At 44.2% G+C, this 144,179-nt stretch overlaps 1 long non-coding RNA gene across 1 annotated transcript; it reads right to left on the bottom strand.

Annotated features, from left to right (window-relative positions):
• Positions 1–30,517: 30,517 nt before the first annotated feature.
• LOC138535973 (uncharacterized) lies at positions 30,518–121,207 on the bottom strand. Its single transcript, XR_011284888.1, has 3 exons — positions 120,692–121,207; positions 75,786–75,913; positions 30,518–32,159 (listed from the first exon to the last, which is right to left on the bottom strand). It is a non-coding gene; the product is annotated as an uncharacterized lncRNA (long non-coding RNA).
• Positions 121,208–144,179: the final 22,972 nt, after the last annotated feature.

The following is a 144,179-nucleotide window of genomic DNA, read 5'->3' as shown; positions in this document are numbered from 1 at the left end:
CCCCACTAAATTGCACTGTACTTAGGTGCCCATACCCCGGTGCCCTCCCATCCATTCCTGGGTGGTACTGGCCTATGAGCCCCATACTTTTGGCTGGATAGTAATCTGCCATCCCTATGGCCCTGTGCTCATGTGCGCCAGGGGACATGGGGGTGGCAGTGTCCAGGGACTGGGAGAGATGAAGGCCTCTTGTACTAGGGCTCCTGAGGTTATGCTCAGGCCTTTCCCTTTCCCAGCGACCTCATCTCTATCAGCCCCTGCTCCCTGTTGCAATGCAAGAGCCTGCGCTTTCAGTTCCTCAGTTAAGGCCTTACTAGACTCTATCAGTCTCTCCTGAATGGTTACCTGTTGGTGGAGCCTATCATTGTGCTGGCAGAGAGCCTCATTCGCTCTCTGTGCCTCCTGATTGGTCCTGGAGTACTGGCCCAGTCTTTGCTGCAGGAGGGTTACCTCCTGTGTCCCATCCCTACTGGCCTGCTCCTTTCTTGCCAGAGCCTCTTCCACCCTCCTGGTGTGCTCTAACAGGTTCTGATGCTCTTTTGGAGGTCCCCCAGCCCCTGGAGGGCCAAGTGATTTTCTTCAGTTTTTCTTTTTAAATGGCAGACTTCCTGGCCTAGGGTGTCCCTTTCCTGACTAAGAGTCTGCATCTAAGCCGCCAGGTCGTCCCTTTGCCTTTGAAGGGCACCAGCTTTCTGGCGCTCCTGATCAAACTCTGCCTGGGTATCCAGGTCTTTCAGGATCAGTTTATTGCTCTCTGCCTTTTCCCTATCTAGGTGGCTTTGCAGGGTGACTACCTGCTGAGCACATGCCCTATTGAAATCTAATTGTTGCTCCAGCTTTTTCTGGCTCTGCAGTAGGGAGTCCAAACCTTCTTGGTACTCCTTCTGCAAGGCCAGAAATCTGGTATCCTGGTCAGACTTTTCCTGTTGCAGGATACACATGTCCTCTTTGATTTTAATGAGATACTGTCTGCTCTCATTTTCTGACTCCTGGCTTCTGTGCATCCTCTGCTCAGAAGAGACCAGGTCAGATTGGGCCTTCTCTAACGCGATCTGTTGCCTATTTGCCAGATCTTGGCCTTCAGCACATTTGTCCTGCATGGCTCCCATATATAGATACAAATAGGCCACTATCCTAACCATCTTGTCGTGTTCATCTTTAGCTTTAGGAGCCATGTATAGTTCACTCATGGCCACATGTAAGGGACCCTGGTCTCTCCAGATATCTAACCCAGTTGCAGTGACCTGTCGTGTGATTGCCTGCAACCACGCATCTGGCCCTGCTCAGTCCATTCACCTCTCACAAATAGCTTATGTAAGAAGTGCTCTCTGGCTATTTTTTTTTTTATTTTATGTTTATTTTGATGTCTACCAGTGTCGTCATTCTGGAATTTGAGTTCCTTCCTGACTTACAGAAGTTTGTATTTTATTTTGCAAAACAGACCGTTTCCTTAGAGCGTTCCTTTGGGGGGTGCATTCACAGTGTAAAACAGCGTGGTGATCTAACCGGATATGTGCATCCGGTCAGTTCACACACTGTATTAAGCTGCACAAGTGGTAACTCTAATCCAGAATATCCCAGCTACGAGCCCCCACTTTGTAAGCGACTTCAATTCAACACTACAGCTAAGTCAATGCCTAGTTTGGGATGCTGATGGAAGCCCTTATTGATGTATTTTTATGTCCAGTTCATTTACTCTGGATGACAACCCTTATATAACACCCCTCTCTTAGAATCTCCCTGACCCCACTGAGCCAAGAAGGCGGTTTGTTTTGCAAATTAAAAGGTTTATTTGAAATTTAAACTATATATATATATATATATATATATATATATCACTTTTATAATAAATTCATGTTTGATAGCACACTTGTGAAGATGATAGTGATCAACAATGGATAATGTTACAGTGGTACACTCTTTTTGATGGCTTAGAAGTGATATAGAGAGGATAAAGTAGCTGAGAATGCTTTTATGGCTTCAAGGACAAGGCAATGATGAATGAAAATGCAGTACAGAAAATAAACTTGATATGACTTCAACAAAGGACAATGTAATCACTTTTCTTTGACAATTCACCTTCCCCCCCCCCTATGCAAGGTAAAGGGATTGGAGGAAAGCACACAGTTCTCAGGAATGCAATCAAATATAATTATCCATCTTTTTAAAATCATGCTCTGGCCCCAAAGGGGTGTGGTTTTCCAAAGCACATGGTGGAATTTCTGGTTTATCCACTTCCCCCAAGCTCAGCTGGCTCTCACAGGAACTGCTCCTCCCAGTTTCTCCCAAGAGGAAGCCATTTTACGAACCCCCTAATATAACATGTGCCTGAATCCAGGACAGGGCTTTGTTCAACTTCCTGCAGTCTGCAGGTACCACTACCCTAATTCAATCAGAGAGGTGTCACCTCCTTTTGGTGGGGGCAGCAGGATGCAGCCAGGCCTGGGAAGAGTGGTTGAGCCAGTTCAACTCCTGTTGGGGTAGTTGTCAGGCAGAATCCAGCTAAATGTCACTTTAGTTCCCAGGTTTCTACATTCAAATCCAACTTACAATTTTTGCACATGCAGCTAGAACGCTGATTCTAAGTTCAAAACTATGACATTTAAACAATTGCAACCTATGTGACACTCACAAGTAGGTCCCTCATTTATTCTAAACATTTCGATTTTAGTGGCTTTAAACCCAAATTCACTTAAGCTGCTGACATCCCCAGCTATTTTTTTTATATATACATTAAATAATTACTTCCTTCAAGTCATTTCAGAATATAGTTTTACATTGTATCCACCTCTTATCAAGTCTTTCCTTGGCCTGCTTTGTGTTCATGTGTTCAGTTTTACACAAAAGTCTGGTGGTTTTAAAACGCCGGCTTTCTGATAGTGGTGAGCACCAGTATTGCATCCATTTTTGACATTAAGAAAATGAATTCCCCACAGTTCTGGGTTGCTTTTGGCAATCAGCATTGCCATTCCCAATGGTTTCAGGCTATTGTGTGTGTAGCCCAATGGTGGTTTTAGGCAGTGCCCTCCTGTGCTCACAACATAGGCAAAAATGGGTGGCAGCCTATTCTTCAGGTTTTCCCTGTGCACTCTCTGGGGAGTTCTGGCCATCATGATGTTTTCAATGCCAGTAATGCACAGTTTTATGGTAGGGCTTGGATGCATGGGTAAAAACATCCCACAAACATCAGACCCCTTTGGCATTACATGGCTCTGGATTCAATCCATAAAGAAGTGGGAAATCAGAGAGCACTGAACCATAGTGCCTTACAGGAAATATTTAAGACAATCCCAGATCTATACCTACTTTGAAGCGAGGATATAAAATGTGTCAGTGTCTACCGTGGAAATAGGTCTATAGTCCAAGCTGGCAGCAGAAGCAATTCTAGCAGCAGACCTAGACCTGAAGAACAGGAGTTATGAAGTGTCAACGACCCGCCCTGAGAAAGATCAAAAGATGCCCCAGCAGGGATGGGTGGGAGCATCAACACTGCAGTATCTGCACCTCCTTCAAATCTAGATACCCAGGTGTCAAGAGCTGAGAAAAGTGGCTGTAGATCGATCGACAAAAATTAAAAGCCTGCTCAATGCTATCCGAGATTCTAACTGAAATATTTGAGACACTGGAAGCAGGAGAGGCTTCTATCTAGCCCCACGGTGTTGGAAATTTGTGACATGGAAAACTAGGGGTCCTAATTCATTCAGAACATAGGACTTGACATATTTTCTCTTTGGACAGCACAATCTAATAAAGGTAAAATAGAAATGGTTGAACGATTCCTTCCAAATTGGGGGATTTACATCAATTGGTGACCCATAAAAATTGTGGTAGACCCTCAGTAGGCCTGGTAATAGCATTCTATAATTCTTGCTGCATAGACTCAGCATTGATCACCATGAACATGAGAGGTATTCAGGCATTAAGGTTGAATTTACCTCACAAATCTTATCAGAAAGGAATTGAGGTAGTAAACCTTTACTGGAATGAAGCCTGAGTTGATCTACAGGCCTTCTTGAAAGGGTTGGCCGATCTGCTCTTAGAGATAGAATGTGCAGGCGCCATCCCAAAGTGCTTCTAGTGGGTGACCTTAATTCCCAATGCATCCACGTAGATAATCAGAAGGGTAGCAAGGGGTCGCTTAGGGGCCTGGTAAGGGGTGAAAAATTGCTACTTTTTTATAACAGAATGGAATCTGGTGATGGCAAATTGTGCCATAAGGGGAGATGTCTCTCCAGTGGCCACATGGAGCCGGGGCATATCAAGCTCAATTTTGGACTTTATGTTTCTGTCTGCCTATTTATTTGCCCTCTGTAAAGAGATCCGGGTTAGGGCAGAGGGGGCAAGTCAACACAATGGAATCACTGGCCTAATAAAAATGTGATTTTCCGGTGATACAAGCTGGCCTCTGCCTTTATGTGGTTCTGAATGAAGGCAAGAATAGACTCTTAAGCTTTAAGAAAGGGGGTATGAGGTTAAATGAAGATCATACTATAAGTTGCAGGGGTATGCACAGCGTAGATCTGGGCCTTTTTAATTTTCTAGTCTTTCTATGGTCTGTAGAGCAGCCGAATGTCTGTTCCATTATTAGGCGTACCAATCATCTGCACTGATTTGATGGAGAGGTCTTTATGAGAAAGAGATCTCTCTGAAAAGCCTTAAGGATACATGGAACTACTCAGTTAGATTCCCTGACCTATAGGTTAGAGAATAAAACCTTCAGAATTAGTACAGAAATTGGATACAGGGTACGAAATATCAGTGCTATCAGACTGAGGGAGAGGCTATGCTGATGCCTTTGGGGAAGAGTAACTCCTGCAATGTTTGGTCCTTGGTTAACAGGCACAGAACTCCCAGACACTCCTGATGAGAAATGTAATAGGGAAGAGGGAATGGTGTGAACATTTTGCAGAAGTATACAGGAAGCCTCTGAGTGTTTATCCAGCTAAATAGTGGAATTCCCCATGGCATATAGAGGTATCAAAAGGAGATAATTCTGGAGCAAATCAGTATATCCTCATCATCTAGGGCACCTGGCCTGAATGAACTCACCAATGCCATAATGAAGAGCAATGTGGCAACCTGGTCTAGAGTTTTGGACACACTTTTTGAGAAGGTCCTTGGGGAGCAATGCTTTCCTTCTTCCTGGAAATCTTCCATCATTATCCCGATATATAAGTGAGGAGACCTGGCAAACCCTGGAAACTATCGCCCAGTTGGCCTCCTGGATGCTTATTGTTAGATCTTCTCAGCGCTGATTCTGAGGGAGCTGGAAGCCTGTTCAACAAAATATGAAATATTAGCAAATGCCCAAATAGGGTTCAGGAGGGGCCAATATACATCTTTAAATGGATTGGTTCTGAATCAAGTCAGTGAAAACTCTTGGGTAAAAGGAGGCCCTGCCCTATATGGTGCCTGGATCGATCTATCGAAGGCATTCAATACGTTATGCAGAGAGCGCCTTTGGGCTAAGGTCGATGCCTGGGGAATGCTGAGGCACCTTTTAGCTATACTGGAAAGCCTCCATAAAGAGATCTTTCTGAACATCTGACTGAATGCAGTGGGTGAGCTGTCGGTCACAGAAGGGATGGGCAGAGGGGTAAGGCAGGGTTGCCTACTAGCACCCATTCTGTTCAAGCTCTACTTGGCTGATTTGGACAGTAGTTTGGTTCCCATGGCACTGGTCAGCACCAATATAGGTGGTACTCCTGTCAGATGGCTGGTTTATGCCGATGATATAGTCCTACTGGACTATTCACCGGTAGGTCTGCAGCACCTTTTAAAAGCGATGTGGAACTATGCAGAGATAAATGAATTGGAGATTAATGTGAACAAATCGAACATAATGATCTGCAAAATGCCAGGGAAACAGGTTTGACAGTTAAAATGGGCCTTAGCAGATGAGGTGATACCGGTAGTGTCACAGTTGACATAACAGGGCTTTAAATAATATGCCTGCCTGACACTGAACAAATTGAATTTGGATCTAGATGATAAGTCAAAAGGTCTGGCTAGCCAGATGAGTATATTTCTGAAAGCATATTGCAGGTTTTCCTTGGAGCCTTTACTGAAATGCTATATAGCCAAGGTACTCCCAGCTTTGCTCTATTGGATCGACACCAAACCTCTGCTCTGGGAGACTAACTGGTTAAGAGTAGAGGGTCAACGCTGGAAATAAGTACTGGGCCTGCCCCTCTGCCCCTCTCCCGTCTTATGGGCAGTCTAAGATTTGAAAATGCGCTTTCTTCATTAAAAATGCATGTGGACTGGCGGATCACTGTTCAGATCGATTATAGTTCCAGAAGCTAACTCCCTTTACGGAAATATTGCATTCACATTGCATCCACATTGGGATTGAATGCTCCAAGGCTAATAAAATAATTAAAATTGATGCTAACAAAAATTCTCTTAGACTGTGAAAGTGATGTCGAGGAGCTTATCTCCAATTCACTTCGCACAAAGAGATTGATGAAAAGAATATACTGGATATGCACCATTGATACAATGCGTTCCTTATTCCTAGCGAAATTCTTCCTCCCAACAGACAAAAAAAATTGAACCGTTCCGAGGAATCTCAGACACTTCCCCAATTCTAGGTTGAGGCAAGAATTTCGTCTCAATCTTGTGTCTACTGGAGGAGTCCTAATGTCTTGTGACAAGGGTAATGCTTGTGGGACTGGTTGCACTTGGTGCAAAGAAAATAAAGTCCATCCCTCGAGCATATTCTGTTGAACTGCAGTGGTACGTGGGAGGTGAGCACAAATGGGTTCCATGCAGTAGAGTGAGCAGATACCCTAAACTCCGAGAAGTTTTAGAATAGACTGATTGCGGGAGAAGATGTCGCTCTAACATTCCAAGTAATTCGAGTGCTCCAAGAATTAGGTCTTATTGCTAAATTCTGATGAGCAACATGCAGGTCCTTAGGCAATCATTAGAGTGATCTATGCTTAAGGGGAGATTTGTGATGTATTCTCAATGCAATGCCTGGCAACTGTCTTCATTAACAAATGACGGATGCGGGGAGGGAAATTGTTTATTGTATATTTATTCTTTTTTTTTTCTTCTATCCTTTCTCTTCATGCTTTCCTATCTTATTTATGAAATTGAAAATATTCTCCTTTTAATTTGTACATATGTTTCTTTTATATGTTGTTTTATTGTGAAAAGCCATGATCTGGTTAAGACACAAGTAATTAAAAAAAAAAAACGAAGAGAGATGCTTCATTGTATTAGAGTTGTGGTTTTTCACTCTTTTCCACCTGCTTTGCTCGTATGTATGCTGCTTCTGCTCTACCGGTGTGGTGATTCACAACGCTATTGCATCCTTTCCATATCAATGTGCTTTTCAAGGCGGTTAAAGACACCTACTTGCCTCTCTCTATGTATCACCTTGCCGAATCAAGCCATTCTAATGACATACGGCTATTAAATAAGAAACACTATAGCACAGTTTCACGTTTATCTCTACAGCACCTTTTGAAATGTCTATTAATGTGTTGGCCAGTGATAAAAAATAAGAGGCTGCACATCAGTGTTTCCTCGCCTCTTGGCAACTTGTCACTCCAATTGTGCTCTGTCAAGCTATGGCTGTGTGGACACCCACCATGTGTATTCGGCAGCTGGTATTAGCTCATGAAGAGAGTGGGGACGGCCCTCATATTTCTCCGCGGCCAAGAGGTGCGTGTCACGGGACCCGAGGATCTGTTTTGGTGAAGGTGATAACGAGAGAGAAGGCCCTTCTCTGATTAAGGCAGTGCATCACGGAGACATGACACGCATGCTGTGATAGCTCTGTGAACCCACCCCAGAAAAGCCAGCCTTCTCGAGATATGCTGAATAAACCTGCTTTTGAAGCCACCCATTGGATAGGGTGTGTGCTGCTAATCAAAGGCACAGGTGTTGGGAAATTCGGCCTCGGTTTAATGTCAGGTACATTTGGAGGTAAATACGGAACATGTGTTTTTCTTTTCTCGTAATACTACTCTCTGATTGACTAACATATACGCACTGGGACGACGTCAGGGCCTTTCATCTTTTGCAAATGAAAGGGGCCTAGAGCCTCAGGGGGGCCCCAGCAACTGCCACCATGTTGCCAGTCAGCAGTCTTTTAAGACAGCAAAATATCAATTTCTCTAATTTTGTCCTGGGATTTAAAATGAGTGCTTTGAAGTGCTTGCATTACAACCTGTGTTTTCTCTTACCACAGGATATACAGAAGTGTTATCACCTAATTGCCTTCTAACACTGGTTCCTCCACATCATCCCCTTGCTGACAAAGAAGGGTGTACTGCTCTTCAATGGCCATTTAGTGTTTCAGCTCTGTGCTGCCTGGCTGCCTCCTCATAATTGGTGGCTATTGACCTTATCTTTGTTGCCAATTGTAATGTGTTCACCTCAGGGGTGCCTCAGACTGTTTTCGCTCTCAGCAGGAGGGCCCAAACATCATGTTGAAATGGGCCCCCACACATCTTCAGTTGGGCCTTTATATGCGTAGTAGAACGTTCGCAAAGTTCCGGCCTTTGCTAATGCTCTTCTTTTGTGAGTGTATTTCTCACCACAGCTACTCAAACGTATCCTTGAATGGGAACTTTACCGGTTACTGTTCCGTTTGGTGTCCTGTGTTTGTTTAACGCATACACTGCTGTTAGACAGATAGACAGAGATTGCGTGTGAAAGAGAGTGATAGGAGCCCGAGTTCGGGTGCCTCGTTTTTATTATCTCTGATATTGTCGAGTATGATAATTTCTTATCATTAGAAACCATGAGTGGTTTTGAGTGTGATTTAATTTTTTCCATGTCATAGATTTTTTTTTTTTAAACGAGGCAGGGATGGGGATGTTGACATGTCAATGCATGTGCAGAGGCACAGCATATTTCGTAGACGCCCTCTGTCACAGCTACACTCTGCTCTTTGCTTTCTGATCACGGTGACTTGAGGACTGAGGGTGCTACATTCTTGTTTCTGGTGACATTTTTTGAGGCTCTGTTGTGTTCTGCAGTCTGTGTTTTCTTGGCCCAAAAGCTGCCCTTGTGTTTTTGTTGTTCTAGCTTGGTGCAACATTAAGCATGGACCCTGCACTTAAGATTTTACCACTAATTCACACTATTAGTAACCCAGTTACTGGCCCTCATTACGACCCTGGCGCTAAGTGAAAAACGATGGTGGTAAATGGTTACCGCCATCGTTTTCCGCTAGGTCCGATCATGACCCGTGACCGTTAACTACGATGCCATTAGCGGCATCGTAGTTAACGCTGCCGCTAACTGCGCCAATGGCGCGCGCACGCGACCTCCCACACAGTACTTAGCGCCATGGCGTAAAGGTACGCGAATGCCGACCCAAGCGGACATGCACCTAACGCCATCACCCAGCCCGTTAAGTACCTTACCGCCATGGTGCTAATTACGCCATCGCGAACCAACCGTAAAGGGCCTTGTGCAGTGAATCCAGCTGCCACAGGCGCACAGAATCAGCACAGGTGGAGGCAATACAGAGTCAGGAAGTACAAAAAGAGCACACCCAACCCCTACCCAGACCCAGTCACACTCCACAATGATTCCAATAGGACTAGCAATGTTGGGGCTGGAGGACCTGATAGCAATGCAAGTGCTACAACTTCAACTACAAGAACAACAACAATAGGCTGCACAGAGGAGACGCAGGAGGAGAAGGAGGGCAAGGCAGGGCCAGCAAGCCCCACCAGCACAGCCAGTGGCACCACGCAGGCAGCCCACAATCCCACGCATCAGAGCCAGTCCATTCAACCTCACCGCTGAGCAGATCCACACCCTGTACCGTTTGGACCGGGACACCATCAACACCATCGTATACATGATACACAAACAGCATGATAGAAACACCAACCGCCATCCCACCCCTACTGAATACCCCACCTGGCTGTGAGTAGCAGAGACAACGGAGCCAGATCATACCCTAAAGCAGCACAAACCTCAGCTGACACCACTAAACCTAATGCCCGATGTATGCAGCCCCACCACGTGAATGAAGGTGTGCCCCAACATTGACACAACCATCTGCAAGTGCATTGTACCAATTCACACCACATTGACCTCAACGAAATGCACCTACATGCACGTCACCAGACACCATCCACTGAAAGGCTTGTCCCCATAACTGCGCACGAATGAGGCACATGACGGACAGAAACATCAACACACCATCACACAGACAGCAAGGCCCACAACTATGGGGCAACATTGTACTTCACATGAATGGACTTTGGTGAATTTTGCATGGCTTGATTTGAGCCACCTACCTGCATCGCCTGATGTCGGGGCTCCTCTCTCCATTCCTCCTACTCCTTCTATGCTCTCCATTCCGATGGTGGAGGCACAGATTTCCTCCCATGGCTGCAATTTGATAGGGGACTCTGATCCTCCCCCGGTTGCCGTGGCCAGGTTTCTGTTTGCCGATAGTATGCTCCTGACTCTGAGCCGGAGATCGTCCCACCACTTGCGGCACTGTCTCACATTGCGGGGTGTTGTTCCCACGAGACTAACCCGCTGAGCTACCAGTGCCCATATGGCCTTCTTCTTGGCTATGGCCGGTCTGGTCATTTGGTTGGAGAATACCACTGCGGCGTTCTCCTGGAGGGTCTCCGCAAGCATGGTGAGCTCCTCTCTGGTGAAGCGGTCTTGCCGCTGGCGCTCACAGGCTTTCTTAACCACTTTAGGCATTTTCTTGCAGGAAGAAGGTTGATGATGGTATTTGCCGGGTTCCAGGCTCGGATGTCCAGTGGTTGCGGAGGATGGCAATGGATTGTGTTTTTAAAGATGGCCGCCGTGCTCTTTCCCGTTCCGCCGCGGTGACGCTACTTCCGGTTCCGCTTATCTACGGTCACCGCTAATTGCGGTGACCGCTAACTACGGTCACCGCTATGAACGGTGGTCGGGGTGGCGGTGGTGCACCTTGCGCGGCATACGATGCCGGTAGGTGCCGTTTTGGGGGCATTAACGCCATGGCGCAGTTTACATTACCGCCATGGCATAATGCTCGTGCGCGATGGGTCGTAATATGGCGCTCTTATCGCCATCGGACCATGGCGTTAACGCTCATTACGCCATGGCGGTAATTTCGATTACTTACCGCCTGGGTCGTAGTGAAGGCCACTGTATTTTCTGTCCACAACCTGCATAGTTTGCTTATACTGCTATCCATCAGGAATCCTCACTGACTCCCGCCGGAGTATCCCTTTGATTCTTCTATGCACTCTGCTTCCCCTGAATCCCCCTGAGTCTCCCTGTTCACTACCCAGTCCCAGACACGCTTGTGTATTTGACCTGATTGTCCATCTAATTTTTAGCCTCTGTGCTTAGCAATAGTTGGCTTCCAAGTTCTAGGTAGGGTACTGGCTTGTGAGTTGCTTGTTCGTTGGCGTAGTGTCATCATTACATTGGGCCTCATTACGACCCTGGCGGAAAGTGACTGACCGGACCGCCACAGCGTAAATAGCGTTTCCGCCATTGCACGAAGGAGCAAAGTGCGGCCCATTCCGACCCATCGGGCACGAGCACCACGGCATGGCGGAAGTGCAAAGTCTGCGATGGCGGAAATGACCCCAAAACGGCCCACACCGCCGCCGTACGGCGCCCTAGGTGCAATACCGCCACCCATCACAGCGGACACCGCAGTGTGCGCCTACCGGAAAGTACGGTGACCGTAAATATACGGAAACGGAAGTAAAAACATGGGCCCGGAAGGGGAAACATCCCGCCGTACACCTATAAAACCAAAAAAACCACACAACCACTAAAAACACCACCCTGAGACACACCCCAACCCGTCATCCACCCTAGCGAAACCAAGAAAAATGGGAAAAGTAGCGAAGAAAGCGTGCGACCGCAAGCGGCAGGTCCACTTCTCCCGTGAGGAACTCACCGTGCTAACAGAGACCCTCCAGGAGAATGCTGCCGTCGTCTTCTCCACGCAAATGACCAGGACGGCACTTGCGAACAAGAAGGCCATATGGGCTCTGGTGGCACAGCGGGTAAGTGCGGTGGGGACCGCACCCCGCAACCCACAGCAATGCAGAAAGCGATGGGACGACCTGCGGATACGCGTCCGCAGCATACTCTCTGCCAACCGCAACATTGCCACAGCCACCGGGGGAGGACCTGAATCACCCATCAAGTTGACCCCCTGGGAAGAAATCTGTGCCTCCACCATCGGAATGGAGAGCATAGAGGGAGTCGGAGGGATGGAGAAAGGAGTGCAGACATCCGAAGATTCAGGTAGGTGGGCCAGATAAAACAATGCTAAATCCACAATGTCCAATCATGTGAAGTGCCATGTGTCCACATAGTGCAACAGAAACACATGTCCAGGAGAACGTCCACACACATCGGCCTGATAGCGCACTTTAAAACTCACAATAAATACATAAATAATTAAAAACCCCTAAAAGACCCACTACACGTGCAGCAGGCACACCCTAACTGCAGGCTGCCAAACAACTGCACCCTCACTCCACACACAAATGAAAGCACCTCCAAGGCCCCGACCCAAATCATCCTCAGGAACCACCCCAATGCATGTGATACAATGCCATTCCAATACCCACAAACCCATTAATAACCCTCGCCCTCCTTTACTCCACCACAGGGTCCGATCCAAACGACGAGCATCAGGACACCCCTACCAGCACACCTGCAAAGAGGGCCAAGACCAACGGCCAAAGACCCTCCACCTCAGCTGCACGCATCAAGACACGGCAGCAGCACAAATCAGGTGGCAGCACAGAGGAGGGAACATCAACAGGCACCCCAGCAGCCAGCATGCCCACAACACCACCACCACCGGTCCCCCCAACGGATGCCACAGAAGGCACTGCCTCTGGTGGCAGCAGCACCATAGGTGACACCCCATTGATGGCAGCATGCTCCGACACAGAAGACGGGGATGTCGAAGTCAGATCCATCCATGACCTGTCCCAATCCCCCTGTCTGTCCCATCCCGTACAACATGAGGATACCACGCAGGGGCACCCACAAGACGACGACTGGCCATCCCCCACAAGCCCGGTGGCAAGGCAACATGAGGTCAACAGCCCCTCTGTGACACCCCCGCAAATGGCCATGGCCCAGCAGAGGCAACAGTCCCTCGACCAGTTACTCGTGCAACAGCAGCAACTGGCCACGCTCCTCAAGGACCATGCCGATGAATGTGGGGGCACTAAGGCAGACATAGAAACATCAACTGAGACACTTAGGGCAGAAATGGAGAGAAGTACAGAGACACTAAGGGCACAAATGGAGAGTAGCACCGAGAGCCTGAGAGTACAAATGGAGAGAAGCACCGAGAGCCTGAGAGTCCAAATGGAGAGTAGCACCGAGAGCCTGAGAGTCCAAATGGAGAGAAGCACCGAGACCCTGAGGGGGGAACTGCATGCGACGTCCAAAGACGTATGTGCCGAACTTGCCGCAGTGCGCCGTGTGCTCACTGAGCTCTCACAAACCCTTAGGGACATGCATGGTAGTGAGCAGGCAGAGACATCATCCGTTGCAAGTTCCGTCCAGGGCAGCCCCCAACGTAGATCTGGGAGGAACCTGCGCTCCACAGGCAGGGGTGCCCCTGATACCCGCAGAGGGGGCTTGCAATAGCGACAGCCCACTGACAATGAGCATCTTTGGACACTGGTGTTCGGGGGGGAGGTAGGAGGGTGGAGGGGGTGTGTTGGGCTCACTTGGGTGGCGGGTCGATAGGGTGTTCAACATGATATCACATATGCCATAAACAGTGCACGATCAACCAATGAGATGTGTGGACAATGTTCTTTGTGTACTAGGCCATCATAGGCGTACAGTCCATATTGTGCATGTACCAGACACACACAGTGCCACGAGTCCCGTGTCCATGTATCAGCCAACAGGCGTGAGTGCTAGAAGCATGCATCAATGAGATGCTGACGAATGTCACGGCCCTCCGGTGCCTCGCAGACTCCTTGAGGTGCTGCCACATCCCCACCCTCATCATGACCATCATCAGGTGCTTGCAGTTCTGCGTCAGGGGGCATGGGCACATTTCTACGTACGCACATGTTGTGGAGCATGACACATGCCATGACCATCTTTGCAACCTTCTCATGGCGGTACAGGAGTGCCCCGCCAGACCTGCTGAGGCAGCGGAAACGAGTCTTCAGTAGGCCGAATGCCTGTTCAATGACTACACGGGTACGTGAGTGGGCATGGTTGTAGTCCTCCTCATGCTGGTCCCGTGGGTTCCGGACTGGTGTGAGGAGCCATCTCTTCAGTGGATACCCAGCATCACCTGTATGTGGACGATAAACGTATGATGTGGAATGCCATTGCTACGTACGCACACCCCCCCCCCTTCCTGCCAGGTCATTGCCGCATCACATACCCCACATCATCATGCATGAAATGAGACTCACCGAGTAGCCAGGATCTGTTCCCTGCGTGTCGCTCCATGTAGCATGGTATAGTAGAGTTCCTCAAGACCATAGAATCATGGGTTGATCCAGGGAATCTGGCACAACAATGTGTAATGATCCTGTTTGAGTCACACACCATTTGTACATTCAGGGAATGGAATTGTTTTCGGTTGCGGTACTGGGCCTCCATGGCATGTGGGACGACCAATTCCACATGGGTGCAGTCGATGGCACCAATGCAACCCGGTATGCCGCCAAGTGCATGGAATCCCACTTTTGTGTTGGTAATTTCCTGCTCCGAGCGTGGTAGAGAGATGTAGTCGTCTGCGTGCTGCAGGAGGGCATCGAGCACTTGCAATAGTGTCCGTGAGAACAGTGGCGGAGAAATGCCATGCAACTGTCCGACTGTGTGCTGGTAGGTGCCTGTGGCCAGGAAGTGGAGTACAGACACCACCTTCAGTAGGGGTGGGATGGCGGTTGGGCTATCTATCATGCTGATAAGGTCAGCCTGTGTCATGTCCACAATGGCGGCTATGGTGTCCCGGTCCAAACGGTAGAGGGTGTGGATCTGCTCATCAGTGAGGTTGAACGGATGTGCTCGGAGGCGTGGGATTGCGGGCTGCCTGCGTGGTGGTAGTGGCTGTGCTGGCGGCCCTTGCTGGCCCTGCCTTGGCCTCCTCCTCCTCCTGCGTCTCCTCCGTGCGGCCGGTTGCAGTTGGTGTTCGTCTTCTTCTTGGAGTTGGAGTACTTGCAGTGCTATCAGGTCCCCCAGGGCCAACATCGCGAGTCCTGCCGCTAGCATTTCGGAGTGGGTGTGGTTGTGGGAGGAGACTGGGTGTGCAATTTATGTGTTTTCAGGCTGTATGGCCTCCACCTGTGGTGATTCATTCCACCTGTGCAAGCTGCTCTCCCCTTTGGCCGAGCACGTCCCGCACACGACGCTGCAATTCGAGGAATGGCATCTTGCTATTGCAATCATGTATTTGTTCCCGATGGCCGTGTAACATTTTTTGATATGTACATTCGGCTATGGTCCCATTGTTTCACATACAATCTTTGCAGTCGCGAACAGACTTGTGATGGGTCAGTGGAACGTAGTACTTGAGTAACGGTGGGCCCTCATGCATCACTGTACCGAGTTGCAACGACGGGCGGGGCGTCCCATTTGTGGGTGAAGGCAGTTGCCATTTTCACACACAGCCGCACTAGTTGGAATAATTAGTGATTTCAAACGGCCACAGATGCCTTTTCGACGTGATGTTGCAAATGAGGAATTCGAAGGGCGGCGCTTTCGGTTTTCAGCTAGCGGCGAGGAGATGCCCACAGGTCTGACTGCAAATATAACGTTCTATTGTTCAATGTCCTTGAGAGAGGGGCCATGGCGAGGAAGCAATGATTGATATGAATAGTTTGGGATGCGCAATAGCGACGTGGGCGATGAGGCCGGACGTTCACAAATACATGTTACTTCACAACACTGGAATTACGGGCTGGGGCACTGTGGATTTTGCAGGCTGCATAACGCACAGACTCAATGGATATTTCTAATGTTATGTGAGTAAATATTCAGGCGTTTTTATACCGGGATGAGGGAATGGTGAATGGATGCATGGGCAGGTGATTTGATACAGAGTTTGCCATGTACAGGGCTTCTTGGAATCTATCCGCCTCCCCTGCGCTATGTGATGCAGGGCTGCCATAGTGGGACCATCGTCTATCTGGCCTTGTTGAGCCCTCCCTGTCTCGACGCGCCTTCAGACACTTGTTTCCATGCACGTTAACATTCCCATCTGATGGATTCTGTTTTGACAGACGCATGCACAGGTACACTCGTTTGTGATGGTGTTTACACCTCGATATAGATGTTTATGAGTCGCAAGTGGTTTTGGGGTGGTGATGATCCTTTGGAGTGGGCTAGCATGCATATGGCTGTGGATTTGGTGTGATCATTGAAGTGAGTTGTTCGAATGTAGTTCTGATGGCCATTCTGTTCTTTTTCTTTTCATTTGGTTGACAGGTATCTCATCCCCTTTTGCCACTGCCATCTGTATGCCACTCCTGCAGATGGCTTTTACTCCCGACACCTGCTGCTTCGTGTTAATCAGTGGAGCAGCATTACGATCTTATGGGACGATCGCCAATGGCCCACATGCCCTTACGCAGTACTAGTGGCTCGGAGCAACATTTCGGCCTTTCAGCTGGACTAGTGCCTCCCCATTGGGACGGCCCTGCGGTTCTGTGCGCTTCCATGTTGCCTTTTCGTACGTGAATGTGGCTCTGTGTACCATGATGGAACAGGGCGTCACACAAGTAGTAGCTGGTCATTCCTTGCGGATGCAGCCCACAATGGTGATATGTGTTTTGGAGTTCATGGCCTAATGGCTGTATGGGCTTGGTGATTTTGTTGTGCATTAAATTTCTATTCTGATATGGGCCGTGTAGCGTTCTTCTTTGCGAGTGATGTGGCATATTCCTATTTGGGGAGCGATGTATTGTGAGGAGATCTGCATTGGGTTCCAGCTTCGGAGTTTAGTTGCGTGGTACTGTGCTGGGCGTGTTTGCCTACGAAGCCCAGTGAGGTCAGGGATGGGGGCTGCCAATGTAACTGTTTGAATGTTGTCATGCTCAGGGGCGGGGGATTGGGTTTTGTGTAACAGATGCCGGTCAGCCAGGTGGACTGGTGGAATGATGTGATTTTCGGAATATTGCTGGTCCCAGGTGCCTGTGTTTGCGTGCGTTTCTGGGGGGGAGGCTGTGGGCATGTCCATTGGAATGGCTTCTGTATTCGTGCCGTCTGTGCCCTGCAGCTCCCATTGGCCCCTCTTGTGATTCTTTTGTTCGTTGGCATGCATGGGTGACTTGTACATTTCACTGGTTGCATTGTGACTTCATTGCACCTACGGGGAGTTGTACTTTGTGGGGAGGGAGCGGTGTACAGGCACTCAGTGGGGCCGTTTACGGTTGATTCGCGATGCGGTACTTCTCACCATGGCGGAATGGTGCTTTCCGCCATGCTTGATGGCGTTAGGTACATGTCCGCTAGGGTCGGAATTCGCGTACCCTTGCGCCATGGTGGTATTTACGGTTTGGCATGGCGCGCGCGTGCGTACTTGGTGCAGTTAGCGTTGGCGTTCACTACGGTGTCGCTAATGGCTTCGTACTTTGCGGTGACGGGTCATAGTCGCACCGAGCGCTATTCGATGGCGGTATTGCATTTCCACCATCGTTTTCCGATTTCCGCCAGGGTCGTAATGAGGCCCATTGTCTTGTTATGCTCTAGCGCCAGAATGTGTCAGAGGTCATGCTCAATTAGTACGCAGAGCGCCGATGCCACTGTATACACTGAACGTGGATTGGCTCAATTCCGAGGCATATCACAGTGCAATCCTGTGTATGCATTTGCGTGCATCGCGCACCGGGTCTGCCAGCTTTCTCACTCACCTCTCCATTTATTACTACAGATCAACTTGGCCCAAAATGGCACCCTGTTGATCCGTAGTAATAATGCAGTACACGTGTTCTAGTCTTTATAGAACAAACGCGTACTGCAGTGCTGCTTTTTTCAACCGGGAAAACAAAAGCTGATTGAAAAAAGTAACAATGCCATTAGTATCCTGGGGCTACGCTCGGGCCTATAACTATGGGCCCCAGGGCACATTACCTTAGCCGGTAATGGCCCGCCGGCCCGGGGCATATTGCCACAATAAGTTCTCAGACTCCTGTGCAGAGCTATGTTTGCAAAGGCACTAGATATGTACCCATGTAAGTGTGTTCTTTTCTTTTGGGCATTTTGCAGCACGCACCCACTGAGTTACAGAGATGGCATCGCAAAGTATAAAATATGGCTAAATGCTGTGCTGCTTGCTACTCCATGGCAGTAGGGCTCTCCCAAAGAAAAAGAAAAAAAAAACACGTTTCTGTTGTTCTGTTGCACCTGTCTAAAATGAATGCTACCTGGAATCTTTAGAACCTTCCATTACAATAGGCATAGTTACCACAATGTGGTCTCCAAACCCTAATCACTCTACACTGGGCCAAGGTCTGGCGAGACCACTTTCAAGTTTAATCTTCCCTCCTACCTCATGCCTTAAGTATAACCAGCATGAACACAAAATCTACTCAAAGACACGTATGGACTTGATTTACAATGCGTTCCCATTGGAAAACTCGTTTGTAAATCAGGCCCAAAATGCCCAACGCCAGCATCTGAAGTGCACAAATTTGTAATTAGGGTTACCCTAATTACGTTTGTAATTAGGGTCCCTCGAATTAGAGGCCTCTGGTTTTCCTGGATAGTTGGGACAATATAAATGTGTGTTTTCATTCTAAATAAGTTTTTATAAGCATACTTGTATTTCGTGAAGTAACTTAAAAATTAAAATGTCAAAATGAAAATATGGAATCCCTTATTGTACTGTTCTCTCACAACTTCTATTCCATGCCTATATACATAGTGGCCGAAACAACAGAGTGGTCAACGTGCTGCACATCCATTAAACAAGTCCCTCAGAGACAGCAGTAATATGCAGTCATGAGAGGATCCAAAACAAGCACACAATGGTACCTGACAATCTTATTCAGTTCATAATTTCAAACACGAATATTATTTTAAATAACGTTTTGTCACTTTCTATGGTAAACAACGAATAACAATAAATCAGAGGATACAATGTAGCATCAAAGTAAACAATGCATAGTGCAACGTACACACAATATTTAATCATGTTTTGTCATCAGACTCTCCAACAAGAACTAATCATATCTAATACATATATGGATAAGACACTTCTCTGCACATACACTTTCATGTCAAAGAACGGCCAAAGCGTCGAGGGCACATTATGCAGTAGTCTGACGTCATTCAGAGTACTCCAAATCCGGAAGTTGTACATTTAGTTGAATCTACTGTGTATTGTAGATTGATAATTTATGTATTTTTAAAAAAATGAATCTAACTGTTTAGCCTTAAAACAGCAAGTTAGCATAAAGAGTTAATAGGAACTAAATGCACAACTTCTTTACTTTTAGACTTGATTAAAAGGAACATTCCAATGACGTGATTGTGTTCTGCCCCGAGGAAGGCACGGCCATAAGTCTACTAGCGCTTTTGACTGCAACTTAAATTGGTGTATTTTACATGGTATTTGTCAAAGTAACTGATGATAAATAGGCACAAGTTGTCATGCCTTTAAAACAAGTTGAATGAGATTTAAATAACCTGGATTTGCAGTAGTATAGATTGCATCACGAATACTGTGTAATGTCCTTTCAGCACTATGGTGTTTGTTTGTTAGGCATGCATATGTGTTGACAACTTTCTTATGTATATGATGAAGATGAATGAGATATTCAGAAACCGTTGTTTGATTGTTTTGGCTCCGCCTCCTCCTGTTCCTGATGTTTAAATAACTGAAAGAGGAACCCTCCATTAATATTGCCTTCCATCAGGAGAAGGAGTCCATCAATTGAAATAACAAGGCTTGCATTTGCTTAACCTTATATAAGGGGCTCAAATGAGCATGACTTTACCTTAAGTAACAAAGAGAGATAACCACAGCAGGACCACGTGCTCACATTGATTATGATAAGGCAATAGTAATGATGCTGACAAAGAAGAGATTCATGGTGTTTAGGGATGCCCAATCCCACCATGGAGAAAACTGAGTGTATGTGTCTTTAACAACAAACTTCTTCTCAGGCGTAGATATTTCAAGTCTTGAACTGAGAAATATTGGCAGAGTATCACAGAGGCAACGTGATATTATATTTCTGACAACAGTTTACTTTATCAGAAAGGTTCAACAATTTCTGCGAATCCACATGCATTTACATTTGCTTTTAAATAAGTAAGGGCTATCTTGCTATGTGGCTAAGCTTTTAACAGGTTCACTAGAGCTTCCATAGCGCTCATCCGCCAGCACCCCATCTTACTAAATGCACCTGTGAGACTCTTTGCTTTTGATACACAAATCCTCTGTTCAGGTACTTGCCCTCTCTATTACAAATTTTGCAAGGGTGTAAACATCTGCACCTACTTTATCTGTAAAACTGCTTCCGCAGTAAGTAACATTAACCATATATTTAATTGCAGATGGCAATAAAGGAACACAATTTGAGTTAATCTTGAATATAAAAACCTCATACTTTATGAACTCTCCTTCCATCTGGTTTTAGAGCATATTAATTACCAGACACTACCTGCAGCGGTTTACTATTGTTGCTACAGAATAAGCACTTACCTTCTAAAATACTACCATTTGTACTAAACAACACTGAGGCAGATGCAATACAGCCTTTTTTCATATGCAAACCATCAGTTCACTTCCTCAGCAGAATTTTAAATGGCATCTAGCAGAGATATAAATACAAATAAAAGTGTTGAACGCCTTTGTAGAGCAACTCTCCCTCTAGTGCCCACAGATGTATCTCCGAGATGAATCTCTCTATAGTCAGGAAAAAACCTGTTAAAGGGACATTATGGTTACAAGTAAAATTGAAAACCCCCAGAAATTTGTCAGTTATGGTAGGCTAAGAAACCATAACTCGTGCCGCCACCATGCACTGCTAAGACTAACACCCAGGACATCAAAGATGACATCACAAATGTCATGAATATATAAGGATCAATTATCTAATGGTAAACAATACATCTTTTTAATGCAAACAAATAATTTAACTTATGCAGAGCTATTTGAAATTATAATTTCTTCTTTTCTTATAGTTAATAGTCTACATGAAGAAACCACACCATCAGAAAGACAATCCCAATCCCCAAAAATACAGAACTACATCATGAACTTGTCTTCAAAATTAGATGAACTTAGCAATGACGTTTAAGAATGTTAAACACCATGTCATTAGAACTCTTGATTATCAATGCCCTACTTGTACCTGCCCCCCTTGTACCCAGATACGTGGGGGTAGAGTCAAAGGCTTCCCAAGCCAATAGCGTGACAGGAGGTCGCTATAGCCTTGCAAAAGGAGCTAGATAACTGCTAACTCAGAACAAAGAATCACCGTGGATGAATAAAACATTATAAATTTATTAAACAGGAAGACATTTTTGTGCCATAATCTGGCATATATGCATACATTAAATCTGCATTGTGAAGGATTAGTATACAGTGGTGACAGTCTATTTTATGTGTTGTTTTATATCACAACACATTGACGTTGTCGACACTTAAGTTTGTGTTTCTGGTTCGGTTGATAGCTGACAAGGGCAGAAGCTGATAGAGATGGAAAAGCGCTGCACTGAAAATACCGAACTGTCTTCAGGACTTGGAGGTCGAGTTCAGACCGGATGAATGAGTGAGATGTCGTCCTATGGTAAAAGAGGCTGTGTTAAAAACGGTGAGAATAGAGTATCCACTAATGGTGAGAAGGGCAAGGCAAACGGACCTACCGTGTGGACGTTGATAGGCGCCATGGCTGTTTGAGTGAATAGCGGCTGCTGGAGTTAGCGGCCGGGGGGGGACGATCTGCAAATGTCAGAGGCCCCAGTCTAAGTAAAAGAAGGTCAAAAAATTGATACGAAATAATCATAAGGCAGTGGCTACAACAAGGACTAGCTCGTGCTGCTATGTCCAGTGAGCGGCCGTGACTCAGAGTTTGTAGATGAGGAGTGCTCGAGTCAACAAGTGAGTGGGAGTTGCAGTACTGATAATTAGTGGGGAGTCCGTGACTGCGTGGTGCTGGGATATGCAGGTGGTGTACAGAGGTACCTAGCCTAAGTACAGAGGACAAAACCACGAGTGAAACGTTGGGATATGGTTGTGACCAGAGAAGGTGGTACCAGCAGCGCGGGGAATTACGGATCTTACCTGTACGTGAGACAGGAAAAAGAGCTGTGTCACTGCTGTCGGTTGCGCTGGACTGACTGCGCATGTCAGGAGTTTAAAACGAGGCCGTAGTGCCTGCAGGGACTGCGCATGCGTCTGGGGATAGTGTAAGGGGTGGGAGCAGTCGCACTGAATGCGTCGGTATGCACGTATATTTAGGTCATGTGTATATTGGTGCGTGCACTGAAAGAGTCATGAATTGATCATGGGCGAAAAAATTAATTAATATTGGCACCATTTGCAACATGCATTATTATTCCATGAAATATCCATGAGGAAATCAAGTTAAAGGCTATTGAGCGAATATTGTCGAGTCGCTAGGTACATGTTACATACAATGCTGGCACTGCAAAATTACAAAACATGTGTTGCAGTAAAGCGACGTGAGTCATCAATAACATAGTTACCAGAAAAAACAGTTCAAAATTTCTGTATCGTTTCTGTGCTGGTAAATTAAGGACATGACTATACAACAGTAATGAAAGGAGTCATGGGTTGCAGTAAATCACAGACAAGTGCCAGAAAAAGATGAATCACGAAAAAAGATAGGAAATTGTTACAGGTGTGACCAGAACATCATGGATGTATACAAAAGAAAAACCTATTTGAAAAACCTCAGGGAGACTGACAGTTGGAGGGAGCTTGTTCTGGTAGTGGAAGAAAGCCCATGGGAATTTAAGTGGGTCAGAGCACAGGGGGGTGAACCGCACTTTTACTTATTAAAGAACAGGTTCCATTCGATGGAGATGTTAAGACCCTGTCTTACAGAGTCCAGACGATAAATCCATTTTTGCTCGAGTTTACGAAGGGCAAGATCCCTGTTGCCTCCGCGGAAGGGGTTGCCTACTGTTTGCAATATTGCCCAGAAGATGTCGTTGTGAGTGTGATTCATCATCTTGAAATGTGCCACTAGTGGTTTGTCTTCTGTTTGGTTTCGTACGCTGGAGCGGTGTTCACAGATCCGTTGTCGAATTTCTCTCTTGGATTTGCCTATGTAAATAAGATCACAGGGGCATTTGATGATATATACGGACCATTTGGTTTTGCAGTTGGTAAATGAGTTAAAGGTCCACTGTTTTCCTTTCAGATCAATGGTCTTGAGGTTAGCCGTGAGGTTACAGACGGAACAATTGCCGCATTTGAAGTGGCCTTTGACGGGTGGGAGGTTCCACAGTGTGGTTTGGGTACTGTCTGGGGCATCTCCTTCTGTGTACGTATGTACAAGTCGGTCTTTCAGGTTGCGACTTCGTTTGAAGGCAAATCTTGGTTTTTCCGGTTTAAAAGATTCTGTTTGTAGCTTGTCCCAGTGTTTTAGAACTGCCTTTTTAATTGAGTTACTCAAGGGGGTGAAAGTGGTGACGCAAGTCATTTTAGAGTTGGATTGATCTCTGACGGTGGGAGTGAGGCAGGCCTTGCGAGTAGTATGTTTGACTCTTTTTCTAGCTTGACGAATGATGTGGCTGGGGTATCCCCGTTCTTTTAGACGGGTAGCGAGTTCTTTACTCTTAGATTCGTATTCAGTTAATGTAGAGCAATTACGTCTGATGCGTAAGAATTGGCCATAGGGTAAGTTGGTTTTCAACCCTAGAGGGTGGAAGCTGGAGTACTCTAGTAGAGTGTTTTTGGATGTGGGTTTACGATATAAAGTGGTGCTGAGTGAATGGTTTGGATTCTTGGATATTGTTAGATCCAGAAAAGGAATCTGATGCTGACTATAATCCATGGTAAATTTAATGCACTCGTTTTGTGAGTTTAACCACAACAAGAACACATGAAGATTGTCTTCGGTCCCTTTCCAAATCATGAACACGTCATCAATATATCTTAGCCAACATCCGATCGAGTCTTTGAAGGTATTGTGTATGTTGTAGATGGAGTTCTTCTCAAAAGTGTCCATGAACAAGTTGGCCACGTCCGGGGCGAAAGTAGCCCCCATGCTAGTCCCGTGGCATTGTTGGTAAAAAGAGTGTTTGAAAATGAAGTAGTTTTCTGTGAGAGCTAGGCGGGTGCACTCAAGGAGAAAGGCGGTGGGTGGATCTCTTGTTATCCTGTCGTCTAGGTAAGTTTGGAGGACTTTTAGACATTCCATTTGCGGGATGCTCGTGTAGAGGGACTCAACGTCTAGGGTTACTAAAAAGTCATTTTGTTCGACTTTCGTTGTATCCAGTTTCTTTATCATAGCCGTGGTGTCTTGGATGTAGGAGGGCATCTTGCTGATAAAGGGCCGTAGGAAGTGATCCACATAGATAGATAAAGGCTCCAGGACTGATCCGATACCGGCCACGATAGGTCTCCCTGGAGGGTTGGTTATGTTTTTGTGGATGTTTTTGTGGAGGGTTGGTTATGTTTTTGTGGATGTTTTTGTGGATTTAAAGAAATTTGTGGATTGATAAAGAAATTTCAAAAGTTCACAATCGACAAAAAATTGTGGAAACTACAAAATGATATAAAAAACTATAAAGAGGAAAAAACTTACCCTTATTTAGTCCCAGGCTTTTACAATCAACAGAACTCACAGGCATCAAACAATAGACAAAACCCACGGAGACAACAAAGGAACAAATTTGTCACTTTCTCCAACAGCTCCAATAGCAGCGATTCAGACTCAAGTACAACAGGGCCTGCAAATCCCCAACAATCCTCAAGTTTTCAGGGGAGAGGACAACGGGGCAGACCCCGATACCAAGGCCAGCATCCCATGCGCACACGGAATTGGACCCCACGCGCACAACAAACATGGTGATCCCAATTTTCAATCTCAGCGACCACATCTTGTCCTCCCACGAAATCAATGTTCTCAGTAAAGGCCTAACATTCATTCCGAGTTCTCGCGCTGACATGTTCACCACTGAGGTTGAATTACGCAAATTCTTTCGAACCATCCGACTACGCTATTTTTTCAGAGATAGCCCTGAAAAAGAACTGCCAAAATCAACAGGCCTTAAACCACCATCCACTTTCACCCCCCTCTCTTCCATGGTTTGTCCAGAGATCCTATCGTTTGAGAATCGCATCCTCTTAGAAATGCGAAACATTTTCAACAAACAAACCCACTTTAGGAATAACCTCTCGACCCAACAGAGGTTGGCCCTCAAATCATTAGAAAGTAACAAACAGTTTCTCATCAAACCGGCAGACAAGGGCGGCGGTATCGTCCTCTGGAGCAACACCCTATACGACACGGAAGTAACAAGGCAACTTTCGAACACTAAGTTCTACAGACAGATACCGGTCAACCCTACGTCAAGGATCCTGTCGGAAGTCATCAGTCTGATGCGTTACGCACACGACGAAGGTTGGATCGACGAGGATGAAAAAGCTTTCCTAGTCAACAACCATCCCATTATTCCAGCATTTTATCTGCTCCCTAAAATCCACAAAAACATAACCAACCCTCCAGGGAGACCTATCGTGGCCGGTATCGGATCAGTCCTGGAGCCTTTATCTATCTATGTGGATCACTTCCTACGGCCCTTTATCAGCAAGATGCCCTCCTACATCCAAGACACCACGGCTATGATAAAGAAACTGGATACAACGAAAGTCGAACAAAATGACTTTTTAGTAACCCTAGACGTTGAGTCCCTCTACACGAGCATCCCGCAAATGGAATGTCTAAAAGTCCTCCAAACTTACCTAGACGACAGGATAACAAGAGATCCACCCACCGCCTTTCTCCTTGAGTGCACCCGCCTAGCTCTCACAGAAAACTACTTCATTTTCAAACACTCTTTTTACCAACAATGCCACGGGACTAGCATGGGGGCTACTTTCGCCCCGGACGTGGCCAACTTGTTCATGGACACTTTTGAGAAGAACTCCATCTACAACATACACAATACCTTCAAAGACTCGATCGGATGTTGGCTAAGATATATTGATGACGTGTTCATGATTTGGAAAGGGACCGAAGACAATCTTCATGTGTTCTTGTTGTGGTTAAACTCACAAAACGAGTGCATTAAATTTACCATGGATTATAGTCAGCATCAGATTCCTTTTCTGGATCTAACAATATCCAAGAATCCAAACCATTCACTCAGCACCACTTTATATCGTAAACCCACATCCAAAAACACTCTACTAGAGTACTCCAGCTTCCACCCTCTAGGGTTGAAAACCAACTTACCCTATGGCCAATTCTTACGCATCAGACGTAATTGCTCTACATTAACTGAATACGAATCTAAGAGTAAAGAACTCGCTACCCGTCTAAAAGAACGGGGATACCCCAGCCACATCATTCGTCAAGCTAGAAAAAGAGTCAAACATACTACTCGCAAGGCCTGCCTCACTCCCACCGTCAGAGATCAATCCAACTCTAAAATGACTTGCGTCACCACTTTCACCCCCTTGAGTAACTCAATTAAAAAGGCAGTTCTAAAACACTGGGACAAGCTACAAACAGAATCTTTTAAACCGGAAAAACCAAGATTTGCCTTCAAACGAAGTCGCAACCTGAAAGACCGACTTGTACATACGTACACAGAAGGAGATGCCCCAGACAGTACCCAAACCACACTGTGGAACCTCCCACCCGTCAAAGGCCACTTCAAATGCGGCAATTGTTCCGTCTGTAACCTCACGGCTAACCTCAAGACCATTGATCTGAAAGGAAAACAGTGGACCTTTAACTCATTTACCAACTGCAAAACCAAATGGTCCGTATATATCATCAAATGCCCCTGTGATCTTATTTACATAGGCAAATCCAAGAGAGAAATTCGACAACGGATCTGTGAACACCGCTCCAGCGTACGAAACCAAACAGAAGACAAACCACTAGTGGCACATTTCAAGATGATGAATCACACTCACAACGACATCTTCTGGGCAATATTGCAAACAGTAGGCAACCCCTTCCGCGGAGGCAACAGGGATCTTGCCCTTCGTAAACTCGAGCAAAAATGGATTTATCGTCTGGACTCTGTAAGACAGGGTCTTAACATCTCCATCGAATGGAACCTGTTCTTTAATAAGTAAAAGTGCGGTTCACCCCCCTGTGCTCTGACCCACTTAAATTCCCATGGGCTTTCTTCCACTACCAGAACAAGCTCCCTCCAACTGTCAGTCTCCCTGAGGTTTTTCAAATAGGTTTTTCTTTTGTATACATCCATGATGTTCTGGTCACACCTGTAACAATTTCCTATCTTTTTTCGTGATTCATCTTTTTCTGGCACTTGTCTGTGATTTACTGCAACCCATGACTCCTTTCATTACTGTTGTATAGTCATGTCCTTAATTTACCAGCACAGAAACGATACAGAAATTTTGAACTGTTTTTTCTGGTAACTATGTTATTGATGACTCACGTCGCTTTACTGCAACACATGTTTTGTAATTTTGCAGTGCCAGCATTGTATGTAACATGTACCTAGCGACTCGACAATATTCGCTCAATAGCCTTTAACTTGATTTCCTCATGGATATTTCATGGAATAATAATGCATGTTGCAAATGGTGCCAATATTAATTAATTTTTTCGCCCATGATCAATTCATGACTCTTTCAGTGCACGCACCAATATACACATGACCTAAATATACGTGCATACCGACGCATTCAGTGCGACTGCTCCCACCCCTTACACTATCCCCAGACGCATGCGCAGTCCCTGCAGGCACTACGGCCTCGTTTTAAACTCCTGACATGCGCAGTCAGTCCAGCGCAACCGACAGCAGTGACACAGCTCTTTTTCCTGTCTCACGTACAGGTAAGATCCGTAATTCCCCGCGCTGCTGGTACCACCTTCTCTGGTCACAACCATATCCCAACGTTTCACTCGTGGTTTTGTCCTCTGTACTTAGGCTAGGTACCTCTGTACACCACCTGCATATCCCAGCACCACGCAGTCACGGACTCCCCACTAATTATCAGTACTGCAACTCCCACTCACTTGTTGACTCGAGCACTCCTCATCTACAAACTCTGAGTCACGGCCGCTCACTGGACATAGCAGCACGAGCTAGTCCTTGTTGTAGCCACTGCCTTATGATTATTTCGTATCAATTTTTTGACCTTCTTTTACTTAGACTGGGGCCTCTGACATTTGCAGATCGTCCCCCCCCGGCCGCTAACTCCAGCAGCCGCTATTCACTCAAACAGCCATGGCGCCTATCAACGTCCACACGGTAGGTCCGTTTGCCTTGCCCTTCTCACCATTAGTGGATACTCTATTCTCACCGTTTTTAACACAGCCTCTTTTACCATAGGACGACATCTCACTCATTCATCCGGTCTGAACTCGACCTCCAAGTCCTGAAGACAGTTCGGTATTTTCAGTGCAGCGCTTTTCCATCTCTATCAGCTTCTGCCCTTGTCAGCTATCAACCGAACCAGAAACACAAACTTAAGTGTCGACAACGTCAATGTGTTGTGATATAAAACAACACATAAAATAGACTGTCACCACTGTATACTAATCCTTCACAATGCAGATTTAATGTATGCATATATGCCAGATTATGGCACAAAAATGTCTTCCTGTTTAATAAATTTATAATGTTTTATTCATCCACGGTGATTCTTTGTTCTGAGTTAGCAGTTATCTAGCTCCTTTTGCAAGGCTATAGCGACCTCCTGTCACGCTATTGGCTTGGGAAGCCTTTGACTCTACCCCCACGTATCTGTATACTTCTCAACCCTCTCGAGTCAGGCCCCCTATAAAAAAGAGGGTTCGCCCATTTTCTTTTCTCCCCCCTTGTACCCAGCAATCATCCCAACCAAATCCAGAAAACATAAATGACAGATGATTTGATGAAACCTCTCTCCCTCCCTCTCCTGATTATGACTTTATAGAAACTCCAAATACTCCCATTTAAGTTTCCCATTCCAATATTCCAACCCTTTCATAAATACATTTATTTTTTATAGTATGAATATCTTATTCATTATTGTGCCATCAAAAATGTGTTTTAAAACTCCAATTGGTAGTTCACACAGTATACGAATGTTCGGGGCCGGTTACGCAAAGGATGATTTCCATGAACATCATGCCTAGTCAAGACATGTCCGGTCTTGCATAATGAACTCTTAATTAGTCTGCAAATGTGTGCCCGCAATCGCAGAAATCACTGCACATGAGCCTGGTGGTTCCTACCGCCGTGGTCCGCGGATGTCACTACAGCGTCATAGATGCTCCCCGGGAGTCATCATGTGATCGTGCCTGTGCGCCGCAATGACATATCCACGATCGGTGTCTGTGCTTCTCTGACATTTTTAAACTGCATTTTCGGCCGATCTGGGAAGTTTTAAGGGAAAATGTTGCCATTCCATACCATGCCATTCCCTACCTCCTTGTAACATTTTTAACACTTCTCTTAACTTTCAACAACTTTTTACACAGAATTAATGATCATTGACCATGAATTTTATAACCATACTTCAATGAAGAGTCTTATAAACAAGAACAAAAAAAAACAATTACCATAGACAATAAAGGGCGAGGCTAACAAGTGGTACGAGACATCATTATTGCAAAATAAACCGTTAAAGAACAAATTTCCCCAACAAACTCTCAACCAAATGTTCCCTTTGCCCAAACAAACTGCCAGTGTACAAATGGATGTGAAGTTCAATATGTAACATGTGCCAACAATCTTTCAAATCTTAACAACAATTCCTAAATCACCATGTGAAGCTAAACGATAGAAGTAGAATAAAAACTTTACAAACCATGGACCTGCATTTCAGGAACTGCTTGCAAAAGCACCTTCCACCACATCAAAATGTTAGCAACAAACCATTCCGCCATGCAAAACCTTGTGGAGAGACTGTGCTATGCAAAAAGTCCTGCTGTAGAACTGCAAAAATGAAATAAAATCCTCCTACATGGAACAGCCAAACAACTCCTTTGAGAAATGGAGCACAATTTGGAACTGAAGTTAACTTAAAAAATGTAGTAACTTTAGAAAACATTAGTTAAAATCTAACTAACACCAACCTCCTTACAAACACTTACAAAAAAGAAATAGCAAAGTTTCAAAATACATATGCTGAAATACTAGACAAAGTATGTGTGTCTGTTGTTGCAGAAAATTTTATAAAACGAGCATACAAATAGTAGAAATGGCCTGCATAATAGAGGACAATGAGGAATCCCAATGGTTCCAATTACCTTTATATCTAACAACAGAAAATAAATACAAAATAACTAAACCCTCAATAGTTTGCATGTACTGAAATACAGAGCTGTGTAAGTAATTGTTTAGGGTATGTAATTGGTGTATCTTTGCAGTTTACAATAAAGACACTTTTAAAATTCTGATGTCTTTTTCGACAAACAATGTTTATTTTTTCATCCAAGCTCTTTCATCCACAAATAAAAAACTCAAGGCGGAATGTGAATAAAGCTGTATGTGCATTTCTGTAAGATTTTGGAATGTCACCTTTTGAAAATGATAATATATGATATGATGGCATGAACATTTTAAGAAAAGATGGAGCATGTATGTGCATTTCTGTAAGATTTTGGAATGTCACCTTTTGAAAATGATAATATATGATATGATGGCATGAACATTTTTAGAAAAGATGGAGTACGTCTTACAAGTGTTCGAAATGACAATTTTCTTTGTAAAGAATCCACTGAGAATTTATTTTGTGAAATTAAATTGGAAGAAAAAAGTATGTCATGAACAATATTAAGATTCCCGTCTTACAAGAACAAAAAGGCACCTTTAAGAGCTAATATTAAACAGTACAAAATAAAAGAGTCGAGTTTGAACAGCTTCTACTGCAACTTTTTTGATCGTATATGCCGCTGACATATTCTCCCATCTGCGGACATCAAGGGTGGAAATACATATAAAGGGTGATCTTGTTTTTTGGTGGTGTAATGTGAAAGCCTTGAGTAAGGCTTTTACACCTTCTAAACACACCACACTGCACATTTTAATGTTTTTAAGGAAGAGAAGAGGGCTGAAAGAGAACTTCATTTCTGTTACCTTTTTTCCTCTGTGCTATACAAATGGTCCAGTATGTGCACCTTCGTGGACTATAATGCCAATGGAAATGCTGGAGGTTTCTATGGAGTGTGCCTGCTTTATGTAATAACATAAAGCAGGTAGAGTGCATAAGGATCTATTGTACAAAATAGTTTAATTCTATTTTCAGACTAACTTTTTTGTTTGTTTTTTGTTTTTGGATATTTTTGGCAGAAGGAGGGAGTCAGGGATGGAGGGGCACCAACCACTATAAAGGAGGGACAGGTGGAGAAGGGAAGTTGTTGGTCACTGCTAATTAAACTACAGTTCAAATCCTTTGTGGGCATTCACAACAGCCTCAAAGGCACTGCTTAATTGCTCCCCCTGCAGATGAGTGTATCTACATAAGACAGTTGTCCTTTGAAGGCAGGGATCAGTTGCCTCTTGTCTAGCCTGCATTACAGCTGCAGGAGACATCCTCTGCCCCACTGAGGTGGAATGAGTGGGGGCAAGAGATTAAGTTGATGGCACAATAAAAGAGGTACTTCTGCGTCCTGAGAAAGCGACTGCCTTTATCAGGGCAGTTGGCTGATATTCTGGGTGTGGCGATGCAATGAGTGGTGCTGAAGGAGTACTCAGTGTAGTGCACATGTGCAGCCTGAGCCTTTAGTACTCCCTGAATGTTGGTAAAAAAAAACACATCCAGGACTGTGACCAGTAGACATGGAAGGTAGCTCCTCCACTGCGTCATCATCCTCCTCGTCCTACTGCATCTCACCTTCTTCAGTGCCTCTGTTTCCTTCTCCATATCCTCCAGGTGGTGGTGATGGTGTTTGTGGACCTTGTGGAGGAGGAAAAGCCATGACTGATGGCAAAATATGAGTTTACTCCAAAGTCCTGCAGCTTACAAAGTTAGATGTGCTCTTGAGAAATGGGAAGGTGCCCCTGGAGAAACTGTCCATGGTCTTCTGCAACATCCGTGAACTCTGAGGACAAAAAGGGTATTAAAATGTATACAAAGTTCAGAGAACAACAAAGAATGTTAGTATCAAGTGTGAAAGGGTAAATTTTCAATATGAGAGTTCATAGGGTGGGTGCAAATTGGATTTCAAAGTGTCTGCCAAGCACAGATATTGACCACAAACACATTATCACACCGCACAGATGCGATCACATCATGACGTCTGTGGTGTTCGCGAATGTTAGCACACCAGGGTGATGTCACATGGGAGTGCTGCAACACTGCGGCCATGCCCCGTCTTTTGCAAACAAATTAAAAGTGTGTCATGTTGTTGCAGACAGTTTGTTTTTTGCAAATGTCTGCACAGACAAATGACATTATTCGGGCACGCTATAGAGACCTTGACCACGTCCTAACATTTGCAAACTAATTAAAGGTGCATCATTGTCGCCGCAGACATGGCAGTCAGTTTGAGAACGTTAGCACACCACGTGACGTCACTCTACACAAAGGTGCAGACACAACCATGTATATAGCCTTCAGACTTCAAATTGTGGTTAAAAAAAAAATAATCACACATATTTACATCACATTAAATTAATATACATTATGATATGGGGGAGAATCAGATTGGGAAACACAAACAGGTTTTCTTTGGGTGGTATACATTGATGATTGAGTGAATTAGGGATCACTATCTCATCAAACCATTGATTGGTAATATCCTCTTGCAATGATTGGGGTGATTGATGGGGGAAAGTGTCACAGGTACAGGTAGGGCAATGAAAATCAATAGCTCTAATGACATGATTTTTAATATATACACGCCGGTCACAATTTGGTGTTTAATTTGATTTGAATCAATACATAATGGATTTATTCAGTTTTCTATATTCTCCAATTATGTTCAAAATATTGTTCTTTGTTTTTCCTCATGATTTTGATTGGTTTGTCCTTCTTGTTGTTGTTCTACATTGTGAAGTGGAAAAGATATGAAATACATTGAGTGTAATACTTTATAGGTAAGCAACTGAACTGTATCATTTTTCATAAAATAAAACATAATTTACCATTAGTAAGTTTGTCTTGTTCATTTATATCTTCTTTGGGGGAGGATAATTCTAACCATTCCACAGTGCTTACCATTTCTTTGCAATATAAAATGTTTATATTAGTTAAATAAAATTTTCGCAGACGTATTACTTTCACATACTGCATGTGTATAAATGAAATGGAAAGGTACTCTTATGTATGAAAGTTGTCAAATGATCTGTGTCACTGCAATTAAAGTTGTGGTTCAGTGCCTGTCAGATGTTGAAGTGAATTGTTTATACAGGGTATACAGGTTTCTTGATTATTTGGTGAAATCTATAATACTGTATCATTATTTTAAAAATAGTATTTGATTTTCCACATTTATAATCGATGTAAAACATGGTTGTGTTCATTTTTTGCATTGTTGTTCTACACATAAATTGTCAATTTAAACAAAAAGAACTTTGTGTCCCCTTGCGATTTTGGGTAATATTGATCCCACCTCTCTCCAGGTATTCATCCGCCGTCACCAGCAATATAGCACTGCAGTACTGTGTAGCCACACAGCCCTACAGCGGTGTTCAGATGCACCTCCACCTTGCCATGCAGCACCTTTTCACGTGACTGTAGACACGCCACCACGTATGATGTGTCTCCCGTTACCATTATACTCTGACAGGAAAATTCCTTCTTCCCCCCTTTAGATCGATGGCTAATCATAAACCCAGTGCCATCTGAATCGATTTACCCCAACACGGCAGATCCACACTTACAGGTGTTTCCATCACACCACCAGCCCTAGGACTGCTCCTAGGATTGTTGACAGCACAGCAACACCGCCTCACTGTGGAATTTTGTGAGGATCTCGCATCCTGATTATTTTTGCTATTAATATATGTACCCTCCTGGGCATATCAGGACTCTGCCAGGCGCCCTTTATTTGTTCCATAGTCAGTACAACCTGTGGTTGTAGGGCCATTATTGTTCTTGGAGTATACACTAACATCCATACTCCCACACCAACCAACAATGGATAAAGTAAATATTTTGTCCTACACAGATGAATACTTAAAAAAATTGTTAGGCACTACATCAGCCTTCGGAACAGAAGGAGGAGCAATAGCACAAGGCTCCAAATAAGATGACTTAGACCTCATCCATCAGAAAAAGAAAAAACTAATTTGCACCGAGATGCATGGCACTTTCATGCTCGAGTATTTAAAGGCCAGAATCATACCAGAGGGACTACAAGTCAAGAACATCCCTCGTGTCTTTATGGACAATCGCAAGATTAAGATCAATTTTAGTGGGGTTGGCAACAAATGCAGCAGAGATTGGGTCATCCTCATAATCGACACAGCAGAAGAGGAATGCAAAAAGCAGGGCGAAGAACTAGCTGAGCTCGAGAAAAAATGCAGTGATGATGTCGCCATCACAGAAGCAAAAAAGAAACTAGAGAAACTTGAAGAAGAAGTGGCCAAGTTCAAACAGATAACTGTAGACAGAAAAGTGCTGAAGTTTAGGAAAGACCTTGCACAATACGCCGAAGAAAAAACTAACCCTTACCTAAAAGACACGTACTACAGCGATCTTTAACAACAACAGAAAACCAACTACAATAGATGGAACCGCATAGTCAATTTCTCTGGAAGTTCTGGATCATCAAGCGGTGGCCCTCCCAGCCCCCCAGGTGGGAGTAGGACCGCAGGACCACCTCCCCAACACCCTTTTTTTTCAAAGGGGAGGACAACGGGGCAGACCAAAGAGGTGACCACAGCAGACGGGCCAGTACATGCGGACACGCCAGTGGTATTCCAACCAACCCTGACTACCATCCCCATCCTCAACTTATCATCTATACCTTTGAACAACTCAGAAAAACCCTCCTGCAGAGAGGTTTGTCTTTTGTCCTTGCAACTAAAGCAGATATTTTCAAGACTGAAGCAGAACTGAAGAAGTTCTTTCGCACCTTAAGACTGAAATACTTTTTTGAAATATACTTACCTGAGAAACGGGATTCGGAAAACACCACCTCACAGGACCCAGAGGCACCACGAGAGAACACCAGTGGCTTCAAAACTAAATCTACTTTCATGCCACCCGCACACACTATCCCGGGCGAATTCGATACCTTCGAGAAAATAGTAACCCAAACTGTGATCACCGGCCTTACACGCAAAAACCTCTACCTAGAAAACCTGAGCAAAGTAGAACGATCAGCATTGAACACACTGAATATGGACAGATCCATCACAATCAAGCCAGCTTACAAAGGCGGTGGGATTGTCATTATGAATACTACAGAACACAATGATGAATGCCTACGATTGCTAGCAGACACCACCTCCTATAAAAAACTCCACGGAGATACTACTCAAAGGTTACAAGACAAGATCAGCAGTCTAACTAGGCACGCAGAAGACCAAGGGTGGATATGCGAGGACGAACACAGGTTTCTCAAGAAAACGCACCCGAGGATACCGGCTTTTTATATCCTGCCTAAGATCCATAAGCACGCCACAAGACCACCAGGCCGGCCAATTGTCTCCGCTTGTGACTCTCTACTGGAACCTTTGTCCCTCTACATGGACCACTTTATGAAAACATTTGTGGGCCAAATGAAGTCTTACATTAAGGGCAGCACAGAAACCATCAAGATTCTACAAAATGTTGATTTGACACCAAATTCCATCCTAGTCACCATGGACGTTGAGGCCTTATACACCTCTATTCCACAATGCGAAGGATTAACAGCACTCGCAAAATGCCTGAATAAAAGAATAGACGTCACCTCAACACCCACCAACTTCATTCTTGAATGTATCCGCCTGGCTATGTCAGAAAACTTTTTTTCTGTTTGAACATCAAATATATCAGCAGGTCAAAGGCTTGAGTATGGGTGCAACGTTCGCACCAGACGTGGCCAATCTACATATGGCCCAATATGAAGATGACCACATGTACCATGAAAACAACCCATACAGAGATCATATCAAAATTTGGTAGCGCTACATTGACGACGTTCTTTTGATTTGGGAAGGGAGTAAAGAAACCTTGGCAGCATTCCACCTCTGGCTCAACCAACGGATTTCACACATCAATTTCACCATTGAATGGGATTTCCAGGCCATCTATTTCTTAGACTTACACATCTATCGTTCTGGCAACCAGCTGAAAACCGAACTCCTCCGCAAACCCACGGATAGGAACAGCTTACTGCATTTCGCCAGTTACCACCCTCAAGGACTTAAATGCAACCTGCCCTACGGGCAATTTCTTCATATACGCAGGAACTGCACTGAGAGAGGCAAATTCGAACAACACGCCTCACAGCTGCAAATACGTCTTGCTGAAAGAGAATACTCCAACAAGTCCATAAAATCCACCAAGAAAAGGGCTGCCAACACGGACCGCACCATCTGCCTTACCACCAAAATGAAAGATCCCATAGACAGGACAGTCTGTGTGACCACATTCAACCCTGTCAGTAATCTAATCAAGACCACCATTAACAAACACTGGCACCTCATCAAGAACGAAGGGAACCTCACAAAGAAACCACTTTTCACTTTAAAAAAAAATAAAAACCTCAGGGACACCTTAGTGCACACCTTCCTTGAAACAGCAAAAACACAACACACGTTATGGAACCTACCACTGGTCGTTGGACATTACAGCTGCAGTCACTGCGTAGCCTGTAGATACACCGAGACCAGCAAAACCTTCAGCCACAAGAATTTCAAATGGACAATGAGAAACCACACGAACTGTGAGAGCAAGTACGCCATTTATGTTATCAGATGCCCGTGCAATCTCATATACATTGGAAAAAACGATTAGGCCCATTAAGCAGAGGATAAATGAGCACAGGTCCTGCCTTAAAAATGCCATTAAAGACAAACCCCGGTGGAACACTTTGTCAAAAAGGGACATAAACATGAACAATTCACATGGACCGTCCTCCAGCAATTGACACCGCAAAAACGAGGAGGAGACATGAATCTCACTCTTACCAGACTGGAACAAAAATGGGTCCTCAGACTGGATACTGTAAAGAATGGGCTCAATATTACAGTAGAGTGGAAACACTTCTGGGACTAACTCCCACACACGTATATTGAGACAACAGTGTTGTCTTGCAGACCAGCCTAGACAAATCACTATCACTTAAGCTATCATCCATGTCAGCCACCTGCTTCATCCAGACATGGTGTCTTATAGAGCCATTGGGGATTGATTAATGACAACACATAGCTTTTCCTGCAAGCAGCAGCCACTCTACTTCACCACTCAGTAAACACCTCATGCAAAGAATCATAATGCGTACCCCACCTTTGGGATACATACCCTTTTACTGCCTCGTTACTTGTTACACTACCTGTAACAACCTTACACCAGACCTTGGGCCATTACATGCAATTTGTAACAAATGTGTTGGAGTTTTTTCACATGCAATTTTGTAGCAAAGGTGTTGTTATTGTTTCTTTAAATATTGGCGTGAATAGACTGGTGTATATACAGGCATGTGTATGTTTATTTATTCTTGTCATTCCTAGAATCTTGTTTGTATGGAAAAGCCGTAAGTCACTGAATTTTGTGCTATGTCCCCTCCCACTTTGTGGGACGACACTTTTATGTACATACACACGAGCCCCTGCCATGCAAGCAGGCTCGGGTCATACTTCTAACCAATGTCGCCACCAGTACCATTGCGCATTTCATAGGGACTACCGTTCCCATAATGAATCACCTTGGAGATCCCCTGCTCTGTCCCCACTTGGACGCATACACCCGTAGTACGGGATGGCCCCTGTGGAATGACAGCACTTACAAGCCTACCACAGCACTTGTATGACACCATCACGTGTCACTCACACACCCCCACTGGGATTGGCCCAGTACCAAGGGGGCTTGTCCACCATTCCAGTCATTTTTGCTGATTCACGGCAGGCAGCCATTTCCAGCGCCGCCGTGAACACAGCAAGAACTCCAGGAATGCTAATCAGGTAAGCCTCGTCCCCGCCCGTCTCGGAGCCTCATGCCTCTCCTGTTCGTTGCAGGACTGCTGCACTCGGACCTGGCCGTCCCCATTTATGGACTCACGGTGATCGCTACACCATCCGATCACCTCCCCTATGGAATTGATCCGGACACCTCCCATACCAACCACTTGGACACTTGCCCATCATTTAGCAGCAGCCACTGCTCTCCAGCACAGTGCTCTCTAAAAGCACAGAGTCAATGTTTTCCTCCTATTGCACAACTGCACTTAGATTGCATCAGCCGGCATTTCAACCGCCGCTCGCACTCAACTCCTGGACCCAGCACGAGGTCTACTGTGTGGATACCTCTCTTTTTTTTTGCACTAAACCGGCTCCATCACCCTGGCCTCACCACCAGGTCCATTATAGGTCCTCATATTAAAGAAAACACTTGGAATCACACGGCCAGCCCTATGCGAACCATCCGCCGACAAAAGCAATGTAGCACTGCAGTACCGGGTAGCCATACATCCCTACAACTGTGTTCAGATGCACCTCCACCTTGCCGTGCAGCACCTTTTCACGTGACTGTAAACACGCCACCACGTATGATGTGTCTCCCGTTACCATTATGCTCTGACAGGGAAATTCCTTCTTCCCCCCTTTAGATCAATGGCTAATCATAAGCCCAGTGCCGTCTGAATTGGTTTCACCCGACATGGCAGATCCACACTTACCGGTGTATCCATCACACCACCAGCCCTAGGACTGCTCCTAGGATTGTTGACAGCACAGCAACACCACCTCACTCCGGTTGGACGGTAAACTGCGCTCTCCCATACACCAATGGTGTATTTCTCAAGCACCAATCAGCCGTTATTCATTAACCCCTAAGTCAACACTTACCTTTTTGAGATCCTCATAGTTCTCCTCCTTCCCACAGATCACACCCACGGACAGACTCACCTAACAAGTCTCTCCTGATGAAGGCCACCACAACTACAAGCTCTTACCAAGCCATTGTGGCCGAAACACAACTGTGTCGATCACTTGTGGCACAACTGTGAAAATACCCTTTGTTGTATATTTCTATTTTAGTGTTGTGTACACCGTTACTGTTTTTGTTCTAAAACACACCCGGGCTGAATAGCAGCCTCGGGCAGCACTTACTTGAGTTATCTGTTTCACCAATCTTCTATACTCATATGTGCTTGTCATTAGGGTACTCGTCTTCCACATCCTGATGAGGGTGCACAGCTGCACTTACCTATGTTTTTGTATTGAAATCTGTCCGTTATCGCTTTCGTGCTTAGCGAAAGCAGTGTAATAATTAAAGATACTGGGTTTTGAGATTTAAATAAATATGTCCAAAAACTGTGGAATTTTGTGAGGATCTCGCATCCTGATTATTTTTGCTATTAATATATGTATTCTTCGACTAATTGGGCTTCTTCATTCATATGTATTGTGACTAGAATGGGTGCCAGCACCCACCTCTGTCTCATCGCTTTTTTATATTAAAAACCTCTGTACATTCTCTCCATATACTGTATTCCACTCTGGCTGTGTTATGAAACTGGAATAACTTGATCCTATTGAGGAGAGCGGGCAACATTCTCTGCTCTTTTAACATTCCACAACGTTGGCCGTTGCCTCCCATCGAAGGCTTTTTTTTAAATCGACAAAGACAATGTATAGGAACCTTTTATTTTGAACAACACATTTCTGTATTATTTTGCATAAAAGGAAACATTGTTCAATTGTGCCTTTATTATTCTTACACCTACTATGTAGCTTAGAAACGAGATTGTTTTCTCATACCCTGTCATTAAGTCTGACAAAGAGTATTTTACCATACATTTTTGCCAAGGAGTCAATAAGTCAATCCTATCAGCATGATCAGATCATAGAAACCAATATCCCCGAATTTAGGTGGTACAGCACTTTGGGGACCTTTCTGATGTACAACCCACTGAAATCAAATTGGTTTGATTTAACCAGCAGAATTCAGGATTCCACTCAACAATGAGGCCAGCTCCCTCTCAAACATCATGGAAGGTGAGGTCAGACTAGCAATGATGGCCATTCAAACTGTCAAGACACCAGGCCCTGATTTGTGAGCTTCATAATTATATAAGATACATATTGATATCTGGGCACCATTATTAGCAAACGTTTTCAATGCCATGGTAGCACAAGGCAAAACACTGCAAAGGTGGAAAGGTTCTATCGTATGTCCAATCTATAAAAACGGTGATGAGCTAGTTCAAATGGCTATGTATCCATATCTTTGTGAATTAGGCAACTCTATCAAGATTTCTGGTAGAGGTGTCTTGGGCAAGTAAAAGTCATGCGTGAAGGAACATGACATGCGTCCACCTATGCAGTTTGGCTTTCATCCAGGCATGGGAACAGAGAGGCAAGCTCTTAACCAGTATTAAACTGCAACCAGATGTGTGCATGAAGTAGGTTAAGGACTGCGTGTGGCATTCATGGATCTGACCATGACTTTTGATTTAGTGATTCACCTTAAACTATGGTCTAGAATGTCACTCAAAGGAATTTCTCTTGAACTGTTGCACATCATATAATCAATGCACAAACACAATGCAGCATTGGCAAGATATAGTAGATAAGAGAAGTTGCTCAAGCGATACTGATAAGGCGGGGGTCAGACAGGGTTGTGTACTGGCCCCCTTCTAGTTTAATTTATATGCAAACCCACTGCACTGTGCCCTGTCTGAAACTAATGTGGATGTGCCTCATGCTGCTGACTACACAATCCCAATCTTATCTTATAGTGATGATAGCAAATTACTATCAAGGACACGCAACACACTACAGAAATGGATTGACACCTACACATAACACCTGCATGACGTAGGTCTGAAGATAAACACAAGTAAATCAGAGGTTGCATCATTTACAAAAACGAGATATAAGAACACTCTCGAAAGTTTACACAGCTTGTTCTCCGATTGAGTTGGTATCCTCTTTCCATTACTTAAGCATTTGTTTCAAGCCTACCGTAACTAATTATTGTTATTATGGTATTTATTAAACGTGGACCCTTCTTTGGGAAGTAATGAGCACTTTACAGATCATAGTAGCTATTGATTAGCATGTGGAAACACAATTGTTAGGAAAGATTTCATAATTGTATGTAATTTTCCCTCCATGTGTCAAACCCCAAACTTTTTGCTGCTGTTTAGACACCATTGAATGACTTTGCCAGAGAAGCACAGCCTTTAGCTGCACTACTCTGAGCTTTCGCTCACTTTTTATGGGGAAACTGGCATGCCCTAAAGACAGTCAATACTGGGAGACTTTGTATCCCTTAGTCCTTTCGTCATGTTGCAACTTTTGTGCAACATGTATCAAGTGTGCAACGTATCTTACCATACAGCACACTTGGGTCTATAGTCATTTCCAAAGGCCCTAGATACTCTCGCTGGTCTTTTTATGAACTGTGCAGGTGTGTCATGGAGAGGACTTGTGGCAGCTATCTTTTTTCGCATTATTTTTAACCCTTTCCTGCCATGTTAACCGCATTAACCGCCTTTGGCAAAAATATGTGGCCTTGCTCCAAAATGGCCATGCCACAAGGTTCTTTGTCATGTCCTTTGGCCAGCTTGCCCCTTCACATTCCCCAGGTCAAGTTGACCCGGGTTAGTCCTTATTTGGTCATGCACTTTCCTGCGAATCCCAAAGCTTTTGCCGGCTTCTGCATGCTTTGTGTGTGTGCCTCCAGGATGTGGGCTGGAACGTCTGGTTCCAATACACATCCTGGGTGCCAGAGAGTCTGGAATGCCATGAATGACTGGGTCCACGTAGTCCGTGATTGGTCCACGTATGGAGTGTGTGTTTGTGAGCAGGTCTCCCATTGGGTCCTCTCCGTTTTGGCGCAAAGGGAACTTTGGATAAGAGGAGGCTGAAAACACCACTACTATGTCGATCTCCTGAGTTCTCGCTGAACAATGGATAGGATCCAAGTATCCTGCAACAGGAAGCCGAGTCGAAGAACCGCTGGTGACCCGCTAGAAGGGTTGGCACCCTGAGCCCACTTTTGTCCCGTGGGACCCCTCTGCATCTGGTCATCCTAGAAGGTCTGCGAAGACGCTTCAACCCATTGGAATAGTCGGAGCAACTATTCTCGGCACCTTCATCAAACCCTGCCAGTAAGCTTTTTCTGAAGTGTCCCTGGGCCAACCAGCCAGTGGACTGACCCGCTTACCCAGTTGCTTTGCTCTGTCACCACCGCCGTTTTGAGGAGGCCCTCAAAACTTGGTGGTATACTGCTCGCTCTGTGTCCCCGGCACCGTCACACCGAATTTCGTACACTTTGCATTCCCAGGTCTGAAGTGAGACGAGTGCGCCGGGACCACTGCATTTGTTACCCTCTTGCACCTGAAGCTTGCTGCAGTGAAACCAGTTCAATTCATCCACCTGGAGCAGAGAAATCACCACGATCCCATTTGGCAATCATCGTTGTATCTCAGGAACTGAAAGGTGCCAAGACGTCCTTTTTGCCGCATTTGAACCTGCAAGCGAAGTGGACTGAACTGGCGAAGTTTGGGACCGCTTGCATCGGGGACCGGTGAGTACTCCATACCCAAAGCAGTGGCCCCTAGCCCAAGGGCCCATTTTTATGCACAAGTGGCCCCTGGGACCCCTCTCCTTCCCACTGCTATTGCAAAATAGCGACTCCATCTCGAACTCTCGAACTGTCTCTGCCTTCAAGTGGAGGTCCATCTTGAATAGGGGGAACTTGTTCTGCATCGCTTCATCCACCTTCCCGAGCTGCTAGAAACCCCTGAAGAGACCCTATTCTTCCCATTGGAACAACCGCGTGTGCTTGCATTTCATGTACTATTGAGCACAAGGCTCCTCTCTTCTTAGGGCTTGGACTGCCTCTTAGTTAGGTGTATTTTCGATATTGAACTGGGCCTATCTGCTCTGCCTGTTTCCTTCCCCTCTAGGTTGTCGACATATTTTGTGCTTTTAACCCTTGAAAGTGGGAGACCGCCGATACTGCTGGCAAATCACCCAACAGAGTCAATAAAAGGACATCCCAGGAGGGAATAAGACCAAGATCAAGTGAGAGTGTGCTTAAAGGCTTTATCTAAAATTAGGGCAAACATAACCTGCTCTGCTCACACCGAGAGCGCTTTTGCAGAAAACATGTTACACTTCCATTTTATTGACACAAATCGTCATCACTGTGGGAAGGCTTAGGGGGCACAAGAGAAGTCGGGATTGGATACTAAGAGTAGGCACCTATAGGTTCTATATGGTTGGTGACGGCTGATTGGTCCACAGGCACGCGACGAGATGACATGGTGCTTGGGGTCAAACGTTCAGCTGACTGCAGCAAGTGTAGGTTCCTTCAAGGCATCACTCAAATCTCCTAGCAATGCTGCATGTTGCATTGGGGACCCATCTGATCTTCGAAATCCCCTTATTCCCCACCGTGCTAGTCCTCCATGTACTGTCGTTACCATATAGGCTGAATCTGTACAAATGGTGACCATACAATCTTTTGCTTTGTGAAGCGCTTCTATGAACGCTACTAGCTCCGCTGCTTGGGCTGAGAAGTGTGGGGGCAACCTCTTCTGCACAATCACTTCAAATTCCCCATCTTCTACCCACACTACTGCTGCTCCAATATGCTTTTCTCCTGTTTCACAATCTATAGAGGCAGACCCATCCAGGAAATAAACGTCCCCTTCTGACAGTAAATTTTCATGTGCTTTAGATGGGTCATCATCATCTCCTGCACATGTAGCGCAGTCATGCTGCTGCATGTCTTCTACGGTGCATGCTTCTGTGATAAATGTGGCTGGGTTCATATTTTTACACCGCACAATATGGATATCAGCACGAGAAATGGTCAGTTCGTATGCTGTGGCCCTTTGAGTGGTCAATGTGCACTTTGATCTTTCGCGGATGGCACACAGAGAGTGTTCTACGTATAACATGACGGAGCATCCCATCACGGTAGTTGAGCTTTTTTGTATCGCGTACGCTGTGCTGTGGCTGTGAGAGCCTGTTCACATGCAAAATGTCCCAGCATCACCGCATCGAGTGTCCCGCTGTAGAATGCCAAGGGCTTATGGCCCAAGGATGTCTTTTGTGTCAGCACGGCTGTCATGAGTGTGCCATTGCAATGCGAGAATAAGTAAAACTCCTGCTCATAGTTAGGGGTTGGGAGGACTGGGGCAGTGGATATCAGTTCCTTAAGTGTGTCAAAGGTTGTGTGCATTTCCTGTGTCCATTGTAGGTTGGTGTTTTCTCGCTGTGCTTCCTTGAGTGCTTGGAGCAGGGGCCTAGTGTATGATGCATAGTCTAATATCCATGCACGGCAATAATTACTCATGCCGAGGAACTTCTGCATCTCCTTTACTGTATTGGGCTCTTTCACTGCTCTTATTGCTGCTGCTCTGTCTGGTATGATTCTTTTACCATCTTTGGAAATCAATTGTCCTAGATACTGTACTTCTGTCAAGCAGTATTGTAACTTCTGTCTGTCTACTTTGTACCCCTTCTGTGCAATATGTGTTAGCAGGGTGATGGAGTCTTCTCTACACTCTTTTTCAACTTTCCCACAGACTAACAAATCATCTACGTACTGAATTATGGGGCTTGTGGTGTGTATATTTACAACGTCTTCGTGCAATATTCTGTTGAAAATACTAGGGCTTTCGGGGCAGTCTGCAATGTACATACCTTTTCCCCCCTAGCGTGAATGCTGTCAGGTACCAAGAACCTCGATCAAGTGGATTGAAAAGAATGTGTTCTTTAGATCCACTACCGTAAAATGAGTACCTTCTGTTGGGATGCTACATAGAATTGAGGCAGGATTTGGGACATGAGGGAACTCCTTCTGTACTACGTCATTAAGTGGGCGTAGATCTTGGATCATCCTCCACGCCCCTCCCTTGGCTTTTTTGATCGGGTAAATGCATGTGTTGCAGGGAAAGTTAGAAGGAACTATTATTCCTTGTACCATCAATGCATATATTGTGTCTTTTATTCCTTCCTCAGCTTCGCTCGATATGGGGTATTGTTTCAATCACGGCAGAATGGCCCTGGGTTTGAGCTTCATCTTTACTGGTGTCACTTCGTGTAGTAGCCCTACGTTGTGTGGGCCTGTGGTCCACAGCTGCTGTGTTACTTGGGATATATCTTCCTCAAAGTATGCTGGTGGAGCTTTGACCATTGCCACGATAGGTAGCGGTACCTCTTCCTTTGTAGCATGACATCACTGGGGATCGCAATTTCCATCACTATTTCCCCATCACCTTCTGTGTCACAAAAAGTTCCTCATCTGTTAAATCTCGCAGGGCCTTACTGGCGTCGATGCACAGCACTGTTCTCCACTGGCATCCCTACATGTCCATTGCTATCACAGCTATTCTCTGAGCTGACACCCGCACTGCGTGTATGTCCAGGGTCACGATGGACCCTGGCACTATTTCTGGGTCTGCTATTGGACGGAAAATGAACTCTGCAGGGACTATCCATTTTCTATTTTTCAATTCTGGTACTATTTGCGCCAGTATTATCAACCCCTTTGTGAACATGTCGGGATTTACAGGGATGCCACGTGCTTGTGGGAAGTCTGCCTGGGTGTGTATTACTAACATGGCACGGATCGCCCATATGCCTGGTGTGGAGCACACTATTCCTCTATCGGTAAAAGAAATTGTCATGCTGAGCTTACTGAGAAAGTGAGACGGTCCCTTCCCATCAAGTTGATGGCGACTCCTCGTAATACAACATGGGGGCACGTACAGTCTTCCCTCCCACCGTTATGTCTAGCTCTTCAGTGTATGGAACATCGACCACCGCCCCAGAGAACCCCTGCGTTTCCTAAGTCCGATTAGAAAGCGGAAACCTGCCTTCTTTGAGGCATGATTTTTCTGCTCCCAAATCTACCATGAAAATGAATTCTTTGTTTCCTATCACCGCCCTAACGAGTGGTTCCTCTGCTGCGTTACGGGTCGTCGACAGTACTGGACACGCTCCCTGTGGGCTGTCCTATGCTGAATGCCATGGGAGTTCATCTACATCAAAAACATTTCCTGTTACCATTGCTGTCCCCCTACACGGTGTGGTTGGTGCCCCATTTGTTGTGGTGGCATAAACACTGTTGCACATGGGGGAGGTATTGCCATGACACTGGGGGTGTGGAGACGTGTCTTGCAGAGGTAATGGGCGTTCATTCATGTATCTTGGGTCGACCTGTCTATCCCGTCTGTTTCCGCCCATTGGTAGCCCGTAGGAGCTTTCTGGATGGGGGTGTCCGATCTGATGTTCATTTGGATATGAATTATTGGGTCTGCTTCGACATTCTCTCATGAAATGACCCCACCTCCCACAATTCCAGCATTGCCCTTGCATTCCCCGTCGGGCCCTCCATACCCTGCACCCCGTCCTCTTGTTCCCCGCCCCCTCTGTTGCCCCGCCCCCTCTCGTTGGCCACTGTGGTCCCTCATATTGGTTTTCCCCTGACCAATGGTCCTGGCCGTTACCTGTCCAGTTTGCCACCATCTGCATTGGTATGCCCTGCTGTCCGCCTTCCACCTCCCGATCCCTTCCTGCCGCACCGGTTGTAGCTACTGTAATGACCTTCAGCAGTTAACTTTGCACTAATTTAGCTTTGTCTGCCAACCGCTGCTAAGCTATCTCATTTTCCTTCTCTTTGATCCTTTTACAGTGGTGCACTATGATGCTTTGAATTTCAGGCCACCCCTTGGCTTCTATTCCAGCTAATTTGTCAAGGGCCTTCTGCACTTCCTTTGGGAGTCCCCTTTTCATAATGAAGTAAAACAGGGATGTTGATTGGTCCCAGGCCGTACACCTTTCCGCTCTCCACATGTTTTGCACCCGGAGGATGAAGGACATCGCATCGTCCTCATCATTCATTGTGCGTTGCATCACTGAATGTAAGTCGGAAGTGTCTGGGAATGTTTCCCTCAACGCATCCCACACGCGTGCTCGCACCGTAATAGAGGCCCCATTGTGGCGGTCACAATCTAATGTTATTCCTGGGAACCCTGCCTTTGCCCAGACCCTGTTAGCCTGGTTTCCCACTGCTGATACAAGCAGACTTTTAACATCCCCCACTGCTAAGGCACTCCTGCCATGTGTTTTTCGAAAGCATATATCCACTTGCTGGCACCTCCAGATAGTGGGGGTAGCTGTTTGAGTAGGTTAGCTTTGTCCATTTGTGCCCATGGTATGTAGTTCGGCCTTCCCTCCCCCCCTGTGTATTAGTGGCAGCTGCAATTTTTATTCCCCCTTCTTAGCACTCACCTTTTTCCCTTTCTTCCCAATCACAGCCATACGCCCTGTTCTGTTTCTTAACCTCCCCCTCCATTCTTCCATGGGAGACAACCCCTCTTCAATCGGGGCCCCAACAGTGGCCATTCCCAACCTTCTCCTCTCCTCCTCGTGCTCTTCTATGTCGCTCCAATATTCCTCCTCTCGATCTGACACTAACCCACCTTCTTCTATTTTCTGTTCACTGTTGGCTGTATTTATTTCTATAATTCGAGTAGGGGTGTCATTTATTCGAAATAGTAACTCACCTTTTTTTCCACCCATCTTCCTCTGCCCTTACACTCGGTTGGGGTGTCTCATTTCGTTCTGCTCGGGGGGTAAGTGACTCCCCTTGCTCACCCATAGCTCTTAGACGAGACATCTCAGTTTAAACCATCGTCAGCCGTGAATCTAAATCTTGTGTGAATTTTTCAATATCGATTGTGTAGATACTTTCCTGTCTGATTGTCCCCTGGCTCTTGTAAGGGGGTGGTGCTGCACTGGATGGTTTAATTGTAGGGGGCGCTGTGGGCTGTGCCACATATTCGGGATCACTATATCCTTCCGATGGCACTGGCTTTGATAATAGGGGATAAACATGTGCGACCTCTACTGATTTCCTGTCTTGTGTGGGCGGCCCCGTACTGCAAGCTGTTGTCAGCAGAGATGTATTATGTTTGCTGCTCTTCCCTGGAGGCACCTCTTCAAATAGGTGCCACAAATCCAATATCTCTCTCCTATTCTGAAACTGCTTCCCCTTATATTTAATAGACAAGCAGGTGGCAAACATGTCTAACACCGCCTTATCAAAAGACCCCCCTTCAGGCCATATTTGGGGTAATCCTTCCCCCTTCAACTCCACGACCCACTGGTCGTGGTACTTATTGATTTTTTCTGCATACCCTGGTAGAGTTTTGCAGATATGGGCAAAGGGTGTTTCTGCACCCATTGTATTTTTCCTCTCAATACACCTTACCTGAACCTTCTATTTTACACCTGTTTACTTCTCATATAACCAGTTTGATGCACTCCACAATCCTTCTCACCCAAGATGAAATATTCACTCTACTTTTCAATGTCTCAAAAACCACATTAACATGCATGTAACCCTTTTCATATAATATCAACTTTGTTCATTAATGTTCATGCACAAAAAGACTATTTTCACAGAAAACGGACGTTTAACAGTTCACATGGGCAACAGAAAACATAAACAACATAGCTTTTTTTTCCTCCGTCCCCAGTACCCTTTTCACTCTTGCCCAGTCCCCATTCTTTCCTGTATTTATTCTCTCCCTCCACCGCACTCCATTTCACCCACTTGAGAGAAAAGAGGACAGGATAGATAAAATAAAGTTGGAAAAAGCATTTCTAAATACTACTCCGGGTTTCCCCTTTGGACCCCTACGTTATCTTCTTTTACCTCAATCCCTCATATCCATATATCCTGTACTAGTCGAGACAGCACTATGCGGCTCCTTCCACCCCCCAACGGAGATAGGATCCCTGTCAACTTCTTTTCACCTTGTACTTCGTCACTGTCCTAAGGGCCACATGCGATAGAATGAGAACAGTATGGAATATAGAAAAGGCCCAGACTAACAGAACCCCTTTTAACCCCTTTTACTGCAAGCCTCCACACTTTTTGCTTTACCAGAATTGCACTGTTTTATCCCAAAACCTCCCACCCATATGTTTAATATCACCCGCACTTGATAATCATGTGTCCGTCTTGAGCCGAGACCCTCTGGACCCGATTGATTAGTGCGCCGCTCCTCGCTCAAAGACCATGCCCGGCTCCGGCGAGTGGTACGTTTGGGTTTTGTTAAGAGGGATCCCGTACCCGCTCTCCCTACTGCGTGCGCACGTCTAGGTGTACCGGTTGCCGTTGGCGGGTAGCTCTTGAGGGAGCGTGCTCTGGGTCAAAGCAGTGGGGCGTCTCGTGCCAGAAGGACGGAAAAGAACACTATCATGTCGGGGTCACGAATGAAAGTAGGAGGCCCCTTGATACTGCTGGCAAATCACCCACCAGAGTCAATAAATATACATCCCAGGAGGGAATAACACCATGACCAAGTGAGAGTGCAATTAAAGGCTTTATCTAAAATTAGGGCAAACAGAATCTACTCTGCTCACGCCGAGAGCGCTCTGCAGAAAACATGTTACACTTCCATTTTATTGACACAAATCGTCATCACTGTGGGAAGGCCTAGGGGGCACAAGAGAAGTCGGATTGGATACTAAGAGTAGACACCTATAGGTGCTATAAGGTCAGCGATGGCTGATTGGTCCAGAGGCACGTGATGAGATGACATGGTGCTTGGGGTCAAACATTCAGCTGGGCGCATCAGCCTGGTATTTCATTTTGAGTCTTTGTGTAGTCTTTTGACATCTTGTCTTCGCAACATTTTGCCCAAATAAGGCAGGCTTATTTATTGTCAGTCATGAATTAACCGTCCCCATCAAAGGTATTACTCCCCTGTCCAAACATATTCGGAATGTACTAACCAAGGGGTAGGGGTCATGGGGTCAGTGTATGGTCGAGGGTGTCCATCTAGCATCGAAAAGGGGAATTCAGAATAGATGGCTGAGATGACTGGGTCACAAAAGGTACATAGCATGATATGCATGCACTTCATTGTGGGGGTTCAGTGCTCGAATGTACAAACATCACTAACTCTCTCTTGACACCAAGATGAACTGGGGAGAATTGAGGCCCCCTTTACTGTTTGGTCCCATACTATACACTGGCTCAAGGCCTTTCAGAATAAAATTAACATGCAGCTTTTTAGCATGTGGCTGGCTGTTTTGCACTTGAGTCACATATGTTCAAAACATGCTTTTATTTTCTTGTAACTAGGCATTTTTGCTACAACAGAGAGACAGAGAATTTGTCAATGAATAACTAAGTATTGAAACATTTCTTTGGTTCGAGATTCGCTTATTCATAGACGTGCAGGTCACAGCTAAGGATCTATGGGAGTGCCAGCTAGGAGCGATTAACTATATTATACTTATAAGACATTATAAATGCATTTACATTCAGCCTTGTCAAAAAATGAGGTAGGTTAAGCATTGTAATGTTGCAACTATTTGTTACGAACATTTCAGAATCATAGGTTAACATACACTGTGCTTTCACATAATAGGTTAGAGCTTCCAGTTACACACGTACATATATTTACATTGTCTTTACACTGTTTACTCATATGCCTCTTCATTCCACCATCAGGTTTGTACGTGCTTGCTTTTATCTGGGTTAAGGGAGGAGGAGGCTCACGGGTCTAAGGGTCTTTTCCAACAGTTGACTTTGCCCTAGAGTGCACGGGGATTATGATGTTTTTATGGCCACGGTCTGTAGGGTGTGGGGCAGGTTTACAGAGACGGATAGCTGTTGCTCTGGCCCTTTCTCTGGGTTGTATCTGAGTCTGTGAAGGGAGTCGGAAGGCAAATGATACAGTGTGGATTTTGTTGCGTTCTCGCAGCCAGCCTTCTCATGGGAACCAAGCAGTTGTGTGGACGGCAGAGGGGAGGAGGTGGGGGGAGGAATTTGCTCGCTGTGCGCTCTTAACGGGTAGCGCTGCAGGGTGGAGTGAAACCTTAATAGCAATTTACCATTTGCAAAATGGAGTCAGTGATTTACAAAATGGAGTCTTATTCACCCCTGGTTTTGTTATACAAGGGTGTGCACAAGGGTATCGCAGCACCTAGAGATATTCCCGTACAAAAGGGTTCATGGATCCTAAAGGTGTTCCCGCACGAGTGCTCCGGGGCCGGGGCCCTGGACCCAAAGCAGCCGTGGCTGGGCCTACCCAGGAAGCGTAGTAACAAGGGAAGGTGTCTCAAGTGCCCTCTCCTTCCACTCACTCTTTAGACCCCAATGGTCTTGTATATAAATTGTATTGATAGAGATGTGTTGCTTTACATAGTGTTACTGTGATTCTTTTGCTATGGTCTATGTTACAAAGGCCTTGTAATAAATGTGTCTATATTTTTGATATAACACCTGTCTGGAGTAATTTGTAAGTGTCCTTGCTTTGTGTGCTCATTGAGGTCCTTCAGTCACCCTCACCCCTCCTGAGACTTAGGCCCTCATTACACGGACGGCGGTAAGGGTTTTTCCGGTACCGGTATTTTACCGGTACCGGTAAACCCTTACCGCCTTACTACGAGGTCCCTTTGTGTGTTGGAGAATTTAACGCCTGCTTTTTGCAGGCGTTAAAAACCAACCCGCAAAGGGACCAGGGAGCTAATTACAGCACCGCAATTTGCGGTGCCGTAATTAGCACCTTCCCCATTCCCATTATGCCCTATGGGGCAAAAATGGGAATGGGGAAGGGCAATGGGGGAAGGGGGAATTAACGCTCCACAAACCTTGGAATAGGGCGGTAATTCCCCTTTCCACCAAAGCGGTGCCGGTATTTTAACAGCATGGACCAAGGTGCTAATAGCACCTTGGTCCACCGCCGTCCGTGTAATGAGGCCCTTAGACTTGACCGCCTGCCATAGCTACCCTGATTGGTCTGGCTTGTCCAGAGGTTTCCTTTTTCCAAGAAACTGGGCTGGCCTTCTGAACCTCTGCCCCTCCAGGTCAGAGTTCAGAAATCCATTTTAACAACAATTTATCAAAATAACATCAGCAATTGGTGGTACTTTCCCCTTTGGTGGTACTTTCCCCTTTACAGCCACATTTAGAACAATTGAGTTACAATCACATGATATATCAAAATAACATCAGCAATTGGTGGTACTTTCCCCTTTACGGCCACATTTACAACAATTGAGTTACAATCACATGATATGGCAGGGCGATCTGGGGCTTGGGTGATGTACCTCAGTGTCATGATCACTGCTTCCAAGGAGCTAGGACCAGCCCAACGTCCTTGGAAGCAGGCCCCTAACCTTCATCCTAGGCACCAGCCGGTCCCCAATGGGACCTTTTGGACCTTGTCCTGGCGCCGGTGGCACCAGGCTCATCAAAGTCACTGGTCCCAGCACTGGAAGCGCCGGGCTCATAATTTGTATGAAGATGCTTGGGTGGACTTACCTGCAGCAGACCATGCTGCTTACTTACCAGCCACATAGGAATCCTCTGTGAGCCGGGACTACTTTCTTACCTGGGTGGGGCAAGCTCCACTCCCTGGATACAACACTGGAACTCTTCTGGAACAGGAACTCTTTTCTTACCTAGGCGAGGCCGTGGAGGAAGACGCCTCATCACTCCAAGGCTATTTAAACCACACCCGATTGATGAAACGTGCTTCGCGTTATTCTGCATCTGCAGCAGAACGCTCACCGGGTCTGTTCCAGTTTTCTTCTTTCCGATCCTGAACCTGCAAGAACAAACGCTTACCATTCCTGTATCCAGCCTTCAGTAGCACCTGCAAAGACAAGAAACAACAGGTTAGCACGGCAACCTTCACGCGCAGCGCTTTCCTCACCTGATGCATCGGCAGCTACCATCTTTTCACGCTGCTCCACCGCCTGTGAAGACAAAAGCATAGTTACCGGCACTCCGGGAATTCCGGTTTTCTTCAGCGCTGCAATCCTGCACCTGAAAGACAAAGGAAGAGACATTAGACAGGTATTTTACTTACGCGCCATCGCGCCCGCCACAATAGGGCGCCTGCAAATACTCCGGCGTTTCCAGCGTCTCTTCAACACCCGAACTCACAACTGCAAGGGAAAAGAGACTGTTAGAGAGCTTTTGAAAAGCAGGCAACCGGCATTTACTTACGCATTTCCAAGCGCGTTGTTCCAAGACTCTGGCTCGAATTTCGGCTTTCTTCACACCATCTTCTACCTCAAGAGCCCTGCAAGACAAATAGAAAAAGCATTATACAGAGCCCTGTTCCACATTAACGTGCCCACGCACCTAAAGACTGTAAGGACTTAAAAGGTGTCCGGAAACTCACCGTTCGTGCAGTTAACGATGGTAGCAATCCTCTGATGTCAAGAGGCCTACGTTTCACCCAGTGAAGGAACTGGCAACGGCACCCTGCACCAGACGCAGATGGAGAGTCCAGCATTCACCTATCTAAGGTGAGCACGTTGACCTTGGGGCTCCACGGAAAAGCGAGGAAGGGAAAGGGAGAGAGATACCTGACAACCCCAGATCATTAACCCCATATTCTTTCACCTGCAGATATCTCACTCTTCGAGTTAGACACACAGTGCGAAGAGGCTCAGCCCCGGAAGCCAATCGAGTCCTTCACTTCACTTTTCGAGTCACAGACACCATCCTGCCAAGACCGGCGCCTCCGTGGGAATCAGGTGAGCGTTACACTCAGCTTCAATTGACCTAGAACAAATTGGCAAAAAGATTATTAGGCATTTCTTCCTCTGGTCTAATATTTGCATCACATCTTGAACTAGGCCTAACATATCTAGAGGATCTCATTGGCCGGGAGGATAGCTCATGGGCAAAGCACTCACCTTGGATGTAAGACAATGCTGAGCAGCATGAGTCTGATACCCCCTCCTGCTCTTAAAGGCTAAAGTCCAGCATGAAGTGTGATATTAAAAAAACTAATTAAATAACAAAATAGCGCTAGTACCGGTTTCACTATTATTAAACATTTTAATTAACAGTAAAGCACACCTGTTTAAGATATTGTTGAACAACCTATTAAAATGTAACAAGACATACAGGTTTCCCTGGCTGATGCATGTGTTGTAGCTGAGTAGAATGTGGAATGGAGGCAAGGGAGTCTGGAGAATGGAAGGTGGATTGTATGGCTGGTGACAGCTGGAGGTCAGTTGAGATGAGACATTAATAGAAGTAAAACCTACTCAATGTCTAGGAGTCGTTATTGGTGTCATGGATTATTTGTATGGAAATAGGATCACAAAAATTGGCTATGAAGAGATGACCAACCCATGCATCTGATGAAGAAAACAAGAAAAAAAAGTAAATATGGCACATGGAAACAGAAACTAATGATCAGCCTATGGAGGTGGCTGAAGGACAATAAGGAAACAATGTTCAGCCTGTGGATTTGACTGAAGGACACTAATGAGCCTATTGAGGTGGCTGGAAAAAGAAAAAAAGAAAGGGTTGCCCAAGGAAGGGCCAAAGGAAAGAAAAGGTTGCCCAAGTAAGGGCCAAAGTAAAGAGAAGGTTGCCCAAAGAAGGGCCAACGGAAAATAAAGGTTGCCCAATGAAGGGCCAAAGGAAAGAAAAGTTTGTCCAAGGAAGGGCCAAAGGAAAATAAAGGTTGCCAAGGAAGGGCCAAAGGAAAGAAAAGGTTGCCCAAGGAAGAGCCAAAGGAAAATAAAGGTTGCCCAAGGAAGAGCCAAAGGAAAGAAAAGGTTGCCCAAGGAAGGGCCAAAGGAAAATAAAGGTTGCCCAAGGAAGGACCAAAGGAAAGAAAGGGTTCCCCAAGGAAGGGCCAAAGCAAAATAAAGGTTGCCCAAGTAGGGGGCATGCATAATAAAGGGAACAGCCCGAGGAGGTGGCTAACTGGATATTAGGATATAAACAAATGGATTGAGTGACTTGAGGAGGTCGCACACAAAAAAATAAAAACACAAACACGAAAAAAGGAGCAAGCAAAAACAAGGGTAATGTGAGGAAATGCAAGTAAATATGAAAAAAGGTTTGAGTGACCTGCGAAGAAGATGGTGAAAAAAGGAAAGTGACACAAACATGGAGCAAATAAAACAGAGGTAACATGAGGAAAACTGGAAAAGACTTCAGTTAAAGAAAGAAACTGCAGCAGTCATGGAGATGGTGAGATGTGCTGCGTATCTAAGTCCAGAAAGTAAACAAAAAAAACAAAACAAATGATGAACGTTACACTGCGCTGTACTGCAGCATTCAAGTTTGGGGATACTGATAATCATTTCGGTCATTTATGTGATTTGGGACAATAATTGTGAGGATTGTACATTCATTATGAGAAGGTCGCTCGCTGCATAAGAAAGGCATTTTTCTTTTTAAATGAAATTTAAACTAACGGAGCCGACTAAAGCACGAGGTGCAGCCGTCATATATGGATGTCTAAGGCCCTAAAAAGTAAAGCGCTCTGCAATATTCTTGATTTGCTGTGATACGTATAGTTATTCAATTATAATTATTAATTCAAGGATGCTGCCCAAAGAAAGCATTTTTTAAAACAGAATTGGAAGATACACATAACTCTCTAGAGCGTGAGACACTGGATTCTGAAACCGGTGATAGTCACAGTCACTGCGTAGCCTCGAGAGTTTAGAGGAATGGAGCTAGCGGTGTTGGCAAGCGTGCCGCCATATTTGTTTTGCCTGGAAAGATAATTGTCATAGCAACATCAGAGGAAAGGACCCTATTGCGTAAAGGAGTATGCCTCCATATTTGTTTGAGTGAAAGGAAAATAACAAGCGTTGCAATAGCAACGCTAACAAACAAAGCGCCATTTGAAAATGAAAGATTTCAAGATTGCGGCAATATGCAGCGTTAAGAAATGTGCAAGACAGAGGTGAGAGTTGAAGAATGGATAACATGTTGAGGCCATGATATACTGGCCATAAATTAATGAGGGGGTGAGGGAATATCACGTCTGTTAATGAGAAAATAACATGATGGCGCTATACAACAAAAGGGGTCAAGTCTCATACAATCATAATGGTGCCTTGAAGTATTTCAATTCAGTGCTGAAATGTGTAAAGTGGCTTGCTTTGCTTGTAACTTAGCAGCGAAGACCAGTTTTTCTGCACAACATACACAACATATAGCCACAAAATCAAATGATTCTACTTAAACTCCTGATGTACAACACACCGCGTCCAGCCCGACAGAAGTCGTTTGTAGTCTGCATCCAGAGGTACTTTGCATTACCATCTCGGTCGAAAGGTGTATTTGTAGTGAGCAGCCTGATGTGTGGTCTGGCGTGCCAAAATCGACAAATATTTTTTCTCATATGATTACAGAATTGCAGACCATCACCAACCGCCCTGCAGAAATACAAGCGTATATAGTGCATTCGGATTTAGCATCAAGTGAGGCCATCTCTACAGATGTAAGTATGTCTGAAGTGCATACAGGCATTCAAGAATGTGTGTATGGCCATTTAGACCTAATAGTGCCCGATAGCCATTCGGTAGAAGCAACCTCATTCGCCAATGCTGCAGATTTGCCAGGGTGTTCTGACATGGACACTACCCGTTCACCAGAAATCCTCCATACAATAACAAATGTGAGTAATGAAGAGTTATGTGTCCAGAGAGTGACCAGGCAAAAGTGTGGCAGATTATCGGAAGACCTATAAATGGTTGACCCCATTGACACCACAGATTCTCCCCTTGAGATAGCAAGGGGGACGGTACACGATGTCTATAAAAATAGGGTTCATCAACGCTCTGTTGGTGAAGGAGAGTATATCCATTTGCACCAGATATTGGAGAAGAAGTTAACAAACAGAAAGATAACTCCTAAATCGGCTGTGCAGAAGGTTGCCATGAAACTCGTACAAAGAGGGAAAAAGTTGAAGATGCCAAAGAGAAGGTGGTTTGAAGTGCAAGGATATCCCAGGTGCAGTGATTGAAGTGCAAGGAGATCACAGGTGCAACTAGTGTGGACTGGTTTTCAGAGGTGTTATGCACTCATCATGCACACAATGAGAGACTTCAAGTGTTCCCGGTAAAAAAAAAAGAGGAGTTCCGGTATAGTGCTTCTCTGCATGCTCACCTCATCTGGTCTACTCAGAGAAGCAAAGACCCAGCTTCACGCCCTCCCGTACTGGATGAGCCTTCAACAGAGCTCAGACTAAGCGCAAGTTTACATGTGACATCTACGGAATAACTCTGCCAAAGGTATACTCTCTCGGGATACATATGCCCAAGGATGCACCTCCTGTAACCCCAAAGGAACTCGATGGAACCGAACCAGCCAGAAAGACCCCAGAGGAGTCTTACAAGAAGCTTGATGTCTGCTAGGAGAAGCTTGTCTATCTGATGGAAATCGGAGCCAGCTCCCTGGAAGAAGAGCGGTTTACAGATGAACATGCTGAGCCTTTTATGTAGGTCAGGGAACTGCTGGAGGCATCCACCATGCATGAGCCCCACAACGCGAATATCGATCTAGACACCGACGATGGTGACGATATAGATGCTTTTGAATTTGAAGCTGTGGAACAAGAGTATACCCCTCGCGAGAGGACATTAAAAGGGAAAGCCAGCGGATTAGTGACATGAAGAAAAAAGTATCAAAACCCCAACAGAAGAAGCATAGGAGAGGACAGAAATAATTCTGATGCATCATGTTTCGCTGGTCAACTCCATTTTTCACTGGAGAAAAATGTCTTATTTCTTAATAGAGTAATATATGCTAATAAAAAAATAAACACTCTGGTGTCAAGTCGCATGCATGCAAGGTGACTTCAGTGCCTGTCCACAGCTCCACACGAACAAGAAGGGCTTGAACCAAGTTCATGTGTTCTGTTAACCCTGAGGATATTGCTTCTTGTTTGGAGCTCTGTGCCCTGAGCCAAATACAATAAGGCCAACTCAAAGAACTCTCCGCAACTGCAACACAGCTACTGAGATCCAGAAGATTAAATGTAGTTATTTGTGTTAACTACTAACACATCAAAGAGATTACATAACATACAGCAGAACATGGTGAAGGCTAGAGAGGGAAGATATGACATGTGGAAGGTGCAGTGGCTGTGGGAAGGTGATGAAAATGTAACTTAACAACAAAGACAATGCCAGGCATAGACTACAATGGGAAAGTCAGGTATGAACTGTGTGAGTGAAGATAAAATTCAAGCAGCGCTAGAAACAAACAGTGTGCTAACACAACACATGTTGGAGAAAAAAAACACTCTGTCTATGCCGTACCATAAAATGATACCAAATAAAAAGGGATGCTAAGGTGAAAGTGTACAGGCTGGGCATATTGTCAATGGAAGCACGATGAAAGGCAGACACATACACTGTTCGTAGAAGAGGACTACCACTGTGGCCGTGCACGGGTCCAAGTAATAAAGATCTGGGAAACTGCGCTATGTTGGTTGTATGTCACAGCATTATCTGTACATCACAATGTGCATGGTGATGAAGGAACCTTCATAAGAAAATAACAGAGAAGAGATCCAAGGACGTGGGAACGTGAGAGGCCAGGCTGTGATGGAGTATTTTATTCGCAGCAGAGCACAACCTGTGTATTGTCGAACAGACTATTAGTGAACAGAAGTAGACTCTGAACTGTGGACACATTGAACAGATGTGTATGATGAACTCAGATGATAAGTAAGGGGGGGATGTTATAGCTGAGTAGAATGTGGAATGGAGGCAAGGGAGCCTGGAGAATGGAATGTGGATTGTAGGGCTGGTGACAGCTGGAGGTCATTTGAGATGAGACATTAAAAGAAGTAAGACCTACTCAATGTCTAGTAGTCATTATTGGTGTCATGGATTATTTGTATGGAAATAGGACCATAACAGTACGCAATTGAAAAATGCACACAAAACCAGGGACTAACAAACAAGTCACTTTTGGATAACTCAACGAAGGCCAAGGACATTTGTATTCCCTATAACCTAGCTTCGGAATTGGAGCTTGACAGGAAAGAGACCATGTGAAACTGCCCACTGAATTTAATTAAATTGGCATTATCATAGCCACCGCTTGATCAGTTTTGAATCACCAGACTTAGTTTTGAGCCTGCCAATACACTCCACATATGAAAGATAGGGTGCAGAAAGCTCAAGACACACATTCTCTTGCTGCCCTTTCTGCTGCGATAGCCCCAAACCTGCATTTCATAAATATGAAACCTTGAGAAAGATATTAATATTACCATCCTAAGGACCAATCAACTGATGCAGTGCCCAACAACTTTTATCTTTCTTATTTTTTTAATGCCCCGTGGTTTCCTGGGACTTTAAAGGATTTTGAAGAGGTATCATGAAGATTACAAACTGAAATGAATCCATTGCAGAAATGCACACATGAAAATGATGAACAGGACGTCATTGTGAAACGTTCTTCCTTCTCATGGATGAGCACTCGTGGGAATTTAGTGCAGTTTCAAAATTAGTAGATGACATCACTTGATGTTAACTAGTTCTGCAGGATACCCAAGGTGATGTATACTTATTGCTCTGCCCTTTTGCTGACTATGACATTATACATTTACTGATTGGTATGAAATTGTGATACATTTTATTTCATTTTATTGTTAATGTTTTGAAATGACTGGTCTTATGGTTTTCTTCTAAGCCTTCACTATTTTTTACTTGTTTTTGTGTTTGCACTTTTGTGGATTGATTTAATCCGAATAAAGTAGTTGACTGTCAAAACAAAACTTAAAGGAATGGTTCGGTCAGAAATTCTTATTGTCCCTACGGGTCGGCCATGTGTTTTTAAGCCTAAGTCGCTCGATTTTAGAAAAATTTCCTATGGACCTTACCCGAGTTTACGTCCATTAAACGCATGCGAAAACAGGCACCAGGGCGCTGCCATTTTGTGATAATCCTATCACTTGCCCCATCGCCCTGGCTGACCTGCTTTTGCGGCACTAAATCATATCCCCCGCCCCTGAGCCTGACATTATCAAAACATACATATTCCCCGCCTCTCTCCGTGACGTTACTGTGCTGCGTAGGCAAACGCGCCCAGTCGTCTTCTACGCGACTTCACACAGAACCCGGAAACCAACACAGATCAACTCACAACACAGCAAGCCTCAATTCGGAATATGAAACTGTACTTTTAAATCAAACAGCAATACGGTACATTTTTTAAAGTACATTTATTTGACATTTAATGTTTAGAGAATATTCAGCAATTGGCATATTAAATCGGAATGGAATTTTTTTTCTTTTCTCTCGATCCGCAAATCCTCTAAAGTTTATCGTGAGTCATGCGCAGTTCCTTTATGGTACACAGGGTGTTGGTTTTCGTTAAAAGAAGCACTTTGGTCACATGGTGAACCGCAAGGCTGTTCCATCCACTAGACACTAGGCCACCATAAAGGTTGATATGTTGCTTCTAGCCGCTAATACTGCATAAGGGCATATGGGCCCTTGCCGATCGTTCCATAAAATTGTCAATGTTGTGCAGTTGTTTACAAGAAGCTGCAGCTTGCGATTAAAAAATCCATCGGCCGGGGTCTGGAATAGGTGGCAGTAGCAGTATGGTAGGATGTACCTGTTTAGAAAACATAAAAATTGAAATTAGTCTCACCAGCCGATCTTTATTACTATTATTAATTTTATTTATTACGGCCGAGCTGAAACTATTTGCTTGCGAGGATAGTGCAATGGAGTATGTTTGGCTCTAAAAGCAATGCGAAAACTAACAAAATAAATCAAGGTTAACACACAATGTAATGATTTTTTAGCGTTGAACCACTGAGAAACGACTGTTTGTCTACATGCGTGTCGAATGGGCACATGCATGCCCATGTGCCCGGTAGAAAGACAATCCCACAAATGTTTTACTTGCCATTCATTCATTCATCCATTAATTAATTCATTCATTCATTCATTCTTCATTCCAGTATAAAAGCGTCTAAAGAGTTACTTATATTATTTTTGCCATTTCCATTGTGTCTCTGCGTAATGCAGTCCGTGAATCCCACTGTGTTCGTGCCAACGATTTTTCATATACTGAACTAACATGAAACTCGGTCTAGTTTCAGAATTTTCAGCCTTATCGTCTCTTATGTTATTGCACCCCTCCTTCAAATTAAGTCCTTTCGGCATGGTCCCTGTCTCTCAAGGTCAAAAAACAATAGAACCTTATACTGCCAGTGCGAGTCGCGGGCCTCTTCAGCCCGCGAGCAAAAAATCAAAGCCGCTGACCTTCACTCTGCATGAGCATACATTCTTACTTTGCAACATCCCGTGTAAAGCCATCTGTGAGAACTTGAATTTTCGACTCCATCTTTGTACTAGGCCTCAATGTGCAAATGCGAACTGGCTTCTCTCCCATCTGCAACGCCTCGCTTGGTGCGTTCTAAGGCCCCCAATTTTGTCCTCATTGTCTGCGAGCTTTGCAGCCCTAGAGAACCATAACTATGGAGACATTGACTTTTTGGGGGAAGGTCAGGGAAAGTATAAAGTACCCGAGGAGTTGAGTTGAAAGTGAGATTTGTTGTTTGTTTGTTTTATTATTTGCAATGCGCTAGCCTCCCCTCGGTTAACAGTGCGCAGCATTTACATGAGATTCGAAACTTAGTTACAGCAACAAAAATATATACATACACATATTCACAAGGTCAGCGATATGAGGTGAATAGGGAGAGAAGTCAAAGATGACACCCATGTTGTTCGCCACCCAGGATGGTGAAGGGAGGGTTTAGGGTTAGCATACTTTGTATGTACACTGTACAATAACATTATTTTCAAAAAGACAATCAGATTACAATGATTTAAACCGTGATTTGTACAGCTCTGCTTTGGGTGGACATGGCACAGTGGCAATGTTTGATGGCAATGCATCAGTGCTGTGCCCAGAAACGCTCAAAATTCCATATCTGTGCTTCTCTAGTACAGTAGCAATAAGGCCTTTAACAAAGTCGAACTTCATTTCCTCATATACTGGTTTCACCACCCATTTCTTACTTCTTTTTGCAAAGGCCGTAGTGTAGCGAGGCATCCCTACATTTCCCGTAGTCCTAGATTGTTCACAGCACACATTCTCGTTATGGGCAAAGACCGCTAGTAAAGTCCTAAGTTTCATGCCCTGTAGGCCAAAATGCAATCGCTTTGGCCTGTACGTTAGGCACATATTGTGGAACACCTCCAAACCTCCTGTGTGACAGAATTATGTCAGTCCCCTCAAATGTCTTGATACAGTTTTATCAAAAACAATCTTCTCAATGGCTTTGTGTGTAGGTGAAGATGGAATCAACCACTTCTTCTTCCGTGCCTCCTCTGTGGACAAAGGGCCTTGTTCACATTGGTGGAAATGTTGGTTTTCTGTCCAGCGGTGAACGTTGGTACAGTGGTGCATCAGTGACCGCCATTTTTCAAGTAGGATTTCCACTGACCCTTCACAAGTTTTGGAGCTCCACTAAAGATGGTTGCTGATAGACTGGGACCACTGTGAAATACTTTCCAAACCTTTTTTTCCCTGCTGCTGAGATTTTCTTATTGATTGATTTAGCAAGATGCCATACGTCAAATTGATGTTTAATATGTGGGAACTGCTCTCTCATTGTCTTGGCTATTGAAACGTGTCTGTCCGTGGCTATGAGGTCGATGTGCATTCCCCTCGATTGTAGATATTCCAATGATTTTATAAATCCTAGTTTCTCCATGGCTACTGAGGATTTACATTGGGGCACCTGCACGACCACCACACTCACAATTTTCTTACTATCCATGTCCTGAAAGTGGTAGGTGCAGTACTTGGCAGAAAATACAGGGCTGTCGCACTGCCCATCGCCGGCTAGCTTGAATAGTTTGCCTTCGACTGTAATTTCTAGAGACAATCGTTCAATTTTCCAAGCATCACTAATGGCCGTAAATAGATAATCATGTTGGAATTTGTAGTACTGCGTTTTAGAAATGAAATGGAGTCCCACAAACTGAAAGAAAGACTAACTTTCTAAAACTGGACCCACTAAAAAGTGAGGCAGCTGCACACAGTAGATTGCCTGCTGGCAGTTTCCCCAGCATTGGTTGTGCAGATCATGAGAACGTATGATTTCATCTACAGGCGGCATTTAATTTGACGTTACTGCCTTGATTTTGACGAGTCACATGAATCAATGGCTTCCCACATACTTCCCCTCTAACTGAATGCCCACATTTCAGCATACTTATAATATCCATCAAACAACTGTCGAATACTATGTATTTGCCCTCTTTCATTAGACTGTCATCCGGCGTCAAAGTTGTTTCGGACTTTATCGTTGAGGACATATCACCACAATTGAAAGAAATATCGCTGATATCAAGTTCTGATGCATCGGTGAATACTGCTGCTGGTTCATTCTCTGTCATTTCAACATCTGTTACTTCAACATTGATGGGAGAACACAACAATGTCGACATCTTTTTGGGTGGCATTTTTTTGGCGGGTGTAGATTGTGTGAATTGATCTGCGACTACTTCAGAGCTATCTTTAATACATTCAGTATCATCTTCTTTTGGTGGTACGGTCGCACTGTAACAATGGTCCAATACAATTTTACTGGATTCTCCGGACACATTCAATTTATGTTCTGGCCATTGGACATAAGCATCTCGAGTCTCAACACGCCGCGTCTGAATTAATAGTTCCTCCATAGTGTAAATGGTCTGGCAAGCAACAGCTCTCATTTGCTTCACTGTCTGTGTATGTATAGTTCTTACACCCACGGGTAACTAGAGGACAGATTGGAAAAGGGATGTTCAGTTTAAACACAAGATAAAGTATAGTACAATTGACAGGAAAAAACATAATATAGTCCCCAGCACAAAACAATTTCTAAAATTATTAAACTGTTTGTAACTAACCTTATTTTTGTTTCTTTTCTTTGCAACTTTCTTGACTCGAACTTCAACATCTACACACTGTTGCCCCGATTCGTTTCTGCATGTCTTCCCTTCCTCTTGCGCTGCAACAACTATATTTTCTGGATCTGCATAGACAGCACGGAATGATGCTGCATCGACTCCCTGAAACATAGTACTTTCATTACTATGTATCACAATATTGAAAACATAAAACACACGTGAGGACGAACACAATAGCTAACAATGAATTAAACATTGTGTAGTACAATCAAACGACAAGTATTCGAGCTCTGATGATCTAGTTCGATGGAACTGTCAGTATCCATACCTCTGGCTCTGCATAGACTGCCATGAATGATTGTATTGGAGAGGATGCCTCAGCTACTCCCTGAAACACAGTAATTGCATTAGTATGGTTTTCAATATTGTAAACATAACACACACTTGGGGTCGACGGCACAGGTACATATAAATAGATAACCACAAATGATGCATTGTCTAAAAGAATCAATGGATATCTAAATATGAACCGATTTAATCGATTTGTTTCTCCGATTTCTTTACATCTGCATCACCTACAAGGGATGTTGTGATTGTGGAGGAAGCTCTGTCGTCTTCCTAAAACACAGTACTTGCGTTAGTATGGTTTTCAATATTGTAAACATAACACACACTTGGGGTCAACGGCACAGGTACATATAAAGAGATAACCACAAATGATGCATTGTCTAAGAGAATCAAGGAATATCTAAATATGATCAGATTTAATCGACTTATTTCTCTGATTTATTTACATCTGCATCATCTAAATGGGATGTTGTGATTGTAGTGGAAGCTCCGTCGTCTCCCTGAAACACAGTACTTGCATTAATAGGGAAGAAAGTATAGCAAATGGAATCACATTATATGATCACTCTCAATGGAGCTGTCAGTATCCATACCTCGTGCTGCTGAAGAATATCTATGGATGTTGTAAATGTAGTGCGCACTTTCCAAAGCTGTTGCGCTGATTTGTATATGCATGGTCCTGCTTCCACTTCCCCTAGAATTACTTGAATGTCAGGCTCTGCATCAAGTGTAGGGGTTGACGCTCCATCAACTGCCTGAAACATAGTACTTGCATTAGTAAGGATTACAATATTGAAAACATAAGAGACACTTGGGGTCGACCGCACAGGTACATATCAATGGCTAACCACGAATGAAACATTGTGTAGAACAATCAAACGACAAGTATTCTAGCTCTCGTGATCTAGTTCGATGGAGCTGTCAGTATCCATACCTCGTGCTGCTGAAGAAAATCTAGGGATGTTGTCAATGTGGTGGACGCTTCAGCATCTCCGATAAAGACAGTACTTGCATTAGTATGGATAACACTAATTATAACTGAAAACAAACACCAGTGGACGATAACTAAGGTGTATATCAATTGGAAAGCACTAACCAAACATTCGGTAAAATAATTACACGATACATAAAAACTATTACTTGACATGCATAAAACAAGTCTGTAGCGGAATAGCCAAGTAAGATTACCTGATACGCGCTAGAAGTGGTTGATAACTGCGAGCACGTCACGGATGTAGAATGTTCTTGCTTCAGATTCAAGGGATAGTCAAGCAGTTGTAAAGGTAAATTAGTGTTTGATAATGAAATGCCAATATTAAAAATTGCCATGTAAGGCCACAGAATACGAGAGTAATGCTATTGAAAATGCGCAATATAGCATAGTTCCCTGTGCCCATATATAGATTTCGTTTGTGGGTCATGAAATCTAAAAAGAATATATTGATAAATGTCATTATTCAAAAAGCTAGACACTCATATCAATGTTGAATGTATTATGAGGGACACAACACCTAAATATCAATTAATCCATTCAGCTACCTACACACTACCGCAAGGCCTAAAGCTAAATCCAGACACTTGACTCGCCAGTGGCGAAATGTTGATGAATAGAGTAGGAATAGCGTTTGAGAGCAATTTTCGTGTTGTTCGCCATTTATTCTTCTTTGTTACCCAAGATGTGGCGTATATGTTCGAGGAAAAGTGCCGGCTGCAGATGCAGTATCGATCACCCCTCTTGTCCTCTAAGACTTGTTGGACTCTACTTTCCAGCTCAACCAGTGGATATCCGCAATGTCTGACCCGTTCTCTTATTCGATCAACAGTTTTCGGGAATACATGCATTGTAGTACCTTCAGATTTAGCATGGGTCTTCGAAGGGCAACAGCTAATCGAACCGGCAGGCATTGTTGAAAATTCTGAAAAGTAAATATCGACATTATTATACAATCTTGATGAATAAAAATTTGATACAAAAGTAAATGAACCATACAATGTTCAATGCAAGGTTTGTTTTGCTCGCCGAAACTATACTAGTTCATCATGTGTGGCTTAGTATTTGAATAAGTTGCAGAAATGTATAAATGATGTGACTAAACTCTGACTATGTGACTCGTCCCTTGGATGTTCTGTCTTGCACGAGAAGGAAACATGATTACATTATAAACAAGGTCGGCGTAGCCTGCCAGTCAGCGCTCCCTCAAAACCAGTCATACAATTCAAACTTTACAAACTTTGGCTTGCTTGAGTAATTAAACCATTACAATGTAAGTAGAAATGTCAGTACAAGTATTTAATCACAAAAGTGGACACTGCACGCCAACACGTGTTTCAGCCCTCTCCGGGCTGTCCTCAGGGCATATTGTTATTGAGATGATAAGTAACTGATAAGAAGCATTTATAAACCATGCCCATTTACATTAAAACAATAAGTAACCATATTGTTGCGTTTTAGCAAAAAAAAAAAAAAAGTACAAGAATGAAATAAATCCATCGCAATTTGAATGTAAACATGAGCCAAGTGAAATATATAAAATATATGTATATATACAATGCAAGGGAGGAGAGAAAAAGGAAGACAAGGGTGAGGGGTCAGAGGATAGAGGAGAGAAAATAATATTAACAAATTAGATGTGAGTTGGTGTTGTACATACACTCATTGTTAAGTCACAAATTATTAATTATTAAAACCCGTTTATAGAACTGGTTATTAACAAGGCCAGGTTGTTGCATCTTATAGACAGAGTGGACAGTCCATTGATATGGCGCACCTGATTTTGATGGTGTAGTACTCATCGTTAAAGATAAATTGATTGTGGTTTAGTGTGACTTTACACTCATCGTTAAAGATAAATTGATTGTGGTTTAGTGTGACTTTACACTAAACCACAATAAATTTATCTTTAACGATGAGTACTACACCCAAACCAAGGGGATTGCCATGGGAGCTAAGTATGCTCCAGCTTTTTTTTGTTTCTTATTTTGATGGCACAAAAATACAAAACTTTACACATTGTACAGGTCAGGATGCAGCACAGCGAGGGAACATCCCCTGTACTGACCGCTGTCACTGGGGAAAGTTATTTATGGCACGAACGGCACAGGCGGGTATTACTCTTCGAACGCGGTGTCCAAGCCTCCCGTGAAGCCACCATGTAAAGGAACAATAGGCCAACAGCCTGTACCACCTGTGAAAAAGAATGATATAAACTGTTTTTAAATGACCAAGATAAGTTTATTAAACGTTTGTTGTCAATGACAATTCTTGTAACTAATGGCATTCTGCTCGGACAAATGCTATCTAGACACTGCACACTATTGAACGACTTTCATGCGTTACAATGATATGTAGATGTAATTTTGGATATAGGAGACGACCATGAAATAGTAGTGGCATCACAACCAGTGTATACTTATTCGTTACTCGGATTACGAGTACGAACAGTAGCGCAAAGTTCGTGCATAAGCACCATCATTATCCTCAACACGGACTGTGTGAGGCAGGCTACTCTGAAGTCTGGCAGCTCGGTGATGCATTGCGGCCGTGGATCGCCTTCCAAAATGTAGGCCACGCATCCCGAGTTTTCACAGCAGCAGCAGTTCTCGTCCTCGGTTGGCATTAGCTCGCACCGATTGCATGTGCACCAGGTGGAAACACCGTCCATGCGACTAGGTCCAGTGTCTTCATCCGTCGATTCATCCTGTCAACTGCCATCCGAAGCCCCATCGTTTTCGCATGTTTCCCTTTCCAGTAGTTCCTCCTCGGTATACTCGGGCTCGTACATGTAGGGCATTATTGTAACCATTGTGTGGTAAAAAAAATAAAATAATTTATAGCAATGGTACATGTGTTCACAGGGGCTACAAGAGGCAAAGGTAGCTGACCAGAGCACAGAAACGAGTCACAGAATACTCAAAGTAACACAGAGAGAGGAATGGAATCAAAAATCTGCTGCTGTGTGTTGTGAAACGGCCTGTTTATACTTAATGAGGAAAGAGGCGTCCTGCCATTTCCATGGCGACACGTCATTAGCTGAAGCGAAGCGATTGTTGACACGAGACGTGCTTTGGCGTTGTGAAATGGGCGGTACGCGTCTGCTGATGACAGGCTCAGAGGCGGGGGATATGATTTAGTGCCGCAAAAGCAGGTCAGCCAGGGCGATGGGGCAAGTGATAGGATTATCACAAAATGGCAGCGCCCTTGTGCCTGTTTTCGCGTGCGTTTAATGGACAAAAACTCGGGTAAGGTCCATAGGAAATGTTTCTAAAATCGAGTGATTTAGGCTTAAAAACACATGGCCGACTCGTAGGAACAATAAAAATTTCTGACCAAACCATTCCTTTAAAGTGGACTGTGGGTAATGTTTTCAAAATGCATGAAAATTAGCACCGCATGTGACGTTTGTCAACAGGGCATATGGCAGGCAAAGTAATTGTTGGCATGGTATCCATAATTTGCAGGTATGTGCTTTTATTTCAAGTTCATATTTTATTCAGTGCCTTGTATAATGTTCTATTCTTTGATAATGCTTCCCAATATATGTTAAATGTACCGAAAAGATGCAATACAATTCTGCTATTTTATTTTATCATGTAATGTAAACAGAGACATGTTCAAATGAATCTTGAGGAACATGTTTATGCATTGAGTTCTTGAACTCTGGGAACCTGTTTAACTGGGCAGAGTTGAAAGATGTCCTCCGAGAAACAGGGTTTACACTGTTCTAGACAATGCATGCAAGTTATGTAGACAATAATCAGACAAGAGGGCTGCATTTCCATAATATATTCTGTTATAACTGACAGCTACACGCGGGTCAGGTAACATAGAAACATCTCATCAGTCAACTCTTAGTTTTTCCTCGCACTTTTTCATGAACTCACTTTCCAGCAGCTCTCTAGAGGCTTCTTCACCTCTTGTCTTTCTCAAAGGCATTTGTAAATGAACTCCTATATATAGACGGATGCTGAAGTAACGCTACGAAAAGAAATGAAGTTGATATTCTTGTCAGGCAAAGGCAAATCAACACAGACACCAGACTGAAATCAGACTTTCCTTTGTAAATATGACTTTCTCTGCTAATTAGCAGACAGAATATAATTTCTAAATTATTTTTTCGATAAACGGTATGTGCACATTAAGTTGACAGATTCTGATTTTGCAAAAGGAAAGAAAAATATGCGCGTATTTCCCTGGAATTTAATAAAGAAATAGATGTCAAAGATTCTTTGTGTGCCCTTCATGACTATTGCAGACCTTATTACATTTGAAAAAGAAAAACCTGGCGTTTGACGTCACCCGACGCCCTGCCTACATCCATGCAAGATTCTGTCCACTAGCCCCACCCACACGTTTAAAAAAAAGGCAAACACCACAGTGTGATACCAGATATGGGCGGGATTTGCTTGTAATACTGTGTCTCCAGCTACACCTCCATGTGAATGGCCACTAGCAGTTTGCTTATAGCCAATCATAAGGAAGTGTGGGCGGAGTTGCTGGAACTGCCGGTAATCCCAGAGACCTGGAGAAGAGTGTGGAAACTCAGAGTTTCTGGGCTAAACCCATAGGCTTGGCAGGGTTGGACTATTGTGTATTTAAGTTATATCATAGAAACTCTACCCTCCACCAGGCACAATTTTTTTGGGGTAAAACAAATTATGCCGGTACACGGCCCAGAATGGCAGAGCCTTTAAAAATCATTTGAAAATCATAGCTGTAATAACTAGACACATTTTTCATATCAGCCTGGCACTGGTCACAAACTGCAGAGGAAGCTGTTTGTCACCAGTAAGATGTTAGGTTAAATTACGAGCCTCAGTATGTATTAACGTGTGTATGTAAATACGTACATACGCATGTATGTATATATGTATGTATATGTGTGTTATTTATAAAGCACAGACTTATCTAGGAAGCAGCAGATTGCTGTACATATGGTATTTACCCAGGATGTTATAGGCATGGGGTGTGGTAGCAAAGGACCGTGAATGGTGAAGAGGAGCAAGGGATGGGTGGGAGCACCAGAGAAAGGAAAGTAGTGTTGAGTCCATCCTGATAGGGAGGGCAGACTTATTTGTGTTGATGAATTGTTCCAGAGATTATTGTGTGCTTGGCCACTGTTCCGTGTTATTAGCTGTACATTTCACTGTGTTCCGTCCTCTGACAGAAGCTGCTGCACACCTTTGGTGGCCTGGTACTCCTTAGAAGTTTGTGGAAAGGCATTATACTCTGATCTAATCTGCTCTTTTGCTCATGGGGTCGTCCCATAGCACAGTTGTATCTTTCACTCTGTGAGCAACAGGCAAACTACCACTGGTACCAACATGCGTTACCCAGATAACCTCAATCTGCTTCTCACTGCGCACTGCCTTGCCATCATGGATTAATATCTCTCCTTGAGATTTGACCCCTCAGCTGTCCTGCCTCTAGCCACTATATGTGACTTTCAGCCACTAAATACAGCTAAACAATTCCTGCGTTCTACCCCTGCCTCGCAGTTTAGACCCTGGGATGGATGATAAATCTTTGCTTCTCTCTCATTCGGAGGCAACTCTGCACATTACCCCTGCCAAGACTGCAAACACCAATAAGGTCAACACAAATGTGCTTACCACTATAATATTCATGCCTAAAATCTGGAAGGAGACCTGGACTTACTGTGCCTTACAATCTGGGCTTACTGTGCCTTACATAGTTATGGCTAAATGAAGCAAGTGGCCCACTGATTGAACTGGCTACCCCAGATGGCTACAGCATCTTCTGTCACAACTGACTTTCTGGCTAAGGGTGGGCGTAGCTATTAAAGCAACACATCACCTTAATCTCTTTCAATCACCTTGCTCATTCAAGGATTGTAAGGTTGTGCATCTCAAACTGACACTGTCAATGAATAGTTGCATTAACTTTTTTCTGATCTATCGTCCTCCAGCTGAAACACCTAATTTTGATGAAGATCTTTTCCACCTGAATAAATTACAAGGACCTAACTGTTCCACCTTGCTAGTTGGGGACTTCAAACTTTGGCGTAATGACATTGCCGACCAGCAAGCAACCATTCAAGAGAAGGCTTTAAATAACCTAGACTTCCATGTCCTTAATAGTGTGCCCACTCTTATTAGGGATCACTCCCTTGACTGGTTTGTAGTAAATCATCTCAAAGTTAATTCAATGGACACTCTCCCTTGCATCTGGTCAAACCATTATCATGTCTCCTTTACAATTTTTACTCCTGGCCCGTCTGCTACACCACTAAACCCTCAGTAAATTGTTACAAATTGGAACTTTAAGTAGATTAAACAGCTGGACTTGAAAGGCTGCCTTGACAGCATCATGTCAGCCACATCTGATCTGTACCATCCTTCTATTCTTTTTGAAACCTTTCATAACCTTATGTTTTCCATGTTGAATCGTATGGTGCCAGTTAGGAGTTAACTGGTTAGAGATAATCCTTCTCACCAGAAATGTTTCACACATGATCTGTGCCAAACGAAAATTCAAAAACATCAGGCGGAGACCAAGTGGCTTAAATGCCCTTCAGTAGACAAGAAAGCCCAATAGAAGATCTTAGACAAAGACTACACGATAGCTATCAACAAAGCTAAAAATGAATTTCATAACAAACACATAGAGGAATCAAACAACAGTTCTAAAAAACTCAAAGATTGTGAAGTCTTTAGAGAAACCCAGTACTCTCTCCTTTGCCATAGCTCCCACAGACCAAATCTGTGCTGATATAGAGCCTGCCTTTGAAGCCAACGTGGACAAGGCACGGGAAAATAATAGAGGTAAAGGTTTGGCTGATAAACATCTACCTTTCTGTCCTCCTCCTGTTCCTCTGATCAAAAAATCAGAGCATATGTTTAGAGTGCTCCTGTCCCTCTTGCCGACATGATGGCCATCCTCTCGACTATGTACCCCTCCCAGTGTCCAGAGAAAACAATTTCCCCTAGTTTTTACTTGCACTATAAGGATATTTTTGCACCCTTTTTGATAAGATTTGCCAACTCCTCATTTGTCAGTAATCAAGTCCAATGTTTCCTCTAATTATTTTTCTCTGTGTGCGGAAACGGTTGGCTGTTGTGCGCACATTATTTTCCACATGCGCAACGGACTAATGAGGTAAGCCACATTGTGAGCTACCATTGCAGAAGAGAGTTTGGAAAGGAATTTCCTCTCCCCAGCCACTGCAATACTTTAAAGATCTTATCACACTTTTTCCAAACACACAGGCTAAAATAAAATATGTAATATATGATTATACAGAAAACTTATAAACCAGTCCAAGGCTTCAATATCTACCACAGTACCTTGCAAATGTACTTCTGCGCAGATGTAAATGCTGGTCTCTTTATGAGTTTGTCAGTAAGTGATAAACTTGGCGGTAACTCCATTACCACCAACTTTACCATTATGTCAAATTACGATTTGAGGCCTGGAGTGGAGAATTTGCCTCCTGGAAAATCCTGGAAGTAAATCCTCCAACTCAACACCGCAGTTGTCAGAATTTCCGCTGTGGTAATTCCACCAAAAAAGCCACATTGAGCCAATGGATTCAATATTAACTCAATATGAATGGGGAATTACAACACCACCACCAGTTGTTATCTAGTGGAAATTCCTGCGGAACAAGTGGCCGTAACACTAATTCATTTGGGCAGTATTCAGGTGGATTTACGCCAAGATACTGCCCCAAGTCATAATGAGGCCCTGTATGTTTTATGCCACTGGAAAATCACTCATTTGTATTACAAAACACAAATAACTCTTGTCATAACTGATGTGACTCTCAACAAACTGAGACAGAATACATTTGCTGATGGATTAATGGCAATTAAAAGCAATGTGTCAAAAACATGCTGAAAGGAGTTCAAATGCCACTTTAATTAAGTAATTCAAGGGCCAGGTGAACATGCTAAGAATTTGTGTAAGTATGATAATTGCATCATAATAAGTGCACCTTAGAATATGATGATCCAAAATTCCTGTGCCTCTGCTGACTATCCACATTACGTTCTCCTGTGGGTAGTTTTAACATCCCCTTAGAGCTAAGAGACATATGCACCATGCATTTTTACTCCATAAAAAAGTAAAATGTGCCTAACAATAATGAGAAACAATGAACATATCATTGCTTCAACCCACAAAACTCCACTGATATGTTTTTGAATTGGTGACCAGTAGAGCAGTGGCAAAGATAGGAAGCTAATTACGTTTTTACTCCCTGGAAAATCATTTGACTCCAAGTAGGGAGCAAAATCTGATTAGAGCCCTGCTTGTACACCTGACATATGGAGTGAACTGACAGGGCACATAATAATGTGAATAGTTTTTCCCACCCGTCCACACCATAGCCTAGATACAATTAAACAAAATCCTTACTGAGGATTATTATGGAACCCTGTTGAAGAAAATTATACATATATGACTTTTAAGTTAATTGCATCAATTCATCAGAGATACAACGGATTGAGTGGCTTCTTCTGTAACTATGGATCCCTCTTCTGTAATTCTTTGTGATCAGTTAAATAAGATGCAGGGAGTTGCTAGAGACTGCACACACAAACGCATGGTTATATTGAAAATCCCTCTGCAGTTGACCATAGAAAGAGAAAGAAGGTGCTGTTGTCTAGATGGGTACTTAAATTCCCTATCCTGTAGCAAACACGCAACACATTTCCTTCAGTGTACTGCCAGAATGTTTGACTTGATCTTTGAAATGTGCTGCTTTGTTCATCACCTCCAAGGAGTGATGCTTCCACCCATACCCTTTCCCGGCCCCTGTGCAAAAAATGAGGGATTGTAGCAGTAAACACTCACTGGCATATTTGCAGACCCCAATACTTTGCAAGCAAGGCATATTTAAATGCCTCAACATATGATGTACATTTTAAGAATGGCATGACTCTGCATGTAGACATTTCTTTTGCAGTGCATACAAGATTGTTTGCAACATACCCCACCCTTATATCATTGTGTAGGATTACACAAGTGATCAGTGAAACTGTTTTTGTGTAGAAGCGAGTTACCATATAATGTGTGAAGGTCTATGCCCAAAGGAACTCTGAACACTTGGAAACTATGCAGATTGAGTGAAAAGCATTTTCCTGTCTGAATATCCAGTGCCCTGATACTATGGACGAGTAATCCCAGGCATAGGCCATACCCATTATCCCTTGTAGGCTAAGTAAATGATATTGCAATGTTGCTATCTACTTATAGGGTAATGTTAGTAATGCTAAAGTAGGATCACATTTGTCTTTTCTAAATCCTTAAAGGGCAAATTAATATTTGAGTTTTATAATGTGTTAACTTACAAGGGGGCCGCTTCAAAGCACTTGCGTGATATATGTACAAAGAAGAGGAAGTATGGAAGCCTGCTTAATAGTATCCGATATTTGAGCTGGTAGTTTGATTATATAGTGTGGGTGACGCTTTTGGTAAGGCACAATGAGTAACAGAAATTCTGTCGCGTGAACTTTATTCATGTTAACGTTATTCATGTTCCAACAACCATAAAACAAGTGGATTTAGGTACACGTCTGCTAACCTTTCAGAGAGCCAAGAGAGGAAGGGTCAAGGTTGTCCGATAGTATCTTAATGTACTCTGGGGCAGAAGTTAGAGTCATACAGTAAAAGTGTGGTAGGGTCAGGTTTAGGAGTCGTGGGTGGGGATGGAACATGTTTGGTTAATATGTGCAGGCATATGTTGGTTAGATTCTTCTGTTCATGGAGCCAATTGTTCATATTAGTTTTTAACCTCTTATGTTGTATTTTGCTGTTAGGGATTTTAGGTGCATAGTAGTGTAATGCAAATTAGCATAATATCAAGACTTGTTGCTTATTTTAAGAGAAAGAACATTTCAGGTAATTGCTGTGGCTTGTTCCTCATTAAATCTTCATGAATAGGTGAGAATTGTCTGTGTGCGCTGCTAAAAATCCACTGAGTGGCACCCAGAAAGAAGCTGGGCAAGCGCACATGCGCACAGCTTAGAGGGAATATTGATCAAGTCCCTAATTCCATAAAGAAAACCACCATCACCCCTCTGGTTAAAATAACAGGACTGGACCCAAGTGACCCTGGTAACCTGCGCCCCATCTCCAACTGTCATTTTCTCCTCAAGGTGCTTGATAAATGTGCTAATAATCAACTATAAGCCTTTGTGTGGAAGACTAATATCCTACATCCTAGAAAGGCTGGCTTTAGACCCCTCCACAGTACCGAGACCACTCCGTTAGATCTGCAGATGCTCATGTTGATAATCTCGGATGGAGGTCACTCTGGCATGCTGGTTCTGCTGGATTTATCAGTGGCTTTTGATCTTCTTGACCATGACCAACTTCTGTTTGCCTTAGGGAAACATGGTAACTGCACTCCTGACTCAATTCTATGGATAAGATTGTTTTCTCCAGAATCGTACGTCTCGAGTATGTTGGGGTGAGACCACTTCTCCCTCTTCCCCCATTTCCTGTGGGGTTCCTCAGGGAGCATGTATACCCCCCTCTTTTCAACCTTTACATTCAACCTTTTTGTTACCTGTTGGATGAGCTTGGAGTGTACTTCTCGAACTATGCTGGTGACAGGAGGGTTATGCCAAGGACGCCGTCCTTCTTCAGACCATCTATCTTCACGTTGAGACCTGGATGAGCAACAACTGGATGTGTCTGAATGAGGATAAGACCGAGATGTTGGTTTTTGGCACCAAGCATGATGGAGCAAAATTAGACCCCAGCTACCAATCATTCTCCATTCACAGTTGTCCAATTCCGGTCTCACAGACAGTTAAAACTCGGGGCTTTTATCTTGATACTCTTAGTGCAGTCGTTCATATCAACCAGACAGTAAAAAATGGATCCTACTACCTTGGGCTTATGGGAAACCTGTGTCCCTTTCTGTCAGAATGTAGTTACACTTCAGTGGCCCGTGCGGTTTTGATGTCCAGATTGGACTATGGCAATCCATTATTAATTGGGGCCTAAAAGAAAAACATCCATGCCCTCCAGACTCTTCAAAATGATGCTGTTCAAACTATCACAAAGAAAGCTAGAAGAGATCATATTGCTGATAGCTGGAGAGATCTCCCATGTCTCCCTGTGTCCTCCCGGCTGGAATTTAAGGCTACCTCTCTAGCCTATAGAGCTTTATATGGTACTGCCCCAGTCTATATTAAAGTACTGGTGTCCTTTGAATAGCCACAAAGGAGCTGTGTTCCTCCAACTTGGCACTGGTCAACATCACTAAATTTGTTCTCTCAAATTGTCTAGGCCGATCCTTCCCCTTCACGGCCGCAAAAATCTGGAATGCCTTGCCTTTGGAGCTCGAAAACTGTCCTTTTCAACTAACGCTCTCTACAGTCATGTCTCTCTGAAATAGAACCCACCATGCTTCTAACTCTCTTGGCCACGTTGGTCACCTCTCCTGTCTTTTTGTTGCTGTTTCCTCTGTTTGTGTGCCCTGATGCCTGTGGGCTTTGGTACCCTACAAATAAAAAAATACAAAATAAAAAAGAGATGGGCTGCCTAGCATTGAAGGTCTGTTTTCTAGTTGTGTACTCTTCTGAAGTTCTTTCTTTCTATGCTGGTGATGTGGTTGCTCCTGGTGGTCTGTTGGCCTCCAAAGATAATATGTCTTTCAACCAGAAAGAGCGGTTTTAGGTTACAACTGTTTTTCAGGTGATGCAGGCTGTTTTGAATGCGATGCATGCACAAATGATTAGCCAGTGAATCTCTTTCAGGATGGGGGCCACATGGTTGCATTTTTTTTGTTATGTGATGAGGTGCGCTGCAGAATACTTTTTATGGCTTCCACAGGGGCCAAGATGGCATCAGGGCAGACCTCATCTCCTACTATGGAGATGATGCGGTGTTGTGCACGTTTTGTGAAACTCTAGTGGGGATGAAAGGCTTGGCTTTCTACAGGAGTCTGCTCTTGGACCATGATCTTTCTTTTTTCTTAGATATCTTGGATATATGTGCTTTCAATGAGAGGTCACAGGTAAAGATGACACACATGGCAGTGGTGACATATGAGCTATTTTTACATGGAGCTTCCTGTTTATCAGGCATTTCTAGATGTGGGCATGCTCAGGGAGTTTCCTAGAACTAATTTAACCTATGGTTAGTTGAGCCTCACTTATTTATTTATTTATTGGGTATTTATAATGTGACTATACACCAATGAGGCTTAACAAGACAAGAGGGGGATGGAAACAGGGATGAAAAATAAAAATGGTCCTACTAGGCCTTGTGTCATTCGGTTTGTGCAAGTGCAGTAAGAAGAAGTGCAGGGGAGAAGAGAGGGGGGAAGTGCCGGTCAGGGTGCAGGGGCCCATGGGTGGTGCGAGTGCCGAGGGGAGGCCAGGTGGAAAAACACCAGGGGAATGCAGAGAGTGCAAGAAAGGTCCACATGCTAAGTGCAAGGGGCAGGGCTGGAAGGGCTCAAGGGGTTCAGGCCCAGACAGGCTAGTGCAAAGCGAGGGAGCCTGGGAGGGCAAGTGTAGGCAAGGGGTTTGGGGGGCCAGGGGAGACCAAGTGCGGGTAAGACTGGGCGAAGAGGGCTGGTGCACTGTAAGAATCTGAAGGAACCAGACAACCATTCAAAAGAGTTTGGGGGCATTAGCAGGGGAGGAGGAGAGGGAAGGAGGAAGAGAAAGGGAGGGTTTTGAGAAGCTTCCAAATATAAGGAGATCCAGCTCACTTGACTTATGCTTTAGATGATGATGCCATTGACTTAGTTGATGCATAGGTGTGCCATTTAGAAAGAGAGTAGATATCTGATGTGAGTTGAGCACGATAGCAATTATCTAGGTATATGGGTGTGGATGGAATCAAACGACTTGACGTGTGCAAGGTAAGTGAGCAGTCGAGTATGAAAGGTGCATTGCGCTGGACAGTAAATATGATGTCCTGCTTTCCAAATAAAAATCTTTTGAAAGTGCTGATGTCAAAGTATGTTCTCCTAGGTCTTGAAGGTGGGATTTAGGGAGTAATTAATGTTTGCTGGTTTGCAGGAGGATAAAACCAGTAGTATATGTGAAAAGAAAGGGGGAGTTTAGTACTGTAATGTACATTTTCTTCAATGCATTTTCAGTAACTGCTGTTATGAAAAGCTGAGTAACATGTCAGTGCATTGATTGCACATTCATAGTTTCTGCTCTCATCCTCCTGACTTGTCTCCCTCATCAACCACCCCCCTTCATCTTGTCCTTTTATAGGCTAAGGGATATAAGCTGTAGCATGCATGTTGCTCTGTTTTCGACCGACCCTCTGTCAATTCAGTTGATTGAGCACACAACATTACAACTGTGAAAATAAACGCTAAATGCTGTAACTAAAAAGGAAGCAAGTTTTTGTTAGAAATGCATTCATTGGTTGTAAGTGAATACGCACTTCGAGCCTGCTTAACAATGGTTCCTGCACTTTTATAAGGTATCTTATGTTTGGGCTGGTTTAAATTCTATGCACATAATTAGATCTAGCAGAATCCATTGCATGTCTCTTTCCAAAAAGGGTCACATGCTCATGGCAAGGTTTCCACAGTACATGTTTCTACAGGAACCATATGTCATGGAGCTGGGAGGGCGCATGTGGAAGCAGGTTGGTGGCGCCCAAAAAACATGATAGCCGAATTTGCACGGGAGTCCATGAGAAAGGGCACCTGCAGAAATATACAAAGTCATCAGTAAGCCCTCTCGTTGAAGTGGGGCAATGGACGTGCGCCATGCAGCCTGGATGAAGGGCCCTGGAGCGCAAAAAGAAAATAGCAAAAAACAAAACACATGAGGTAATGGGGGACAGAGTATTGGCGACAACATGTGTAAGAGTAGGGGGTAGGTTACGAATAGGATTGGCAAGATGTGACCAAGGTGAGGGGGAGTGCAGCTGCTGTGAAAACATTTTCTGTGTAAAAATGGCCTGCAGAATGATGAGCCGCACCTGTCTAAATCTAATCCTCTCACCTACTGACCCTGCGATGTAATGTATATACACAAAAATAACAGGAGTATCAGTCTATTCACATTTTAATGAGCTGAGCAGTAATACATAAATACAGTTTTGAAAGAGAAATACATATCTTATGAGCAGGTGCCATGTTTGCCGGTACATGGGGGTCCACATGCTCTCCTCTGTCCCACAGATCGAATGAGGGCAACGCCCCAGACAGTTTAATTTCTCTAACGGGAAGATTTTGCTTTGGTAGAAAAAGGGACTGGGACAAAATAACACTTTTTTGCTACCAACGCCAGATTTGCTCTCTGGTGCTAGAAAACAAAATGCAAAAACATAGTTCTAGCTTTTTGCATTAATGCCTGTAGGGTTCAGCAGTGAAAACGTCCTAGTGTTAAGTGACTTCAATTCAGCACTATAAAAGTTAATGCCGAGTATGGGATGCCCAAGGGAAGCCCATATTTATATATTTTTATGACAGGTTCATAGATCTGGATGATAAACCCTTGTATAACGTCCCTCTCTTTGAATCCCCCTGACCACACTGAGCCAAGAAGTAGGTTTGTTTCGCAAATTAAAAGATTTATTGAAAAATTAAACAAGATATATATCACACTTTTATAAATAAATTAATATTTGATAGCACACTTATGAATATGACAGTGATCAACAATGGATAATATTACACTAGCACACTTTTTTAATTACTTATGAGTTGGTATAGAGAGGATAAAGTAGCTGAGAATGCTTTTATGGGTTCAAGGAAATGCAATGATGGAAAAGAATGCAGCACAGAAATAACTGAGATGGTTTCCACAAGCGATAATATGATAACTTTTTCTTTTGACAATTCACTCCACCCCCTATGCAATATAAAGAGATGGAAGGCGAGCACACAATTTTCAGGAATGCAATCAAATGCAATACCAATTCAGTTCCCCCCTAGCAAGCTTAAAGCAACAGGGATGATTTTAAAACACAGGCAAAAATACTTAAATGTGATTTGCAAAGAAGTGAAAATATGCTAAAAATGATTTTTATTCCTATAGGAGATTCAGGGTAGGTGATAGCTACTTAATATTGGTTCAGGTCAACACTATCAGTGATTCAAGGGGGATCATCAGGTTGACAACGGATTTCAGCAGTTGCCAGCAAAAGACAGCAATTTTGACAGGTGGAGAAATTTGATTCAAATTGCAATTCGCGGCACTTTTTCAGAGTTGTAAAACTATAAGGAGTAGAAAGGTTAGGGCTTGTCGGACAGCTGAGAATCTTAGCTTTATAATGAAAGTTAAATCTCGTTCATAGCACGCATGGTTCAAAAGATAGAGGTAGATTTCAGAAATGAAATAATGATTCAGAACAGCAATTGACACTTTCACAGGTTTGAAATCACAGAATGGACACACGATTTCTATGCAGTTCTAAATAGGTTGACATGGGTTGAATTAGATTATTTTAAACTAAGAGATTGTTTTGCACAGTTCTGGCTGGATACTCATTCCTAATTTTGGAAGGAATGGGCCTCGTCACAGATCTGGTCAACAGGTTTAGCTGAGGTTCTTGCTGGTCTGGATCACTGGTTCTGGCATAAGTTCTGGCACTGCACAGCGGTTTGGTCTGGTCTCTGGTTTTGGCAAAAGTTCTTGGCACTGCACAGTGGTCTGGTCTGGTCTCTGGTCTTGGCAAAGGTTCTTGGCACAGGGTTCTAGCCAGAATCACACAGCTTGCCCAGCTGTTGAATGGTTTGGTTAGGTTGCTGGATTCTGAGGCCTCTGGAAAGGATTCAGCCTGTGGACTAGGCCTTTCTGCTACAAAGTTCTGGAATCTGGAGTCTGTTTTTTTAAGTTCTGGTCTCTGAATACTGTCTGGACTTGAAGTTGTCCGGCAAAGTGCTTTGCAAGAAAGTGGAAAGAGCAGTCCCTACCTGGGTTTCAGTGGGTCTTTTTATGTCTTTTGAAAGTGGGTGGGAAGGCTGACTTTCTATGCCCAACCATCTGAGGATCCTGATAGGCTATAGGATTCTCTGTCGCCTGACTTTGGAACTGAATTGTGAGTCATCCGGCATCCTTTTTATGGCATACAGAAAGAACACTCCCCTTGTCACTTTGCACACAAATCTATTTTTGACTTAAATGCATATTTATCTATGTACATTTTTTCTAATATTATATGTCCAGTTAACATATGTTCTGTAGCACCAAACCATCCGATCCCTGTCTTTGTAAGATGTTGTGTCCACTTCTGACAGAATTCTGCCCTTTTCATCCAGAACACAACCCCTAAACTTTTCAAGAATTTACACAAATGTGTGCAAGGAATATGGGCATCAGATGATGAAGTGTCAGATTATTAACATACATACATTTGGAGTAATACCCTATTTTCCGCTACTACCCCCCAGAACATACCACAGAGTCCTAACACCTCTTAAAATGTGCACAGAAAAATCACTGGAATCATGATATTATTGATATAATTTTGACAATTATGTACTATGAATTATCCATCTTTCTAAAATGATGCTCTGGCCCAGAGGGGTGTGGTTTCCCAAAGCAAATGGGGGATTTCTGGTTTGTCCACTTCCTCCAAGCTCAGCTGCCTCACAGAGGCAGTGCCCCTCCCATTTCCTTCCAAAGAGGAAGCCATTTATGACCCCCTGATTTAGCATTTGCCTGAGGCAAGGAAAGTTCATTGTTCTGTTTCCTGCAGTCTCAGGTACCCCTCCCCTAATTCAATCAGAGAGGTGTAATCTCCTTTTGGTGGGGGCAGGAGAAGACAGGCCAGGCCTGTGAATGCAGTTGCTGGGCAAGTTTCAACTCCTGTCGGAGGTAGTTGCCGGGCAGAATTCAATCTCTTTAAGCCAGGCTTCAGCCAAATGTCACTTTTGTTCCCATTTTTCTTCATTCAAATCAAACTTACAATTTTGACACATGCAGCTAGAACGCTGATTCTAAGTTCAAAACTATGACATTTAAACAGTTGCAACCTATGTGACACTCCAAATTAAATCACTCATTTATTTTAAACATTTCGATTTTAGTGGCTTTAAATCCAATTTCACTTACGCTGCTGACATCCACAGCTCAGCCAGTTTTGTTATGAACATTATTTTAGGCTCTTCATCTTTCCAGATTTTGTATGCACACAAGACTTCATTCTGCCAGATGTCTGCTGGTGGTCAGTAAGATTTTTGAATATATTGCAATGTTTGAAATAGCCATTTTGAGCTTTCATTCAGAGAAACAAAGGTGATTTCAAAGCGCTTTTTGAGCTAACAGGCACGGCTGTTTTTCCTTTGGCACCACGTTTCACTCATGGCACTTCTGGCCCATCACGCTCGCACTGGCAGGTGGCAGGTCAGGCGTCCATTTTGGTGCGCGCAAAAACTGCGCGGTGTTCCTGGATTCTGGTGCAAATGTGGGCTTTTCAGCCATCTTGGATTTTCTAAGCCCACAGCACCAAATCTTGTAGCATAATAGTTCAAACATGGGTCAAGACACCTGACACTAGTAATTCTTGTATTCTGATTATGTATTCAACTAACATCTATTCCTAAAAAGCACTGAGATGGAGACTCATGTAAGGAGCACATTACAAATAACATAAACAAACAAACAAACTTTGTTGACATTTCATGTCAACCTGGATTATTTGTTCTTCTTAAGGGTCTAATTCACCGAGCGTTTTCCTATGGGATTATTCCATTATAACACACTTCTGTGAATCAGGCCCTAAATGTCTCTGAGCTGTCTTTGAAGCATAAGTCTATTCGTAGATTTGCTAACCTATTCCTCTTAGTGGCTTCCTTTTCCTAACTCTTAAGTGGGTCTGAGCTTAAACCCAACATGACACATCTTCTACAATAAACATACATTGAATAGGTAACGCGATTTCTAAATCTATCTGTCCCTAATGGAACCGAATCACATCTAACTACTAATTTATTGTACACAAAATCATTAACCTTAGAGTTTCCTTTTTTTTTTAGACTTTTATTTAAAGGTGTGCTAGGTGCTAGCCCATAATGGAGAGCACCAAGCATGGAGAGAGTCAATAGCCCCTATTATCATTGGGTTAAAGAAGCAGACAAGGCGAATTGTGTTCCTAAAGACACTGATCTCTATAGGGTCAACACGCATGACGGGAGAGGAGGCACTAGTTCCTGCGGGCAACAAATGCTGACAATAAGACTTATAGATTTATGAAAGACACACAGGTTCTTTAATTGCTTGTATTTGATTTAAACATATCCATTGAAGTCTATTTTAACTACGTATATCCCTATTACTGGAGTCTGAACTTGTTGCATCTCCCAGAGTTTTAGGCTGCATCTCCCATCAACTCTAGCCACCCACGATAGTTAATGTCAGTGATCATGGTATCCCTAGTCAAACACTTCTGGAAAGCCAAAGGTTGCAGACCCCTGTCTTAATCTGGAGTGCTTTCAAGTTGAAGTTAGGTTTTAATTGCTTAAAGATCCTGCTAACCTAGATAAGTCATAACAAATGGCATGGAATAACCAATGCCATATACAGCATGTGATGCATGAAATCAAAATGAATTTATTCTGTCAGTGCATTTTGTGCTGTGAGGAACTTTTCACGTATGATTTGCAGGTGTTTGACCTTCAACATTTAAAACGTGAATTTGTTGGTCATAGTCATTTGAGCACTATCTCCAAACAGTTATATAGATAGGGGTCTGGTGGAATAAAAAGGTGTGAAAAGAGGTTAAGGGTGACTGTACAAGTGGTGTGAATGGGGTAGGTTTGATAGAATCCCATTCTAAGAAAGTGTACAACTATGTATCAAAAGATGTCCACTTCTAAAACACTTCCGGTGAAAGCATGTAGAAACTTCGAAACTATTGCAGCTCTCATCCACCCTGTGTCTCTGTCTCTACTGCTTTTCCACAGGTTGTGCCGAATGTCTCAGTCAATATACATGAATGATCCAATGCTCTTCAACTGTGTCACCCAATAAGAGAAATTAATTACAATAAATTCCCCTTAATCTCTGGGCACTATTCTGCATATGGCCAACTCTCATCAAACAGACATAATTGTAGAAACTCCCAGAAATGTGTTCTTCAAAATTGCAACATGCAGAGACAGTGTTTTGTCTGTCTCAAATTCTGACAAAGATGTTATTAAAACTAAGCCCTCTTAGAGAATTTGTACTGCATGCCAATAAAAGCATCAGCAAAGCCAAGTGGTCTGCATTTGAATTGTCTTTCAGTATCACTGAATGTGGATTGATAGAAGTATGGAGAGTTGTTGAGTGATATTTGTGGATTGGGGTTTCGGTCACTGTGTGAGTGCCTGGGTGTTCTTGCCAGGTGTCTTAAAGATCATCACACTTTATAATGTACCTTTCAATGGGGATTTAAGTTTTATCTGAGGACAAGTTCTGCTGATTAACCTTCATATGATTGTGGTTTTGTCTCTGCGATGTATACCTACCAACTGAAATAAAGGTTTTTCTGATCATATACATGGGATTTCATAACTAATATGAACCAAGAATAAATATTTCCAGATTCCAAAATCATCCATATAACCCCAGACATGGATTACTAGAACATGTAGCATGTCAGAAAATAGATGAAAAATAGAGGCAACATTAATGTTGGAGTGTCTTGTAATAAACTATATTCACACACATTTCTATTGCAAAATATACTATAGTATATCAGTGAAATACATAGACAATAACAATCACATCGTTCAAGAAACCCGATGTATTTCTCTATCCGTTATGTTAAAATAGCAATAAAACATATCAGTTCACATTTGGTCCATATACAAGGCCAAAACATGTCTTGGTGGCTTGTGTTTCCATGCAGAGGGGACCTGTACTAGCAGTTTGGGCTGTGTAGGAGGAAGCTCCACATTTTATCATCCACATTTTAGCAAAGGTTTAAATTTTAACTAGGGCCAAGGGTGTGAGACTCATATGTGTGACTCAAGAGTATGTGACTCAGGCTGAATCTAATAAGATGCCAATGCACAGAACACATGATCGAAAATAATCACTTTTCTCCATAATACTACAGTTTTGGGCTGAGTTGTACTAACAATAAAACTAACATAGTAAATTACCTTACCCATTCCACATATAACAGACTCCCATAATAGCATTTAGTGCAAACCAGTCCATGATATAAACTGGGTGCATGGTGATGGAAATGAAATAAACTAAATGTGCAGGCTTAATGTTGTGCTGTGTTTTAAGGTGTGGAATGTGAGATCTATTCTGCTAAAGACATTGCATTGTTTCAGGGCAGGAAGCACCGGAGGAATGTAATATTTTCTCTTCAGCGATGCAGTTTGAATCTCTGAAAGGCACAAAGGAAATCATGTGCTATTTTACTGGGCTGATTTGTCAAGGGGAGGTTTTTATTTAGTGACATGTGGGTTTTAGAAAGAGAGGGTTGGGTCATTCACTCACTCCCTGACAAACGAAGTGGAAGCGCTGGAGGAGAGGTCTTGTTCCTGGGCAGACTGAGTCTTCTGTGTTCGTGCTGAATGTCTTGTGGGGTGTCTGTCTCTCTCCTGGGCTGGAAGTCTGTAGAAGAGCTGCAGTCTTGAGAACCCTTATATGGGTTGACCCTGAGCTTGGCAAGCAGAAGGGCTGAATCTGGGAATATCGCCAGCTGACTCTAGGTAATTATGCTGTCATTGAGGAGCATGTTAAAGTGGATGTTTGATACTATGTAGCATAGGTTAAATAAGTCAGTTCATTGTTAGGTGCTGCATGATAATAATTTAAACATGCATGTAAAACTGTGTTTATATTTCTCCAAGTTTTGTTGTGATAAATTCAGAGTGTCAGAGCTTCTGCAAGTTTGGTTGAGATGTTCACAGTGAATTACAGGTAAAGCTCTGGACATTATCATAGAAGTAGCATTGAAATCCATTGCAGGAAAATGTTTGCTTATGTTTGAATTACAACGTGGGTGTACATGCCATTTTGTGTAACTTGCATGTTTTTTGTTTCGGATAAAGAATAACGATTTGAAAAGGTAATTTAGTCTCAGCGTATTTATTCTGCACTCGGTCTCATTGAATCGGCATGCATAGATATGTAAAACATGCAGTAAGACAAATATCAAAGCAAAGTTAGTCACAGTAAATTGTTTTTCTCTGAGAGGCTGAATGAATGTTTTGTATTTCATTTGCATGTTTAATGTATACTGGGATGCAAACCACAAGGGCATGAAAGAGTGGCATTGTAGATAGAATACCACAGGAGGGCATGAGCTAATTATTAAGAGTGTACTAAGTCCAGTACATGTTTACCGTTAGTGACCCTGTGAAATAATTATCAGGCAGTGTTCTGAAATTAGTCTCACCACCATAAAAATACCCCAATAGGTTTACCACAATATATTGCCAAGAGCTAAGAAAAAGACACCATACCAAAATACCACACAATACCAGGAGATACTAAATATAGCCCAAAAAGTTCTCTAACAGCTGGGCGGCTCCCATTGGCATCAAAACCTGACTGATTTTCATGTGGTTGGATCCCTTGTCCAAATGTGCAGATGGCCTCGAAAGCAGGGGGGTGATGGTGGGGTGGGGTGGAATGTTGCCCAGAGCGGTGCCAGTGGTTCAGATGTGTTCACAACCTTCAACCCATCACTTTTTTTGGTGCTAGTTTGTCTCGCTGTGTGAAAGAGGGTATGCCAATGCATGGGTCCCTTGCACGCCGTTCCATAGTGAACCAAGCTGCACCCCACTGATGAGTCTCATAAAGGACGAAACATGTATGGTGTTGCCTGTGCTTCCTGCAGAGGGTAGCTGGCCCAGCAGTTTGGGTTGTGCTGTTCCCATTGGTGGCAGTGCCTGACTGATTTGCATGTGACTGGACCTCTTTTGCATTTGTGCAGATGAGCTAGAAAATGGCAGTGTGTAAGGTTGCCCAACACAGTTCCAGTGGTTCAGATGTATTCCAAACCTTCCACACATCACTCTTTTGGTTTTAGTATGTATAAGTCACCATTTCATGCAGGAATACTCTTTACTCTAAGGAAAGTATGTTATTAGAGCCATGACCTTTTTGTTTTTTCGCTCAAACAAGGAGCTTTATGAGTTATGCAAATCCCAGGCTGTAACTTTACTTTCCTTAATATGTTGTTTTGCAGTTTGGGCACTGTCTCAAACGATAAAGTATATATTAATACAAGTGTGTTTATACGTTTTTGATCTTTTGCTGACTCTTGCAAACACATTTGAGTTTTTATCATTAGATAAATTCATGTCATAAAATGTATTTCACTATGAAACACTCACACACGCACACTTTAACTTTTGAATATTTTCTTCAGTGGGTATATGAACACAACCAGAAAGTCATCACATACAGTATGGTACATTAATAAAGGAGTACTTATTGATCAGTGGTTGTACAGTGTGAGGAGCATTGGCATTGATATTTGGGGGTGCTGGTGTTAATCTCAGAGACAACAGGGAATGCTGAGGTTGAAGTCATGGTCAAGGGGTTGATCTGTGACAGACACTGGCTATGGACATTCTGTGTCCTGATTTGACACTCATTGAAAGGTTGCAAGGTGTGAACACCTAGCAAGAGACCAGAGGTGATATTAAATAGTCTACAGGAGTGTAATATCTCCACATCATTGTTGAAAAAGAGCCCACACTATAGCTTACATTCCAATAAATAGGCCCCCAATAGAATTTTCAAAAATCCATTGTGCTGTGCAAGTCTTGGTGGAGATGCCATGGCCCAAATCCCAGCCCAAAAGGCAATGGAAATACATGAAAAAGGCCAGTATAAATTGTGTGTCATTATTATTATTTTATTAAACAATAACGTTATGTGGAAAGGAATTCTAAACCTATAGTATGAAATATATGTTTTAAATATATCCAGCTCACAAGTGAATACACAGACCCTGTGAACCATCCAAGTCATAAGGCTAATTCTCTAAGTGTACACAAACCCAACTCCATACTATACTGGCTTTCACACCTCTAGACTATTATGAACATTGCCATTTGTGGTATTATGTAGTTCTGCAATTAATAATAGTTTCTATTTGCCTAGAGGAAACTAAAACACATCAGTTGATGTTGGATATTATGATTTGTAAAATAATGATGGCAATATAATGTATTAAGAGAGACAGTATAATAAATTAATTGTAAAGTATATTCAAACAAACCTTTGTGCTGTCACCTATGCATTTTGTGTCCTTAACGTGATCGCATGTTTGACGGTTTTTGATTCCATGTATGAAGAAGCACATTAGAGCACATTCATTTGAAATTGTAGTTCCCCCCAGGTTCTAGAGGACTAATGGGACAGAGCCTGTTTGTTACAAGTTACAAGTGTCTCACGCTCGAATATAAAAGACCAAGTCATCAAGATTTGCTGTACTCCTCTACACTCCTCTTATCCCTGTAGCAGGTTCCAGAAGTGGCCAGCATGCAATAGTCAAGTCCTGCTATGAGTCACCTAAAGATTGGAGGTTAGGAAAGTGGGTTACTTGGACTTTGGTATTTGGTTGTGGGCTACGGTGCGTGGGAGTTCAATAAATATAATATGTTGGTTAGGTGTTGAATGCATTAATGAAGAATCTTGTGTAATGTTTTCGCTGAAGATCACCCCATCAGCACTAGCTTGGATAGCCAGGGGCAGATTTTTCATTTCAGCATCATCCCTCACTTTCATATTCACCCTCATACTGGGACAGCATGTTCAACTGTATCCTTATTGCAATGTTGTATAGCAGACATGAACATTCTGCTACACAGCACACCAGGGCCCTTATGGTGTTGACCAGTGCCTTAAGTGGCACTACAAATCGAGCCGGGGCCCATCGAGGGGGCGTGGCCTAACAACGGGGGTCTTGATGGGCCGTTAGGCCACGCCCCCTTGACGAGCGCCGGCTCAACGGGCTACTGGCACCCCTGCCAGGCAGCCTTTTGTAGAGATTAGCACCCTCTCCCCTTTGGGGGAGAGAGTGCTGATCTCTGCATTTCTATTCTATAGGCTTGCCTGGCAGGGGACAGCGCCTCTCCTATTCAGCCTTAATGGTGGCGCTGCCCCTCGCCAGCTGGGGAGGGGCAGCGTCACCATTAAGGCTGAAAGGGTGAGGCCAATGGAAGCAGAGGCCTTTTTCCTAAAGACTGAAACTCCCGAGAATCCACGGGAGCTTCAGTATTTAGAAAGCAAGGCCTCTGCTTCCAGCGGCCTCACGTTTTCTCCATAATGGTGGCGCCGGCCCACGTGCATCCCTTGATTAAAGGGATGCCTCGCAGGTGCGGTGCCACCATTATGGCTGAAAGGCATTTTTTTCTGAAGCCCGAAGCTCTCGCATAATAGCAAGAGCTTCAGGCTGTAGAAAAAAATGCTTTTTCCTGTAGTGGCCGGGGCTGACAGGGGAGATTAGTGGGCCCCGGCAGGGCCCCGCCTCAAAACGAAATTTCGGAGACTGCCGGGGCCCAGCCCCGGCAGGCCCCGGCCCACTTAAAGCCCTGGTGTTGACAATATAAAACGCTTCTGAGAATTAGGCCCTTCATCGTCTTTGTATTGTGTTATTTTTTCGGCCAGTCCTATGGATGTACTAAAATGATTTTCATCACCCCCAAAGCCGACTCAAAGATGTTCCTGCTCTTAATGTGAGGAGAGTTGAACCACTCCTGGGATGTGGTGACGTGTTACCTTAATTGAATCATTATACACACGTGTCGTTGGCCTCTACAATCCTCTGCGAAAGTGAAGGGGGACTTGTAATGCCATGTGCCATGAAAAGGGTGGTTAATTTGCATATGCATGTCATCATGCACTCTCACCTGGGTTCCCAAGTCCCATGTCCTCCTTGTCAGTGATCTTGTATTTCATCCACAGTTCTATTCTTGACACCTCACTCTTTACATTGGACAGCGCATTCTGTTGAGCAGGGTTATTAATGGACTATGAAACATGATGGAAGACATGTCCATGCTGGAGGTTACACGCGACCACTTGTGGTTGGAGGCAGCTGTTTCATTGGAATATTGGTTTGTGGGTGGACAATCGAAATCAAGCACACGTCCATTTCACAGAACATCTGGATATTAACAGCATTCTGCATTTCTGGGTTAATGTATTTATTTATTAGTTCCTTATACAGAATTTAATGCCGGACTCCTCAAACCCATTTTACATTGCAGCGTAAGGTTCCCAGGGCACGTGGGTTGGCCTTGAGCTATCCTTCCAGCAGTAGAATTGCTTCCTGTCCTGTGTGGTATGACAGCCTCATAAATGCCATCCAGTACCACCACAACATTCGTTAATCCTGACCTAGAACATTTGGAATTCGATGTGATTGTCTATATGATGTTGCAATGCATTTAGTAATTTCATATGTAACTTTAATTATCCAGATTGGATAAAACCATCGGCCAGCATGATAGTGCCCTGAAAGGAGCTACTGTCACAAAATACAGAACCATGATTATTCTATGAAGGGGTCTGGTAAGTGTGTCCGGCTGTGTGAGGACAACACTGAATTGTTAACCTTGTTTTTTGGCCAATAGGAACTGTATGATAGCGAGGCACCTATGACAGACACTTGTTACGTGGTGACAACTTTGGCCGGTACAACCGGAGAACAGACCTACTCTCAAGCTTGCCTCTGGGCAGTCTTTCATTCAGCTTTGATGAAATGTTGCACTGATGGTCTGCTGACAAAAAAACAATATGGCGATTTGACTTAGGATAATAATTTAGCATTTATCTAGCGCTATGAACCCTCAGGCATCTGAGTGCTGCTTATTATTACCCACATTGTGTGGTGTTCATTTATCGACCTTCGAAGGATGAAAGGCTGAGTTTGGCCCTGCCGGGATTCGAACCTGTGTCAGCAGGCTCTGCACAGATGTTAACTGTGCTATGGGGACCGGCTATGTTGACATGTTCCTTATCCATAGTGATATCAGGGTTGTTACTGGCCATTTGCTTCTTTTTACTTGGCCAGATTGTGATTTCTGCATGGCATTTGCTTGAAAAAAGAAATAGACAACCTTTAGACTGTTTTCCTCTCTTCCCGGTCATCAGAATTAGTTAAAACTAATGTGCTGCATTATGAAAAGATTCCACATGGTTAGGGTTTGCTTTGCGCTTTGGTTTTCTCTGGCTACATAGTAACTCTGCGGATTTCATTTTGAATTTGATAGTCTTACACGTATCCCTCGTTTGATCTGCTGGTGTCAGGAAGGACAGGGGGATTTAGAAAAAGCAAGTGGATTGCGGGAATGCATATTGCCCGTTGCATCTTCTGGCAGGAGAAATAGGTGTATGTGCGGGTAACAGCACAACTGGAAAGCCACCTCACTGGGTTTACTGCTTACTTCTGAGTCCTGTGTTTAACCAGCAAATCTTGGTTCACAACATTGGTAGGGCTACTTTCTTTTCTCTGCATCTACGCTGCTGTGCGGTGTGCTAAACTCCAAGCTCTACATGCCTGGTAGGGCTACAAGGGTCTCAATATTCATTCATCTGACTTTGCCTGCACATGCGTAAATTCTGGCTTTGATTTTGAGCACATTTACGAATTTCTGATTCAAGGCGCGACACAGCCCTTTTAAATTGGATAATTTACTCCGATGCCTGCACTGGAGTATGGATGTATAACATCTTTACTAAACCTCTTTTTGACAAGTTGGACAGCCTGGGTGTCATCTACACTAACTACACATATGACACTCAGATCCTCATTCCCCTTTCGGGCAACTTTGTGGAAGACACAGCTTTAGTAAACAAGATATATCTCCTCATTCAGGAATGGATGGCATCTCACGGCCTCTGCCTGAATGACGACAAAACTGAGCTACTGATCCTCGGCTCAGAGCTGGCCATCCAAAAACTTGACCCGAACTATGCCTCATTCAACATTGATAATAATGTTATCAAAGTGATGCCTGCAGTCAAAACCCTTGGGGGTCTATCTCGACTCAGCGCTCACCTTCAAAAAACAAACCAATTCCTTAGCTTCCTCCACTGCATATATTGCAAATTGATCCGAGCATGTAAACCTTTCCTAACTGAGACTAGCTGCATTACACTAGCAAATGCACTTATCATCTCTAAGCTGGATTACTGTAATGCTCTATATGCAGGATCTAACAAGTACATTCTTGATAAACTCCAAACTCTACAAAATAACGCTATTAGAGCTGCTCTAAACATTCCTAATAGAGCTCATATCTCCACTTCCAGAAAAAATATCCTCTGGCTAGAAATTAAAGACAGGATTGCCCTCAAAATCCCCTCTCTCACCTCTAAATGTCTTAATAATATAGCTCCCCCCTACTTGGTAAACAGAGTCAACAAGGGAATTTCTAACCATCCCACAAGAATACCCAATGCCTATACCCTAGTGGTGCCCAGATACAAAAAGAGTACAGCTGGCGGCTCTAGCTTTCCAGTCATAGCTGCTCAAACTTGGAATAGATTCCCCCTTGATCTGAGAATGGACCAACCTTACACCAGCTTCAGGCGGAAAGTCCTCACTTGGATACGATCTAATGACACTTAGTTTGACTCCCCCACCGCCTACCTGCTTTAGAGACTCTGATGATTGTAACGAGATTAACTGGTCTTTAGTCAACTAGCCTTATCTGTATTTTCGTACTCTGCACTTAGCTTGTACATGTACTTGCTTCTAACTTGAACTGTATAATTGTATTTTCTTGTAACTAATTTCTCAAGTATTCTTGTACTGTCTGCGCACAGCTACCCTTTGGGTTTGGTTTTGCACGATACCAAATAAACAAACAAACAAACAAACAAACTGGCCACCGCTGTGTTTATTTTCACATCCACACCTCGAATTAAAGATTCATTAGGTGCATAGCTGCCTTGGATTAATTTTTCTCCACTACTTGACTGCAATCTGAGTGAATCTAAGATGGCTGCCCCCACTTCTCTATATGGTGGCTTCTTTGTTTGCCTGATGCCTGGTCCTCTCCCTATGATTGGGCAGTGATCCTCCTATTTAGCACAATCAGGGACTCTGGGAGCTGCACCAGCAACAAAGGCCCTTGTCTGCCCCCTGTCTGCCACTGGAATGCTTCCTGCTGTCCCCTAACCTCTCCCTGCTCCCCCCTAATGTCTGCTGTTCACCCTACCCCCACCCTGGTCCCCTGTGATGTCTGCTGTGCCCCCACCCCCTTTCTGGTCCCCTGTGATGTCTGGTGTGCCCCCAACACCTCCCTCGTCCCCGTGATGTCTAACACGAAACAATATGCATATAGGTGGGTTAGTAAGTAGATAAGTGACTGTTATTTCATGTATTGCTGAATAAATAGTAATACGCAAACATAGTCCATGTTATGCATACGCTACATGCCAAATGAGGCACATGTCTATATTTGTAAATGTGTGATTATGATAAATTAAATGTTGTTTTAAGATATTCCTGCTCCTGTTGATCCTTATGAGCTATTATATATAAAAATCAAGCCTCACTGCTAACACAGGGTGACCTCCTATGAGTCAATGACAAGGGTAGCCTTTGACTCTATTTCCCACTTTTGATATTCCTGTCTAACCCTCTAAAGTCAGGCCCCCACACGAAAAAGAGGGTTTCTACCCCTGTTTCTTGCACCCTGTGATGTCTGTTTGCCCCCATCATCTCTGGCCCCTCATCTTGCTTGCCCCCCCACCCTGCTTTGCCTGATCCCTTCTTTCCTGCCTTCACCTTCCCCTTATTCCGGCCCCCTCTCTCCATAACCACCGTTGAAGTTGTCTTGATTCACTATGGTTTCACTATCACTGACATGTTGCCATTGCTTGGATCTGACTTTGTGGACACCTTGATTTTTGTTGCTTCACCTTTTCAACACCCATGCTGGACCACCCCTGGATCCCATACTCAGGGTGGCCCTGAACCATGCTGTGCCCAACATCATCTTGAATCCTTGCTCACATTTTCTTTTCCCTGCAACAATGTGTGTTTTACTAACCTCTGCAACTGTATTCGCTCTCCCCTTTGCTTCTCTGCTCTTTTTCACTGTTTTATTCTCTGCTCTTTCCTCCTTTCCCTTCTCCCTCTATCCCTTACTATTTTATATGCACTTACTCTATCAGAATTATCCTGTACCTAGTATGATAGCATCAAAATGTTTATCGCCTCCCCTTCCCTTACTTGTCCCGACCAGCACTATATGAAATGTTATCAGGCCTACTATGATAGTTGCTTGTTTTGTTCTTCTCCTCCTCCCTTACTCCAGCCCCCCTCCCCTATTGAAATTCTGACACTACCATAATTGTCGTCAGGCATAGTAATGTAGCCGCTTGTCTGTCTCATTCTCCTTCCCTTCCCCCCTTCCCTCCTTTCATTGTGAAAAGCGCTTGCACTATCTGAAATGTCGCCAGGTTGATTACAATAGTTAACGTCACATTCTGAATTGTATCAAGGACTTTTAAGAATGTCAATGTATCTCCCTTGATCCCTCCCTGCCTTGAAGCGCTTTCAAACACATTGTCTATAGGTGCTACATAAATAAACAATCAATTCAATACTAAGACTTTCATCATGCAGTTTTTTATGAAAAATAGTGACGCCCGCTGTTTACAGCACTACATGTCTGAGGTACCATGCACACAATACATTATTGATATGCTGTTACCTAAAAACCGCAGAATCGCCGTCAGGCCTATTTTGTTGTATCTTAACTGTTAAATGTACCATATCCACTTAATCTGCCTGAGCAGACCGTTATCGCTTCAGAAATTCAAGGGCACTGAGTGACTGTTGTTTTTTTACCCATGTTCCCACCCTACTTGAGCACTTTGAAACACTTGCCTGTGTATAGGTGTTTTATAAAAAAAACAATACCATACCATACCAATACCATTATTATTAAGTGCATTCATATTAGTGTTATTATGATTTTTATGGTTATTTGCAGGATGAAAACTTGACATTCATTGTCCTCTTATGAGCCCTCAAACTGAACATTTTGTTATTCAAAATAAAATCACATCCAGAATTCCGTAAAATTATTTCAGAAAATATTTTTGCAGTTTAGAGCTAAAAAAAAGAGCATTTTAATTTGGAGGTCGGCAATGAAATATGTTCCAATTAAAACAGGCGATTACATTTACCCTAATGCGATACGTATGAATTTGCATTGATTTTGTTAATGGCTTGCTTAATACAGTTAAAAGTGAAAAACAATCTGTTTGGATGATTATTTTTGACAAATCAAATTTATTCAAGAGCCGGCGACTTTTGATTTACTTTAGAAGTGCCTATTTGGTAAATTAAGAAATCAAGACCAATTACTCCAGCTGCGGGAGCCTGTGTAGCACAGCATATTATGGGGACTCATTGTTGCTCATCTGCCTCATTCAGGGACTTCTTTTGCTTAGACAGTCTGTCTCTTCTCCTTACAGAACCCTGATATGATTGTTAGAAAGCTTTTCATCCCAAACCTATCAAATTGTCAAAGCTATTAAATGCATTTTATTTCCCTTCAGAGGCTGTCAAGCAAAGAACGTGCCATTAATGATGAAATCATGATTGGAGGTATTTTTAACGAGATAACAATATCCACCTGGGAATAAACAATTAAATCAGTGCCACAGGCATCACATTACCTAATGGGCCGGATATCGTTACTCTTTAAGTGTCTGTAAACTAAAACACAGAGATGAAATTCATTAGGCAAAAGTTATATGGGAAAAAAATACCTCAGGGTTATCTAATGCATGCAATTTGATGTGGTGTGTGCAATTCGTCTTCAATCCCACACTGTTATGCACAGTTGTAGTCTGTGCATAATCGTACATGTTCTCCATTCCAACAAAAACGGTAGTTTTGCAGGAGTTACACATTTTCTACTCAGTAGAAGTCGGCATTACAGAGCGACGCCCCTCTCCCTAGAGGGAATCTTAAATGTGGAGGACGAGTGTGTGTGTCCTGTTTGCATAGACATGCACAATAGCCCTGGGGTGAAAGGCAATCCTTGAGCCACTGACTTGCTCACAATTGTGTGACTAGTAACGTTTGAGCCGCATGTCGGATCAGCGTGACATTTCCAAAACAACTGTTTGTCCAAATAGTAAAATGAAACTAGAACGTTTGGCTCAAATCCATGAAAGAGATCAAAGTGACGAAAAAAGGTGGTGTTCACGCCTGTTGCACTTTTTCCTCCTACATGCAAAAAGGCCGACATTTCTGGAAACATTTTAGCAAATATTCGACGGATATTGTGGAAATAGGTAATTGTGTTGGTTTGGCAGAAATCTGACAAGTAATACTAATAATGATAATAATAATTGGCGAGGAGGCTGTCCTGGCAGCAATGCCTTTTATATGCCTCCCGCGACAAATGTGAAGGAGCAGACGCTTTTAAATAGCAAAACTCTGCAATATTGGTTTGACAAAGTTGTACTTTTGAAACTAGTGAGCCAGCCGTGAAATTTAGATTTATAACGTATTCTAGTTAAATACAATTAATAGTGGAGGGGGCTTTTGGAGGGGGAGCTGGCAGCTGTCTTTTTTTTTGCAGAACCTCGCTGCCCCCTGCCCCTAACCCCCTCAGTTGCTGAAGTGCAACGCGAATTGCAGCACCCAGAGAAGATGGCGGCTCCTATTAATGTGGAAGTTGGGGCTGGTGAGGGAACGCCACCTGCACTGCATCAGGTACAGTGCTCTGCCCCACCTGCAAGAAGCATGGGAAAGGTTAGGATGGCTTTCCTAGAGCTGGACCTGCCTGCCATCCGTCATGCACCAGGGCCAGACCTGCCACCCGTCATGCACCAGGGCCAGATTTGTCAGGAAGTGATGCCCTGGGCCGTGGTGCCTGCCGGGCTTTGGCGATGCAGCTTTCCCCAATCAGTAAATGAGGAAAGGCTTAAACATACTGCCAGGGCATTTGAAAGTAAATGAAGTGGAAAACATGCGTGTGTGCTTGCATGTGGTCAATGTCATGCGTTTGTGTGAGTGCATATAAAACATGAAAGGAAATAGTACCTGTGTACGAGAGATTGAGCATGAGTGTGGATGTGTGAGTCTGCTTGTGTGTGCATTCGTGGGAGATTGTGAGGTGCTTATTATAACTGTGTGACTGCACATATGCGAGCGAGTGACAGGCTTGGGTTTCTGAGAGGGACTGTGTGTTTAAGCAGGAGCGACTATCTTAAGTGTGTGTGTTTTTATATGTACGCATGTGTTGGTGTGTGCCTCTGATAAAACAGTGATTATCTGCTCGGGGATCAGATGCATCGCAGGGCCCCAGGCAAGGCCAGATATTTGTACCTGGTTTCTTGGAGTATCAATAGTGGCATCACGAGCAAATCAAACAAGAGTGTGTTCATAAGTGGAGATAGTGGTACAGCCAGTTTGGATATATTTCCATGCAGTATCATTACTGGCGTCATGGGCAAGGTAATTATGATTATGGTATTATGAGGGGATACTGGTGCATATTGGCACACTTAACATGGGCATGTTTTCTTGCTGAGGCATTAGAGCATTATGGGCAAAAAAACTGGAATCTGTCATTATTGCCATGTGCCTTGCAGTGACATTATGGCATAGATTTTAGACAAAGGCAGTGTGTGCAGGTGTTGTATGGGGCATGATGTTTTTATTGAGGAGAGCAGGGCCGGTCTTACACCAGATTGCACCCCAGGTGGGATGCATTGTTGGTGCCCCCCCGCCCCTAAAAATGACAACCAATGAGATCCTATGTCTCAGGAGGGTAGCTCAGGGGCAAAGTGCTCGCCTTGGAAGCAAAACAACACAGAGGAAACACACTGGTTTGATCCCCGGGTCTGCGCTTAGAAACCTCTGGGTATTTAAGCGCGTTATAAATATCATATCATATATGTAATATGACATTGACATATGCTTCAGGACTGCATAATGCCTCTCGACCATCAGCATTGAAATGTATGTGATATTACACAATGCACTAGTGCAAATAGCCCGCAGAGGAGGTGATTATTATAGTAAAGCGGGGATGGATAAAAGAAGGGAATTTAAAGGAAAATAAATAGGAGTCACGGATATGGAAAGAGAAAGTGGGCCCGGCACCCGGGCCAGAGAGGAAACAGTCTGGAAAGAAAATGCGTGGGTGTCTGCATCAATGCTTTCTACCTTTCCCTCCTGCCAAATCCCATCCGACAAGTCTGGTTTATCACATGTCACTGATGAACTGGAAAATTATGTTTTGTCAAATAGATTAAAAGGTTGCAGTGCAGTTGGGTGGGCTGGGGGAAGGGATTACTAATAAATAGCTGTGGGGTGGGACCTTAAGTTAATGCAACATGTGTGTAAACTGGCACACGTGCTCTGTTAAAGGGAAATGCTGTATGATGTTGTTTCCTTTAATGTCAGTACCCTGATTGAAGTTTAGTCATTTTAGATATACAATTGAAGTAGGGTGATCAGACGTCCCTGTTTTCCCCGGAAATCACCCTCCGTCCCGGGGTCCCTGGAGTTTTACTCGGTCCGGGCTTTGCATGGTTAGGTGGCTACGTATTTAAAATTGTAATTATTTTTCACAACAGTTGCAGAATTTGAAGAACCCCCAACCGTTCACGTACAAGCCACACAACACTTACTGACTGTGCCGCAGAGACTGGCTTGGATATAGTTGTACAGCAAGCCATGTATTATCAATGAGAGCAAACGCTTGTTTTGAATCAACATGCCAAGATTCACAGACAAAACTGCACAAATTAGATTAGATACACTTTATAGAAAGGAGAAGTGCTGGAAATATGATTAGGTGGTGGTTGTGGGGGCGTGTTGGGGCATGGGTGGTAATTGGTGGGCTGCGATGGGGCAGTCCCTCTTTTATGTTATTGATCGTCCCGGTTTTTCGTTTTGGAAATCTTGTCACCCTAAATTGAAGGTACTCCTTAACATATTACTACACACTGTCTGGAGGCTGTGCCAGCAGCACACTGCAGTTAATAGTTGTGTGTGCGCAGCGCCCATTGGAAAACCTCCCTTAACTTTGTGGCACGCTGAACCCTCTGTGGAGCTGGGCAGTCACCGTGCCAGCACTGCTTGCTTTTACTGCGCTAGCCACAATTGACGATGACAGCATGGCATTGCACCCTACTGCTGACACTTGAAAAAAGCCAAGCTCATAATTTGAGGCAAAAAAGCCCAGCTCGTAATTTGAGGCAAAAAAGCCCAGCTCATAATTTGAGGCAAAAAAGCCCAGCTCGTAATTTGAGGCAAACAAGCTCAGCTCATAATTTGAGGCAGTCTAGGTGGCAGCCTTCTATTTCTCGCAGTGGCCCTTTTAATGGCATCGCCCTGTGCCTTGCAATGCCTTGTAATTTCGTTTCCTTTTCTCCAACGGTAGCATTAAAAGCAGATGTTGTTTTAAGTGATACGGTCGTGATGCCGCTGCTCAAGGGCCGAGCTCGTCTGTTTAGGAATTCGACATGCTTGCCAAAAGTGCCCTCTAGAACTGGCATGCCAAAGCATGCCACCCAGACATGATATCCAGCCTGGTTTAAAGCCCAACGCGCTGGTGTTCCACGGAAGGTGCCGGCAGGAGGCAGACACAAAGGCTGCATCACATTGGTCTCGGATAGCTCGGGGGCAACACGCACATGCTCGCCGTGAAAGCAAGACTATGCAGAGCAACCAGGGTATTAAGCACGTTACAAATAACCAATTAATTACAATTAGACCCATGGACAATGGTCACCGGACAGAATGCCAAGCTCAGTACTTTATTTATCTTCCATTTTGTTTGTGTTTTGTGTATAGCGCTAAAAACCAACCGCTGTCGCTTTAGAACGCTATACGTTGAAAGGAAGGAGGAAAGAGAAGCGGGTTAGCATTCACTTTAATTACAGAACTTGCAATGACAACAAGAGCAATATATTTGGGGGCAGGCGTGGGCGGACGGGGCACAGCAGCTACAAGAGAACAAGGGCAACCAAGTGAAAGAGGTAGAAACAATGTGTGTGGTGTCCCCGGCCTACAGAGTCTTCAAAATGTGTTTGCGACAAGTAATACTGTATGCCACAATTGTAGGCAAGGGGGGCTTTTGAAGTTCAAGCACCTGAAGTGGTCTCAAGTTCAAGAGGCAGGGGTAGTTATTCTCTTTGCCTGTTCATTTCCAAATGTGAACATGAAAAATGTTCAGCCACAGGTCAAGCAGAAGAACAATGGTTAGGAATGCCTAAAGGAAAATTATGTCATGCTAAATGCATTGATACTAATAGATCAAGATGATTGTATGATTGAATGTGAAATAAATGGGAAAACTGCCATGTTTCGTAGATTCAGGGGAAAATCAAACAGAAATCAAATGTAACATCTTTCCAAGACTTGTCATGTTATGTTAAAATATTTTCTAGAGTGCTCGTAGGCCCAAAGACATCTTGGAGCTAAAGCATAAAGCACAACTACACAGTCCACTATACTTCACGAGAGGAGCGTTTTCAAGAGACGCCTGAATTGTAGATGGTTTGAGTTACCTCTTAAAACAAAAGGAAGTGTATTCTATAGTTTGGGGCTGCCACCGAAAAGGCGCGGCCTTCCAACTCTTGATAGGCAGACCCTAGGAATAGAAATAAAGCAGGCATTAGCTGAGCGAAGAGCTCAGGTTGGAAGATATGGAGAGAATGTGTCCCATAGATAATCAGCACCTTGGTGATAGAAGGCCAGATGAACTAAACAAAGAGCCTTACATTCTATACACCTGGCGAAAGGAAGCCAGTGGAGGGAATGCTAGATTGGAGTAATATGAGTGCCATAAGGAGTGATAATGGCCTCCCTGGCTGCCAAATTCTGCAGCAGCTGTAGCCAGAGGATCAGCCCCACTGGCTGAGCCAGGAACAAGGAGTTATAGTCTATATGGCTCATCACCAGAGAGGCCAAGACCAGAGGTCTAATATGACATGGCAGAAAAGGTAGCACCCTACACAATATCTTCAAGTGGAAGTGGCCAGCCTTAAACAATGTTCCGACGTGAACAGCCAGGGAGAGTGTGGATGATAAATCCCCAGATTTTTAAAAACCGAAAAAGGAAGCCGAAAATCACTGAGTGCGACAGTCCAGAAAGATGGGGACCAAAGAGCTGGATTAGGAGGGAACCCACCACCAAGACCTCAGTATTGTCCCCATTCAACTTCAGCCAATTCCTACCCATCCAGTCGCTGATGGCCACCAGGCATTGACTCAAGCATGACGAGACCTCCGCCTGGTTCAAATCTAATCGAACCAGCATCTGTGTGTCGTTGGCATAAGTGAAGCACCTGAAGCTGAGAGGGCCGATGAGGCGGCCCAGAGGCTGGGTGTACATATTAATAAGTGAAGGGGACAATGAGGAACCATGAGGGACACCAAGAGATAAAGAACAGAGGGCAGAAGTAAAATAGGAAAGAGAAAGAGATTAGTCCCTGTCTGTCAGGAAATGGAAAACCAAGCCAAGACAGACCCAAAGAGGCCTGCTGACCCCACATGAGACAGCAAGGCAGGATGGTTGATGGTGTCAAAGGCTGTTGAAACATTTAGCAATATCAGCGCAGCCACTCCACCGCTGTCCACCAATCGAGCCAAGTTGTCGATGACACAAACCAGGACACATTTCGTGCCTCATCCTGGATGAAAACCCGACTGAAAAGAGTTTTAAAAAAACTGTGCTTTCCAAAAGAACAAAAGAAGAGGAGCAACCAGAGATTTCAGAACTTTCATAAATAAAGGTAGAAGTGACATAGGACAGAAATTAGCAGGCAAAGTAGGATCCAGTGAGGACTTCTTAAGAAGGCTGATAACTGTGGCCTGTTTTGGCTTCACCGGAATACCCCCGACTGGTAAAACAGATTAACTGCCTGGGAAACCCAGGTAATTAAGCCAGGAGTGATGGCCTCACAAACTGCCAAAGGCAGGGGAACTGAAGGGGAGGTTGATTTAAGCTGGAATACAGCCTTCTCAACCATATCCTCAGAAAAAAACAGGAAACTTGGACCACTGATGAACAATACCACTAGCTTCAATATCCCATGAGTTGTCAATGGTACTCCCGTAATGGCTATGAATTTCAGCCCTAATGGTATCAATCTTAGAAAGGACAAATTGGACCAGGGAATCACAAAGAGATTGCGAGGGGACCACAAAGATTTCACAATGGAAAACAGCCCTTTAGGTTGATGGAGATCACTAGTGACCTTCTGGTTAAAGAAGATCTGATTTGCAGTGAAAATAGACATATGATATGCTTTAGCCACAGGCCTATAAACTGTCCTCTCTACTATACTGTAAAAGTGCTGCCATTTGCATTCTGCCCATCTAACCCCCAGACAAGCTGCTTTAAGTTCATCTGTGAACCAATGATTAGATGGGTGATTATGAAGCAGCGTAGGCTTCAAAGGTGCAGCTAAATCTGCTGCTTTCCTCGGGCAATAAATCAATGTGGATAGATTAAGCAATGGGCAGCTATGGCATTCTTCCAGCACATTGCCCAGAAGGGTCGCCGATCCACAGAGCGCCAATTATATCGCAAAATGGACACAGTAGGAGCTTTAGAAGGGAGGGCAGGAATATGGAATGCAAATGGCACCAAAAAAGGGTCAGACCAGATAAGGGGTTCCACAGGAGAAGTGGTAATTTGAGACACAGAAGAGAATAGCAAATTGAGAGTAATTTGCTGTGCCTCTCTAAGAATAGTGAGCAAAAGTCTCTGGGTAAGTCTCTCGTAACCAGGACTAATGTCTGGCAGAGGGACTCCCAGGACCCCCTTGTTAATTTGCATATTTAAGTAACTTAGGGTCTCACCCTAAGTTACTAGGGGAATCCAGACGTGGACCCCTTGCTCACTACTCTTAGAGAGGCACAGCTCCTCCCTACTGATGAGGTCCAACCAGACCGAAACACGTGTCTGGGGATGCTGTTGGTACTCTTGTTCAGAGGAGAATTGACTAGCATTTCGGTGCTTGACTGCCCCAGGGCAGGACAAAAACTGATATGTTTGGGATAGTTCTTCTCTGTGAAAGAAAGTGAGCTAAAGACTCTAGGTAAGTCTCTCATAACCAGGACTAATGTCTGGCAGAGGGACTCCCAGGACCCCCTTGTTAAGTTATGAAGTCCAGGCCAGACTGGCTGGAGCCTTCCCAGTGACTGTATGTTGTGGGTACACCCTGTGGGTGGGACCTGGGTGAATGGAGTGTGTGACCAATATGCACTTCTTGTTGTGGATGTCTGGTTTCTGGTGCATGACACAATGACTGAGAAAACCCTGCCCGAAACTGGTATGAATGCAGTGTGTAGTGTTGAATGGCTGGGTACTTGTACCAATACACATTCCTTGTTGTAAGTGTCTGAGAGGGAGGAGTATGGACTGAATGCACACTGTGCCTGATTAGCTGACTGACTGCATGAATGCCCTTCTGTATGATTGGCTGGTGAGTGTGACCTAGCAGTGTGGATGAGAGACAGAAAAGTATATCTGGGGACCTCTCACCACTGGAAATTGTTCAGAAGCTGAGTTGACACTTGAAGAGTAACTGGAACTGCTTATCCTTGAGGGCCAGCTGGAAGAGGAAGAACTGCTGCTGCATTTGTTTCGACCTGATCCGAAAGCTGTCAAGTTCATCAAGGACTGATCCGAGAGAGGACCTGGTTAGCTGCCCTCTTCAAGTGCTCCGAGGGACCATTGTGCACCGCTAACCTTCGCCGAAGCTCCCTGGAAGTCAGACCCTCGAAAGGCTGCTGACCGGAGACGGGGACCGCCGAGGCGAACGAAGTAAAGCACCGGACATCGACACCGTCAAAGTCCATTGCCGTCGACCAGGGTTCGGAATATCGCCGTAACCGCTGGAGGCCTGTCGAAGCCGGGTTGCCCAGAAGAGGGGACCACTTGACGCCGTGCCGCTGACGACTGGAGCTGCAAGCTCCCTTGCCTAAGACTTTTGATTCACAGACGTGCTCGTCCGCACCGCCGCCTGCCTTATCCTGCCGGAGAAGGCCAGGCCATCGATGCGCCGAGGAACATCTGCCGGTGGGTTTCTTGTCAACCTAAGACCACAAAGACTTCAACAACTCAATATCCTTGTCGGGCCACAGTTCTTCAGAAACTCTTTGCAGTCCTGAACTATCAAACACTGAGATGCCCCGCACACCTCATCCTCGCAGGACGTCGCCAACAAGCACCGCCTTGAACAACGCCGTGGTCTCGGCACCATCGAACTTTTCATCATCAACGCTAAGTTCACCTTCTTCAACACCTCTTGACGATCCATGGCTCCTGCTTTAAAGGGAGTCACTCAAGAAGGATCCATCGACGCCTCATCGAAGAACTCTGCTCTACCAGGTACATTGGGGGGGGGGGGTAGAAACCTTATAGAAGGAAATAAGACTTATAGAACAATATATGGACTGGGCTTGTGATATATCTTTAATTTACAGGTTGCCCAGGTGGGGGGATCTCCACACAGAATTGTGCCTAGTTGGTAGGCGTCAATATTCCACCCATTGTTCTAACCAAGTGCTTTCCTCCTATATCTATTGTTGGTTACTTTTATTCCTTGATCTGTGTGATATTCGACCAGAGTATAGTTGATGCACTTTAATGAGATCTGATAATAATTGTGGTACTACTTTAGAACTGTATGTATTTGCCATTGTGGATTTTCTGAGCACAAGGTGAGTTATTGTGATAGTGTACATAACCTTGAATATTAATTATATAATTTAACAAATACAGTGTGTGGACATTCCTTTGTGGGGGCTTGGGGACTACACTGTACTTAAGAACCAGCCTGCATCCCTTCCTGAGAAACTAGGCCTTGATTGCGCGACCAGCGCTACCCTATGGAGAATCTTGGCTAGGGTCCTCTGTGCCTCTCCTCTGCCATATAGAGAGCAGGATTACAGACACCCACCTCCAGTCTTTACGTGCCCTGTGAATTCCAATGTACCACTTACTGTACACCAGATGGAGTTTTCTTAGATATTCTGAATGAGCTTTTGGACAAGAGTTCCATGTCATTTCATCGCCTGTAATTTCACCCGTGTCATTTTAACGTGCACATTCCATCGAAAATGCTAATCTTTTTTTTGGGGGGGTTCCCAAAACACCCCTCCAACACTTATTTTTGATATTGCCTACCCGCACAAACCCTTATCTGCACTTTACCACCCCCCTAAAAAATTTGATGAGCACATTCAATGGAATGTACATGTTAAAATGCCTGGGGATGAACATACAGGCAATGAAAGGACGTCGTACCAAGCACAAGGTAATGGCAATGTTACAGGCAGAAACCTTAGGGGACTTGAAGGTTGGGGTAGAAGAATTAAAGACATGCATGTTCATAAGAAATACTGATAAATGTGCACCAAGAGTTACAGTTGCACCGCATAAATGAATTGGGTTTAATTTGAAATGCGTACCCAAATTAAACAACTTTTCCCCGGGAAACATAATAAGGCAATGCCCAAATGATTCCTAATGCCACAACATTTTCTTTCTCATGTCACATGATACAGAAAGTGTGCCATAACATTAATTTCACTGCACTGAAAGATTAATATTGCATGCCCCCAACATTCACTGGCATTTGTACAGACTACGAAAAGTGTCTCACGCAATCTAATATCATCTCCAATGTGTCTCAGGGCCACCCATTCTGCTCTCACTCTCTGGGGTTCCCTCTCCCTAGACTCACCTCACAGACCTTTTGTTGGCTTCACTAACTTGAAACCACTGAATGTTTCATTCAGGGTTGACTGGAAATATCAATACCTATCCAAACGAAACCAACCCTAAATGTAACTTTCCAAGTCCTCACTGCCTCTCTTTACATGTCTTTCAACTCAACTACTCTAACATCTGTTTATTATCCCTTTCTTTTTTTTGTTTTCATTTGTTGACTTTTTTTTCTTTCCTTAATATATCTTAATAACTCCAGCAAAACAAATACCACCTCTCTGGAATCTGCCTAATACTGAAAACAAACTCCAACCAAGAAGTATCCTTTATTCTCCAAGAGTTCAAAGTCAGATAAAGGTCTTCCCAATTTTAAATGGAATTCAACCTGCACCAAACCTTGATATTTAGGTGATTCAGCTTCCAATTGCAAACTTGCATTCAAGGCGAGAGACAATGTAAAAAGGCCACTTAAATGTGTGCACGTTGTTAATATAATTATGATACAAGAAAGGACCCGCCCCCCCATGTTTTATGTTAGCTTGTGTTACCTTTGCCATTGCTCTATAAGGTGTTCTTCCAATATTAATTTCTGCTTCAAATCAAAGACAGATATGTGCAAAACCGTCACACACATCCAATAGGACGTGACTACTGCTTCCAGGCAAAGCTCTGGACTTAGTCCAGTATTCATAATGTGATGAAATATTGCAATGGTAAGCTTGCCTCGTTGGCAGTTGGGCAACGAGTGGAAGGGGCCTTGAGAAGACCCGAGGCTGCCCCCTGAGGGGTTTCTACTAGTCTGCATGAACAGCATGTGTGGAACACTGCACTCAACACATATGCATGGAATCCAGTTAATATGAATCTAAAATGTATTTAAAATAACAAGAAAGAAGATGGCTTTGAAATTGCCCCGGCATAATCCGAGGCATTGAACAATGTAGTTATTTCAGAAACTTCACAATTTGCGGTTTGATTTCACTGGATCAAAAGAAACCGCAGTTCGAAGATCACCTTCTCAGAAATCTCCATTGAAGAAAGTTACCTTATGAAACAGTCCACTTCAATAATTGAAAACCCGCCTGTAAACGATATAATGGAGTGCGATTAGGGCAATCTCTACACTAATAAAACCATGACATCTCGTGACACTAACCTGGGAAAAGAGCAGCTGTGATTGATTAACTTCTCACTCAAAGTGCAAAGATCAGTGAAAATGCAAGGGCGGAGTATGGGCTCTGGAGAAGCCTTTGCTGGGGCAGAGGTGTGCATGGTGTAGTGCCAATGATCAAGGACATGACTGGTAATTCCATTCTGTAGAGAACACCGACTTCCGTTTTGACTCGGCAGGCGTATATTAGAACACAAACACATTTTGCACATTTCGCACATTACTGAAAGAAAAAGCAACATTTATTTTAATTCTTTCTGTTAAAATGTAGGCTGTACTGCGATCATCAAATTCAGTGGTAAAGTGAACACAGGAAATAAGCTGAGTTCTATGCCTATGTCCATGTTGATGCATAGGGTGAACAATCAATGCACTGAATGAACATACGCCATGCTGGCAATGTTCACAAAAAAGGTTGTTGAGTCGTAATAAAGGCTTACGTTTGGCGTTCGTGGATTTTTAGGTGGCTAAAAATCTTGACTGAACTCATCTGTTTTTTTCAGAAACATCAGTTGTCATTACTGTTTTTTATTTTTCTTCAGTTTCTGCTTTTTTTGCTTTGGGATTTTACATCATTGTATGCCTTTTCCTATAGTTATTTCTCGGGTTAATGAGCAGCACAGAAAAAGAAGCTTATGATCACATATTTTGCCTAGATTTCATAGTGATTGCAGCAACAACATCTACAAACTATCTGCATTAGATGTGGCAGAATACCCTGTGCCGTGACAATGTAGAACTGGAAGACAGTGGGGGATCAGAGAAAGCCACCAGCTACGTGATTCAAACTCTGGAAACAAGATATGGGTGACAGGAATTGCCATCTAGCAAGGGTGTAGCAAGGGTATAGAAACCCTGGCATTTTTGATTTTTATTAATTCATACAATTATGTGGTTAGTTCCATCTCTGAAAGGTTAATCTGCTAATTAGATTCCCCTTTCAAAAGCTCCTTGCCAGGGGTCAAGTCCTAAAAGAAAAGCTGGGGGACTCATTAGCATAGCCAAAGGGAAGTGACCTCGCCGTGGGTGACCTCGCCGTGGGTGACCTCGCCGGAGGTGACATCAGTTGCACTGTGTGCTTGTTACGGGCTAATGCACACATCTGGCCAGAGTAGACTGTATATCCTGTGGTGCATCCAAGTCAGAGAAAACATTTGACACAGACTGTTTTGTTTCACCCAAACCAAAAAAAGGTTTTATGCAGAAATTAGGACTATAGCATGTATTACAGTTCAGCAGACAAAAACACTCTACCCAAGAGAATAAAATACCCATTGCATTATTTTTTTCTTTTGTATCTTTATTGAACTTATATTGCGCTTAATGCCCAAGCGCTGTACAGAGTAACCAATGGTACAATTCACATGAACAGATTAACAGGAAACCAAAGATCAACAAGTAGATATGTTTTTAAACAGGACTTGAAAAGAAGAAATAGAAGGAAGAGGAAGAGAAGTCCAGGTATGGGGCAAGAAGATCAAATGAATGAAACAGCCAACAGAAGAAGATTCAGAACAAAGTGAATAAGCTGTTGAATAACAAGAAACTACAGATGAAAGTTAAGGGATGAGGCCCTAAAGGCACTTAAAAACAATACAAAGAAAATTAAAAAGAAGTGATTTTCAAAGGAAAGCCAATGTAAGCAGTGGAGAGCAGAAGTGATTGAATGTCGAGGAGCAGGAGTACAAATAATTTGAATAGAAGAATGATAAATGGAGCAAAGAGGAGCAAGGTGAGATACAGGAAGACCAAAAAGAAGAGAAGAACAGTAGAAAAGACCAGAAAACGCTGAAGAGGACATGAGAAGCTTAGCACAAGGAAAGGTAACAAAGCAATGAGCTTTTATAATAATAAAGAGTTGTTAGCGACAGGAACGAGAAATAGAGGATATGAGTAGATGAAAGATAGGGCAGAATCAGACATTAAGATTACGAGCTGAATTATTAACTATTAACAGAGTTACATATGTTCCTGCAGTTGTCACATTTGACATTGCATCCTGTTTTATTGAATGTACACAAAATCAATGTTTAACAGTCTTCAAATGCACTCATTTCTCCTCATCAGGGATATGTGCATGTTGACAAATGCTGGCATCACAGAAACTCCCACACATCTGCATACCTTTTGTTATACTGGGTTGCATGATCTACTTTGCGTGACTGGTTATCATCTGCATTGCGATGTGAAGACAGCCACCTGTTCACATATTGCAGAGGATCCCAAAGTGGCAGAGGAGGGCCCATGAGGTTTATAAACATTAAGGAGGAGAGGCGGCTAATGCTAAGAGTATTCCTTACAGGTGACAGAATCAAGTTAATTGTACTGAACCCCCTTTCACAGTCACTAGATGTTACTGGCAGGGTGTTTACTGCCCTCATGATGGGTTGCAGCTGTTTGGGAACTTCATTTCCACCATTGTCAATGTAGTCCCGGAAACCTTCACCTATAGAATTGTAATTCACCGAAAATCTCCTGCACAGTATTTCCAGCTTATGTTCACCCTCAAGCCACGGTTGTCAATGTTGCTGGGCCACGTCTGAGAATTAAGAACATCTATCTGGGTAACAAGTGTCTCAAATTCATCAGCCCAAGAACTATTGGTTGACCTATTACTTGCAGTCATGGGATATAATCGTGAACGTAAATTATCTGTCAAATTCTGGTAAAATTGAGGAAGATTTATTCTAACCTGTCCTCTTGACTCCTCCTGGTTGATAGTCACCCCTTTAAAGGACCCATTTTGAATGGAATCCGTTGCTTCTTTCAAATGTTTGCCAGGCACAGTTCGGTTGATAAGCTTATAGGCTCTCGGAAGAGTGACATCATCCCTCTGCAAAGCTTCAGAAAGAACCCCAACTTCACCTACTGCATCTGCAATACCAGCTAAATTAAGAAGGAAATCCTCAGATGTCATGATTTTATTGAGCCCAATGAATGTAGCACGATGCTTGCTGTCACGTGAAATACATGCGCTTGCCCTCAGGAAATGATTATGAAGTGCCGGGTATGACTCCCATAATGCTCGGATAGCCCTCTGACTCGAAGCAATCCACCTAATAGAAAAGATTCGAAATCCTTTGCGCATTCTGAAAGTTCACGTTGATTTTTGGGCGATTGGTGGTAGACTGCATACAGTTTTTAAAAAATGATGTCAGATGTTTCAGACCAGGGACAGTCTGAACAGTGTCAGACACGCTCAACTCAATGCGGTGGCACAAACAGTGCCATTTCACAATGCGGGATATTTTTCAGCTAACCTCTCAAGCACACCAGAGTTTCGTCCTAGCATAACACTTGCCACAACTCTGCATACCCCTATCACATTTTCTGCAAGGAACTCATGGCAAAACCCATGTTTGGATAAACAATTTAAAAGTGGTGCTTCAATAGACTGTGCATCCCCACCAGCCAATTCTAGGAAATCAAGGAAAAAGGTGATAGGCTCTTTACCGCCAATGGAAGAAGGAATATAAACAATTAAAACAGAATGAGATGAAACAGTTGTGGATTCGTCAACAAAAATGGACATTTTTTGGAGTCCATTCCACAATAATAGAACCAAGCTTCCTATGCATTTCTGAAGCAATGCAATCAGCTATTTGTGCTGCAGTGTATTGGCTATGTAGAATAGACCCCATGTCGACTTCATTAGCAACCTGCAATCCAATTAGATCTGGAAAGTCTAAAAAGGGACAATTATTTTTGGCGGAGAAATAAAAAGTGCAAAACACCTTCACAGTTGATGCAAAACAATGTTTTTGTTGCTCAACAATGGCAGACCGTAGCACCTCTTTCTTAGACTCAGCTTGGATTGTACATGCCTTCATGTGTGCTTCAGATCCTCTGTGCTTATGCATTTTCTTGCGTAGAGAAGTCAGCTTGCTAGCCTTTGTTGTGACACATGGAGCTATATTCCCAGAGACCCATTCCTTGGAAATGCTAACACCTTGGGACACTGACACTCCAAGTAGTTTAAACTCACTGCATATTATGCACCCAAGAAGACCATTTTCTACTCTTAGCCATGGATACGTTTCCTTGAATTGTGCCCACTGATTCAAGTCCCAACACTCAGGCAAGAGAGTGTTCTTTTGCAGAACAGCAACCTCATCATGTGTGACCAATACAGCTTCTGTTTGTGGATAAGCTGGGACATGGATTTCGCTGGACATGCTCCTCCCTGAATTTGACACTGTAGCATCTTGATTGGACGTACTCAGCTCAGGAAGACTGTCTAAATTGGAGCTTGGTGTCTTGGATTATTTTGCAAATAAATCCATAATACTGGATTTGCGTTTGCACTGTGCTACAGGAATTCGAAAAGACATAAAATAAGCTTGGTTTTAGTTTCATGTACTAGCATTTTGGACTCCATTATGGACTAGCAGTCACAAACAGAAAGAAAATGAACAGAAAAATAATTTCTATGAAAATGTCTAGGACGTTGAGTTTGTTGCGTGGTTATTAAACAATGCCTTTATCGATTTGCCCATCAACAAATTGCAGACAATAGTACTTTAGCAAAAGTATCAAGAGATTTGTGAAGCTTAATTACATAGCAGCAGGAGGTGTGTTCCAGCGGAGGTTACATTGTTGGTGGCACCTGGACAATAATGGACAATCAATCAAGTATCACACAAGATGTACAGTATATACAAATATTCTAGCATGTGTCCTCTAATAGGCAAAAATAGACATTAGTATGTACAATTCACAGGGGTTATGGCGAAACACAACCTAGAGAGATATTAAGTATCGTGTTCCTTAAGCCAGTGGATAGTCTTAGCTCTAAATTGTAAGTACGGGAGGTCCTCCCTAAGTGGTGGAGGTAGTGAGTTCCAACATAGGGCTGCTTTGACAGGGAAACTGTTCCCCCCAGACCTCATGCGTTTGAATTTGGACACAAGGAGGATATTGGCGTTGGCCTTTCTAGATGGGCGGGAGGAGAGGTCTGGAAAATCTAGTTATTAAATATTAAGGAGCTGCCTGGTGGAGGCACTTATGCGTCAGGGAGACAGATTTAAGGAAGATTATGTCTTTCCTTGATAGCCAGTTGACAGATCTTCTAGTATCCACGATATGTGCTTTTTTAGGGATGCTCAGGGCAGCTCTTAGAGCGTTGTTTTAAAGGATTTGGATTTTGTTGGTGATACATTTGTTGCAGCCTACATATAGGGCATTACAATAATTCAACTTGGACAGTATTAGAGCTCTAGCTAGTGTAATGATGAGAGGAAAGGTTTAGCTGCTCTAATAAGTTTACAGGTGTATGATGTGGCAGAAGCCATAGCATTCTATTGTTTTGAGACAGTGACTGTAGAATCTAAGTAGAAACCAAGGGTTTTGACCTCTTTGGCTACTGTAATCTTGTTGTTGTCGATTACAAAGGAGGAGTAATTTGGTCCTAATTTGGTAAGGTTTGAAGAGGTGCCGATAATGAGATGTTCTGTTTTGTCATCATTCAGGCATAGACCGTGTGAGGCCATCCATGCCTGAATGATGAGGTACACTTTATTTACAAAGGCCAAATCCTTATCGTAGTCACAGCGGGATGAGGATCTGAGTATCATCAGCATAATTAGTGTAGGTGATACCCAGACCATCTAGATCATCGAAAAGGGGCTTTGTAAAGATGTTGTACAGGGTGGGAGGGACACAGGAACCTTGGGGTAAGCCACAAATAATAGGTGTAGGGTCGGCGGCTGCTAAGGGGGAGAAAACTCTCATACTGCGGTTGTTAAGGACGGATTGGGTCCAGTCAGTTGCCTTTTGAGAAAAGTGGGCTGCTGATTGTAGATGATTGCATGGTCAACCAAATCAAAGGCTGCTGAGAGATCAAGGAGTAACAGTAGTGCAGTCTTCCCCTTGTCTCTCAGCTCGTCTATCTGTGTCTTGAGATCCAAGAGAGCAGTTTCGGTGCCGTGGCCTGACGCCAGACTGTCTGACTCCTAGGAGGTGAAAGTGTTCAAGGTAATATTGAATTTGTTGGTATGCTATTTTGTCTAGGATTTTAAGTAAGAATTGTACTGTGGTAATAGGGCGATAGTTCGTAGGAGTCGAGGGATCTAAGTTAGGTTTTTTAAGGAGGGGAGGACCCACGCTTGTTTCAAGTTATTAGGTATAGTACTTGTGATGAAGGAGGCATTTATTAATTTGGTGATGAATGGTGCAAGCTCACGCGCCACATCTTTTATCAGTTGTGCAGGACAAAGTTCCCCATGGCAATTTGAAGGTTTGAGAGTTAGGATAACCTTTTCAACCTCTTTAGTAGTGACTTTATGGAAATTGAACTGGGGGGTGGGAGTAGAGGGGGTTGGTTGAATGGGTGGTCCTGTTGTAAAGCTGGTGATACTCGTTTTGATGGTTGGGGAAGTGAGTCTTTTTTATTATTTATCTTAGTTTGCAAGGAGGTGATTTTATTAGCTAGGGCATTTTGTATGCTCGTACACCAATTTTTATCTTTAATGCAAGAGTCGGGTGTTTGAACAGGAGATTCTACCTCTTTCAGAATAGTGAAGAGCTCCTTGGTGTTAGATTTGGCAAGCGAGATTCGAGAGTTGTAGGAGGGTTGTTTGGCCTGAATGATTTCTTGTTTATACTGGGTGGCTAGTATATTCAATTTGGTCTTATTGATTTCTGTGGGGTGTGATCTCCAAGTTTTTTTGCAGCGTTGTTTCTCCTGTCTAAGGGCTTTCAGATGGGGGAGAACCAGGTGTATGTGTTGACGTGTTTGAGGGGTTTGCTTTTTCTCAACTTTAGGGGTGCAATGTTATCAAGGGAAGAGAGCATAACTTTGTTATACAGATCTACCATGATGGAGGGGTCTGTGTGGTCAGGGATAGCGTTCAAGGTCGGTAACATCAGAGGGATGAGATTTTCAGAGGTAATATTTCTTTTGTTTCTAGTCTGGGCAGCTGGGGCGATACTAATAACTTGTGCTGGTAATGCCTTTAATGAGAACATGATCAAATGGTGGTCAGTCCAAGGCTGTGGCAGTATAGATGAGGCCAGAATAGGGTAGTTATGCACAGCTAGCCAGTCAAGAGTTCTACATTTGATGTGGGTAGGCTCTGTGATCATCTGGATGAAGCCTAATTCCTCTAGGGTGTTGTTAATTAATAAGGCATTGACATCTGAAGGTTGTTAAATCCAAGGTTGAAGTCGCCTAGTAAAATACTTTGGGATGAATTCTTAAGATTATTTGAGATGATGTTAGTGAGGTCTTCCTCAAAGGACCCTAGAGGGCCTGGAGGTCGGTAAATGAGGTGGATAGATATAGATTGTGTATTAGATAGCGTTAATTTGGCAGTTAAGGATTCATAGGATCCTAAGTTGAGGGACGGAGAGCATTTCAGAGTGAGTTTAGATTGAGCTATTATCGCAAGGCCTCCACCTCTAGATGTAGTTCGGTCCAGTCTTAGCAGGGTATAGTCATCTGGTAGGGCTAGCATAATTGCGGGAGCAGCTGCTGGGTGAAGCCAGGATTCAGTGATGGCTAAGAAGTCTAAATCTTCGTTGTATAGTATGTCAGATAGTTCTGTTGCATGGGCTACCATGGAGCGGGCATTTATAAGTGTAACCTTAATTCCAGGTTGTGTTGGTTTCGACAGTGAGAGCTGAGTTTTGAGGGCATCTTTCTGGGTGTGGATAGGCTCACGGAGGAGTCTGCTGTTGAGTTGACGAGGATGTTGAGAGGGGCTAGTATAGCCAGGGGTGGCCCTGACATTGCTATGCAATGATTTGGATAGAGGGTCATAAAGCCTTGGTAGTCTGCCACGTAGTTTAAGGTTCCTTTGTAGAACAGTGCAGGGAGTGGTAATCATGTCACTTAGTTTGTGAGGATTAGTCGTAGGCATGAGTGGCATGAATGAGAGCGAGTTAGGGAGCAAGGTGAAAAAGTCTGAATTTATAATGTATATTAAGGATCTGAGTAGAGCAAAAAAGGAATTGTTTGACCTGCCAAGATTTTGTAAAATTATCTAGGTCAGTGCATTATGTATCTGTATGTAGCTACTTATATCAATAGTTATTGGCCAATGCATGCCATGGTTTTACCTCTGTGACTGACTAGTGCCGATGCCGCCTCCGCACTGGGGAAGGGAGGCAAAGTGTTGGTGGGGCCAATGCTTGATGGGACTCTCTGTTGACCGTTGTCATCTCCTGGCTGGGCTCTCAACCAGGCCCTCTCATGCTGCAGAGGAAGATGGTCCATGGCAGGGGCATCTAGGTCTTTGGGGATATGCGTGGGCCTCCATTTGATTGAGTTACTGACCAAATAACCTGTTAAACTGCATCACAAAAACACCAATATTTTAGAGTATGAAAGCTAAGGGAATCTCTGAAAAGATCCTCCTTTCCTCATCATTACATTTCTTATTTGCAAATTAGTTTATCCAGTAATTTCTTTGTATGCATGTTTGGTGCTTCACTGCCAGCATAGTTGTTACTTTCCCCAAGAATAACTGACATTTTCAACACATTGAGAGTGAACATTGTAGGTTCCATTTTATGTAAATTGTAATTGATAAGTTCATGAAGCATCACCTTAATAGCTCCATTCCAAATAATGTTGTCATATTTTGTCATTACTTCCATTACCACTCTGCACCCACAACTCCCAGCTCACTGACCCTTGACTACTGATAATCATAGTTCTGGTACAAGGGTAGCATATCTTAAATGTAGTCCCAATGCGTTGCAGAGACATGGCCGTCACTGCATTTGTCAAATGACCATGAGTGACCTCTGAACCTGCTCTGTGCAACTGGAGAGCAGGCACTGTAGATCAGGATATTGATGCAACAGGGCACAGGTAGACACCATAGCTATCAACCTTTTCTATCCCTAGGGAGGGTAAAAAACACCCAATTTTGTACATGGTTGTTAAGAGTCCATTAAAGTGAATGGGCGAGTAGGGGCCGTGGCGGGTGAGTGAACTGTTTACAGGGCAGGTGACACCCACCAAAAGCACCAAAAACATGTGAGTTGAGACATATGTACACACTATGCTTCTGGCATGACACTAATGATAGGGTAATTTGCAGATCAATATCCCGTTTCAGTAAAGGAATACCTGCATCATTTTATTAGTAAACAATAGAAAAAAACAGGGCTTCTACACCCCTGCCAGAGGGCAACTCATCAGAGTTGGTATATTGTCTCCATTTAATTATGTTGCATTCTGTGACATTATGGGTGAAAGGTCATGAAATGACACTTCCTGTGTTGTCAGTTATGCACATGAGTCCCACGACACAAAAACTGGACACTGTTTGCAGGACATTCAAACTCGCAATGCCAATTCTGGTGATAATTGCCTTCCTTGACACCGGTTTGTGAGTTGGACTTGGCCAAACAAATCTATACTATGATAGTATTGGCAGTGGCTGCGATCATCCATATAAGATGAAGTGAATGCAGCACTTAGGTGTACTCAAGCTTTATAATGCACACATATACCTCCTGAGGTGTTTCCAGATACTGTTAAAGAAAGGGTGATTCTTCACCTGTGAAGGGAACGGTGGTGGGCGAATGGGCAGTTAGCACAAGTGTGCCAAAGCACCACATGAGGGTAAGGGTATTTTAAATGGTTCCCATTTTCAACAACTCAAAAGATATACAATTATTTTTGGGGCTTCGAGCAGTTTGAACAGGTGAGGCTTACTCTCTAAAGTATTAGCTGAACAATGATAATATCACACGCACCCAATGTGGGAGACCTGGACATGGTCAGCAAATCTTGTAGGATAGTCGAGAGAGTTATAGTGCCTGCTGCAGGGATCCACATGCAATTCAAAGTGCCTGGGTTTGGATCACAAAGGGTTGTCTTACCGTCAGCCCCAGCTGAAGATATGTGGGGGACCATTTCAACATGATTGTCTCCCGACCCCTTAATGTGTATGAAAATACAACCAGCCTTGGAGCAGAAAGTGATTATGCTGCTTTATTGCGGCAAAGTTATCATCAATAACCATCTCCTCTTGAAACTCTAAGTACACACATTTCTTGGAATGTATTTTTATACACTTTATTTGCCTTTTTGCAATCCCACACACAAGCATGTGGTATATCTGTATATATTCATTTACACATGGTGAATCATAAAGCAGAGACTTGTAAATAGGTGTTATTTTAAGCACAAGGAATGTAAAGCAAAACCTTAATAAATGTCTATATCAACTGAACCTGTGAAGATGTGCTCAGTTGCTTAAATTGTCCACATCCCGGTTTCACCAACCAAAGTGTGTGATCCTGGGCAAATCATTTAAATGTACTGTGTGTCAACTTCAGCTCCATAAGTGATTCTGATTCACTTAGTAGCTTATGATAATATATTATATTATTGTTTTTACAGCCTAATGATTCTAGAGTGGCTCCATATATAACGATGTAGGTATTTTGCACCGCACAGTTATTTGCCACTTGGCTTGCTTACGACAACTAATTCTAAAGTCACTTCCATGGCGCCTCCAAATACCAAAGACTGATGGTACTACTTGTGATGTCCTTTTCTGTGAAGTCATTTCTGTTGTTGCAATGTTTGCATGTAATTTGCCCCAGATCTCTAATAGATGAGTTTCTGGCATCTTTAACGATTCTAGAGTTTCATTTTTTTTTGTTATGTTTTAAAATGTCATCTGTCACTAATGTCACCCATAAAGTAGATTGGGGCAGGGGTGGGCGGTTTGGGGGCATGAATGAGACTGTATGGAATTGTGGGCACTGGATTTGGGGGAAAGTAGCAGGACTTTTTTCTGTGGCTGCAATGCTGGATACTCCCTTGGGGACAGGGAGGTGGCATGGGGGGGTGGATGAGCAGAAGCAAGGGGTGTCCCAGGTCAAGCACAATGTGCCCGTCCAGTTCCCGTTTTCCCCTTCACATGACATAACTGGTATTGATGTCAAAACTAGAGTCTTGGGGCAATTTGAGAACTCAAATATAGTATATAAACGGCAACGTGGCAGGGCTGAGAAGGGAGGGACGTGCGCTGAGTTGGGCAGGGAGAAGTGGAAAACAGAAGCACCACAGCTGCTGGAATGAAGGCTACCAGATGAGATGACGGATGCCCCATGTCATCGAGAAACATCTCTACATCACCTGTACTTAGTTTTTGCCCACTTCCCCTTTTTATAACTTACTTTAATTCATTTCACTTCATTCAAGGCTCTTGTCTTTCGGCGGCATCCTCAGCTCCCGGTAGAATGGTGGGGGAGTTGGGTCCCAGAGGTCGGTGCACCAGCCAGCCAGTCGACATACCCTTGGGTAAAATAACAAGCAGCCCTACTCAGGACAGTGACAGGCCTGTCCTTAGTTAGGGACCCCATCTCCAGTGGAGGCACAGTTGTTCCTGTGGTCTAGAGAGGTAAAACATTTTTTTTTCAAAAAGTAAAACTAAAAAGGTACAGTGCTGTCTGGCAGATTTCAAGAGGCCTGTCCGTCCCAGTTAATCATTGTTGAAAAGGGGCACAGGGTCAGCAGGTCTTCCTGCGAATTAAAAAAAACAAAAAAATAAAAAAAGTAAAAGGCACGATGCTGGCAGCAGGATGCTACGTGCCTGCCAGACTTCAAGAGGCCTGTCCCAGTGAACCGTGGTTGAAACTGCCCTTCAGGATAGCAATAGGATAAGGGTCAGTGTGTATAAAAGCAGATGTATTACAACATCATATCCTCTGCATTGTCCACAAGGATTTCTGGGGCCCGGGTCCAACATACCTTCAGCTATCCCTCTGCAAATACCTCCCATCTCGAGCACTCCGCTCCTCTACCTCTAACTCCCTCAGGGTCAGTTGTTTCTCAAAGAAACAAGCTGGGGGTAGATCTCTGTCTTCGGCTGGGGCCTCCCTCTGAAACAGCCTCCCTGCCAATCTAAAACTTGAGGAGCACCATCTCCGGTTCCGGAAGCACCTCAAGACCTTCCTCTTTGCTTCTGCCTTCTCCCCTCCTCTCCCCTGCTTTTTCTACTCTCCCTCAGCACCATGCACATGGCCACCCTCTGTCCTCCGGGCCCAGGTGCACCTGCTCATCTTGCCACCCTCACGCACTGCCTCCGGGCCACCCCTTGCACTGGGGTCTGTATCTGTACCCATACAGCCCTCCCCTTTCTTCCTGCACTTATCAGACCTACCCGGCCTGCTGCCTTAAACCCAGCACCTGCCACTTTCTGGCTGCACTCCCATTGTTTGTTGCCTTTTTATTTATTAATGCATTATTATTTGTTTTTTTCCTCCTCGCTCCGCACTCTCCTTTTTGTTCCCCCTTCCATGCACTTCTACTCCTCCCCCTCTACCCTGCACTTGCACGTTCTCAATGTCACTGCGCCTAGTAAGACGTTTGTTTTTGTTCTCCCCTGTTCCCCTTCCCCTGCCTTGTCGCCCTCTGAAACACTTGTGTATGAGCGCAATAGAAATAAAATATCAATGTAATCTCACTAGACAACCTAATATAACCAATAAAACATGTTTCCAATAAACACATACACATTCACCCACTTGTTAGGGTGGGTGGGCTCTCTTAAACCTCATATGGAAAGACCCCTTCTATTCATTGCATGGGTCATCAATACCACAATCCTCTAAACACCTGCAATGGCGCAGACTCAATCACATTGCAATGCACCCAAAAAGGTGCACTCTCTATCACAATGCAAGGCACCCACAATGGTGCACTCTCTATCACAATGCAATGTCATGGGACAAAGTCCCCTGTATGCCAAGTTACACTATAAACACTTATGAGAAATACACCTGTGTTTAACCCTATATATGCTTCAATGGTTAAGGCAAAATCATAAGGCAAAACCATAAATCATAATTGATACTTACGGGAAGCTAAACACATTTTAAGCAACACGAATAAGAAACATATGAAACCATTTTGCAGGGGCACTTTAAAGCATTATAAAACAATGAACAAACCACAAATCAAGAAAGAAAACCTGTTCAAACCCTAAATGTCTGAATAATCAAATCACACAATTCTGTGTGTGGCGACCCCTTAATCAGTGCACGTCCTCAGTGCCACTATGGTGCTCTGGATATGCTGTCAAACCACCAGAGCTTCTGGCCGTAAAACGTCCCTCTGCATAAAACACCAGCTCCATTCTACTGATAAAGTGGGGTTTAAGTAGGAATCCATCTCATGGACTCCTATGGAAAAGCTCAAAGCAGCTGTAAAAATAAGCAAAAGGCAAAAGTCCTATGAATTTGTAAATACTAATCTCACTGCATCGGCAGCAGGCCTGTCCATTCTGTAAATAAAATCAAAGGGTGTGGGTTTACAATAAAAAAAATCCTTACACGTGTCCCTGAAGGTTTCACCTAATTTGGCAGTCCTCCCTCGGCTCATCGTGGTGCCATCTGCTAATGGCAGAATGCTTGTTACTCTTATTTATAAAGAGCAGCGGGCTTACAGTTTTGTGAACAAATGTTCTATGCCACTCTTAACATAAGCAAAAGAAAATATTCTCCATATCAAAAAACATTTCTTAGTTTTGTCTGGAGAAACAAAAGTTACAATCACACGCACAAACTGCTGGGCCTGGCCTTTCCTGTTTGGCAACAAAACTACAACTCCCAGAATGCAACTTAAAGCCCAGGACCCAGTTGTGCATCACCAAATTACACAAAGTCATCTGGCAATATTGCTGTACTTTCAATACACTTCACGACTCACCCAGACGTTTCCTTTCCTTAAAAGGCAAAGTGTGGTACTCCAGGCTCTGGTCTATCGGCGGTACAAGGTATGGTGCTGGCTGGCAGACTTCAAGAGGCCTATCCGTCCAAGTGAATCTTTGTTGAAAAGGGGCACAGGGTCAGCAGAGCTTCCGGCGGACTAAAAATAAAAATAAAAAAAAGAACAAAAAAAAGTAAAAAGGCACGATGCTGGCAGCACGATGTTACGTGCCTGGCAGACTTCAGGAAGCCTGTCCAAGTGAGCCGTTGTTGCAAAGGGGCACAGGGTCAGCAGGGCTTCCTGCTCCTGTGGACAAAACCACCCCCCAAAAACAAAGTAAAGGCATAATGCTGGCGGCACTGTCCTACGTGCCCCTGGCAGGCTTAAAGAGGCATAGGCTGTCCCAGTAAGATGTTGTTTAAAAGGGGCGCAGGGTCAGCAGGGCTTCCTACGAGTGTTTTCCATGGTAAATATGGCTCTCGTGCTTGCCACTGACTCCACCCACCCACACTCAGTAATGTTAATAGATTTCATTGGCTGATAAACAGCCAATGAAAATAAAGTACACTTTGTTACTATGCAGATCCAGGCCTGGCCTGCCTGCTTTAAGACTGTGTTTGTTTGCACGTGTTTCAAGTTCAAGGTTGGTGCTGTGATGAAGTCCCCCGGCCTATTAACCTGGGGACTGCGTTTCGAGTCCCAGGGACGGATGAATTAAAAAAGATATATAATGGATGTTTCTTATAATTACATCCACCCGTGGCCTCTAAAATACCTACGGGGGATGGCGTCCACCCTCTGAAATAGTGGGTGTACCCCGTCCACCCGCGTGTACCCTCGACTTGAGCCCTGCTCCTTGCCAAAAGCATAGGCTATACCTATGCCCTGCAGCATGAGTAGCCAGTGGCCACAGCAGTTTGAGGGGTCAAAGGAGCCCATCTGACATCTTCAGTGACAGCTAAGTCTCCTGTTCCAAAAACTGCATAACTATGAAGATAATGCTCTGGGGGCACTGCTGGCACTGGCTACATGTTAAACTGTAAATATCAGCCATACCTGAGGTTAAGATATGGTAGCCAGCATCTCTCATCATTATCCAAGGCACTGCAATTTGATATCACAAATGTGCCCTGCCTGTGAGCCCAGCTAAGCTGTGTATTCCCCCCAGCCCGGGTGATATGATATGATATGGTATTTGTAACGCGCCTATACACACGTGTTTCAAGGCGCGACAAGGCAGGGAGGGGAGGGACAAGGGGAGACAGACAACGATCCTACTAGGCCAGGTGTCATTCAGATCGCGCAAGTGCAGGGGTGGGGGAGGGGGAAAAGTGCAAGGGGAAGGGGAGGGGGGGAAGTGCAGTACAAGGTAAGTGGCGTAAAGTAATAAATAAATAAATAGGGCCAGCTGGTGGCAAGTGCGAGGTAAGTGCAGAGCAAGTGCTGGGGAAGGGGGGGCTGTAGGGATACAGAGACAGTCCCGCAGTGCAAAGGGGTTCCAGGGCATCAGTGCAAGTGGAGAGTGGCTGGGCCCAGGACCGAGGCCGTTAAGAGTGGTCCAGTTGCAGGATCAGTGCAGTTTCAGTGAACAATTAATTAGCTGTTCAGCAGGGGAGAGGGAGAGAGAAAGCAGAAGCAAAGAGGAAGGTTTTGAGGTGCTTCCGGAACCGGAGATGGTTCTCCTCAAGTTTCAGGGAGGCAGGAAGGCTGTTCCAGAGGGAGGCCCCTGCCGCGGAGAGAGATCTACCCCCAGCTCGATGCTTCGAGAAGCGGCTAACCCTGAGGGAATTTGAGGCGGATGAGCGAAGGGCTCGGGAAGGAAGATATTTGGGAAGAGAGAGTTGAAGGTATTTAGGACCCAGGCCCCAGAAGGCCTTGTGGACAATGCAGAGGGTTTTGAACTTTATCCTCGCAGCCACTGGGAGCCAGTGTAGAGATTTCAGTCCTGGAGAGATACGGTCCCTGGGCTTGAGGCCAAGGACAAGTCTCGCAGTTCTGTTCTGGATGAGTTGCAGAGGGCGGAGAGTGGAGGCAGGCAGGTTAAGATAGAGGCTGTTACAGTAGTCCAGCTTCGAGAGAACCAGGGCTCGGGAGACAGTGAGCTTCTGGGGGAAGGAGAGGAAGGGAAGAATACCTCTGAGGAGGTGCAGCTGGTAGTGTGACCTCTTGGCGACGTTTAGAAATATGAGGAGAGAAGGAGAGTGTGGAGTCGAAGATGACCCCAAGGTTTTTTGCCTTGCCGGTAGGAGCAGGGAGGGGGCCAAGGGAGGCAGGCCAGAGAGCTGCAGGGAAGGAGGGAGTGGGAGTACCGATGAGTAGAATCTCAGTCTTACTGGCATTAAGGCAGAGGTCATTGGCGGCACACCATTCTTGGATAGCAGACAGACAGTCAGAGATGAGGGAAGGAGAGGGGGAGGCTGAGGGTAGCCTGAAAATGAGCTGGGTATTGTCCGCATAGCACTGGAAATTAGGGCAGAGAGCGACGATGCGGTGGGCAAGGAGTGCCAGATACTGGTTGAACAGCCAGGGAGAGAGATTAGATCCCTGGGGGACACCACAGGTGGAGAAAAAGATGTCGGAGAGGAAGGACCCCAGTTGGACCTGGGAGGGTCGATTTGTAAGGAAAGAGGTCAGCCACGCCAGAGCCTGACCAGTGATACCCAGGTTTTCCCGGAGACGGTTGAGCAGGATGGCATGGTTGACAGTGTCAAAGGCAGAGGAGAGATCGAGCAGAATGAGAACACACGGAGTGTTGGAATCGAGGTTCAAGAGCAGGTCTTCACGGATGTTCAGGAGAGCAGTTTCCGTGCTTCTGGCAGCTCTGAAGCCAGATTGATGGTCATGAAGACTACCAACAGATTCAGAATGGAGGTTAAGCTGGGAGATGGCTAGTTTCTCCAGGAGCTTGCCCAGGAAGGGAGTGATGGAGATAGGGCGATAGTTAGCCGGGCAGGAGGGGTCGGAGGAGGGTTTCTTGAGAAGAGGGTGCACAAGGGAGTGCTTGAGGGGGGAAGGGAAGACTCCAGAGGCGAAGGAGTGGTTGCAAAAGTCAGCCAGGGCAGGAGCCAGGGAGTCGATGTGGTCCTTGATAGTTTTGGAGGAACAGGGGTGAACCTGTTTAGACAAGACTTTCATTGATCGGACTTGTCTGGAAACCTCGTCAGCAGAGAAAGGTGGAAAGGCAGAGAAAGAGGGAGGAGGGGTGACCGCAGAAGGGCCAGAGGAAGGGCCGGGTAGGGTGGGAGGGAGGTGAAAGGAGGAGAGCGAGGACAGGATGTCCTGAGTTTTAGAGATGAAGTGAGAGGCCAGTGCAGTGCAGAGGGCCTGGGAGGGGACAGGAGAGGTAGAGACTGCATTAGGGTTGGCCAGCTCCTTGCAGATTTTAAAGAGTTCGGCGGAGTTGTTTGATGCCGCAGAGATGCGGGCTTGGATAAGGGCTCTCTTCTTGGTGAGAACGGAGAGCCGGTACTGCCTTTGGAGCAGGCGGCAGGCCAGTTTGTCAGAGGATGAACATGAAGCACGCCATTTCCTCTCTGCAACCCTGCACTTGCGTTTTAGGGTGGCGAGATCCGAGTCATACCAGGAGTTACATTTGGCTTTGGGCTTCAGGCGGATTCTCATGACGGGGGCAAGGATATCAAGAGTAACAGATATAGCAGAGTGGAGCATGGAGAGGGCTGTGTCAGGGTGGGAGTCAGCCGAAGGGGCAGGGGGGGGGCGAGAAGGTAGCAGCGAAAGCCTCAACTGACACACGCTTCATGGGTCGGATGACCGAGAAGGTGGGTGGCAGTGAAGAGGGTGGCTTTGCCTGTGGGGTAGGCAGGGTGAGGTGGGAGGATAGGAGAAAGTGATCACTCCAGGAGAGAGGAGTGGAGAGAGGGATGGAGAGGGGAAGGTCAGAAGAGATCAGAGCATCAAGAGTGTGCCCAGCAGAGTGAGTAGGCCCAGATGGGAGAATAGAGAGTGAGAGAGAGTCGCAGAGGTCACGAAAGAGACCAGTGGGGGGACTGGAGGCATCAAGGTGGATGTTAAAGTTGCCAAGAAAGAGGAGTTGAGTGGTTGAGGACAGGAGTGCGGAGGAGAGGTCAGCCCACTCAGAGAGGAAGGAGGAAATTTGACCAGGTGGCCGATAGATAGTAGCCACGGTAAGGGAATGGCTAGGAGAGAGAGAGAGAGTCGGCAGACAAGACATTCAAAAGAGGAGTAGGTCTGCGTAGGAGTGACAGTGGCAGGACTCCACTCAGGGAAGATAAGGGCAACACCCCCCCCTGCACGGTTGGGCCTGGGCATGGAGAGGATCTTGTAACCGTCAGGTAGGAGTGTGTCAAAGCAGGTGGCAGAGCTGGCTGTGAACCATGTCTCAGTGAGACAAAGGACGTCGAGGTCCAGTTCCTCAAGAAGGGTGTCCTTGCTACAGCCATCAGGACGGTAGCTCAAGGGTTTGCCTCTTTTTTTTTCCTTTATGTGGGAAGGTAACACCCTTCGAAGATAGACAGCTACTCCATAAGAAGCTGTCTTGGAACAGGAATCGAAGGGCATGTCCATTCACAAAAGGTGAAGCTTCACACCAGGGTGCTACATATCAAAAGGCTATTGAGAAGGGAAGAAGCAGGGTTAGTGTAGACAGAGAGAGCGCTTTACAGATGGAGGAAGGTTCCACCATCTTGTTTCTCTCTGACTCTATCCTTCCTTCCTATCCCCTCCACTTCATGTAGAAAAATTACTTTGGGTGTGATGTCAGAAGGCAAAGTCCACTGATTCTGAGGACAGGGATACGACCCCAAAAGCAGGCTTGCTTTCGTACAATCACCTCTGGACTTTTACCTTTAAAATAAGTGGTCCCCCACTCCTTCTTTGATTCACATTTGGACAAATACTTAAGGAAGACTACTTTGGTCCTCTACTGGGTAGTTGACCTTTCCAAAGTCCTCTGCCAGTGATTTGAAGACTGAGTGTCCATCCAAGGAAGAGGCTAGCTCTGTCCCATAACCATCGCCAGGGACCATTTGGGGTGAACCGCTGCTGAGTCAAGACCTGCCTCTCTGCCAACTACCATGGTACCCAGGAGCTCACCATGCTTAAGTACTCCGGCCATTGTGTGCCAGCCTCTCCTGTGTCTGGGAGCCTGACAAGACAGACCAATCTGCTCCTTGAATCCCTGGATTCAGATTTGCAGCTTCCTGAAAACCTAAACAGCCTGGAAATCTGTTTTCATTTCCTTGAACTGGTCAACTTCTTATGAAGCAGACTGAACACATTTTGAAACACGGAATGCTCGGGTGCTTCTTTTGGCACTCAACAGAACTCTTCGAACCTGCATGCTCACGTCTCAAAACACTTTGATGTTGTATTGTATGTCGCACAGCCTGAATCAGCTGCTCAACTCTGGATACTGAATTGATACAGCTGGAGTATTAATTGCTGTCTCAAACCAGCTGTAAACAAATTATTTTAGCGGGCTAAATCACCACTAAACTATCACTTCTTTGAGCCAAACTCCAGAGAATCAGGATCAGCAATTCGAACCATCGCCGACCTTCAACTCAAACCACTGGAGCCTCACTTGCCAACCCTACCAAGAATTTACCAGACGTCTCAAATTGGCTCAACCCCCGAACAGATCCTGGTGAGCCCTCCAACCTACCTCACTCCAATGCCGCCTTTGAACCCCTCTGAGCCATCATATAGAGCCCAAATCGATGCCAACTCACCGCATGGATCAACAGAACTCGCAGCACTCCAACTTGACTTGACCTTCTTGCACAACAGCTCAAAGCCTGGTTCAATGCTGTGAAACCATTAAGAACCGCAACAAGGTATTATTGCCTGCTAAGTGCCCTCTTGGTCCATGTTCGGGCCCTAGAGATGGTTAGGTCACTTTGATCACTTTTTAAATCAAAAACATATGCTTTTCAACATTGTGGTGTTACTGCCTTTTACCCCCTGGTAATCATCACTAAACTATCACTTCTTTGAGCCAAACTCCAGAGAATCAGGATCAGCAATTCAAACCATCGCCGACCTTCAACTCAAACCACTGGAGCCTCACTTGCCACCCCTACCAAGAATTTACCAGACGTCTCGAATTGGCTCAACTCCCGAACAGATCCTGGTGAGCCCTCCAACCTACCTCACTCCAATGCCGCCTTTGAACCCCTCTGAGCCATCATATAGTGCCCAAATCGATGCCAACTCACCGCATGGATCAACAGAACTCGCAGCACTCCAACTTGACTTGACCTTCTTGCACAACAGCTCAAAGCCTGGTTCAATGCTGTGAAACCATTAAGAACCGCAACAAGGTATTATTGCCTGCTAAGTGCCCTCTTGGTCCATGTTCGGGCCCTAGAGATGGTTAGGTCACTTTGATCACTTTTTCAATCAAAAACATTTGCTTTTCAACATTGTGGTGTTACTGCCTTTTACCCCCTGGTCTCATAATCCAGAGTGCTGCATCTGCTATCTTGAAAATGCTGTATGTTTCCATACGGGTGAGATTTGAAGTGTTTTCTATTTTAGATATTATCTCATAAGGTGTGCTTAAATAAAGTATATAAATATGTTTATAGAACCGTGATTGAACATTCCTTTACTTTGGACTGTCATACTTCACTGTTTGGGTTGCTACTGTTTCACCCCTCTTGTGAGTATAGCCTTCCCTTGGATCAAGTTACCACTAAAGGGTGCAGGAGGAATATCTTTTAACAGTGTCTGTTTAACCTTCATTATAGTATAGGCTCTTGGTTTGTAGAAGTGTGAGGGCTAAGTAGGTGTTTTCGCCTCCACTCATCCTTATAATCATGTAGGCAGAAGTCAATTTGTTACAGTGGGGGATCACCAAAAGCTCCGCCCATTCTCCCCTCAGTCATCTGACCACACCCTATTTCACCCCTTCAGGGAGCCCCCCATATTATAGCCCACCAGGGAATGCACTACACGAGGAATGGGATAAGGGGTCCCATAGTACACAGTTTGGATGCAATAAGTGTCAAAAGAAAGAATGTAACCATCAGGAAAGGTTTGCAAAAATAAATACAATGCACAATGTTATTTGGCTGCTTTACAATGGCTCAGTGTGCAAGTACATTTATGGAGCGGGAATCCGCATTACGTTTTCCTTGGGTGATGCAGATCATGGACTGGAGACAAAAACAGAGTTTGTGGCCACAAAGAGTAGAAAACAAGCATGATGTGCACACTGCACAAATCAGATCTCAGTGAGTGAGTGCAGTTATGGGAGGAACGGGCATCTGGAGCAGGTGTCCCCACAGCCGCCATGGTGCCCGAGCATGACTTGAAGATTATGGATACCCTATCCAAGCCATTAGAATGTGAAGCTGTTCGAAACATTAATCAAACTGAATAATTAAAAGCGACACAACACTCAGGGAAAAGGAATATGTGCTTCAGCAGTAGGTGAAACCATTCCAAATACATTACCTTGAGTTGATGACAAAAGAACCCAGCAATTTGAATTCTTAATGGAACTATTAATGCCACAGCTTCAATGTTCAAAGAGGCACAAACCAATGGGGAGCTTAGCACACATTCTAGAGAGTTGGCTTTGTAGCTGAGAGACCAGCAAAAGAAGCAGATGGCCAAGCCAAGTAGGTCACACCATGAAAATGCTAAGAAACAGGAGGAAGCTAAGGCAAAGAGGTCACACATTGGACATCGACAGCAGCTCGTGAGTCACTCTGTAACATATTTTCATATATCGTTGACATGAAGCTGAATCTCATTGGGCATTGCATTTTTTCCCAAGAGAGTCTATGATTGAGGAAAGTTAAATGTAGCTTCCATTATTTGCAGGAGCTCCATAACATAGTAGTGGCTGGTAGCAGTACAAACATTATTCTAGTACCACCGTAAATATGTGAGAAAGTATTTAGCAACAAAATAATAATCCACACATGTATTAACATATGACTTGTTCTGCATCTCTCATTAGAACCTGATGCATTACACATATTCCAGGATCAGCAAATGATGATTCCATTTAAAAGTCGAGTACTTTTATGGCAATGCTATATAGAACATTAAAAACATGAATGTGCACATAAGTACACTCAATTTCTTCTGATGAATCTCCTCGTAAATATCTTATAATGTTTGACACATTGTTGTGTCTCCCTTTATGTTTGAAGTAATGAGTCACAACACACAACACACCACACAACACACATCTTGAATCTCAATATGTTTTCCAAGGGTTAATTACAAATACGTTCATTGAACAAAATTGAATGAACATTCAGACTCCTTAAAAACATTTCAGCCTTTTGAATGTCATCATTTGGGAATTCATTGATGTTTTGCATAAACAATGTAGCAACATTTGTCTGTGCACCATTTTGGCAGTCGAAATTATTGGGTGTGCACCAATTTTTTATTTTTTTGTATTTTTATTTGAATTCATTTGAAGAACAGGGATGCCAAATTTGATCAGACATGTCTTACAATAACACATTTACATATGAACACAATTAGTATGAATGCACACCATAAACATGTGTTCGTTCATATTAATGGCGTTCATTTACACAAATTGATATTTTTCAGAGTGTGTTTATATTCTACACATTTTCTGGAGATATTGAGATTCATTTGTATTTTATTTTTCAATTTCATGTCCTTTAAAAAGAGAGATTAAATTGGGTTCTTATTGCACTATTGGTTGTGAGCATGGGGTATCTGATTGAGTATGTGTGGTAGTTTGTAAATTGATGACTGATGAAATGATGGTCATGATTTAAAAGAGATATTTGTTCATATGTTTCATATGTTAATCGATTGAATTAACATATTTTTATACTGTGATTTTGGAGCAACTGACCTTGTTTTCCTGCTGCACACTTCAACAGTGGTCTAGTTCCTTTGTTGATTTTTTGTGTGTACTTGTCCGAGAAAGGACTGTATCTTCCGCACTAGATTAATAGTGTTGATTTCCTGGTAGTCATCTGTTACCACTTCTTATAGTGACATGAGGGCCTGTCACTCTGAAATATGCTCCAAACACTGATGTGGGTGCTGGGACCCTGTAATGCATAAGTGCCAGGCGCATGCTCCTGATATATGTGTTTTTAAGAGGCCCAGGCAGCCCATCTTCGCACTGCTGTTCAGCCACCCTGAAAGGTGCAAGTCTGTAAGAATAAGGTGCCATTCACATTACTGAACAGTGCCAGAGCTGGGGGGATGAGGGGTGAAGGGGTGTGCAGGACCCCCCCTGGCTCCACTGTGGTGCCTGGTGTGCCCCTCCTTGGCTCCCGCTGGGCTGCCCTGCACACCCACACATTGTACAGTGTTGCCATTAATACATGTATTATTCTCACTGAGTGGGCTACCTAATGCAGTACTCTTAACTACAAAGTGCACACCCATATATTTACTGACAGTAAGCTGTGCGCTTCCACCATAGAGTTTAGTGTGTGAAGCACACTGGTGGATATATTGACCCACTCAACAGTATTTCCCCACATCACCAAGCTGCATCAGCACAGAAACAGCAAAATAGCTGCACTGGCTCCTGTGAGCGCCAGGGCCTCAAAACTGTGCTTTGCAGCAACAAAACAAAAAGATTGCTGCACCTTCTTGCCAAGCATACATTGGGCAGGATGCAACAAGGGGACATGCTAAGGGAGCGTGGCAGTGTGTTCTTACCTGTACAAAAGAAATGGAGTGAAAAGGCAGCACTGCTTTGCTCAAAGCCCACGATCTTCATTAAAAATGACACTTTTCACCTTTTAAATAATGCTGCTGACGCTATTTCCATCTGTTCTTTCTTAAACCACTGTGATCAATAAGGCCCTGCCATACCCATGATATCTAATTGTGCTTCAGCAAAACCAGGCATGATTTCTGAAGGACAGGCCCTGTTAAATTAACTTTGAGAAAAATCAACAAGGAGCTCCACTTTCACGCGCACAGGAAAACACATTAATTTCTTTACAAATGTATCAAAGCTCAGTAGTTCAAAAGAGACTCCAGCTATCTGAGCCATGTCAGTTCAAATGCCTCTGTGCTTCAGGCAAAACCCATGCACTCAGGAAAATAACCATGGCTGCAAGGCAATATTGGGAAGTCAGATGGCAAAATTGAATTTGAAAGGAAATGCTAGCAGTTTTCACCACATGTGTAAAAATGGGCCATTTAAAAAGTAAACTGTTGATAGAAAGCCTGCCATTATCTAGCAACGTAAAGGGGTTTGTGGCTGGTGAAAATACATACATGGGCTATTTTATTCCACAGGCTTGTTTTAATTCAGGACCACATATCAGAAAATAAAGGTTGAACCGCTTTGGCTGGATTTGCAAGCAGTCAAAAACAGGTTATTCCAGTTGGCACAGCTAAAGCTTCCCCCTAGAAAAGGAGCCACACCATAAACTCTCAGCAGAGACTAACACCCCCAGGATAAATACAGGGTGGGACAGAATCTAGGCTGGGCTGAACCCACTGACAATGGAACTCCCAAGGCCAGGAAGTGTGAAGAGGGGAAGGGGGCGATAAATCATGAATCAAGCTGTAAACCCCACCTTGCTCTGCAGGAAGTGACAGTTGGTGGCAGCTGAAGAAAGGAAAACATGGACCAGTGACAGACAAAGGGCTACCATTTGCTTGCAGAAGCTATTGTACTAATAGATTTTAAAGACTTTTTATCTCTGCAGCAAGAATTTGTGAAAATGTGAAAATGTTATAGTTTAAATATGACTTTATGGGCTTTCGTTGAAGACATGGTAGAATTCACTGACACCTTGGGGATATAAATGGCAAAGTATTGTGGATTAATAGAAAAACATCCATGTTGCAAATGTGAAGTTGTGTACATACATCCCTCATGATTATCCACACCCATGTATAAAGTTATGGAATTTTAGGCCGAATATTTCACAATGAAAATGACCAAAAAAGTATATAAGGACAAAACAACATCTCACAGATTGCAGGGTTGGACGGCTGTGCTCTACATAAAATGTGTAACCTGATAATGTCATTTATTAAGATGCCACAACTGTACAAATGTGTAAATTCTGGTATGACAGATGTTTGGCAAAAAGGTCTGTGGGAAGTTATTTACATCATAAACTGCAACCTCCTGAACTGAATAACATACCAGAGGAGGAAACCAACATTGATTGTCCAATCCAGTTGTTGAGAGGAAGGCTTAGCTAAGCCGGCCCAGCAATATAGTCTATGATGTCACTATGCATTATAAATAAGAGTCCCTGACAAGATTCTAGACACATTCTTCCTAACGTTCCTGCGCTGTGTTCCTGTTCCATCCATTCTGATTCCAGATCCCAACAACAAGGCCAAATCATTGCTGACCCTACTCCAGGGCCCACTACAAAACCCAAGCAGTGCTGATCCTATTCCCAGCAAGGCCTCAATTCGGAAAACCCACTAATCTCCCATTAAAAAGGAGAAAGCGGTGGTATTATTTTGGGAAGCATCCTGTACCAGCCTGGCTTGCTGCCCCCTAAATGCATGCCCACTGCAATCCTGCCATCCAGCGGACCTTTAGTATCCAGTGACCAGAATTGCCATTCCAGTCCAGAAGTGCCATCCAGTGCCAGAACTGCCCAGCTGTTTGCCAGGCATGCTGCCGTGTAGTGACCAGAACCGTTGACGGTCCAAAAATCCCAAAACTAAAAAGTGGACTGTGAGTATAATCGCCACCCCATAGAAACCCATAGCATATCTTGACTTTGTCCTTATCCCACTCTCTAAGCCATCCCCCCCTTATCCTGGTAACTTGTAAAACTGGCAGAATTGGCGGTGCAACCCTGCCCTTGATTTTCTAGTGCTAGCGCCATCTCTTTAGTAATTTTTTTCTTGTGTAATCCTAAACCATTAGTCCTATTTCGAGTGATCGGACTGGTTTCCGAAGGAGTTAGGCGCTGGGGTCAAGGGTTGAAGTTGCGAATCAACCCTGGCTCTTACTGTGTCCATCTTTGGTGGCCTAGCCTGAATACTCTAGTGTAAAGTAAAACTGTTCTTGTCACAAAGATTTCCTTTCCGATTCCACAGCTCCATTTTACTCAAAGCACACCTTTTCATATCTTGCATAACTCACACAATTTACCAGCTAAAGACTTAATTTCACTTCCATATTGTTCCTGTGATATACCTCTATCCCCCAACCAAGCCACACTCCAAAACAGTGTATTTCACCTGTTTTTATTAAAAATCATTTGGGTAATTTCAGGCGGAAATTGAAAAATGTGTTTCCAACGTGTCATTTTGCTGCAATCTGTCTTAAACTTTCCACTCATTTTCGAACTCTATGCTTTTGGTAATCCATTCTTTGTGATTAGTAGTGTCTTTGCATTGTTGCTTTAGTGAGGAATTATCTTTGCTTCAAGGTTTTTAACACCCATTCATTATGTATTTGTCCATTTCTGAGTGTCATTTCATAACATTGCAAGGGTTTTATTTGAAACAGAATTGATTATTTGTGGGTTGAGGGAACATTGCAGAGGGAAATTCTAACTTGGGTGCTATCTTTCCTAAACCAAAAAGTGCTCCTATTCCGCTGTGCTGTGTCTATGTTTTACTAGCAGGTTAAACCCAGTGCATTGCTCACATTCTCATTGTAATTATCATCCCATTGGTGATTGCTGCCCCATATTAAAAAGTGTATGATTTCTTTTGAATTTGAAAATAAACAAATAAATATTGCATTTTACCAACCAGCCTGGTTCATGGTCCATTGTGACCCGGGGTATTTGAAAAGGGGGTGTGATATGAGTGGTGTAGTGTACCTTCTCAATTTTGAACATATATATATATATATATATATATATATATATTTATACAGATAAGCATTTCAGTATTTCAGTCGTGTGCTGCATACTAGGCTGAGACCAAGGTGTGTGTCGCCTGATTGAAATCTTTAACAACACATGCCATAAATCCAGACCCCATCAGTCACAAGACGGTGGGAGCCAAGATAATGCTCCATGTGTGACGAATTACTGAGCAGTTTTGGAAATGTACATGTATTTTTAAGCAAAGGTTACTCCAAGGGATGTGAGCGGAGTGAGGGAAGTAGGAACCGTTAGCAAGTAGTAACATGGTTGCATCTGGGAAAGGCACCAATCTTCCCAGGTCTTGCAGAGTATTCCGTTTGCCCCACAAAATTCTGCACTATAATATGGTTGTAAAAAAAAAAATAATGTATTCAGTACAATTCAATGTTGGTTTTTGCATAAAAACATTTGCAACCCCTCCCAGCAGCTGAAAAGCACTTAAGTGCAATATACAGTATAAAGGACAGCAAAGTCCAGAGACCACTTCTGTTGTGTCCTCTATCCCCCAACCAGGCCAGTTCCACCCCCAGGCCTGCCAGAAACAAAGAGGAAGGACACTATGAGTCCCTTCAATTGCAAGCAATGCCACACTTCGACATGTCTGAGACGAACAGCCTGGCCCCCAGATGGGCCAGTTGGCTAAAGGAACTGCATATCTACATTGACGCCTCCGGAGTGAGGGAAGAACGCATTTTGCTGCATTCATTGGGCCCCACGGTACGTGACATAGTATTTGAAATGACTGATTCTATCACTGACTCATACCAAGGCATCATTGACTGCATACTTTGCACCGTTAAGAAATGTTGATTATGAGAGACATGTATTTCATACTACTATACAAGAAAAAAACGAAAGCATGGATAATTTTGTCATGAGATTGAGAAAAAGAGACAAATATTGTGACTTTGACAGATATTCCACAGACGAGGCCCTCAAATCACAAGCTATTGCCAGGTGTGGGTCCCCCGAATTTCGCAAAAAACTACTGCAGAAAAGTAGGGCACTGGAAGAAATTCTGCAAATAGCAAGTGCCGATGCTGCATTAACACTGAAAACTGAGTCACTAGGAAATATCACCATCACGCAAACGGCCAATGCAGCGCAAGTATGTCCCATTCGCACTCCCGCCGACTCATCAGAACAAAAGAAATGCTACAGGTGCGGTTTTCAGTTTCCTCACACAGGACCATGTCCTACAATAGGACACCAATGCGACAAATGTGGGGGTGAGAACCACTTGCAGTCAGTATGCAAAAGCATAACATTCTATCAGAGTGCTGAGCCCAACAAGATGGCCAAAGGTCAAGGCGGGAAAGCCCACGGAAGCACGCAAGTCAGTTGTCTGCGCCCAGCAGGCGGCGCTCACCCAGCTCGTCAAGGGAGCACGTGCCATTCACTTGGTGGCGAGAAGAAAGAAGAGACACATCCAGTCATCGCAAAAACAGACACCACTCTCAGCACCGCCAACCAAGGCAAAGAATCAGGTATTTGGATGAATCACCACAAGAAAGAGGTTGTCATCTTTCAGTGGAGAAAGGAAACGTGCATATGTACATGCCATAGGAAATAATATGGCTGCTGAATATAGCCCAACACTGCTGCGGCAACTCAATGGACACAATTTAGAATTCTTAATTGATACGGGGGCCACTTTCAATGTCATAAGCGACATAGCATACAAAGCACTTGAAGAAAAAAAAAGAGCTACGGAAAGCTGACACATTGATATTTCCTATGGCTCCGACAAACCGCTAGATTGCAAAGGCATGTTCATCGCAAAGTGCCAATACAAAGATCAAAGTCAAAAGGTACAAATCTATGTGATCAAAGGGGAAGTCCCAGGTGGAAGCATACTAAGCTTCCGAACAGCCATACAAATGGGGCTAATCAGCATCATGTACCAAATTATTTCCGCCTACACCTCCAGCGCAAAAGACATGATTCAAAAGATGTTTCCGTCTCTCGTCAAAGGCCTGGGACGTCTAAAAGACAGACAAATCAAGCTACACATTAACCCGCATGTACCGCCGATTGCTCAACACTATAGGGGCATCCCGCTCAACATTCAGCGACAGGTTGAGGATGAAATACAGTCATTGTTACAACAGGACATTATAGAGCCAGCATCCGGTCCAACACCGTGGGTCTCGCTGATAGTACCGGTACCCAAAAGAGACAGCAAATCAAACATACGCATCTGTGTGGACATGCGTGGCCCAAATGTGGCCATTGAAAGGGAACGACACCTAGCCCCACGCATGAACGCATGACTGATATGATGCATCTATTACATGGGGCAACCGTGTTCTCAAAGCTTGATCTGAACAAAGGTTACCATCAACTCGAACTCCACCCCTCATCAAGATATATCACAACTTTCTCAACACATCTAGGACTATTCACGTATGAAAGATTAAGCTTCGGAGTACCTTCGGCCGCTGAAATCTTCCAGAATGAGATTCATCAAATAAGCAAGCAATTCCCCAATGTCTGAACTACAGCGACGATATTCTCATTTTCGGCGCGTCACAAGAAAGTCACGATGACACTCTGAGAAGAGTCTGCATGGCACTAGAAAACGCCCACCTCACTCTTAATCCTGAAAAATGCGAAATCAGCAAAACAACATTGAAATTCTTTGGGCACATATTTTCAAACAAAGGCATGCGCCCAGATCCCGAAAAGGTGCAAGCTCTAGTGGACGCCCCTACTCCCACATCTCCATCAGCCATATGCTCGTTCCTAGGGATGGCCAGTTACTGCACCCGGTACATCCAAGATTTCACATCGGTGAGCACACCACTAAGGCTCCTCACAGGAAAAGATTGAGACTACCAGTGGACATCAGAGTGTGAAGAAGCATTTCAAGAGATCAAGCGTCTCATGGCATCAGCCTCGTGCATGGCTTACTATGATCCCTCAAATGACACTGAACTTACCGTGGACGCTAGCCCAGTCAGCCTTGGAGCCATCCTGGCCCAGTCCAGACCCGGAGCCTCACCAACTTCACCAAAATGCATAGTGGCCTACGCAAGCCGAAGTCTGTCTCCCGCCAAGTGTGCCTATACTCAACCCAAAAAAGAAAGCTTGGCAGTCATGTGTCACGGACCACCAGGCACTCGCCATGGTCTACGGCAAACCCACGGCTAGAATGCCACCTCGCATAGCCTGATGGGGATTACGACTGCAGGAATATTCATTTACAATCGTTCATAGACCGGGCAAAGACAACAACCCAGCGGATTTCCTGTCCAGATAACAGCTGCCCGCTCAAGAGGAGCGTCAATCCGTAAAAGCAAATCAATACGTCAACTATCTTGTTAACAACGCACTCCCGAAACACATTTCCACAGCCCAACTAGTGGAAGCCACGAGCGAAGACAAACTCCTACAAATTGTAAAGGAGTGCATACAATCAGGCCGTTGGCACGTTAAAGATCAGGACAAGGTGGGCCTATTCTCCCAGGAGGAATCAGAATTGCACACATTCAAACTCGTACACCACACCCTGTCCCAGTCCCCAGAGGGACTGATTCTCAAAGAAAACAGACTGGTGATCCCATCCAGTTTGTAAAACCAAGTTCTAGACATAGCACACGCGGGGCGCCGCGAAGTGGTATCCATGAAAAGACAGCTCCGGACAAAAGTTTGATTTCCAAAAATGGATGAGAAGGTGGAAAGCCTTTTGACCAAGTGCATTGCATGTCAAGAGTTAGCTCCGAGAACATTCCCCGCACCATTAAGGCTGTCTGACATGCCTCTACCGGTATGGGATGAGGTGGCCGTCGACATGTTTGGACCCCTAGTAAACGGAAAATATGTGCTGGTCACTGTGGACGAAATGTCACTTTTCCCAGAAGTACACCTGGTACACTCAACCAGCGCTCAGGCCATCATCCCTGCCCTGGATAAGACATTTGCGGACTATGGAATCTCCACGACCGTAAAATCGGACAATGGGCTGCCCTTTAGTGGCCATGATTTTGCAATGTTTGCAGAACATCTGGGATTCCAGCACAGAAAGATAACACCTTTGTCTCCACAAGCCAACGGAATGGCTGAGAAATTTATGAGCAATCTCAAGAGGACTCTACAATCTGTTCCATCACCAACGGATCATTCATGCAAGCAATTTACACACTACTAAGAGAATATCGGAACACTCCACACAGCGCCACCGGTGAATGTCCTTCCACCCTAATGTTTGGACAAACCATACGGACAAGACTTCCGCATAACCCTCATGTCCGTCCATTCCCCACCATCATCAAAGATGCACGAGCTAGTGACAAGGTGAGCAAGAAAAAAATGAAAACCTATTTTGACCAGAGGAGACAAGCCAAACCATGCCAAATTCAAGTAGGTGACGTGGCACTGATACGACAGGACCAAAACACCAAGGGCACCCCTGCATTCAGACCTGAACCCCTGACAGTGACCCACACCAATGGGTCCATGATAACGGCGGCAAGCCCTCATAGAACCGTCACGAGAAACTCATCATTCTTCAAAGTCTTCGACGGAAACTCAGGGCTTGAAAACACAACCACCACAGTCACGTATGAGTCCTCTGATCCAGAATCTGAATACAGAGTGGAACATCGGGATGCCAATGACAGCGACAGCGACACCCAGATGGCCAGAACAGTGACGCTGAGGCGAAGCCCCTCGAAACGGACTGTATGTAGACCAGCCAGGTGGATAGAAGAAATGAACTAAAGTTCTCTCTTAAGTAGGGGGGAGATGTTGTGTCCTTTATCCATGTTAATAACCCATTTGAATGGGAGCCAAGTCCCATTTCTATTGTTGTTGTTTTGTTGTGGGCTGTGCCCCGCGGTATGCAGGAAGAGGCGGGATCACCGCCTCAGGTGCCAGTTTTGTGCTGATGATTAAACAGATAAGAAGCCATTTGACCGGCTCCCGCGTATCATTGTATTTGCTTCATTTATTTCAGCCTCATTATTTTATTCCTGCACCCGACTCCTGTCGGGATATAACAACTTCCATCAACACATTTTTGTTTCACACCAGTGGATAGAACTCTGACGTACATGAGTAGTAAATGAATCAAGCTTATATAGTGTTCACTCACCAAATACCTGTAGGTCCCTGGGATTCTTGCTTTGTTCAGCAAGGTGGAGTAGCATTCAAATGTGTAAACTCATGCAGGATGCACATTTTGCGCCCACGAAAATATGTAAAAGCAGCAAGTAGTAGGGTTAGATCTGGTGTAAAAAGGAGGACATTCTGATGCAGTGACAGCTGAGCCATCGTGGGCATATTGGCTTTTGGACTGGAGTATTTGCAAAGGCAAGGATTGGGCAATACGTCATGGTGTGTGTTTCTTAAAACTTGCTGCTATGTGGCACACTGCACAAGTGGAGCTGTACGTTGACAATGTTCTTGCGTTTTGGCCATTGGTCACATTGTAGAATACTTTAATGGGGCAGTATTCTACATGCTTGTCTTACAAATATGTTAAAAGTTGGTACATGCCCTGTGATCAAGCCTTTCAAACCGAGTGCTATTTGACACACATTACAGTTCCCAGTTAAAAGAAGCAAAACACAATACCAAAAGCATGCCATCATAATTACAGTTTGTCTTTGACTATAATTAGCTTGGGGTGTTTCATTTTGCTTTATTGTGTAGTTGTCACCATGTATTCAGTTACTGTAAACTTGACAATTGTTATACACAGCCTCTGGTTTTGATATTTTTTCTGCATACTAAATTTCTGCCTACCCCAATATGCAACCAACCAGCAGACCTCCGATCTGCAGAGGTAAGGTTGAAAGTGGTGGTAGGGATTAGGCCTGGCAGTGGCAGTAGTTGGTGGTGTTATAGCGGTGCACATGCAATACAAACAGTTGTCGGTGGCAGTGGATAGTGCTGCGAGTGGTGGTGCTTGGCAGCCTCACAATCAGCATTGTAAGTCCTGGCACATATGTTTTTTAAATTAGGCACAAGTTTGGTACATACGGTGCACTGATTGACGAACCCACTGTGTTATCTGGAAAGCTTACGAGAGCAGTGTTCAATCGTTTGCGACATAAGGAATGTGATCTTGTAACAGTAGAAGAGGTCTCATTTCATTTTCCTGTACCAGAAAGGTCTTGTTCGTAAGTGTAGTCCTTGTTAAAACAGTGCATGCTTGTAATTGTTGTTAAATGCAGAATTTTGACTGTGGAGTGGGCAATGGTGAGGGTGATTCCAGTTATTTATCAATGTAATGTCCAGTGGCGTAACACAAAATGTGGGGGACACCCTGTGAGCCCTGCTGAGGGCCACCCCCCCCCCCCAACTCGGCAAAACATCACGGGTTTTGCTATACTCTGGGCCGGCCTAGATTATCACGCTTGCACAATACGCATGAACGTGCTGCTGAAGGGGTATGCTTTGCACTGTACTAGGAGAAAGATATAAATATGTGTTTTAATGCAATACACAGCATACTTTCTGAGAAAAATTGGCTAAATTGTCAGAGTGTTTGCAATTGTTTTGTAGGGTAACACCAATCCAATACATGCAAGTCACCTACAGTGCACAGCAATATTAATGCTTTGCTATTAAAAATGCCATGCCACATTGAAAACATGTCCCATTGGCTGCACAATGTAGACCATTGTAGACACGTAATAATATTAAAGTAATGCATGCCGGGCCACATTTAGACATACCTAGACTGGTTGCACAAAAATGCAAGTCGAAGCAATAACACTCATCATGAAGAGAGCCCACATTGAAACCCGGGTCTCTGTGGCCTCTAACAACACAACCAAAATCTTTAAAATCTGTACAGAACTGGTCAATCCTGTTGCGGTCTCCACCTTTCCTGTTCCCTTCCAGGACCTCTTTACCTCTCCTCCTCCTTTCTCCTCTTTCTCTCCGACAACACATGACAAGGTTTCTAGACAAGTGTCATCCAAACAGGTGCTCCCCTATTCCTCCAGAACCATCAAGGACCATATTGACACCCTTGCAGAACACCTGTGAAGATCTGTTCTCTAACCTTGATTCCAGCATTCCTTCTGTCCTAATCCTCCTTGATCTTTCCTCTACTTTTGACACAGTCAACCACACCATCTTGATCAATCAACTACGTGAGAACCTGGGCATCACGGATCAGTCCTTGGATTGGCTGACCTCCTTCCTCTTCGATTGCCCTTCCCGGGTCCAACTTGGTCCCTTTCTCTCCGCCACCTCTCTCTCTACCTGTCACATTCCCCAGGGCTCTATCCTCTCACCCAGGTTTTTTAACCTTTACTGGGCCCCTTTGGCCCACCGGATCTCTACCATCTCCTCTAACTTTCAGTGTTGTACGGATGGCAGTCAGCTTTCCTTCAGGCTCCTATCATCTCTCGCTCATTTCTGACTGTCTATCCATGATTCAGGATTGGTGCACCTCCAACGATCTCTGTGTCATGATCTCTGTTTCCAAAAGGTCAGGACTTACCCAACTCCCTTGGAAGCAGACCCATAACCCAGGTTCCGAGTGCCAACCAGTCCCAATTGGGACCTTTTGGACCCTGTCCTGGCGCCAGTGGCACCAGGCTCATAAATATGCCCAGTCCCAGCGCTGGAAGCACCGGGCTCATAATGCTTGGGTGGACTTACCTGCAGCAGACCATTCTGCTTACTTACCTGCCAGTTGAGCCTCTAATCCTCTTCTGTTTGGGACTACTTTTCCTGTTGGGTGGGGCAGGAGCCACTCCCTAGGTTCAAAACACTGGAAATCTTCTGGAAAGCAGGAACTCTTTTCTTACCTAGGCGAGGCTGTGGAAGGAGACACCTAAGCACTACAGGAGGCTATTTAAACCACACCCGATGGATGAATCTTACTTTGCGTTATTCTGCATCCTCTGCAGCAGAACGCTCATCGTGTCTTCTGCATCTGATCCTGGGCCTAAGGGAAAAAGGCTTACCATCCTGAATCCAGTCTTCAGCAACACCTATAAAGACAAGAAAGAACAGGTTAGCACTACGGTCTTCAGTGACAGCGCTTCTCTTACCTGGTCCATCGGCTGTCACCAACGCCTCGCGCTGCATTCCGGCATCTGAAAGACAAAGGCTTACCTACTCTTCGCGTGCTCCGGAGGTCTTCGCACTGCATTCCGGCATCTGAAAGACAAAAGCTTACCAACTCTTCGCACGCTCCGGAGGCCTTCGGCGCTGCATCCCGCATCTGAAAGACAAAAGAAGGTGCGTTTAAAGACATTGGGTAACTTTATTACTCACGTGCCATTACTCCTTCCCACGCCGAACCCAGTGGGTATTCCGGCACCCTTCAGCAGCTCCGAACTTGTACCTGCAAGATAAAAGGACAGTTAGTGCGCATCGTGAAGCAGGCAACAAGCGCTTACTTACGTGCTTCCAGGCGCTTCTATTCCTCACACGGGTTCCATCCTCAACTCACTTCAGCCCGTCATCCGCCATCGCCGGAACTCTGCAAAACAAGAGACATCATTACAAAAGACTTTTAAAGACATTTGAAATACTCAGAACTTACCGTTCGTGCAGTAAACGACGGACAGCAGTCCTCTGAGGTCAAGAGGCCTGCACCCTTATCCAGTGAAGAAACTGGTTACGGCACCCTGCCCCGAGGCAGATGGAGAGCTCGGCGTTCACTTACCTAAGACATCTTACTCTTCGAGTCAGACATACAGTGCACAGAGGTCCAGCCCAAAGAGCCAACCGTGTGTTACACATCACCTTTGAAGATACGGTATTCGCCCAGTCAAGCCCGGCGCCTCTGCGGGAATCAGGTGAGCGTTACAGAACGCAAAGCCTACCGCAAAACTCCCGCCCAGGCGCTATGGAAACCTCGGATACCGACCAGCTAGCCCAGTTACTTGGGGAACTAAGAGCAGAAGTGCATGCAGCCCGTCAGGAAACGAACGCTCTAAGAAGGGAACTGATTATTTCCAAGGAGCGAACAGACGATCTCGCTAGACAATTGCTACAGTCACAAGCCGGACAGACCCCATTACCCGCATCAGGGGCAAATCTTCCTTCAACATCTTCTATGAATCCAGTGCAAATCAACCTACCTGGGAATGTACCTCTGGCTCCGCCCGAACGATTTTCTGGTGACCCAAAGAGGTTTGCAGTATTTATTAATCAGTGCCGGTTGCATTTCTTATGCCGGCCTGCAGCCTTTCCAACTGATCAAGCTAAAGTAGCTTTCGTGCTTTCGTACCTTAGTGGCAATGCGGCAGACTGGTCGATCCCTCTAGTTAATCAAGATGATCCGGTTCTCCATGATTTTCAAGCTTTTCAGCTCAGTATGGAAAAACTGTTCGCAAGACATTCACAGGGGCAGGCCTTGGACAATGAGCTTCTTTCGTTGCGACAGGGTAATCAAGACCTTTTGGCTTATATTGTGTCTTTCAACAGACTGATAGTGGAAACTCAATGGCCTGAGGACAAAAGGATTATGCTGTTTTATAGAGGTCTACGTGGAGAGCTCAAAGATGTGTTAGCCCAAGTAGTGAATCCCCCGCAAGACTGTTCGGACTATATAGACTTAGTCGTTCAAATAGATCACAGACTGCAGAACAGGAAGGCCGATCGTTCCAAGTTTGATGCTCGAGTATTTTCCAAACCATCAACTCCTTCCAAAGGAGTAGACTCCGGGGAACCCATGCAAATAGGGGGCCTGAAAGGACCACTAACACAAAAGGAGCGGGAAAGGAGAAAACAGTTGCAATTATGCCTCTATTGCAGAAACTCAGGGCACTTTCTTCGAGACTGTCCGGTGAAACCAGCCAAGAAGGCAGTAGGAGCTGCAGTTACCAAGGTCACAAACTCTGAGCAGGGAAACGACCTCGCCTGACAAGAATAGAGGTCCTCTTGCCGAGCGTTAAAACCAGTTCCGTGACCTTGCATTTCGTGATACCTATGGTCCTCATTAGCCCTGATCATCCGGATCGATTACATGCGATTGAAGCTTACGTCGACAGCGGTGCCATCGGCAATTATGTGGATCATGAAATGGTTTTGAGGATGAATCTAACTCTTTTTCCCAAGGCTGTAAAGGACGTCATTACTACGGTGGATGGTACGGAGATAGCCTCCGGACCAGTAACGCATACCATCCAAGAAGTGATGCTAGTAAGTCAAGATGGACACCATGAGAAGATCGTGTTCGATGTGATCAAGGCCCCTCAGTTCCAGATTATTCTAGGAATACCTTGGTTAGAGAAACACAATCCTCAGATCGATTGGCGAGCAAGAACGGTTCAGTTTCCAGAATGTGTCTCTACTTGTCACCCTCCACCTGGTGTTGCACTGGCAGCAATTTCTTCGGAGACTCCCCAGTTACCTCCCGAATACCTAGAATTCCAAGATGTTTTCCGGAAGGATCAGGCTAACTCTCTACCTCCTCATAGGTCTTATGACTGCCAGATAGACCTGATACCTGGATCTTCTCCTCCTTGTAGTAGAATTTATACCCTCAATGAGCCTGAGAACCTTCACCTCCGACAATACCTGGATCAATACCTAGCGAATGGGTTTATTCGTCCTTCCAAGTCCCCTGCTTCTTCAGCTTTGTTCTTCGTTCCAAAAAAAGAAGGGGACCTTAGAACTTGTATAGATTATCACGCCCTGAACCAGATCACCGTTAAGAATAGATATCCGTTACCTTTGATCCCTGAACTCCTGGACCAAGTCAG

The sequence above is a fragment of the Ambystoma mexicanum genome, chromosome 1q, assembly GCF_040938575.1.
Source record: "Ambystoma mexicanum isolate Mex_15411 chromosome 1q, UKY_AmexF1_1, whole genome shotgun sequence".
In the NCBI taxonomy this organism is placed as follows: domain Eukaryota; kingdom Metazoa; phylum Chordata; class Amphibia; order Caudata; family Ambystomatidae; genus Ambystoma; species Ambystoma mexicanum.
The sequence above is the reverse complement of the archived record's forward strand: the minus strand, read 5'-3'. Positions and strand labels throughout refer to the sequence as shown.